Consider the following 143,285-nt stretch of genomic DNA (forward strand, 5'->3'; position numbering starts at 1 on the left):
GTTTTTCTGTGAACAATGAAGAAAAGACCTTTTGGTTTTGGTAATGAAGAAAGACGTCCTATGTAATGCCCGAAAGGGCCCTTAGGGTAAATAAATGAAACTGCAGAGGCCCAGCCAACAAAATACCCACACAGAGCAAATGCTTGAAGTGCTCAAAGGCGAGTGCGGCAAGTGAGCGGCTGTACAGGCAAGCGATCGCACAATCACTCCCTCTCACACGTGACTGAGCCTGGTGTCACTGGCATGTTAATAAAAGATGCCGATAGTCATACATTGCTCCAGAATACGCATTTCTCATGCGCATGATCGCAGCTGTCGCAGGAGCTGTTTGGGCATGCCAGTACTGCTATGGCAAAGGCAACAGCTGCACAGGGTTGCCATACCTTATAGAGCATGAGATACCAGGAAAAAAACAGTCGCACAAGAACTAGTGAGAATAGGCAGCCATCATCTTAATTTCTGGAGATCTGCAATGCAACTAATCCTCTAACGCAGGTGGTTGCAGCATAGAAAAAAGAACTCGTGAAATTATGTAATGCTGCAGAACTGAACTTTAGAAGAGAGAACTGCTTGGCTAGTTGGTGATCATACGTACTAAAAATATTTTTGCGCCAAGACAACAAACACTTTTACTCCAGAATGTTGCCCTACCTTCCTTTGTGCGAGACCGAGAAAATCTGTGTCACGCATGACCGACGAACAGAGAGCGGAGGAGAGAAGAAAAATGGAAAAGAAAGAAAGAAAGAAAGAAAGAAAGAAAGAAAGAAAGAAAGAAAGAAAGAAAGAAAGAAAGAAAGAAAGAAAGAAAGAAAGAAAGAAAGAAAGAAAGAAAGAAAGAAAGAAAGAAAGAAAAGGTAGCCGTGATTCCCTACGTGCATAATAAGGTCTCGCACAATCTAAGGAAGGTAGGGCAACGTTCTGGCGTAAAAGTGGTATTCACGGCATCTAAAAAGCTTTTGAATGCGAGAAAAAAGAGCTGCCCTGCCCGAACGCGGAAACCCGAGTGCAGAATTAAGCACAGAAATGCCTACATGCCTTGCAGGAAGGGGGTGGTATACAAAATTCCACGTTCATGTTGTCGGCTCTACATAGGGCAAACGGGTAGGTGTCTGAATGTGCGCCTCCTAGAGCACAACAATAAAGTTGGTAACATCACCACAGGCGGCCATCTGGGGGCCGATTGCAAAAAATGTGATGCAGTACCGCCTTCCCACCCCCTGTTCGTCTGCACCCATAACAACTTGACCAGCGAAATCAAGGAAGCGTGCGCACGGGCAGGAGATCAATGCGTCAGCAGATCGTCTGTGGCATATTATCGAAGAGCTCGATTTCGTGGCATGACGGCATGTGGCAATTTGTTATGTTTCTTCTTCATTCTATCTGCTGTATCAGTAGTGTATATATTGCCGCGAATCTTTGTAGCGTTCGTTTGTAGTGTTCGTTTGTTCATGCTTCAAGGCTGCCGACGCGCCGCTTTATCGCTTCGTTTGTGACGCAAGACGCGCCTAGATTTATCTCGATTGATCGCATCCGGACGGAGCCGATTCTAGTTTGCGCCAGAATGTTCTAGTAACTTCTAAAGCTCTATCTCGAATGTTTGCTATCAGCTTTAAAAAGAGCGCGGCCGACAGCGGCGGTCATTCGGTTCGACGACCGCCGAGCACACTTGTTGCTACGCCGCCGCCGAGTGATTCAGTTCTTTCTGGGCGCAAGTCAACCCGAATAAAGAGTTCCGTTTCGAAGACATCATCGTTGTTTTCCTGTTCGCCGGACTGCAGTCACCACTACGTGACATCTGGTGGAGGTGCTAACGGATGTCCCTGTCGCCCTCACCCCCTGGGAGCCGTCAGAGCAGCCGTCTCGAAGAAGATCACGCGAAAGCCGCAGAAGCCGTCCCCCCCCCCCCCCCCCCCCCGCAGGCGAAGGGCGGAGCAGCCGTCGTCTCCAGAGGTGTCCACCAGAATAGACCGATTTCACAAAGCATACTGCGCATGCGCGCGTTTACCGGAAGTAGCCAGCCGCCATCTTGGCTGTAGTCCTTCGTGGCGTCGTCTGCACGACAGCCTACATTACTTTGCGCCTTGAATGGCATTATACCCGGCCGCAGCAGCTTTCCGCCGTTTCGTTTATTGTGTTGAGCTCTATAAAGGAAACAGAGGCTCCACGGCGGAGTTTCGAGGGGTGCAATGCTAATCGCGGTAGGAGCAGCGCAGAGAGGGTGGTCAGTTGCCGCATGAGGTGGAGTGGCCGCGGTGGCGACGCTGCGTTTGTTCCTCGAACCTTGCTTTGGAAAATGCTGCAGGTGGCGATAAAAACGCGCTTGACGGCCGCTTTCGTTAATTTTGTCAGCAGAACATTTGAACGCATAGCGATGCACGTGATTTAATTAACGTCTTCAGACAGTATTTACATATTTGCCACCTCATTTTGCTGTTTCAGTATTCGCTGTATTCATCTAGGCATTCGCTATAGACGTGTCACACAGCGTTTGTTGCCTTTATTTTTTCATCATAGCCCTTGATCAAAACCGGCCATGCGATTGTTTTTTCTTATTCACGTAAACACATACATGTATTTACGACGTGCTCGGCGGGTCACCAGCAGGAAAGGTGAGCGATTCGAGCGAGCTATGCTGTTTTTCTAAATGAAGATGTGACAAATGCTTGTGTTCAGTACAAAATGAGAAAAGGAGAAGCCAATCGGGGAGCTTTTGAGTACGCCTAATTAGGGTTTAGTGGATTTTAATTTCGTGACGTATAGTTTTATTTTCATTATTGATACACTAATTACTTTTTTATTTAGGTTAATATAATCTTCTGCCAGGGCGTCTCCCGTACGACTCACTTTCGCTATTTTCTTAGTACGAGTCTGAACAGGTTGACTGATTGGTAAACACTAGATGGCCTTTTTTATCCAAAACAACGGACAAAATGTGGGTGATATCCCGGCATAAATGGCATGTGGCTGTTACTGGACTACCATGTATACTCAACGACCAGTGAGCAACAAAACGTTGGAAATTATTCCACATTTCGACAGTTTTATAGCCCGCTTTCTCATTCCGTGAAATAGAGAAAGCATTATCGCTAGTATGGGAGCTCGAGACATCAGGAGTGAATACGTGCATCAAGCTAACATTGTGGATTCCTGAATATAACAATAAATCTAGCACACTTGTTGCCTTACAACCTTGCACCGGGCAGAAATCGCTGCAAAGAAGGCTTGACGATGCAGCACGAAGACAAATCCGATTGCCTTCTTTTTAACAATTTAGGGGACTGCCTTAAAGCTGAGAGCCGCGTAAAGGGCATTTAATACAGTTCAGAACTTGAAAATTTGCTATTTGTCATTGTCCGCTGATCAACAGGGACAGTACGGCTAAATGTGCTGAACAGCACTTCTTCAGCTGTCTCTCGTGAACAGCTTCTATGCAATGTCTTGGCTACTTTTTCTCTTCTAGAAAACGGAAAATCCGGGACGCTCTGCTTCGCACAGTTGTCGGAGCTCACGACACTCCTCAGGTGAACGCACTTGTCCCGCAAATACAGCATTCACGCAGAGAAACACCGCGTGGCGACGCAAACAGGGCTGCTTCTCGCGCGTGCGCCACGCACCGCGCTGACGCGGCCGCCGGCCGGAGTACCACAACTCCCAGAGTGCATCGCGGCGGCGGTGGCGTAGCGCAACTGCTTGTGAAATCGGTCTATTCGGACTGCTACCGGACCGCACGCGAGCGAAGAAGGACCCCTCAATATCGACTTCAGCCATGGCTACGACACCAGCCCCCATTATTTTACACCAGCCCCGGCTGCCGCCCACGTTCAACGCTTCACCGGGCGAGGATCCCGAGGAATGGCTAGAACAGTTTGAACGTGTCGCCGTGTTCAACAGTTGGGACGACCAGACTAAAATGAGCCATGTTTTCTTTGCCTTGCAAGGACCAGCGAGAATTTGGTTCGAAAACAACGAAGCTTCTCTAGCGACGTGGGAATTATTCAAACGGGAGTTCCTGAAGGCCTTCAACACCCGAACGAGTCAGTGACCGCATATGTAGAGGACATGAAGCGCCTTTTTCGACGAGTCGATCCTGACATGGCGGAGGACAAGAAAGTGGAGCTTTTGATGCGTGCTGCTAAAGAGGCACTTTTCGGCGGTCTGACCCGCAACCCACCGACGACGGTCGCGGAATTCACCACTGAAGCAGCCGCCATTGAGAGAACCTTGGAAGCACGAGCGCGTCATTTTCCTCGACAGCCCCAAGTGACCTCGACTGCCCTCTCGGATGGCACAGCATTCGGAGGCAACCTGCGGGATGTTATCCGAGAAATTGTACGGGAAGAGCTGCGTCGCCTGCTACCATCTTCCAACCAGGTAGCGACCGGCCCTTGAGGAAATCGTACGCGAAGAAGTGCAGAATGCTCTTGGCACCCCGTCATCTTCGCCTCCAGCTGAAGCTCCAGCCTTAACCTACGCCGCTGCACTACGCAGTCCTCAGCCCCAACGCGAGAGCCGAAGTCCGCCTCTTCGACGTGAACGAGCTGTTCCACAACGCCGTCCCCCTGCCCCCGCCCGCCCAGCCTACGAACGGCGCCCAAGCCCCAGGAAGTGAGACGCCTGGAGGGCTTCCAACAACCGCCCGTTGTGCTTCCATTGCGGCGAAGCAGGTCACGTACTTCGCCACTGCCCGTACAGGCGCATCAGCCTGCGTGGTTTCGCCATCGACGACCCACGACCATTCCCCGGCCAGCGACCACGGGAAATCGACCACTACCTGCACAGAGGCGAGTACGCGTCGTCAAGCCGTATTTCCCGCTCGCCGTCGCCGTCCACCGCACGATTTGCATAATCGGGCAGCAGCTACGCCGCGGCTGTCCGAGGAAGGTCCCCTAGCCCCCGTAGGGGAAACTACACAAAGCAACCTGTGGAGGTCAGGTTGATTGCCGAGGAAACGACGAAGATCCTCCAGCGACAACGCCGTATATATGAAGACGCCGCACCCACCTCGCCGACGCCGCATACAAAGACAACCTCGACCACGACGCGAACCACCTTCAAAACGACGCCGCCACCAAGAAAAGCTTCGACCACACGCCCCACCAACGATTCACACACCCGACGAAGCCGTGACCCGAGGACGACGTTCAACTCCGGAGCCAGGACCTAGAAGTGGTTATCGACGGCCGGAAAGTCACCGCTCTAGTCGACACGGGAGCCGATTATTCGGTGATGAATGGACCATTCGCTGCGCAGCTGAGGAAAGTAACGACCGCTTGGGACGGCCCACAAATTCGCAACGCAGGAGGCCACCTCATTACGCCATCAGGACGATGCACAGCGCGAGTGGCTCTCAAGGGACATACCTATCCCGCGATCTTCGCAGTGCTACGGCAATGTTCCCGCGAAGTGATCTTGGGCATGGACTTCCTTAATGAGCATCAGGCGACCATCGACCTGCGATGCAAGATGATCACGGACGAGGCCATCCCGTCGACGAGAACTCCGGAACATCACGTTGCGCTTAGTGTCCTGGAGGAACAAGTGAGTGTCCCACCCCGCTCAAGCGTCATCATCACCGTAGGCGCCACGGAAGCGAATAACACTGAAGCCATTATCGAGGGGAACATGCAGTTGCTTCTCGACCGAGGAATCAGCATCGCACGTTTCCGCAAAGGACAAGCCGAAGTCAAGGTCATTGCCGCTGTACTGCTGACTAACTTCAGCGAAGAATACCGGCACGTTAACAGAGGGACGACGATTGCATTCCTCGACGAAATATCCGACGTACGAGACTTCGCGCTCTCCGACCTATCCGTACAAGATTCGCCTGACTAAGAGAACTCGCCCACTTTCGACATAAACCCAGCCCTGCCCCGGAACAGACAAGATCAGATCCGCAATCTCCTTCGAAGCTACAGCGAGTGCTTCTCGTCATCGCCGAGGGTCCGACAAACGCCGATTGCCAAGCATCGCATTATAACCGACCAGCACGCCCGACCTCTCCGCCAGAGCCCCTACCGAGTGTCGCCGCGAGAACGACAAGCCATCCGGGACCAAGTGGAAGAAATGCTGCGCGACGACGTTATCCAGCCTTCAAAGAGCCCCTGGGCGGCACCTGTTGTTCTAGTGAGAAAGAAGGACGGTGCACTTCGATTCTGCGTTGATTACCGGCGCTTGAACATCACAAAGGACGTCTACCCCCTCCCTAGCTCGCATCGACGACACACTGGACCGGCTCTGCACCGCCAGGTATTTCTCATCGATGGACCTCAAGAGCGGCTACTGGCAAATTGAGGTCGATGAACGAGATCGCGAGAAGACCCCATTCATCACACAGATGGCCTCTTCGAGTTCAAGGTGATGCCATTTGGTCTCTGTTCCGCACCAGCCACATTTCAACGAGTGATGGATACAGTGCTGGCAGGCCTGAAATGGCAGCTTTGTCTGGTATATTTAGATGACGAAATAAAAACTGGTATGGCGCAAGAAACGGGGACACAGAAGGCACACAAAACACAGGACTGACGCCAACTTGCAACTGGGGTTTATTGCACCAAGCCTGCCTTTTATACCACAACCAAGCCATATCAACAAATGCGTAAACGTTGTACATATCAAACGGCAATTCATGCGACCACTGGCAATAAAGTAACGCTGATCATTACAGAATCTAATCTAAACAGAGCTTGGGAAGCCAACTTATTTTCTGGCCAGCAGAAACAACATCAACCAAGGCAAAAAAGAAACAAGGCACTGGGGCATGACAAGTCCACACTAACAAATTATGAAACGCGTGATGAAGGCGAAAAAAAAAGCGAAAAAGCGAAGGACTATGAGTTAAAACCACGTGAAAAAAGATGACCAACAATAACCCAGAAAAACATGACCAACAATAACAATAAGGAGGGATGAAGTCTGAAGATACAGCACCTAGGGTCAAGTGATAAAAACTGAAGATCATTCCTGAAGAACAGTCGTCTTAGCGTCCAAGAATCTAAAAATTGTAAAACACCGAAAGAAAGGACAAAATAAGAGCACAAAACCAAGGGAAATCTGCGAACTACAACCTTCTATAAAAGACGTCTCGGCACTGCTAAGGCCTGCTAACGCATTTGTTGCCAGCTTTTTCGATGAAATATGCCTCAACAATTTCTCTCTCAGTTTTCTTTCCCACTCTTTAAAAATCTAGTTTTCTCGAATTCGGGACGGCAATTAGAACAGCTCTTGCAGTGGTCAACTAGGAAGCTTCTTTCGTTGTTGCGCAAGTTTCGGGAACCACTTGTGTCCTGCATTGCGTGAACTTTTTTTGGTGTTTTATGGTGCAAGCCGGCCGCTTTTCTCTGTTGGTCATGGCACAAAGTCTTGAATGCTTACAAGGCGCGGAGAATACAACTTGAACATTATGTCTGCTCGCTATTTTCTTAATGTTATGCGACACCTTGTGAATATACGGTATTACTGTTACTGATGAATGCGATACCGGCTCCCTGATGCAAGTGAGTTGCTTGAGTTTCTGCAAAAGCATTTCGCACACCGCCGAAATTAGACAAGGCGGATAACCTGCCTGTTTTAGCCTTTCAACTTGAGTGCGAAAGCTTGTGGACATGTGGGGGAAAGATTTGTTTTAAGGCAGATTGCAGGGAGTTAGAAACAATCGCGCGTTTCACAAGCTTTGAATGAGCCAAATGGTAGCAAGCCTTTCTTAGAACGCGGGTTGTACAGCCAGCAAAGACCTTTTTCCGGAAACATTAACTTGATATCTAAAAACTGGAGTTGGCTGTCCGTAGGGACCTCCTTTGAGAAATTGTTGAGGCATATTTCATCGAAAAAGCTGGCAACAAATGCGTTAGCAGGCCTTCCATTATTCTTAGCAGCGCCGAGACATCCTTTATAGAAGGTTTTTTGTAGTTCGCAGATTTCCCTTGGTTTTGTGCTCTTATTTCGTCCTTTCTTTCGGTGTTTTACAATTTTTAGATTCTTAGACGCTAAGACGACTGTTCTTCAGGAATGATCTTCAGTTTTTATCACTTGACGCTAGGTGCTGTATCTTCAGACTTCATCCCTCCTTATTGTTATTGTTGGTCGTCTTTTTTCACGTGGTTTTATCTCATAGTCGTTCGCTTTTTCGCTTTTTTTTCGCCTTCATCACGCGTTTCATAATTCGTTAGTGTGGACTTGTCATGCCCCAGTGCCTTGTTTCTTTTTTGCCTTGGTTGATGTTGTTTCTGCTGGCCAGAAAATAAGTTGGCTTCCCAAGCTCTGTTTAGATTAGATTCTGTAATGATCAGCGTTACTTTATTGCCAGTGGTCGCATGAATTGCCGTTTGATATGTACAACGTTTACGCATTTGTTGATATGGCTTGGTTGTGGTATAAAAGGCAGGCTTGGTGCAATAAACCCCAGTTGCAAGTTGGCGTCAGTCCTGTGTTTTGTGTGCCTTCTGTGTCCCCGTTTCTTGCGCCATACCAGTTTTTATTTCATCATGAACCAACTCGCCAAAACTAGAGTTTTACTTGACCATATTTCTCCTATAATGGGCCCTTTCCTCTTTCGAAGCTTCCGCACCGAACCTGCCATTATGTGTCTCAACCTGATTGCCGTCTCAACGTGCCAGTCTCGAGTGGTCTCCTACCGCTTGAAACGGAGGTTCAGTCATTATTCGGTGTTCTGCAGCCATTTTGGGGGCACGTCAGGCGCGTCTGCAAGATACTCAAGTCTGAGTACTGGAGGCAAGTACGAATGTACCAAGACTGGCTTCGTGTCCTCGTCGTGGTAGGAAGTGAACCTGCCAAGAAAAACCGGCGTTTTCAAGAGATGAAGCGTCTGGCGGCAAGTTCTACAGAGTTTCTCTGGCAGCGTGCTCTTTTGAGCCTTATTCCCCTAGATTTATGTCGATTGATCGCATCCGGACGGAGCCGATTCTAGTTTGCGTCAGAATGTTCTAGTAACTTCTAACTTCTCGAATGGGCGTCTCGAACGTTTGCTATCAGCTTTAAAAAGAGCACGGCCGACAGCGGCGGTCATTCTGTTCGACGACCGCCGAGCACGCTTGTTGCTACGCCACCGCCGAGTGATTCAGTTCTTTTCGGGCGCAAGTCATCCCAAGTGAAGAGTTCCGTTTCGAAGACGTCCTCGTTGTTTTCTTGTTCGCCGGACTGCAGTCACCACTTTGTGACAATATGCTCCTGGTCTGTAATAAATCCGCCGAGCTGAAAGTTAGCGCTTGTCCCTTCTCGTCTTAGTCCAGCCTTGTTCGCGCGCTACGACTGCTGTGTTACAATGAATTGCCAACCTTCCCAAGCCTATTCTGTTCTAAAAACTTCAAATGTGAATCTAAAAACTGAAGCACGCTATTGTCCGGTAGTTCAAATATAAAAGTTAGCCCTTTTCCAAGTTGTCTAAAATCATCTAAAACACTGTTTACTGCTGACTCAGTTGGCAGAGACCTTTGCTTGGCTAAAGCAATTAAAAAGTCATCCATGTAACAAAACACTTTAAGGACCATGTCATTAGTAAAATAATTAAAACAATCATGTAAAGAGTGAACTATGAATGATAAAAGGACTTTGCAAAGTATAGGGGCTATGCAAGAGCAAATGCCTTTCTTTTGCAAGCAAGGTTGCTGGTCAAAAGAGATAAAAGTGCTATGAAAATAAAATTTTAAAATGTACCGTGACACCACTGGCGTTTTGGAAAGAGACAGCACCACTTTCTTGAATGCATGTTTTAATAGAAGCAGAGATGCGGCACTGAATAAAACAGCTGTTCCCCATCAACAGAGAAAGCATAATGCAAGTCACTGTTTCCTTCTAGGCTGCATCCCCTGAATTTTCTGCAAGGAAGGGATCGGTTGTGGCAAGGCCATTCAAACTTCCCTGAAGGAACCTGGTGACGCCATGCTGCCACCTTCACTCGTAAATAGTGGCACACTTTATGAAACGCAGCCTATGTTATGCAGCGGCTTAGCTGGGCCAGCTTGTGGAGGGCAGAGAAAACCACCGCTACATTAAACCATTTCGCCACTTTCTTCAGGCTGTGAGTGTAAGGTGCAGCACGTACCCTTCACTGACTGACCTCCGTGCCAGCCTTCCAAGTCCATTCGGACTTTGGAGCCAAGGGCTGCATTTGTTGTACAAAACTGGTCAGAAGCCGGCTCATGTCTGGGTGAGAGCTAACTCCTGCCAACCCATCCAACATGCTCAAGATGAGAGTAAAACTGGCTACTTTCAGCAATTCTGTCACCCAAAAGAATGATGTTTTTTTATGCACGCAGAGGCGTGCCCAGGCTGGCTGAGTTGACACTCTTTTTTTAATGAACTGTTTGACACTTTAAAACGCCAGTGCCCTGCAGAAGGCATTCGACATAGGGACTTCACCACTCTCCATCTCAGCAAGTCAATGGTGAAATCCCAACAGACCTTTTCTTGACAGGCGCTACACTGAAATCCATTCAAGAGCTGAATCCTCCCTCAGACAAGCTGGCGGGCAGACTGAACACCCCACTTGTCCGGCATTCTCGCAGCTCTACCGGATGCTTTGCTAAGACAATAACTTCTCCATCAGGGCCCCCCCGACTGCTGTAGTGACACTGGAGGGAGAGACCTCGGAGTGGCAGCATTTTTGAACCTGCAGTTGGGGACTGCACACTGGATTTGTCTGGGACCCCCTGCACTGTTTGCAAGCAGGCACTTGAGAAACAAAAAGGAGCCGGCCTGGTAAGCCTCAAAACAAGACCTCTTTGACCTTTTTCAATGATGCAAGTGCTTCCAACAAGGCCACTAATGCTGTGCTAAAGAAGTTCCACTTTACATTTCCAAGCAGTCTGCACGAAGAAGACTTGCTTGCTGCACTGTTACATGTGCCCACGCATACGTCGGCAATTGAAAAGTCAAAAAGAGAAGGAGAGCCAGCAGTTGCGAAAATTATCAAAGGTTGTGTAAGCACAAGTCGAGAATAGTGCAGTGGAGATCAAATTTACTTGCTTGTATCTCACATTCATTTCATGTATTATGTAGTTGTTTTGCGACTTGTACTTTTGATAGAAATGCTCCTGACATTCATGCACTGAAGACACTTATTAATCCTTGCAAAGCAGGTAGGATTGCACTGCCTCCTAATTCACATTTTTGTGCCCTAGCCATTGTGCCCATGTTCCCTCCAGTATCAGGTATTTCCTCACTCACCACGCATTATGTCACATCCCGAGTAGACTTAGTACAATACTACAGAAACATCGATGCTTTACTATACATGCAAGCCACAAACCCCGCATCGATTAGGCCCTCTCAAGCGCTACCTTATGTTGATTTCTTCAACTATGCGTTATAAACAAGTTTTAACGTTTTTGTGCAAAAAGAGATTGTTTACGTACCCTAAGTAAGATACCTGCATGGGAAATTTTAAGGGGGGACGAGGGTCTTGAAACTAACTTTTTTATTTATGGCTAGAATCTCATGAGATTTTGCACACAGATCTGTTTTTCTCTTCTGATTCCAAATATGTAATCACAAATGAGCTGGTGGTCTTAAATCTTGTTTACAAAGTCTAGAGTGTAATTACGTAATTTCTTACGCAGCTTTAACGAACTTTCTCATTGCATTTTGTTGCTTTTATTTACATGAACTGATAGCCAGAGGCTTCCCATACCCGGTGACATTCTTCGTTTTTCTCTAAAGGCATGCCATCGTGGTATACTGTGTCGAGAGTAAAAACTCGCAGTATTTGACACTGCAACTCGTTAGGCTAATTGTAAATTGCTATTTATACGTGGCCTAAACAAAAAAAGACATTGGGTATGGGAATTCACTGGCTATCGATTCATGTAAATAAGAGGAACAAAATGCAATGAGAAAGTTCATTAAAGCTGTGTAAGAAATTACCTAATTACACTCTAGAATCCAAGATAACTCCTGTTTTAAGACCACCAGTTCAGTTATGATTACATGTTTGAAATCAGAAGAGAAAAACGCATCTGTGTGCAAAACTTCATCAGATTCTATCCACAAATAAGAAGGTCAGTTTTAAGACCCCCTTAGGGCCCCCACCCTCCCTGCAGAGAGGGTTAGGCGGAGGCCACTCTTGCACTGTGATGGTAGTTCGCACGCCATAACAGCAGGTGTAGCAAAAATGTGGACACTGCCAATGAAATGCGTTGCGGGGCTAGTCTGCTACGCATCGTTTGCTTGAAAAGTAATCCAGCCCTACACAGGACAGGCACACAGCTGGAGTACAGCACCCGTCCTGTCAAGGTCTTTCTCTGTCCTCGACGTACAGTGTAGCACTGGATTACTTTTCAAGTAAAAAATGGACCCAAGTTTATGGTGTGAAATAACTTTACTGAAATGGCATGTCTTCCATTTTATAATATAATATAATATAACACTCGATGTTGGTCATGGCATAAAATGAATATGGGGATTTGAACAGATTCAAAGTTTTCGGGGTACTGAACTGATAAAAAAAAAACACAATTCTGCAGATGAATGCGCATCATCATCAGCCAGACTGCGTCCACTGCAGGAGAGCAAAGGCCTCTCCCATGTCTCTTCCCCAATTAGCCCACTTTTCACTCCGGGTAACTGCATGAAACTTCACGGCTCCAAGCGGTCTGCAGCAGGATCAATCTCCAGCAGCTTTGTGGAGCTTTCGTGCCCACTGAGAAGCATTTGGAACCGAAAAATGCAAAGGCCCAATATCAAGTCACAGGCGGAGAAGAAATACAGGCCTGGAAATCATTGGGCTGGAATGGACAAGAAATAATCCTAGACTGTGAGAACATGTGGATGCCACTGACAAAACAAAGCGAAGGTGCAGCAGTACAAAGTGCACACCCATTTCCTCCTCAGAAAGCTTGTCAAAAGTATGCACCTCCCCTGATGCTCAAGGTGAAATGAAACATCAGCCGCCAGGATTTGCTTTCAAAGCCATTGCAAGCACAATCAGATACATCAGTAGATGCAGCCATTTCCAGCAGAAAGCTTTACCACCAGCATCAGCCTGACTGCATCCACTGCAGGGGGGCAGAGGCCTCTCCCATGTCTCTCCCATTAACCCTGTCCTTCACCAGTTGCGGCCACCTTATCCCCTCACCGAACTTTCTGCCACCCCCTCCCACGCTTGCCTTCTCTTGGAATCCACTGCGTTGCCGTCAGGGACCAGCGGTTATCTCGCCTCTGCATTGCATGCCCTGCCCAAGCCCATTCCGACTAGGATGTCATCAACTAGTGTTGTTTTTTTCCCTCCGCTCTCTCAACACTACACACCTGTCATTTTCCTTTCAACAGCGTGCATGTTCTCAGGCACCTGAACTGCTTCCATGCAATGAACCCAAGGCAAGCAAGCAGCACAGCTCAGTTTGACAAATGCGTCTTCACCGACAGCCATGAGCCAGAGCTCACGCATCTGTCATGAGGGCAGAGTAGTGCAATAAAATCTGGTGCAATAACAGACAAGCTCAAAAATATGCTCTCAACTGGTGTCATGTGCATCAGCTACAAGAGGCACCATTTCATTCGCATGGCTCGGGTCCCTGCAAGCAGAAAAGGCGATCCTGATAAGAGACCCAAGGCCGAAGCTGCATGGCTGCACCAGTTGCCACGTGGGCCCCCAGTGGATCCCCGTGAAGGCCGATGCCAGGAATCAGCTGCAAGTGCAGTCACACTACCTCGAAAACAGTGCAAAGGACTTACCCTACAAGCACAACTTTCTTCCACAATTAGGCCCATCCACTGACCTGTGCCAGCTACGGCCTGGCTGTCTGCCATCCCCTGCTGTGCTGGCCTTCTCTTCTGTTGCACTCATTTCTTCTGGTCACCTTTTTTTAAAACTGAAAACACTCGAAAGGGAAACCACCAATGTCTAGAAATATATCTCTGGCTACTAGTAAAAAAAAAAAGAAGTGGGAGGGTTTTAATGGGGTTAAACCGAGTAGACATGCGAAAGCACGTGTTCAGCCTGGCTGGCTCATGGTTTGTTTTTAGCTGGTGTTTAGTTTAATATGAGGCGTGATCGGCTGCAGCGACACCACAGTGCTCTCGTACAGTGGCCAGCGAAGCTGATCTGTCTGTGCCGCCGCAGGTTTGAGACCCAGTCACAGCAATAGTTATTTCTCCAGGTTGGCCAAACTCACCCTCCTGGTCAAGCTTCACACAAGATTTTTGGTTGGAGCCGCGTTAAGTAGTGACTAAAAAGGCCTTTTTGGGGGTTAACAATCAGACACGAAATCATTGCAGTGATGCAACTCCCTTGACCATCGAGAGTGAATGCAACCTCACCAGCAGTGCTGGCCAGCCATGCATGGCAACTGGTTCAGCCATAAGGTCCAAAAGTGAGAATATCGGCCCTCACTTATCAGGATGCCCAGAAGAGTAAGGATGGCACTCTGAGGGGCACCTCTGGACACTTGGGACCAGGCTGGATGGCCCAGCACAGCTACTCGCTGTGCGTGAGTACACCGTGCTGAGGTCCTCGAGAGATTGTTGTCCTTTCACACCTAGCAGCAGCTGGGCGACTCTGGCTTGGCCTCCAGTAGGTCCACGTAGCAGCCAGGCAGCCCAGGGCGCAGAAAGCCCGTCTTGACTCCGTCCCAGCCATCCTCCAGCTGGAACTCGCCCGACTCCACCTTGGCGTAGATGTCTCGGGCCATCGTCTCAAAGGCCCGCTCCACATTGAGGCCCGTCTTGGCCGACGTCTCCACAAACTTGACCCCGTAGAATTCGGCAAAGGCCTGGCCTTCCTCGGTGCTCACTTCCCGCGACACCTCCATGTCCGCCTTGCACGCCACCACCTGAGGCGGACATTTCACGTCACTGCTTAGGTGGGAAACTACAGGCAGGGGTCAGTTTCACACGGTCATCAATGACTACCTTATGCATCACTCCAAAAACGACAAACCTGTTTGAAAATGCTGGCATTCCTACCTCTATAAGAGAGAATGCGGTATGGAGCAGGCACTCCCCGACTTGGCAGAGATGAGTTTGATGCCTCTAGTTACCACGCAGTAGACGCATACGTGCGGAAAGGAAGGTGAGGAGGTTCCTGATATGCAGGTAACTGACTGTATTACTTCTGCAGAAGGGCCACACCTGAAGTTTTCCAAAGCTATAAATAACAATACAGACTTCATTGCTACATGATGCCTCATGCCAGTCACACATTCCACCTAATGTCACCTCCTACACTTTTACACAAGGCTGCAAAAAAAAAGGCTGACCATGACTTCTTTCAAAGCGATGCTAAACGAATGTGAAGGGCAAAACATGCCTGTGGAGTGTGTGACAAGGAAATGCAGAAGCCACCACTCCTGCTTCACTGACAGCACACATCATCGACAATGGAGGCTGCAAGGTTAACAATGAATGCTAAGATGCAGCACGGCTTAGCAGGAAAACAACTGGCACAACTCCAGACCAGTCAGCCATGGGAGAAATCCAACAGACCGGCCTTCCTCACCACTGTATCAGGTGTGTGCATGACAGTGAGCCTGTTCCTGTCAGGGCCGTTTCACATGCTGCGACTAGAACGAAAATAGTCGGCCTAGTCGGTGACGCCGCAGTGCGATTTTCGCACAGTGCTTTCACATGCAACGCGTAACCAGCGAATTCGGTCGGAGGGACACACAAGGTTGCTCGATGTTCGCATAGGCAACCCACGATTAAACCCGACAGAAACACTGCACGGAATGTGTTGATGATGTAATGACCAGCTTGTTTTTAGATGCAAGGCAATATTTCGTATGTTTTGATTAGAATAAACAGTTTTGCTTACGCCGCGGGAACAGCTCCCACGTGACCCCACGCCGAGACGGCGCGTGACGTCACGTCACGTGCGAGTTGTTGCCGCGGCAGGTCTCGGCGCACGTGCGCCTGGAGACCGGTCGTGGCCGCGGCAGCTGTCCCGCGTGACGTCACGTCACGTGCCGACTCGGCGCTGCCCATTGGTCAGTCGCAGAGCGACCACACCGACGCTGCGACTGGATTCCAACCGGACGGAACTTGGTCGCAGGCCGTCTGCGGCTAGACCGACTGCCCTCCCCAGTCGCAGACCGACCGAATTCGCAGCGTCGCAGGCGAGAATCGCATGCATGTGAAACGGCCCTCATGCGCACTGCGGTGGGCCAGTTATCACTTGATCGGCTATAAAAGCAACACTTCCCAATAAACCTGCGTTCTCCTTGTTCTGGCTATCTTGCTGCTGTTGTCACATCCTTCGCGGCTCGGACACAACCATCAGCCACTGCAGCGCAAAGGCCTCTCTCATGTCTCTCCAGGCCCTCTGCCAGCAACACTACGTCCCAGCAAACTTCTTTAATCTTACCTGCCGACCTAACTTTCTGTCGTCCCGAGCTACATTGGCCCTCTCTTGGAATCCACACCCTTAATCATGGAAGACAGTTGGGCTAGTTGGTGTGTATTCGTTAGTGACTGCGACATTGCAACTAGCGTGGAAAGCACAAGGACAGCGACAAAAGGAAGCGTGCTGTCCCGTCGGTTCCTTTGGTCGCTGTCCCTGTGCTTTCCACGCTAGTTGCAATGTCGCAGTCACTAACGAACCACACCCTTAAGGACCAGCAGTTATCTTGCCTTTGTAATACATTCCCTGTCGAAGTCCATGTCATTAGTCCGCGTTTGTTCCGTCACCCACTCAGCCCGCTTCTTGTCTGTTAATGTTACACCTATGTTACACCTATCATTTTTCTTTCCATAGCACGCTGTGTTGTCCTTAACTTAAACTGAACGCTCTTTGTTAGCCTCCACGTTTCTGCCCCATAGGTGAGTACCGGTAGGATACAGCTGTTGTATGCTTTTCTCTTGAGGGATATTGGTAAACTGCCATTCGTGATCTGAGATAACCTGCCATATGCACTCCACCCCATTCTTATTCTTCTGGTTCCCTCTCATGATCTGGATCAGCTGTCACTACCTGCCCTAAATAGACATATTCTCTTACTACTTCCAGCACCTGGCTACCAATTGCGAACTGCAGTTCCCCTGCTAGGCTGTTGAACATTACTTTGGTTTTCTGCATGTTAATTTTTAGCCCCACTGTTCTGGTCTGCCTGTCTAACTGATTGATCATGGTTTGTGGTTCATTTCCTGCATGACTTAGCATCAGCTAATCGCAAATTACTCAGGTATTCTCCATTAACGCTTATCCCTGACTGTTTCCAATTCAGACCTCAGAGCGCCTCTTGTAAACAGGTGGTGAATAGCATTGCCAAGATCGTGTCTCCCTGCCCGACACCTTTTACTTATTGGAATTTTATTGCTGACTTCATGGAGGACTATGACAGCTGTCTCCGGTATCTTCCAGTATTTTCACATAAGACACTTCTACACCCTGATACCGCAGTGCCTGCATGGCTGCTGAGGTTTCCACTCAGTCAAACTCTTCCTAATAATCAATGAACGCTATATACAAAAGCTGGTTATACTCTGCACGTTTCATTATGACCTGATTTACAGACTGAATATGGTCTATTGTTGAGTACCTCATACGGAAACCTGTGTGATCATTTGGTTGATTGAAGCCTAAGGTTGTCCCGACTATATCAGACATTATTTATTTCATCATGAATTTGTGCAGCAAACCATAGCCGAAGCTTAGGCCCATATGCTTATGTGCAGCTTTTTGGCTTTTGGCTTTAATGGGGTTTAGCGTCCCAAGCGACTAAGGCTATGAGAGACGCCGTAGTGAAGGGCTCCGAAAATTTCGACCACCTGGGGTTCTTTAACGTGCACTGACATCGCACAGTACACGGGCCTCTAGAATTTCGCCTTCAGCGAAATTCGCCCGCCTCAGCCGGGATCAAACCCGCGTCTCTTATGTGTAGCAGCGATCAAGACAGAGTTGAACAATCGAGCACTGGTTACAAATCATTCAGAATGAGAGGAAATATATATCGATACAGGAATAAAACAATAGCAAACATGGACGCAGTGCAACATACCCAACTAATCAATGAAAGATACAACCTTTCTATGGAAAACACAAAGCTATTGGCGGTTTTCACCTCTACCGGTAAGGTGTCCCATATCAGTGTACCGTGATACTGAATGAGCCGCTGACCGTACGCATTTTGTGTAACTGGTAAATTAAAGTTTACGTTAGTGGCATTTCTAGTGTTACTTGTTGGAATCACAAACATGCTAAATGGCAATGAGTGATTGTGACATATTATGCTATCCCCTAAAATGGCAATTTTCATTTCGGATGACAGTGTGAAAGGATTATTTTCAAGCTGCAAAATGCAGGACTGCTGGATTCAAACGAACGGGAAAACGCGATTATCCACACTGCTCTCTTGTGTAGCGATTACCTTAGTAGATACCTTGTAGGCAACGGACAGTAAGCTGATCGGTCTGCAATTTTTCAAGCTCTTGCCATCTCCCTTCTTATGAATTAAGATTATATTAGCGTTCTTCCAAGCTTCTGGTACTCTCGAGGTCACAAGGCATTGCGTATACAGGGTGGCCAGTTTTTGTAGCACAGTCTCCCCTCCGTCCTTCAAGCGAACTGCTGTTGCCTGATCCTCACCAGCTGCTTTGCCCCTCAGCATTGCTCCCAAGGCTTTCTTCCTTGCTTCCTCCTTCGTTACTGGCGGGATGGCCCACTGCTGTGCGCTACCATCTCTCTCACTGACGTTCTGATTACAGTGGCTACTGTATAGATTTGTGAAGAACTCTTTGGCAACTTGTACTACCTTATCCGTATTGCTAATGGCATTGCCCTCTTTGTCTCTTAATGCATAAACGTGGGTTTTAGCTATGCCTAGCTGCCCCTCCACCTCTTTTGGGCTACCTCCATTCTTTAGAGCATGCTTGATTTTCTGCATATTACACTTCCTTATGTAGAATCTTGTGTATAGGCCCATGTATAGGCCCCACTACCCCTGTTTTGGGCTAGATAAGCGAGAAAAATTATGGTTATATATTTTTTTTTATTCGTGTATGGGCCACACCTTCAAAATTTACACCCAAATTTAAAAAAAAAGAAATTATGGTTGAGTTGCGTCGCCAGGCCAAACGCTAGGTTTTCTCTTTGGTGTTCAGATCCATTCGTGTCATGGGGTCCCCAAGCGACTCAGGCTGTGAGGGGCGGAAGGAAGGCTCCACAAATTTCCACCACCTGGGTTTCTCTGACCGCCAGCAAACCCCGAGCTGGACTTGTCACGGGGGTGTGTGCCAATATCGCCAACAACAAGTCACACTCGTCCGGCCCGATTTCCCGCCGTCAAAGACGAGTTGTCTGTTGCTTAGGTTGCAGTTGTCATCCCTAAAGGCTGACTGTTGTCCATGAAAAACCGCATTTCGTGCCTGTTGTGCCTGGCAACTGTCTTTTCATAATGGCACTTCACATTAAGAATAATGCCGGTGGCAGCAGTGCTTCTTGGAGTAGTACAGAAAGCAGCGTTGCTGACGACATGAAATTTGAGCTGGACACTGCTTAGGGTGGCGACCAGGGCGAGCAGTGCACGTCTGTGGCTCCGTGCCTCCCCTTTGCTGCCCGACATCTCTTGGGCAGCCCCCTGACGAGAATGGCATTCTCGGCTGGTTCCACGCATTTCTTCACTGGGGCATCACTGGCCTAATCGCGATGGCAACGTGCTGCACTGCTCGGGGTTCCACCTGGAAACCAGTAGACCACAATGATGAAGAATTGGATAAAACAGCGCAACGGAAGACGAGACAAGAGAAGGACAAACGCCAGCGCTGACTAACAATCAAATAGTTTATTGCTACAGGCAAGGCAGCATATTGTAGCGTACTTGCTGACGAAGCTTTAATAGCAGGCACGAAGACAGGGAAGGCCAGGCAAGCTGGGGCAGCAAAGGCGATAGATTCTTCACGGCGCGAGCCCTACTTCATCGTCGTCGCCCTACTTCGTATGCGCCACCTGGCAATACTAGGTGGCATTATTCCCCCCTTATGAAGAAAAAAAAAAAGAGCGCTGTCGCTGTCGACGTAAAGGTTGAAACAAAAAATAAACAAAAAACAAGCAAAGTGTCGCAACTGAAGCGCGCGAAAACATCAGCACGGTTGCGTCACCATGTATAGTACGGCTTAAGCCGCACCACGTGCACAGTGTCAGAGTCGGGCTGTCGGCGTCGCAGTTGCGCAGCACCGTCCGGAACCACTTCATAGTTAACCTCACTCACACGCCGTACCACTTTATAAGGGCCAAAATAGCGGCAGAGCAGTTTCTCACACAAGCCTTGGCGACGAACAGGAGTCCACACCCAGACTTGGTCACCGGGTTTGTAGTCAACCTGTCGGTGGCGAAGGTTGTAACGGCGTGCATCCGCGCTCTGCTGTTGCCCGATGTGCACATTGGGCAAACTGTTGGGCGTCTGGGGCGAGTTGGTCATCCTCTGGGCACGGGAGCACGGCATCAAGCATGTTCTGGACTTCGCGTCCGTACACAAGGCGAAACGGGGTGAAGCGCGTAGTTTCCTGCAGGGCGGTGTTGTAGGCAAAGGTGACATACGGCAGGACCTCATCCCAAGTTTTATGTTAGACATCTACGTACATGGACAACATGTCCGCAAGGGTCCTGCTCAATCGTTCAGTCAAGCCATTGCTCTGCGGATGGTAGGCTGTGGTCTTGCGGTGCGTTGTGCAGCTGAGCCGGAAGATTTGGTCGATTAGCTGCACTGTAAACGCCATCCCCCTGTCGGTAATCACGTGCGAAGGTGCCCCATGTCGCAAGACGATGTTGTGCATGAAAAACTCCGCGACTTCGGAAGCTGTGCCACGAGGGATTGCCTTCGTCTCGGCGTAGCGAGTCAAATAGTGGGTAGCAACTATGATCCACTTATTGCCGGCTTGCGACAAAGGGAAAGGGCCGAGGAGGTCCATGCCGATCTGGTCGAACGGAGCGCGAGGCGCTGTAACGGGCTTGAGAAAATCCGCCGGCTTAAGTGGTGGCGTTTTCCGGTGCTGGCATTCTCGGCAGCTTCTAGCGTATCGTTTGACAGCAGCAGAAAGTCCAGGCCAGTAGTACAGATTCCGCACTCTAGCGAGCGTACGTGAAAAGCCCAAGTGGCCAGACGTGGGCTCATCGTGGCAGGCGAAAAGAATGTCAGCCCGGAGATCGGCTGGAATGACGAGAAGGTAAGGTCTATCGTTGCTTTTCGAGTTCTTCTTGTACAAGAGACCTTGCCGCAAACAGAAGGAGCCAAGACGTCGAGAGATGTGGCGAGGTATAGCCGTGTCGCTACCTTCAAGCTTGTCAATGAGAGGGCGAAGGTCCGCGTTCGCCCTCTGCCGGGTCAATAGGTACAAGGCGTGAGGGTACCAAGAAATCCACTGTCGTCATCCGGTGCTGCGTCACCAGGATCAACTGGTGCACGCGACAGTGTGTCGGCGTCTTCGTGTCTGCGGCCGGACTTGTAGACAATAGTAATGTCAAATTCCTGAAGCCGTATGCTCCAGCGTGCCCGGCGTCCAGATGGGTCTCGCAGATTTGCCAGCCAGCATAGGAAGTGGTGATCGGTTACGACTTTGAATGGACGACCGTAAAGATAAGGGCGAAACTTCATGGTGGCCCACACGACCGCAAGGCATTCTTTTTCAGATGTGGAGTAATTGCTCTCGGCGCGGGAGAGACTGCGGCTAGCATAGGCGATGACCCTTTCAAGACCCTCTTGGTGTTGAACAAGGACAGCGCCAAGACCGATGTTACTGGCGTCGGTGTGGACCTCGGTATCGGCATCTTCGTCGAAGCGTGCAAGAACGGGAGGTGTTTGAAGGCGCTAACGGAGCGTAGAGAAAGCGGTCTGTTGCTCAGTGGTCCAGATGAAGGAGGTGGCATTCCTGGTGAGGCCCGTCAACGGCTCGGCAATCGTGGAAAAGTCCGCAATAAAGCGCTGATAATATGCACAGAGACCCAGGAAGCGCTGGACAGCTTTCTTGTCGGTTGGAACGGGAAAACGTGCGACGGCGGCAGTCTTTTCGGGGTCCGGCCGCACTCCCTCAGCGCTCACAACGTGACCCAGAAATTTGAGCTCTTCGTAACCGAAATGACACTTCTGGGGCTTCAGGGTAAGGTCTGCCGAGCGGAGGGCTTCGAGGACAGCCCGCAGGCGCTGGAGATGTTGGTCAAACGTTTCCGAAAAAACTACGACGTCGTCCAAGTAAACAAGACAGCTTTGCCACTTGAGGCCTGTGAGGACGGTGTCCATCATCCGTTGGAACGTAGCTGGGGCGGAGCACAAACCGAAAGGAAGCACTTTAAATTCATAGAGGCCATCTGGAGTCACAAAGGCGGTTTTTTTGCGGTCCCGATCGTCTACTTCAATTTGCCAATAGCCGCTCTTTAAGTCAATGGATGAGAAGTACTTAGTGCACCGTAATCTATCCAGCGAGTCGTCAATGCGCGGCAACGAGTAGACGTCCTTTTTGGTCACACTGTTTAGTTTGCGATAGTCGACACAAAACCGGAGAGTGCCGTCCTTCTTCTTAACAAGGACTACAGGTGAAGACCACGGGCTTTGGGAAGGTTGAACAACGCCATCATCAAGCATTTCCTGAACCTGAGTTTGGATAACCGCCCATTCCTTAGCAGAAACACGATAAGGCTGCTGTCGTATAGGGCGAGCGTCGTCATAGGTGATGATGCGGTGCTGCGTGATGGGTGTTTGACGAACCTTCGAGGAGGAAGCGAAGCACGACTTGTATTCCTTCAGCAGCTGTTCCAAAGCCATTCGTTGCTCCTGAGACAGGTGGCAGTTTATGTCGACGTTCCGGTGCCGGTACTCATTAGAAAAATTAGTGACCAGGACCGCAGACCGGCCACCACGAAGTGTCAGTAGACTGCGAGCGGTCTTAACTCCACAGGTCTTAACTAGTCTTGCAATCTATCCTGCTTGTCCACTAGCAGCACAATGTTGTTCGCATACAATAATCCAGCCAGCATTTGATTTACCTTCTGTACCTTCCTGCATATAACTCACGTCAACTCCTACCTTGCTCTGTTCCAACCTCTTTTCCATTTGACTGATGTACAGTCTTTCTCAAAAGTAACCGGGCTGCATGGTTTGCTTCTAGCTTGTATAGTGGAGCCCTTGTGGCTTTCCTAAAGATCAAAAAGTTTTGGAAGGTAAGAAGACCCCCAGTCCTTACCTTTAACGACCATGTCAGCTTCAGGGATGCTGTAAGGGCTCCACTGCACAAGCTTGAAGCACACCATGCAGCCTGGTTACTTTTGACAAAGGCTGTACATCATGGAAAGCAGGGGTGATAGCGGACACCCCTGTCCTGGCAGCCCGCTTTTAATTTTTGCAGTTTCTCCCTCCTATGGTAAGTCACTGTCTGAATATGCACATTGTAGAAAACTTCACCAGATTACCAACTGAACCATAACCCTTCAATTGGCCCCGAAGTATCTCTGATTCACAGCGTCATATGCTCCCTTAATGTCGAAAAATGCTATCGATAGAGGCCTCCGACTTGCCGCTGCTATCTTTATACACTGAGTTATAATGAAAAGATTGTCCTCCAACCATCTGCCCTTTCGAAAACCGTTCTACAGCTCTCCTAAGACCTCCTCATATTCTAGTACTATAGAACTCCTCTATGTTGCCAGCTAGATCCTGATTGATGAGGAATCCCACTAGTTAATCCACAATAGCATAGTACATGCCTGCCCTTTAGCACTGTATACGCCTCACCTAAAGGGGATGGAGGTAGCCTAAGAGCAGTGAAGAGAAAAGTAAGCATAGGTAAAAACCAGACGTATGCAATGTCATTAGCAATATGAATCAAAAAGCCAAACAGTTCCACACAGCAGCCAATTCAATCAGAATGTTAATGAGAAAGACGGCAGCAATGGGACATCCCGCCAGTAACGAAAGAGGAAGTAGAGAAAGCCTTAGGAGCAATGCAAAGGGGGAAAGCAGCTGGTGAGGATCAGGCAACAGCACAACTGTTGAAGGACGGAGGGGAGACTGTGCTACAAAAACTAGCCACCCTGTATACGCAATGCCTTGTGACCACAAGTGTACGAGGAGCTAGGAAGAACGCTAACATTATCACAATTCATTAGAAAGGAGACGTCAATGACTTGAAGAATTACAGACCGATCAGCTTGCTGTCCGTTGCCTACAAGCTATTTACTAAGGTAATCTCTATTAGAGTCAGGACAACCTAGTCCTAAATCAACCAAATGATCAGGCAGGCTTCCGTCAAGGATACTCGACAATAGACCATATACATGCAATCAATCAGGTGATAGAGAAATGCGCAGAATATAACCGGCCCCTGTACACAGTGTTCATTGATTACGAGAAATCATTTGACTCAGTGCAAACCTCAGCTATCAGAATCAGGGTGTAGAAGAATCAGGCTTTGCAGAATCAGAGTGTAGAAGAGTGTTATGTGCAAATATTGGAAGATATCTATAACGACTGCACAGCTACCATAGTCGTCCATAAAGTCGGCAATAAAATTCCAATACGGAAGGGTGTCAGGCAGGGAGACAGGATCTTGCCAATGCTATTCACTGCCTGTTTTTAGGAGGTATTCCAGTGGCCTGAAATGGGAACAGTTGGGGATAAGAGTTAATGGAAAATACCTGAGTAATCTGCGATTCGCTGACATCATTGCCTTGCTAAGTCACTCAGGACATGAACTGCAAAGCATGATCAATGAATTAGACAGGCAGAGCAGAACACCGGGGTTAAAAATTAACATTCAGAAAACCAAAGTAATCTTCAAGAGTCTAGAAAGGGAACAGCAGTTCACAATTGGTACCAAGGTGCTGGAAGTAGTAAGAGGGCAGGTAGTGGCTTAGGGCAGTCTACATAGGGCAGGTAGTGACCACTGATCATGACAGGGAAATAACTAGAAGGATAACAATGGGGTGGAGCGCATATGGCAGGTTCTCTGAGATCATGAATGGCAGTTTGTCAATATCCTTCAAGAGAAAAGTATACAACAGCTGTATCCTACCGGTACTCACCTATGGGGCAGAAACGTGAAGGCTAACAAAGAGGGTTCAGTTTAAGTTAAGGACAACGCAGCGTGCTATGGAAAGAAAAAAGAAAAATTGTAGGTGTAACATTAAGAGATTGGAAGCGGGCAAAGTGGGTCAGGGAACAAACGCGGGTCAATGACATCCTAGTCAATATCAAGAGGAAGAAGTGGGCTTGGGCAGGGCATGCAATGCGAAGGCAAGATAACCGCTGGTCCTCAAGGGTAAAGCAGTGGATTCCAAGAGAAGGCAAGCGTATCAGGGGGCAGCAGAAAGTTAGGTGGGCGGATGAGATTAAGGAGTTTGCGGGGATACGGTGGCCGCAACTGGCAAAGGACAGGGTTAATTGGAGAGAGATGGGAGAAGCCTTTTCCCTGCAGTGTCAATAACAGACAATAAGCTGATCGGTCTGTAATTCTTCAAATCTTTGACGTCTCCTTTTTTATGAATTAAGATAATGTTAGCGTTTTTCCAAGCTCTAGGTACGCTCGAGGTCACAAGGCATTGCAAAGTGGCCAAATCCTGTTCTGGCGAAGGAGTGCGTTGTAGATTCTGGAAAACACGATCCTGGCTATGCAATCCCATCAATGCACAGATTTTTTTCTTTTGTCTGGCAGAGAATTGGGCGACACCGGGATTCGAACCCCGGTCCTCTACGCCATCGCTCCACCTGGAAGGAACCAGGAACCCCCTCCCTAGAACTCAGGTGAAAAAATTCTGGGTTCACTTTGGCTCTCTAAAGTGCTGCAAGGCGAAAGCGTTTCCTGGCCACTCTAAGTTTTTATTCACTTTTTATTTTTTATATTTTGTTTTTATTTATTTTTGCCCCTATTTTTTTTATTTCCGCATCTTATTTTCATTTTATTTTTGTTTAGTTTCTTATTTTCATTTTCCTTTTCATGACTTTACTCCTTTTATTTTATTTATGAAGCCCATGCATTCACTAGATGCGCCTTTATTCATGCTGGAACCTTGAGCCTTTAAGCAGTGACGCCGAAAGGCGGACGAATCTGCCGACGCGCCTGTCGACACTCCTGCCGACGCGTCTGCTAACGACAGTATGAGGCATTAAAGGTTTTCGCCTTAATATTTCACAAGTGGGAACACCTAAAGTGGGTTATTGGACAGGGACCACTTGACAAACGAAACCATTAAAAAAAATTTTGAAATTTTAATTTGAACCATGAAATTCGATATTTCAGAACTGGGTTTTGAAATTGGCTCCGATTGTGCCTTTGCATATTATTAAGGTGCAAAAGGAAAACTGCATTCTGGGCTTTTTTTGCGCAAAAGACACGACATAAAAGAAACGAGGTAGACAGGACAAGCGCTTACTAACAACTCAGGTGTTTATTGACGGAACATTTGCTTAAATACAGCAGCTGCTCTTATCAAACAAGAAGAGGGAAACAAGAGACTTCGCATACATATATATCAGATCAGCACAGATCCCATCATCGCACGAGTGAATACATGTTTCGAGCTCTAATTCTGCGCAAGATAACTGATTTCTTTTTTTGAGAGCACAATTGAAGGATTGCTTGGTAACTCGGGTAATCGGGTAACTCGTGTGTCAGACACTAATAACATTGGCTCATAAGTACGCATTCACAGAACGCTTTTTTGCTTCCATATATATACCCTACATGTGAGACTGTCATACTGGGGCCAGTGGTGCTTGCCTGTTGAGTGCAGTTACTTCATATAACTTTGACAGCTCTATTTTAAGAATCAATTATAGTTCTGCCTTGCTTGTTTAATATACAAATGTTCACACGGATCATGGTTCCACTTGATGCCTAGCTGTGGCCACTGGCAGTCTAGTGGTCCCACTTTGCACATCGAATGGCACCACTTGAAAGCAAGGGGGACCACTCTGTAAAAACCAATCGCTGAAATGGCACCGCTTGAAAGCGAGTGGGACCATTTGTAAAGCCACTTGAAAACAAGTGGCACCATTTTCACCCCTGCTCGGCTGCGCACCCACCTGGTAGATGACCCTCTGCGGCTCGATGTGGCGCTTGACTTCGAAGAGCCAGTCGACCAGGTGCTCGAAGCTGGCCCGCTTGGTGATGTCGTAGAGCAGGAGGGCGCCCACCGAGTTGCGGTAGTAGGAGCGCGTGATGGAACTGAAACACACAAGAGACTCCTCACGAGCCTGACCAATCGATAGGGCAATCAATGCTTCGCCTGATATATCTATACCGGAATCGCTCCTGTCCGGCCGTATCCCAGAGCTGGAGCTTGACTCTGACATCCTTCTTCACCTCGATGAGCCGGGCAAAGAAGTCGACGCCGACAGTCGGGTCGCAGATGTCGTGAAACTTGCCGTCCGTGAACGCCTTGAGCAGCGTGCTCTTACCGACAGTGCTGTCGCCGATCAGGATTAGCCGGAATTGGTAGTCGAAGATAGGCTCGACCATTTTGACTCCATTGAACCGTCGTCCGCGGGCGCCGAGGCACGACACGACAACACTCGCTGCCGCCACACGGCGCGAACCCAAGGCCTGTAAGCGCACTGCGCGTTCGGAGTTTTAGGGAGGGAACGAGTGCCTCAAACGCCTATGCCGCCTGACCAAAACAGCCATTTCCGCCTGCGCCGCTGCCAATGTTATCGGGGGGAACCCCCGGACTGTCCGGGCTATGGTCCGGGACGACTGATTCCGGCCGTCCGGGCCATTGAGAGTCCGGCCATCGCCCCTTCTAGAAAGATGCCTGCAGTGTACGTTCTCTTCCTCCTCTCCACTCAAGGTGGTAGCTAGCGATCCTTGTGGCGGCCGCTTACAACACATGCGCGCATGCGCACATTGCCACACGTTCGAGGCGCGCGCGTGCGCGCGCTGTAGCTGTAGCAGACGACGTCTCTGCGGCAGGCGGCTCCTCCCGCACGTTTTCGACTGTTTAAGCAGATGAAACACATAAGCACGCAGAGCTGAAGGAAAAAAGTCGCAAATAAACAGTTTTATAGGTACTTAAACCCACTTTAAATGAAGTTTAAATATTTTGTGAAAACTGTGTTGGCAGACCTATTAGCAGAAGAACTGGCTGACTGCGGCCGCTCGCTGCTTACTACTATTTCTGTCTTTTGGCACTTCAGCAGCAGTTTAATTGTTCATTGTGCGTATTGAAAAGAGTTCGGTTGTGTAAAGCGCAATGCGCTAGAAAGGAGCCCGGAGCCTTAACATGAGCTACCATCCGACAGCGCTACGCTGGAGCGACGGATAGGGGCAATAGCGCTAAAGGAGTGGGTGCCAACATCTGATTGCACAGGAACCGTATTACGGAACGATCACAAATTCTGTCAGAAGTTATGGACAGTGACGTCAAAATTACGAAACGATCTGACGTCGTCGCTTGACAGCAGAATGGCGCCCCGGGAGCATTTCTTTTATAGCATATCCGATAAACAAGTAGCATATTCGATAAACGAAGTATTATATAAATTGCACCCGTGCGCACCGGTCATCTTCGATAAATGGGGTGCACCATCTGGGGGCACTTTTTTGTTGTCCCAAGGCGCACCGACAAAATCGGCGGTGCGCATGGGAGCAATCCCAGCAGGCGTTGCCGCAGACAAGACATTCGCTCTCGGCCTACCATGAGCTTGCCGTCCCGGTTAGCACAGTTGGTAGAGCGACTGCTCCGGTGAAGCGGTGGTCCCGGGTTCGAACCCCGGACCAGGACGAATTTTTCTTTAACTACGAAGTTTCTGAGAAAGCTGTATAGCTTTCCTTTGTAGCCGTATGGCTGCGCTTGGGTGGATGCCAATGAGTAATTGCTCCCTTATTAAGCAGACGACAAATGGCATCCGCACGGGAAAGGCCTGATATCTCATCTCAGTTCTGCCTTAGCTCTTGCAGCGAACGGCTTATAAGCCGTTCGCTGCAAGCTGAGCAGCTTCTTGAAGGAGGTTGGCGACACGTTTTACGGACAACTCGGCGACGGCATTGCTAAGGATACCGCCATGTTTGTTACTAAGCCTGTTTGTTACTAAGAAAGTGATGCCAGTGAAAAAAAAAAAAAGTCGTGGCCTCGTGGCAGAGCGCCCGCCTCGGCTTCGGGAGGTGGTGGGTTCGACTCCCGCCGCCGGCCGGGTACCCACCGGTTTTCTCAAAATGGGTACAAGCTATGGCCCGGCCTGGTGCTCGGCTTACCAGGGCTACATTGCTTGGGAAAGGAGCCTGCGCCTTCAAATCCCGTCACTGTGGGCAGAGAGTCGTGTAGACAAAGCGAAAAAAGGGCCACAAATTGGGCTTATGCCGCACGAGGCGGACTTATGGTTGCTTGGCGGGGGAACTTATCACTCATCCGCCAAGGCAACTGTTTGGTCTAAGACCCTTTTCCCAAGCATTTCACCCTAGAAGAGCCGAACACCAGGCCAGGGGAAATCTTGTACCCATTAAAGAAACCGGTGGGTACCCGGCGGCACTGGGGATCGAACCCAGCACCTCCCGAATGCGAGGCGGATGCTCTACCACAAGGCCACGCTTCGGTGCTGGTTGCCCACATTTGACGGGAATTTTGCGGCGCAGGCTATCCTTCCCACGCGGTGCACCCCTGAAGAGCCGAGCGCTAGGCCGGGGGACCGCCTGTTCCCATTGGATTGACCGGCTGGGTGGACCGGCGGCCGGGGGAATCGAACCCCCGACCTCCCGTAGCCGAGGCGAGCACGAGGCCACGGCTGCGGTAAAAGGTGCACGCCTTGTGGTGTGCCACCCGTCATGCACACCTGCCATGAGTGTGAGCCAGACACAACGGCATGCCTGCTCTTTATATCATCGTACTTTTTTGCCAACGTATGCGCAGGTAAAGGATATCAATAAAGCGACAATGTGGGGCGCTTAGTGGATTGAGAATCACCTGCTGATATTTTCGGAAGTTACTCTAGCTGACGCTCTAAAGGCGTATGCATCGAAACCGGCAAGCATAACGCCTTCGTGTGGTGTGTTGCCCCCCCATAATTAATCGCGCCCCCATAATTAATCGCAGTATCTCACGAGCAGGCTCGTGGGTCCCGCGTTTCCCGCCGATTCTATCAACGCCAGTTACAAAAAGCGCGGTACTGCACTGTTCTGAAAAGGCTGTGGCTAATTATACCAACTGACTGCGCTCGTTGGCGTCGGCCGCTCGTACCCAAGTAACCACAGATATCCGTCGGACGTACGAGCTGGATCCGAAAGTCCTTTGCCGAGATCGGACGTCCATATTGGACGTACGAACACAATCCGATTTCGGATGTCCGTATTCATCCGCCGGACGTACGGACAGTGTCCACTTTTGTATATCCGCATGAGAGACGAGGTGTACGTCCGAAGGATGTAAGGCCGAGTATTTTCCCAGGCCATGAGTATGGACGTTTTTTATTTCACAGAAAATTCGCTTCTTTCGTGTATGTATACTGTTTTATTTGCATCAGTTGGAGGGTTTGACGCGAATATGTTTGTAAATTGGTGCGATTCCACTCTTTCCTGCAGTGCAAGAGCCGCCAACGAGCTAAATTTATCTAAGAGGAGAAGCAGGTGTTGCAGAATTTTGCAAGAACTCAATGACTAGTTTTATATTTATAAAACTTCTCCAAATTAGTGGAGTTGTGCGACATGTCCGCCGTATTGCTAGCTAAACTTGCCATTGAAACCATTCGTAAGTATCAAAACTCCCGTGCATTCTATATCACCATCATCATAGATGTCAGTTCGCGGTCAGCCTCATAACGGAAGGCCCATGGCTCGCCGGCCGGTGGCTGCGTGATTGCAGCGCGAATAAATACATTGCTGCTCCTATAATATTCAACATTTCTTTAAAATGTGCCCACTTGTCCGTTTTTCCTCTTCTTCGATGCTGCGTCAACCAATTAGGATGGCCGCGTTTGAGCGCGGAGTGATCGGACGCGTGGTGCATCGGCTCCGTCGATTTCTCGGCTGGAACCGCGGTAACCTGATGTGACGCCTATCACACCTGTGCGCCTGCTACCGTGAAGTCAGCAGGATCCTGGAGAACCCGATCACACCCAGGTACGCTGAATTTTCGGCCATTTCGAGCAACCCTCCGCATCACCACGTAGCGGTCGAGCTAAGCCTAACGGCTCCGGCTCCTCCGCCGCTGGCTGCGGAGACGCCTGCAGGCCAACCTCTCAACATGGCTCTGCTTGAACAACGCGGATACGACCCCACGACTCTGTCGTGGTCATCTGTCCCTGTAAGCCAGCCAGAGGACGGCCCATCCACCATTTCGGCGCAGCAAGCTGCCCTTTTCCAAGTTGTTGAGAGCCGGCGCCGCCGCCGGCAGAACGCACGAGGAGCGGCAACACCCAAGACTCCTCTCAACAATTCAACAACGGGAGACGCTCGCGCTCCGTCTTCTGCACCTCCACAGAAGACTTCACCAGTCTCGAAGTGGACTCCTAAGCCAACGGTCAGGATGGACCCTGACGACTACGTGGTCGTGCTGCAGCCACGCAGTACGGTCTCCCTCAAGACGGCCTTCCAGCAAGGTGAGCTCGGCGCTGCCATTTCGCAACTCATCGGTAGGCAGCACATGAACACCATCACCATTTCACCAAATTGGGAACAGAACATCATCGTCTGTGGCACGCAGAACCCAGAAGTGGTTAAAAAGCTCCTCACGGACATTCAACTTAACACCAGCAGAGGATCGCTCGCATTTCACGGCCACCTCAAGCTCACCGGTGATGTGTGTCGCGGTGTGATATCTGTTCACAACTTAGAAACCAGTGAGTCACTAAAAAATAATGTGCAGTGGCGCGGTGGTGAACTAGTTCATGTGCGCAAGCTGGGACAATCAAACGTAGCTGTGCTGACTTTCGAGGGACGCACTGTTCCGCGTTACGTCCACTATAACGCAGAACTGACTCCCGTCAAGGAGTACAAAAAAACAGTGCCAGCGTGCTACCGTTGCGGCACACTGGGGCACCGGGTGGACAACTGTCCCACCCCGGTCAAGGAAAGATGCGGCCTTTGTGGCCAAAACGTGGGGCTTGGTACTGAGGGGATGGCCCCCCACGTCTGCAATCCTATCTGTTTAATCTGCGGGGGCCCGCACCTCACCAGCTCCCGCGAATGCACCGCGAAATTCATCAAGTTGCCGCAGCCAGGGCCCAGGACGCCACCCAAGGGAGCCAATGCCGGCGCTACACGGGGAGGGCGGCAGCGAAACAACCAGAAGACGCCACGGCGTGGCGTGATGCCTCCCCCTGGCAAGACAGCAACAGTAACGCCACCACCCGGAGCAGCGGAGTTCCCAGCTCTCAGCGCTTCATCTGGCGGCGCCGCCTGCAACCAACCCAAGGTAGGCAGCTGGGCGAGGGTCGCCTCCTCTCCTTCCCCTCCTCCCTCCTCCCCCACCAGCACCGCCGAGACACAGGAACTCAAGCGCGAGCTCGCCCTCTTGCGAGCTCAAAACGAAAAACTAGCCAGCGAGCTTAACTCGCTCAAATCCCAATTCCATACTCCGCCCGCGTCGAGCGACGAGGCAGAAAACATAACAGACAGGGAGATCCCTCCTCCTGTGGAGAGTCGCGCCGCGGCCCTGGAGACCCGGGTGACCGCAATTGAAACACAATTGGCTGACCTCCCCAAAATTATCCATGACACCATCGCGCGTCAGGTGGAGAGTGTCATCGCACAGGTGACACAAGCCGTAACGCACATTATCCAAAAATGGATAAAAGATAATCCGCGCGTCCTTAAACGCGTAGGACCCATCAGGGACGCTAACCGCCCCTCAAAATTCAATAGAGCTATTCCCGATGAGTTTGACTTTTCGGAAGACTCCTGCACGTCTGCGCCGGGCACTAGCGGGCTGGGGAGTCTTAACAACGTGACCCCACCCTCCGCCTCCGACCATGGCCCCCAACCCTAAGTCGCGAGCAAGAACAACTCAGCCGCTTACACTAACGCAGTGGAATTGCCGAGGTCTCAAGGACCACAAGAAGCGGACTCATCTCCGCCTCTATCTTGAGAACCTTGAGTTCCTCGTCGCCGTGGTTGCCCTTCAGGAACCCGGCGCCGGTGCCAAACTAACAAACTACACTACATTTCAACACAACCCGCAGACATGTATACTTGTTCACAAGCGATACACTGCGCAGGAGGTCACACTTCCCACAACACCGTCTTTCCCATACACGATGGTTTCAGTGCTGCCCCTAAAGCGGTCTGACCCACCTGTACACATTCTAAATATTTACTGCCCACCGAAACTTAACAACGTCACGTTCAATGAAATTTTCACTCAAGCTATGCAGGTGGCGGGTAGGGATCCCCTCCTAATCGTCGGCGATTTCAACGCCCCGAGCAGGCTATGGGGATACCCCCGGGAGGACAGGCGTGGGAGGAAGCTTGCGGAACTTCTTTCCACACTTGGACTCACCCTGCACACTGACCCCGCCAACCCAACACGTGTCGGCAATTCCATTCAACGAGATACTTGCCCGGACCTCACATTTACACGCAACATACGACATGCCGACTGGCTGAATACAGAGGACACTCTAGGTAGTGATCACTGTATAATCAACACAACCATTTACATGCGTCCCCTGAAACGCCCACTAAAACAAGCTCGTATCCCTGACTGGACGACTTTCCGCACCTCTCTACCTATTGTAGACCCCCTCCAGTCGGGATACGACGCCTGGTCCAGATCGCTCACTTCTACACTCACACAACACGAACAGCAGATACAGCTTACAGAAACACAAACAGACGTGGACAACCACCTTCTCCACCTTTGGGAGGCCCGTCGCAGCCTCACGAAGCGATGGAAGAAACAGAAACATAACAGACGCCTAAAGAACCGCATCCTCGAACTCACACAACAGGCAGCGGAATATGCTACTCAGCTAGCCGACACTAACTGGGTGGACCGGTGCAACGCGGCTGCTCGCCAGATGTCTGGCCGCAACACGTGGCGCCTGTTCCGCGCTCTCATCGATCCAATACAAACACGCACAGAAACCCAACGCCAATTACATAGGGCCTTGCACAACTTTACAGGAACGACAAAACAACTAGCGCACACGCTCAGGGATCGCTACCTGTGCACCACTAAGGACCCCCGGCAGGCGGCGTACTCGTATGCAGGCGAAGAGAACACGGAGCTGGACAAGCCGTTCCAGCTCCACGACCTCCGGGCGGCCTTGAGCAAAATGAAGCGGGGCACTGCACCCGGGCGCGACAAGGTTACGGTCAAGCTCTTGGCCAACCTTCCCGACGCAGCCTACGCCGCGCTCCTCAAATACATCAATAGCATTTGGGACGGAGAGACTCCTCTCCCTCTCGATTGGAAATCGGCTCTCGTGACCTTTATTCCGAAAGCCGGCAAACCTATTGATGTGGAGAACCTTCGCCCCATCTCCCTCACGTCTTGTGTCGGCAAGCTGATGGAGACGATGGTGCGCGACAGACTCTCCGATTTTCTCGAAACACAGCACACTTTCGCGGACACCATGTTCGGTTTTCGCCCTCACAAGTCTGCACAGGATATACTTCTGCAGCTTCACCACGACATCTTAGATCCTGTCGAATGTCCCCACAACGACAAGGTGGTCCTGGCCTTGGATCTTAAAGGCGCATTCGACAACGTCAAACACGAAGTAATCCTGGACCACCTCATGTAACACCAACTGTGGCCACAAAACATTCAACTACATAAAACAATTTCTTACAGACCGTCAAGCCTACATACGCATACAAGATGCGGAACACGGGCCATACACCATCGGCTCGAGGGGAACACCTCAAGGCGCGGTCCTGTCTCCCCTCCTCTTCAATTTGGCAATGCTTCATCTTCCCTCCAAATTGTCCTCTTTGCCCGGGATACATCACGCTCTTTATGCGGATGACATTACAATCTGGGCCACGCAAGGTAACCTGGGCCACATGGAATCCTGCCTGCAAGCAGCGGCGACCCTAGTCGACGACTACGCGGCCTACTGCGGACTCCAGTGCGCCCCGTCTAAATCAGAATTTGTGCACATACGTCCCTCCCCTCGGGACACAACTCCGCTTTGCATCAGTCTCCCCTCGGGACCGATCCGGGAGTCCAAGGAGATCCGCGTCCTTGGTCTCTTCATACACCACCAACGCAGAGTCGACACCACCCTAGCCAAACTTCGCACGGTGGGAGACCAGGTGGGCCGCATGGTCCGCCGGGTCTCCAACAAGCGGGGCGGATTACGAAGCAAGGATGCACTGCGGCTTGCCCATGCTTTCGTAACGAGTAGAATCCTCTACTCAACCCCCTACTTGCACCTGCGCAAACATGATGATGACCAACTGGAGGTCATCCACCGGAAAGTCATCAAGCGGGCTCTCGACCTCCCGGTCACCACGTCCAACCAGCGACTTCTGGCCTTAGGCGTGGTGAACACATTTCGGGAGCTTCGAGAGGCCCACTTAGTCAACCAATACACGCGTCTTGCACAGACCACGTCCGGTCGCCGCCTCTTGGACCGGCTACACATCAAACATGACTACCATATTGAGGAAAGGGAGAGAGTGCCAGCACCCTGGAGACGCGCCCTCCGGGTCCGACCCCTTCCCCGCAACATGTCCAGAGAAGACCATAGCGGTCGTCGCCAGGCGCGCGCGGAAGCGTTGGCGCGATACTATGGTAACCAACAACATGTGTATTACGTGGACGTTGCCGGCCCACACCACGGGGTGTGGTACACGGCCGCAGTCGTACACAACACAAACACAGTCAACGGGCTCACTTTCAAAGCCTACAGCGCAACACACGCGGAGGAGATTGCCATTGCTCTTGCTCTCACTACTCCCAAGTCGAAACACATCATCACCGACTCGCGAGGGGCCTGTCGGAACTACGAGTTGGGCTGGGCTCCCCCGCTTGCCTGGCGCATACTGGAATATAGCTGTCGATCTGAAGATCCAACTCCACGCAACCTGATTTGGGCCCCCGGTCACCAGGGACTCCAGGGAAACGAACAGGCCGATCAGGCCGCCCGCGCACTCTCTCCCCGGGCTATCTCCCTGTCCTTGGAAGGGTACTCCCAATCAGACAATCTGGCCATTACATTCAAACAAATCACCGATTACTACAAGGAGGAGCACCGGCGCTACCCGGCCCCTTGTAAGGGTCTGGATCGCGCTGACGAGCGCCTCCTCATCAAAATTCTTACCAACACTGTACTGTGCCCGGCGGTGCTTAAACATTTCAATCCATCCTTTGATGGCGCGTGCCAGTTCTGTGGGGAGGTGGCTGACACCTTCCACATGGTTTGGGCGTGTCAGTCAAACCCATCTATCCCCCCCAACCCCAACCCCACCAGAGAGGACTGGGAGGCGGCCCTGCTCGGCTGTCAGGACCTAAAGACCCAAAAGGCCTTGGTTCACCGGACGCGGGCGGCGTTGCTTGCCAATGGGGCCCCGGAATAGGGGCTCCACCTAGTATTGTTAGGGGAAAGGGCCAATAGGGCCTACCCCAATCACCTCTCTGTAAATATTTATTGCATTATAAATGTTTTTCATCATCATCATCATCAACCAATTACGAGCGTGAACAGCGCCGTCTGCTACGCGCACGCGTGTCGTGCTCGTCCCACCTGAATTAGGGTCCACCCGAATTTCCCTCGTCCCACCCGAATGTACGGCACTGCACGAGTGGCATCCAGCCGAACGTGGGACACCGCTCGAGCGCGTAGAAAACTCCACGAGTGCCGTCAGCCGAAGACCATAAGAACGTTGCCACGCAACTCCCTTTCCCCCCGCCCCCGTGTAGGGTAGAAAACCGATTATTTTTCCGGTTAACCTCCCTACCTTTCCTACCTCCTCTTCCTCCTGTGCTTCCTCCAAAGATTTACCCCATGGAGGAAGGAAAAATACACCACCGCGGGACTCGTTGCTCGTAGAGCCAACCGCGCCCAACTTTTCCCTCCGATATAGGGTGCCTCGATGCCAGCGCCGCCGTTCAGGGTGGTGCCATCCTTTGACCGCTCCAACGCCGCCTCTCTCTCCCTGCGGCGCCATTTTGAATCACAGCGGTCGGTCGGGCTGGCTTGGTGCAAGCAGCTGAGCTTCCGTTTTTCGAGGTCCAGTGGCTGCAGACGATCGCTGGTGGCTTTATTTGTTTGACAGTGCTCAACCGCATGACTGAGGAGTTTCTCAAGCCCACCGAGGCAGCATGACGGGTTGTTGTGTGCCAGTGTGCGCCGGGTCAACGCGTAAAGGTCTACGCTGTTTTCGCTTCCCCCGGGACCCCGAGCAAAGGAAAAAATGGGAAGCTCAAGTAAAGAAGGATAGCGTGAAATGTTACACCTCACTGTCCTTTTTACCACTCTGTCTCGTTCTGCTATTTCGGGGTTTGCATCTTTTTTTTCACACTTTGTTTTCATGTTTGCGGCGAAGGTTGCACCACACTGTGCACAACAACATTCTTCCCCTAAATCTCGTTGACTTATTTCGTGGTTTGAACCTTTTTCATGCTTTCCTTTTATGTTTTCCTTTAAGGTTACACCCCACGGTACATGCCTCACTTTTCTGTCCCAATGTCTTGCTTGCTTATATTGTAGTTCGTGTTTTTTTTTCATGACCTGCAATTACAGCTGGCATTAAATGATTAATTTGCATTATCTTTTGTTTTGTTCTCTGTACACTCTGTAAGAGGGTAGGCTGAAAGGCTATGTTACATATTTGTCTTCCTCAGTAATAAAGATCAACATTTAGGTAGGAGTTATTTTTCGAACAGCCTAACCCATCAGCACACAATTTTGTAGACAGAATAGGAAATACACGGATAGCCAACGTTAAAAACCGCGTTTTTTTTAACAAAACCCTCTATGGTCTATTTTTTTCGAAAAGCGTGACTTTTCAATGTCGATTAATTCGATTTCGAATTTAAAATTTTCAGAATTACTGCAGTGTTTTAATGAGTAAAATCCAATCTTTTTTGAGCAGGTTTACATGCATGGTTTATTAATGAATACCGATTGGCTTGAATAAAACAAATATGAACAATGTATGTAGAATTGTGTTTCACAAACTGAGGAATCGCAGGAGAGCAACCGGTGCGTATGTCCAGGGCTCAAGCGAAGTGTGCATGCGTGCGCACACAAGAACATTCGGTGGTTGTGCGTCCCTCATAGAAATGAAACGAGTGAGAAACTTGCAATAATCCTTTATGCTATCGCCAACGAGGGGCGATTCGTTTTCTTTGGCCTCGAGAAATTAAGAAAACGCAGCAGCAGTGGCAACGTCGGTGTACGGCGGCATCATTTGTGTATACCAGCGCCCGCCCCATAAGCAGATGTAATTGCGCCCTTGTGAGCAATAAACGGGCTAGCAACTCGCAGTTACCCTTTCAAAGATTAGAAAGCAAACAGACACCAGTTTTTGTGAGCAGAAGAAGCGGAAAGAGCCCGCACGACGATAGCGAAGCCACCCGCAGCGCTCGAGCGGCTGACGACACGCGGGCGTTAACAGAACGTGGGAATTAAAATCCAAAATATCACGGAAAAAACAGAGGCATCAATTTATTCTCTCCGCATGGTGCAGCAGCACCTGCCCGGCAACAGATGTTTAAAATATTAGCGCGTTTTTCAAACCAACAGACGGAACAGTAAATGTTCAACCTCGACCATCTGGGGCTGTAAAATTAAGTCATGCAATTACGTCTTCGACCCTCGGATGTTAAAATGGCTATTATGAGAGAAAAGACACGCAGTGCGATGTTGATGAAAAAGACAGTTCCAGTCAAAAGCACTCTCACGCAGCTGCTCTCGTGTGATTCAATATGGCGGCGCCCGCGATGTTGTCTCCACCCTGTACGGCGGCGCTGGCATCGAGGCACCCTACTCCGATAACAAGATGGGCGCCCCCTAGTAACGAAGAATTTGAACGAGCGGGCTTCTATTTGGAACATGGATCTATGATTTGGAGGTAGCGCTACCACTCTATACGAATACTATTCCTGGCTTCATAGAGTTTCTTACTATTACCTAGAGGGAAAGCTGGCGGCGCTGCACTTCAGCCGCCATGGACGCCCAAAGCATCATGGGGCGGTGAGCTACTTGTTGCGGAACAGTTGTATTTTTTTGGAAACACGGAGTGGCTTTACTGAGATGTTTCATTCCGAAAACGCTGTTTGTGTGTGCGCAGACCATGGAGGAAAAAAACTGAGGAGGGAGCGTCCGGCGACAACCTTGAAGCCTAGTCTTAACAAGTAAATATATAGCAAAAAAAAGAAAATGTGTCCCCCCGTGATCGCACCACGTGATAGCGTGCGGTAAAGTCTAGCCCCGCTGCGCGCGCGCATGCGCCGATTAGCGCGGCAGACTAACTGTAGATCAACTTCCTTGCTGTAGACGCCCGCGCCGCGGGTCGCGCATACGCGCGCACTAAAACATACCGGAATCGAAACATAAAGGACCGGCTCGGAGAGCGAAAAACTGAGGGAGAAAACGACTTCAAAACACTCGGCTTGCGAACGCTGGCCGCGTGACGTCATGCTCCCTCCTTAGTTTTTTTTCCTCCATGGCGCAGACCATAGAGTTTCTTACTATGGCGCAGACGACTTTCGCGCGAGCGCAGTGTGCAAAAACCATAGTAGTGAAAACTCGACGACACACGACGCCAAAAAAAGGTGTTACTCTTCCGAAATGCCATTAAAAAACCTCTTAAAGTATCTAAACAACAACATTTTTTTTAAAACATATTTGCTTTTAAATGTGCGCCTGTTAACTACGAAATATTAGTTTTTTTAGTGTTCATCACTTGGCCAATAGGAAAGCTAGCCATCTCTTATTTTAGGCAAACTTTGCACTTAAATACTTTTCTGCTCATTTGTTGCAATCATTAGACAAGATATTGAATGTTAGGACGTTTGCAGTTATCAAACAGCTTAATTTTTCTATTATTTTTTGGCCAAAAGTTGCAGTTCCGCAACAAGTAGCTCACCGCCCCATGATGCTTTGAGCGCCCATGGTGGCTGAGGTGGTCACGTGGGGTCTCCATGCAAACTCCCATAGACGGCTTGCCAGCTTTCCCTGTGCTTGGCTTCGCTACAGTGTACTAGAAAGCCTTTAGTATTCTAGTACACTGTAGCTTCGCTGCGTTGCCCTGGAGATGCGCGGTGGTGTTTAGTGCTCGTCAACCCATGAGTTGAGCCGGTAGCTGGCTGCGGCGAACTGCGAGCAGTGATGGGGTACCTCAAATTCATCGAGGTAGAGAACTTCAAGTCCTACCGGGGACGGCAGCTCATCGGTCCCCTGAAACCGTTCACAGCCGTCATCGGCCCCAACGGATCCGGTGAGCGAGGCTTAGCAGTTTGCGCGCCGCCGCCAAAAGTGCACGTAGCTCGGCGCTCGGTGCGAGTTGTTTCGCATGGGAGGCAGGACGGGGACAGTGCAGCATGTAGCAACGCACGAAACGGTTCACGCAGTCTGCTTCTATTCCCTACCGCGTCGTGAGGTCTCGGCGCTAGCTGTTTCTCTTCCCAAAACACGGCTGGAAACGTTTTAAGAGGAGAACAACAATCGAAATGAATTGCACCATTCGAGACGTTCTGAAGGAAGCGATGAGCAGGCATCCATTTGTTTGCTACTTTGCAAGTACTTCGACGGCGTATTCAGATGTTGGCAATTTCCTCACTGGCGTCCCAGAACCCTCCTCGCAGCGCCGCTGTGAGGAAATTGCCAAGATCTTTGGGTGCAGAAACTGTGGATTGGCAAGCCAGTCGATGGTCGTTTGGTTTGGTTAACGTCCCAAAGCGACTCAGGCTTTGATGGACGCCATAGTGGAGGGTTCCGGAAAATTTCGACCACCTGGTTGTAACGAGTTGGTGGACCGAGCAATGCCGAGAGGCGGACCGGCTCGGCGGTCGCCGTCAACGGCTAGGCTCGAAGAAACGGACGATGATGCACGCGCTCCACTGCGCAACGAACAACTGCTCCTAGAGCTGTGTCCTTTTTATTGCCTTGCTGCCTCGCAAGTTCTAAACCGTCGGCACCGGGTGGCGCCACAACACAAACATGAAAACGAAACTGTAACAGTCCTCCCCCATTAGTTTGTTCAAGAAGAGAAGAACATTATGGAGAGTAGCGCTGAACTGTCTTGCGGCTTCTCGTGCTTCTTCGCAACTGAGGCGTGCTGCACGCTGACTTGGGAGAGTTCATAGCAGTCTCTTCTGTACCACCAGCCACGTTCACAGTTGTCTCTTCTGTGCCACTAGTAGCACTCACGGTGAGGTCAGAGTCCACAGAAACAGCCAAGCTGGTGTCACACTCAGTTGATGGGTGGCTGGAAACACCCTGTGTTCCAGTAGGTTCAGGCCTCCATAGTTCAGTGGTAGGCTCAACGATTTCTTCGACTTGAGGACGTAGGTGGTCGCCGTGCCTATGCCAGAGAGTACCGTCACTGAGACAGACTGTAGCTGCTGACTGACCTGTAGTGCTCGTGACACGTGCGGGTACCCACGGTGGTCCTCGACGAAAGTTCTTTGCGAGTACGTGCATCATCGTCCGTTTCTTCGAGCCTAGCCGTTGACGGCGACCGCCGAGCCGGTCCGCCTCTCGGCATTGCTCGGTCCACCAACTCGTTACAAGTGGCGACGAGGATGGGATAACAACTCGGGAACCCCACAGCAAGCAACCTTCGTGGAGGCTGAGTTCGCTGCTCCTTGCTGTGAATGGATTTCCTTCTGGTCCTGCTGGAAGTTTTTCCCCTCGCAGGACAGCAAGAGCTACATGGCTCAGGAATGGATCCTTTTTTGTAGCTTGTGCCACAATGGCAGGTGACAACAGTCCTGGGTATGCTTGTTCAAGCATGAACATTTCAGCAGGTGCAGGTAGATCCACGTTGTTTGCCGGCAACGGCAACCTACTGAGAGCATCCGCATGACCTAAGTCCAGACCAGGCTTGTACACAAGCTTGTACTTGTATGCAGAAAGTTTCAATGCCCATCTGACTAGTCGTGGTGATGCTTGCACTGGAATGGGTTTGTCATCATTCAGTAATCCTAGTAGAGGCTTGTGATCCGTATAAGCAGTGAAAGGATTTCCCCACAAGTACTGGTGGAACTTTTCCACACCAAATACAAAGGCTAATGCCTCTTTGTCGAGTTGGCTGTAGTTTTGCTCTGCACGAGACAAACATCTGGAGGCAAAAGCAATGGGCAGTTCTCGACCATCAGATTCTCTGTGTGCCAAAACTGCGCCGATCCCATACGGTGAGGCATCGCAGCTGAGACACAGTGGCTTCCCTGGGTCGAAATGTACTAGGACTGGGGCGGATGTTATTAACTGCTTCACTACATTGAATGCATTTTCTTGCTCTTTTCCCCACACCCATTTCTTCTCGTTCATGAGAAGTAAATGCAAAGGGCGGAGGCGTCCGGAAAGGTTTGGTAGAAAACGCCTGTAGAAGTTCACAAGTCCCAAAAAACTTTGAAGCTCCTTGACGCCCCGGGGTGCAGGTGCATGAAGGATGGCAGATACCTTGCTCAAACTTGGAGACAGGCCTTGTTTGCTTATGATGTGTCCGAGGTATTCAACTTGTCGGACGAAAAAATGACACTTGTCGAACTTCAACTTAAGTCCAACATCACGAAGTCTAGATAGGACAGCACTGAGGTTGCGAAGATGCTCCGAGTCATTCGAGCCAGTGTCAAGGATGTCATCGAAATATACTGCAACATGTGGCAGCCCTCGGAAAAGGTTCTCCATCTCCCTTTGGAACAAGGCTGGTGCTGATGACACGCCAAAAGGAAGACGTGTATACTGGAATAATCCCATGTGTGTGGAGATTGTGACATACTTTCTAGATTCTTTGTCAAGAACTATTTGCTGGTAGGCGTCCCTCAAATCCAGCTTCGTGAACTTCTCACCTCCTGACAGCATGGCCCACAGGTCCTCAATTCTTGGAATTGGATACTTTTCCATCACAGCTACTGGATTAATGGTAATCTTGAAATCTCCGCAAATCCTGACACGTCCATCCTTCTTGGCCACTGGAACAATTGGTGCAGCCCAAGCTGAAGAAGTGACTGGCTCCAGGATGCCTTCCCTCTGTAGGCGCTGAAGCTCTTGTGACACCCCATCCTTCAGGGCAAAGGGCAGTGGCCGTGGCTTGAAAAATTTTGGTACAGCATCTTGTGGAACATGGATTGTGGCTTCTGGACCCTTGAAAGTTCCCAGGCTCTGTTCAAACACCTCAGGAAACACTTGAAGAAGGTCCTCAACATCAGAAACAGCATGAACGTCTGCTTCCACGCGAGCAATCTCAATGCCCAGTGCTCGAATCCAGTTCCGGCCCAGAAGTGTAGGTGAACGTTCCCCAGTCAGGAATAAAGGTAGCACTGCTTTTCTGTCACGAAACTGCACTGTGACATCCGCTCTACCTTGAACTTGTGTGAGCTCACCCGAGTAGCTTCGCAGGAGTACATCAGACGGCATGACAGGTACTGACGGTAGCAGCTCCTGAAGACGATTTTTTTCCATGACAGAAACGCTCGCACCGGTGTCCAGCTCCATACAGAGCAGTTTACCGCAAACGCTGACTGTTACGGTGAAGGGTGGTGACGGCGCGACGGTGTCGACTGGCCACATGTCAAACACGTCGGCAGAAACGTCGTTGTCAACAGTGTTGACTGGATGAGTTCCACACTAAGTTTTGCGAGCCGGAGGCGCGGACGCATTTGGCTTTGTGAATTTTCCCTTCCGTGACGAAGCGTGCTTTTTCTTCGAGTTGCACACTCGAGCAATGTGTCCCTGCTTCCTGCAGTAATTGCACGAACTACTGATGTGCTTGCACACGGACGCGAGGTGTTCATCCCCACAGCGGTAGCATGTGACACGCCCCTTTGATGCCGCGACTTGATAAGTGGAAAGCGCGCTTCGGCTTGAGCTCGCTATCTCGCCGGCATCTTTCTTCGCAGCTTCCATGGCAAGTGCAGTTTGTACAGCGTCTTCATACGTAAGGTCTGCTTTCTCGAGCAGCCTCGTCTGCACGGCTGTGTCGTTGATGCCGCACACGATGCGGTCCCTCAACATGTTGCTAAGCTCAGTTCCGAAGTTGCAATATTCAGAGAGGCTTTTGAGCGACGCCACAAAGTTACTGACTGACTCGCCCTCCGCGCGAACACGCGTGTTGAACCTGAAACGCTGCGCGACAGCAGATGGCTTGGGGCAGTAATGGTCACCAAGAACAGAAAGAATTTCTTGCAAGGTTTTGTCTTGCGGTTGGGCGGGCTTCACGAGATCCCGCAAGAGAGCATACGTTTTCTGTCCACAACAACTAAAGAAGACTGACGTCTGTTTTGCTTCTGCGATGTCATTCGCGATGAAAAAAGCTTTAAGGCGATCAACGTAGCAAGGCCACGCATCTCCTCCTCCTCCGTCGAACGCTTCGAGGTTGCCGAACATTGGCATGACGGAATTCTTGCGCGTTGAACTCGTCAGAACAACGAAGAACTCACGTGCGCAGAAGGGGCATAGGAAAGACGAACTTGAACTTGAATTTTTCTCCTCGTCGCCACTTGTAACGAGTTGGTGGACCGAGCAATGCCGAGAGGCGGACCGGCTCGGCGGTCGCCGTCAACGGCTAGGCTCGAAGAAACGGACGATGATGCACGCGCTCCACTGCGCAACGAACAACTGCTCCTAGAGCTGTGTCCTTTTTATTGCCTTGCTGCCTCGCAAGTTCTAAACCGTCGGCACCGGGTGGCGCCACAACACAAACATGAAAACGAAACTGTAACACTGGTGTGTTTATCGTGCACTCGCACCGCATAGTACGTGGGCCTTTAGCCTTTTGCCTCCATCGAACCTGCGTCTGTCGGGTCAGCAGCCGGGCACATAACCATTGAGCCACCGCGTCGATGATCGTGTGTTGAACGCATCTTCAGGTAGAAGACCTTTATTCCAGATTCTATGTTGGGTGGTAATCATGGCTGGCCGTTGTAACTGCTGCCACATTGGAACTGTAATGCATGCAAAATTGCATGTCTTGGTTAAACCAAGCTGCAAATAAAGTGCCAGCGTTGTATTTTTTGTTTTTTACATTTTCGCATTGTGCCTGTGTAAGCACTCGTGTTTCACGGTCCACATAATAAAACCTCAAAGGGAAGAGCCTGAAGCGACAGGGAGACAAGGGCATTTAAGAAAGTATCAACTGGTGAGCAAGAAAAAAAAATTGAAGGTTGATGTGCGTAGTCAGGACAGTTGCGTGTGCTAGCACTTTGGTTTTCACTTCGGTTCTGGTGTTCGGATATATTGTTCACTGATGAAAGTTGTTCGAATAGCGATAATGTGAGAATGCACGTATATGCAGAATTAGTAATTTGCTACTTTACATTCGTAGATCCCTGAGAGTCCTCGTACGACTCCTGGCACAGTGGTACAGTACACTGCAATTGGAGGTTTATTTATTTATTTGTTTAATCGGGGACCATAGCAGGTGGGAGAACAAAAATGACAAACATGATAAAAATTTGAGGAGTGCTCTCTGGAATTCATCAAAAAAAGTGAATACAAATCAAACACAGGTGAACAGAAAGGAACAAGCAAAATAAAAGAAAAGGTAAACATTAGCAAGGAAAAAGAAAAATACATGTCTAGGAGTCAGGTGGAACATTTCCGTATGGAATACAATTAGAGCACATGGAAACACAGGAGTGGAAAAAAAAAACTTTCTTCACAATTAATTAACAATCTAAGGAAGTGTTGAGAGGCGGTTTGAGTATGTCAGTGAAACTGCATTATTGATAAGGGTTCTATCCGTGACGTGAACTGAGATAATGTGGGTGCAGTTATGCTTGAGGGATCAAGGCGATTCCATTCTCTGATCACGAGGGGTAAGTAGGAGTACATGTGCTGCCATCTGTGGAGTTTGTAAGAAGAGAGGAAGGAGGAGGAATGTGCAATGGAGCAAATGATGAATAGACATGCACGCCAATCTGAACAGCAACGCAAAAGAACAGCTGATCGAGTGGATATAGCGAGGAAGCAGATGGGCAAAGACCTTGCTAAATGCGATGGGGAAACAGAAGAGCGAGAAATGTGAGCGAAAAAGAGGAAGCGAATGATGGAGCTGCCGTGCAGTACAGAGGCGTGTACAAATCTGGTTTATTGGTTTATTGGGGTGTAATGTCCCAAAGCAACTCAGGCTATGAGGGACGCCGTAGTGAAGGGCTCCGGAAATTTTGACCAGCTGGGGTTCTTTAACATGCACTAACATGGCACAGTACATGGGCCTCTAGAATTTCGCCTCCATTGAAATTCGGCCGCCAAAGAGGGAACGGCGACTCGAATCTCAGCAAGCAGCTTGAATGACTATGAGGACATTTGGTTGCAGTTTCAATTTTCAAGAAAAAAGCTAAAAGAGGGTAAACTAGCTAGCACACCAAAGTCCCATTTGTCTTCACTGGGTTAATGAAGGTGGGGGGGGGGGGGGGGGGGGGGCAGAGCAGTTTTACCGCTATGATTGTAAGAGCTGGCCCAGTGATAGCTTCGCTTGTGACTCTTCATGTTTTAATGTTCTTCTCGAAAATCTCAAAAATGTAGAGATTACCATGTTTATAACATTTTTAGCAAATTATCAGCTCACCACAGAGAGCACTTAAATACGCCTTGCGTTTCCTTGGAAAATGAAGTTGAAGTCGGTGCTTCAAAGTGCCGTATGGGTTTATTTGTGTTGTTTTGGCCTTTCATGCTCTTGACCCCTTAGTTCCGAATGCCTGGCAAATCTTGACACGTCATTCGGGGGAGGCCAGTGCAGCTTGTCATGGTTGGTGGAAAACGAATGGAATTGAAATCTCTGCACAGTCTGATCTTTTTACTCTCTTTGTCCAGAGTGTCTCCGGTGGTGAACATGAGGATGTCTCTCTCGCAGGGAAGTCCAACTTCATGGATGCCATCAGTTTTGTACTGGGAGAGAAGAAGAACTGTCTTCGTGTCAAGAAGCTGAGTGTGAGTGGGAACTGCTTCGCATTTTGTGCTCACTGACACCTGGATTTTGAAGACCCAAATTTTTTGGTGCCCAGCTAGTTTTAATTACAAACGCCATAGAAGGTTTTTGCAGAGAATGTTTTGATCGGCTGATATGCTCGGTTTTTGTGCATACTGATACTGAACAAGTGTTTCAACAAGGGGAGTTGTCTTCCTCTGGGGCAAAGCATTCATCATGGGCGGGGCCTTCGCTCCATGGAGGGACCACAGCCAAGAGTTCCTGATAGCAGAAGGTGGAGGGCAAAAAGGCAGAAGTAGACTGATAAATTAAACTGAAAAAAAAAGGGATAGGAGGAAAAAAATGGCCTGGCTTAGCTTATGGTTAAGCCTAGGATGCGAAGCATAGTCGGCATCGGTGAGACATTCTTGAGTCTGCAGTAAAACCATTTCTTCTGCGCGCTGCTCCTTTCGTTTCTCACGTTGCTTCTTCCGGTAAGCACGCTCCTTTACAAGGCGCTGTTCCCGCTGTTCAGGAGTTTCTTCAGCACGCATTTTCCGTTTGGTAGCATTTCGCCGCTCGAGCCGAGTAGAAGTACTCGAAGCTTCATCCTTCACCTCGGCATCGGTTGTCGAACGCTGCCGTCTAGCTGCATACTGTGCACGTGGCTTGGCGAGCCGTACTTCTCGTTCTTCTCCCGTTCCCGTGACTCTTTGTCACTTGCGCTTTGCGGTCTGGCGAGCCGCCCTCTGCCTGGCCGACATCTCGCTGCTCAACTGACTCTACGAGTGCGTCGCCTTTTGCGTGACGTCAGTATCTCCTAGCGGTAGGAGCGGGAGTTAGGCCGCCGGCGGAGGCTGCGCGTCCGCAAGCGAGCGCACGAGGCCCCAGCTTTCACAGCTGTTGTGACGTCATATCACGTGGGTGCGCCGATGAAGGTCAAGTGGTAGCTACGCGGCCGTGCGCGGTGCAGCAAGGAAGAGCTCGGTTGTGCGAGTAATATACTTCGCATAAAAAGGCTGTTGAGCAGGGAACATACGGGGCAGAGGGTAGAGTAAAAGAAACGCCAAAGTGGCGATATCATCATCATCATCAACCTGACTGCGCCCACTGCAGGGGGGCAAAGTCCTCTCCCATGTCTCTCCCATTAACCCTGTCTCTTGCCAGTTGCAGCCACTGTATCCCCGCAAACTTCTTAATCTCATCCGCCCACCTAAATTTCTGCCATCCCCTGCTGCGCTTGCCTTCTCTTGGTGTGCACTCCGTTACCCTTAAGGACCATTGGTTATCTTTCCTTTGCATTACGTGCCCTGCCCAAGCCCATTTCTTCCTCTTGATTTTGACTAGGATTTCATTAACCTGTGTTTGATCCCTCACCCACTCTGTCCTCTTCCGGTCTCTACACCTATAACTTTCCTTTCCATAGCTCGCTGCGCTGTCCTTAATTTAAATCGAACCCTTTTTGTAAGCCTCCACGTTTCTGCCCCATAGGCGAGTACCAGTAAGATACGTCTGTTATATACTTTTCTGTCGAACCCTTTTTGTAAGCCTCCACATTTCTGCCCCATAGGCGAGTACCAGTAAGATACGTCTGTTATATACTTTTCTGTCGAGAGATATTGTTGCAGTGCATAGTTGCTAGGCGAAGACGACGTTGTTTTGGACGTTCGGCAGTGGACGACGACGAGGACGTGGCAGTTTGTGCTGGAGTGATTTAGCTCGGTGTGCCTTCTGACTGTGGCCTGTCCAGTCTGCTGCTGGGCTAACCCCCCATAACATTTGGTGGAGGTCATGCTGGGTATCCCACCGGGACCCTGCCCTGCACCTCCGCAGCGGTCGTCAGCTTCGAGCCATCACTGTGCCGTCCAACCCACCTCCGGCCGCAGCATCACCACCAGCGGCCACATTTCCCGTCACTGCCGCAGCCGTTGGTTTTCACCACCTCACCTCCGTTCCACTTACGATCATCGTGCAGACTACGGACCTAGTTCCAATTATGATCGCCTTGCCGGCTTCAAACCACGCCAGACTACGCCGTGGTGAGTCTCCACACGCTTTCGACACTTCGACCCCGCTCAGGTCCAGCCGCTCGCCTTCCCCTCAGATCCGCCGCTCTCGTTCTCCGCAATTTCGACGCCCGTCCACTCCACCCTTACCTGGCTCTCACTTGGAAAACTAACCAATGCAGCTCCCGGAGGTGATGCTGCATTGATGACCCGGCCCGAAAATCCTCTCCTGACCCTCGCTCCTCGCCGCAACCTTCTCGATATCTGCGTGGATGGTGCACCAGTTACCGCTCTTATTGACACTGGCACCCAAATTTCTGTCCTGAGCTCCTCGTTTCGCTGTCTTTTGAAGAAGGTTGTGACTCCTGCCGTTTCCTCAGCCGTTCGCGTCGCCGACGGAAGTGCTGCTGCCGTTGTTGGACTATGCACTGCGCTTGTTTGCATTGCCGGTCGTACAACACCTGTCGCGTTCACTGTCCTCGACCATTGCCCCCACGATGTGATCCTCAGCATCGACTTTTTAACGACGCAAGCGGCTCTAATTGATTGCGCCACTGGCCTTCTTCGTTTGGACTTGCCGCTCTGCTCTGAAAACGCCGATACCAAGCCACCTCGTTTACGTGCCGCTGAATTTACTCGTTTGCCGCATGACGCTGCAGTCTATGTCCCTATGTCGCCGTTTCCCACCGTTCCTGATGGTGTCTACGTCACGTACCCAATCAAGGACGACGTCCTCCAGCGTAACGTCATCCTTCCACACACAGTCCTGACCGTCACCGGCAACCGCACCTACCTTCTGATTCTGAACTTCCGTCTCTCTCCCCACATTTTACCCTGTGGCGCTGAACTGGTTCCATTGGCCGAATGTACAGTTTCTGCTCTAACAGCTGAGCCTAACGCTGGTCTCCATGCTCTTCCCCGCTCGGCCGCTTCACGCCCGTACCCTACTTTTGCAATGATCGCGGTGGATTTGCCACCTGACCACGCCAACACCCTCTGCGCCCTTTTAGCTTCCTACAGTGATGTCTTCGATTTCGGGAATCGTCCTCTTGGCCAAACTTCTGTCGTGACCCATCGCATCAATACGGGCGATGCCGGCCCTATACACAGAAGGCCCTATTGTGTCTCTCTTCCTGAGCGCCATGTCATCCAAACAGAGGTGGACAAGATGCTGGCAAACAACATTATCGAGCCTTCTAGCAGCCCTTGGGCATCCCCTGTGGTGTTGGTCAAAAAGAAAGATGGCAGCTGGCGCTTCTGTGTCGACTATCGTCATCTTAATCAAGTAACGAAGAAAGACGTCTATCCTCTTCCGAGAATTGATGACGCCCTCGACTGTCTACATGGTGCCAGCTACTTTTCTTCTATTGATCTCCGTTCAGGCTACTGGCAAATCGATGTTGACGTACGGGAGCGTGAGAAGACTGCCTTTATCACCCCCGATGGCCTGTACCAATTCAAAGTTATGCCTTTCGGCCTCTGCAACGCTCCTGCCACCTTCGAGCGCATGATGGACTCGCTTCTGCGTGGCTTCAAATGGACAACGTGCTTGTGCTACCTAGATGACGTTGTCGTTTTCTCCTCCACGTTCGAAAGCCACATACGCCGTCTTGCTACTATCCTTGCGGTCTTCCGTCGCGCTGGTCTCCAACTGAACTCCAAGAAGTGCACCTTTGGCCAGCGCCAAATTAAGGTCCTCGGCCACTTGGTTGATGCGTCTGGTGTGATACCCCTGTCGCACGGGCATTTCGAAGGCCCTCGAACCGATAGTCTATCGACTCAAAGGCGATCGAGTGCTGCTACACGGCCAGTCTGAATGGCCATCGACTCAATAGTCTGTCAAGTCAACGGAGCAGCCCGGAACTCTATCGAGATTTCGAGGGCCTTCGAGCGTTGCCCAGTGTTGCTAGCATTGCTTCGAACAGCACCAACGCGCACTTTCGTGCATGATACACAAGCATCAGCGAACATTATTCTCTCAAACTATAATACAAGCAGTAAGCTATTAGTGTACACAATAATTTAAAAAATGTATCGGTCTGGTTTAAAGCGCATTATTTTTATGCTCTTCATAAAATTGCCGATCGGTCCAGACCGATTTCCGCCGCGCGGCGACACAAACATGGCAGCGCCCTTCAAAGCCGGACCTCTCGCTTCGGACTGAATTCTCGTCGTTGCTGCGTTTTTCAGTCCATTCACTGGTCATAAATGGGGCACCGGTCTTTCGCTTCATCTCACCTTGCCTATAAGAAAACGTACAAGTGATAAATTTGCTTTATTTTTTATTTAGAGTGACAATTCTGCCGTTGTTAGGCTTAAGAGGACAGTCGGTTTGTTGACAGCAATACTTCCCGTCCTGACAACCAGATGGCGCCACTATACGCTGAGTTTATTTTTGCGTCTGTGCTAGCATACGCTGTACTAAAAGTGAGAATGCATTTGTGTTTACCGTACGTAAGCATGCATACACTTGTGGTACGTAGACAGCGTAAATTTAAGCTCTTTTTTTTCACTGTATCTGTGTACGCCGCGAGCGGCGACGTGGTGTGCAAAAGCGAGAAACAGCAGCGGCGCGCCAGTTCCACCTCGCCCCGGCGTCAACAGATGAGGAAAGGTCCTAGTTTTTGCGGCAAGCAAATCCGCTTCGCGCGCCGGATTTTTGTGACAAGTATGAACGCGCCTTATGACTGAAAAAAAAAAAGTGTATTTCAACATTTAGTTAGGTTTCATAAAAATATATTTGTTATTTGCGCGAAACCGAACGTAGCAATTGTGGCGCCACACGAGCTTGGCGTAAGACGCGAGAACCATTTCAATGGCCATTGAGATTTGCCGTGTAGCAGCACCACAACTCCCTCGAGTTCGATGGCGATCGAAAATCTCGAAGGCCCTCGACTCGATGGCCATTGAAACTGGCCATGTGACAGGGGTATTAAGCCCGACCCTGACACAGTTCGTGCTGTTCGTGAGTTCCCCACTCCCCGTTCCTCGAGCGATGTGCGCAGTTTCCTCGGGCTCTGCTCGTATTTTCGCCAGTTTATCCCGAACTTCGCCGACACGGCCCGTCCCCTTACCACCCTCCTGCAGAAGGATGTCCCTTTCTCCTGGGGCCTTGACCAAGCTCGCTCCTTGACGGCACTTGTTGCGGCCCTCACGGCTCCACCTGTGCTGGCCCATTTCGACCCATCTGCGCCTACGGAACTTCGAGCAGACGCCAGTGGTCAGGGCATTGGCACCATTCTTGCGCAGCGCCAACACGAGCACTTTTGTGTGATTGCTTACGCCAGCCGCCTGCTCTCTCCTTCCGAACGTAACTACTCCATTACGGAGCGGGAGTGCCTTGCTCTTGTTTGGGCGTTAACAAAATTCCGCCCTTATTTGTTTGGAAGGCCCTTCTGCGTAGTTACGGACCACCATGCTTTGTGTTGGCTGTCCTCTCTTAAAGACCCTACAGGCCGTCTGGCTTGCTGGGCCTTGCGTTTGCAAGAATACACATTGAATGTTGTCTACAAGTCCGGCCAGCTGCACCAAGACGCTGACTGTCTGTCCCGCCATCCTGTCGATCCTCCCCATTCCCACACCCGTGATACCGACGACTGTGTACTGTCCGTATCAGACTTTCTAAACATTGGTGACGAGCAGCGCCATGATCCATCTCTGCGCCTCATAGTCGACCGCCTCCGCAGCGACCCTTCCGATCCTACTCTGCGCCTGTTCGTGCTGCATCACGATACTCTGTACCGACGCAATATGCACCCAGATGACGCCGACCTCTTGCTCGTTGTCCCGACCCATCTCCGCTCCACAATACTTGCCCAACTTCATGACGCTCCTACTGCAGGGCACCTCGTCGTGTCACGCACGTACGACAGCGTGCGCAGGCGGTTCTTCTGGCCTGGCCTTTACCGCTCTGTCCGCGGTTATGTTGCTGCTTGCAATCAATGCCAGCGCCGGAAAACGCCCCCACTTCCACCCAGTGGCCAGCTTCAGCCCATCGACATCCCTACTGACCCATTTTTCCATGTTGGTCTCGTGCTGCTTGGTCCTTTTCCCCCATCAACTTTCGGGAACAAGTGGATTGCCGTTGCGACCAATCACACTACCCGGTACGCTATCACGCGCGCTATCCCTACCAGCTGTGCCTCCGATGTCGCCGACTTTCTTCTCCATGACGTCGTCCTACTTCATGGCGCTCCTCGTCAACTGCTTGCGGATCGCGGCCCCTGCTTTCTTTCTAAAGTGGTCCACGACCTTCTGCGCTCATGCTCCACCCGCCACAGGTTCACGATGGCCTACCATCCTCAGACCAACGGCCTTACTGAGCGTCTTAATCGCACCCTGACGGACATGCTGTCTATGTATGTCTCAGACCACCATCATGACTGGGATGTCAGTTTACCTTTCGTGACGTTCGCCTACAATTCGAGACACCACGATACCACCGGCTACTCCCCCTTCTACCTGCTCTTTGGCCGCGACCCGCTGCTACCCTTCGACAGCCTCCTGCCTCACGACCCTTGTACCAGCAGTTACGCTTGTGACGCCATTGCCCGAGCTGATGCCGCCCACCAAATCGCTCGAATCACCTCGACGCTTCATAACTCGCTCAAAAACAACGGTACGACCTTCGTCACCATGACGGCCATTACCCTCCCGACTCCCGTGTACTCCTCTGGCTCCCTGTGTGTCGTGTGGGTCCTGTGTGAGAATTTGCTGCCTCATTACGTGGGTCCTTATTGCGTCTTGCGGCAACTGAGCAATGTTACCTACGAGATCGCGCCCCTGCAACCCCACACTCCTCGTGTGGCCCCCTCCACACAGCTCGTACACGTCGCCCGTCTTAAGCCCTACCATTCAAACCCACCACCTTAGAACGCCCAGGGACTGTGCTTCCTTCCGCCTGGTGAAGGAGGGGGGGGGGGGGGGGGGGGGGGTAGTGCTACGGTGCATAGTTGCTAGGCGAAGGCTACATTGTTTTGGACGTTCGACGAGGATGTGGAAGTTTGTGCTGGAGTGATTTAGCTCGGTGTGCCTTCTGACTGTGGCCTGTCCCATCTGCTGCTGGGCTAAAAAACCCCCTAAATATTTTGAAGTACTGGGAAAACCTCAGGCCATGTGCAAGACCTTTTTGGCGAATTATGCGAGTGCCGGAATGCACCTGAAAGATTATAAGTTTCCTCTGAGTATGTTAATCTCTGCTGGTTGTAAGGTCTTAAATTTGTGGATTAGAAAGGCCTCTCTGCATTTTCTATTCTTTGCAGGTTTTAAGCCTGATTGAAAAAATGAATAGCTGATCGAAGTTGTGGCTCCGTGGATGAAAACATTCTGTACGTTCTTTGGTGTGTTAGCTAGATGGCCATGTACACGGTGTGGCAGGAATTTGAGAACAAAGTTGTGTCCATATGCAAACATACATACAGACTGGAGACAGATCATTTATGATGATCATCATCATCATTTATTGTCCCTTAAAGGCCCCTGTCGGGGTATTACATAAGGGGGGAGCGTGTACAAGGTTGATGTGGAAAAACAAAGGTCACAAAAATATAACAATGCAATATAGGAACATAAAGAGAAGCAAGGAACGCGCATGCATGCATGTACAAGTGTCCATGCATGCAGTGAATGTCATTATTCAATGAAACTGCCGTCAGCAGCAATGACAGACTACAAACGATGTCGAAGCAGACTGCAGGCAGTAGTGGGATGTGTCTTCAGGGCATTAGCCATTGTTACGCCATTGTATCAACAACAGCTCCTCGGAGAGCCACAGTGGTGTTGTGTGGGTGCCTATTGTACTCCCTCTCAATCACATCCCGTGCATATTAGTCCATTGGGTTGAAATGTGGGGAGCCACATGTTCGGAGCAAAATAGTCATGGAGATTTTCGACCATCCATTCTTGAGTTGTATGGGCTGTGTGGGAAGGTGTGGAGTCTTGCAAGAAACACACGGCCTCCCACGTGCCACAGCAGTAATGCAGGGCTTCACAGCCGTGGTCAATACCTCTGGCACCTTCTAGGAGAAAAAAAAATGTGGAGGCATCACGTCTCCTTCACTACGAATGATGCTCAGCACCATCACTGATGCTTTTGTGCGCATGACAGTCGGAGCGTCCTCGGGGCTTTTATGCAGCCTCCAGTCATTTTTGCGGTTCACCTTCAGACGAAGTTTTTTTCATCGGAGAAAAACCACCGCTTCCTCTGGGTGCTTGAGTTTGTTCAAAAGGCTCTGTTCAGGCACAGTTCTCCTTGGTTTTCTCAGGCAGGAACTGCCCTCTGCGCATAACATATGACTTGTAGCGAAGGTCCTTATGAACTACACCACGTCTGGCCTCGTCAACCTCCACCTCGATGGCCCTTATTGACTTGCCAGGGGCTCCATCAATGATATCTTCCGGAGAGCAAGCTGCCGGGCTAGTTGGGATGCATATTCTGAAACAAGTTAGTGCAAAAAACGGACAAGGGACAGAAATTCTTCGTACAAAAGTTAGCGCAAAGCACAAGACACTCACAAGAAAGACGGACAGGACAGCGCGTTGTCCTGTCCGCCTTTCTTGTGAGTGTCTTGTGTTTTGTGCTAACTTTTGTACGAAGAATAATGCACCGGCTAGCCCAGCAACAAGTGTTACTTAAGGGACAGAAAGAAAGGACACATAAGACATTGCTGTGAATGTCTTATGAATGTCTGTGAATGAAAGTCCTGTGAATGTCTTGTGTGTCCTTTCTTTCTGTCCCTTGTCCGTTTCTTTGCGCTAACTTCTTTCGGACAATGATACCTTGGACGCGATTCCAGCTTTGTAGGAGTGTCAGACTGTTGTTTCCTTTGCGTCCGTCTTTTCGAACTTTGGTCGGGTAAGCGTTCTCTGAATGTCCTGCAGCCATGGACACTGCATGCCTTTTCATTTCCTGAAGTCCTGCAAAAAAGGAACTGGGATGTAGAGGATGGATATGTGCTCTGAAATACCTGCCACTCATTGATTGCCCAGTATCTCTGATATGTATTGTTTCTGTCAAGAGAAGCTCACCTGTGGGGCAGAGACGTGGAGACTAACAAAGAAGGTCCAGCTTAGGTTAAGGACAACGCAGCGAGTTATGGAAAAGAAAAATGATAGGCGTAACGTTGAGAGATCGGAAGCGGGCGGAGTGGCTGAGAGAACAAACGCGTGATAATGACATCCTAGTTGAGATCAAGAGGAAGAAGTGGGCTTGGGCAGGGCATGTAATGCGAAGGCAGGATAACCGGTGGTCCTTAAAGGTAACAGAGTGGATTCCAAGAGAAGGCAAGCGCAGCAGGGGGCGGCAGAAAGTTAGATGGGCGGATGATATTAAGAAGTTTGCGGGGATACAAGGGCGGCAACTGACAAAGGACAGGGTTAATTGGAGAGAAATGAGAGAGGCATTTGCCCCCCTGCAGTGGGCGTAGTCAGGTTGATGATGATGATGATGATGCATGTCTTCATCTAAGTGTCGGCGGGGATTTCTTATCGAGCCTAGGAACAAGAAACTGTAATGCTGCACCCTAGTCGTGTGAGAGAGCATACCGTAAGATCCACTTTTGTTTACTGGGAAATGGCGCAGTGTAACCTCTCGGTGGACACCTCAGCCGGGCCATGAGAGAAGGGAAGAAGATAACAGGTCCAATAATGGAAAGATCTTTGACATGCACTGAGAGAGAGAGAGATACAGAGAGGGGGAAAGGCAGGGATGTTAACCAGAAAGGATTCCTGTTGGCTACCCTGCACTGGGGGAAGGGAATGAGGGGATTAAAGAGGGAAGAGAGAAGGAATGAGAGACACAGTCACAGTCTATCAATCAAGGCAGTCGTTTGTAAAAGCAAAACAGTGCCTTGTGAGCCTTGATGGCAGTCGACTGTTGTGGCCACGGACCGAGGATCTTGGCCTCTGTGAAAGGGTGAGAATCAAGGCGGTCCAGAGCACAGCGCAGCTTATGTCTTTCGGTCACAAAGACAGGGCACTCACACAAGAGATGATGCTGGTTGTCGTGTGGGGGAACCGAATGGAGCACATATGTAAGTTTACGTCGAATGCAGACGACGACTTTGCTGGTTGTGTTGCGCGTGGGAGAAGTAAATGCTCGGTTCAGAGATAACCAGAAGGGGTTTCTGTGCAGGACCTGGTGCATGGAGCCCCCATCGGGGCCCCCGTGTCCTCGAGGGCCCACGTGACGGCCGTCTACTGCCACGAGGACGGCACGGAGACCAAGTTCACCCGCACGGTGGCCCACTCCTCCTCGGAGTTCCGCATCGACAACGAGGTGGTGAGCCAGGACGACTACCTGGGCCGCCTGGAGGGGCTGCGCATCAACGTCAAGGCCAAGAACTTCCTGGTGTTCCAGGGGGACGTGGAGACCATCGCCATGAAGAACCCCAAGGAGCGCACGGTGCTCTTCGAGGAGATCTCGCACTCCCTAGAGCACAAGGGGGAGTACGAGCAGCTGCGTGCCGAGATGATCAAGGCGGAGGAGGACACGCAGTTCTCGTACCAGAAGAAGAAGGGCATTGCGGCCGAGAAGAAGGAGGCGCGGCTGGAGAAGGAGGAGGCGGACAAGTACCAGCGGCTCAAGGAGAGCCTGGCCGAGCGCCAGGTGGTGAGCCAGGCCTTCCAGCTGTTCCACCTGCAGCGGGAGCTGGACGCCCTGGCCGCCGACCTGGCCGCCAAGGGGTCCGAGCTGCAGCGGGCCGTCCGCCGCAAGGAGAAGGTCGAGGAGGAGGTGCGCGACAAGCGCAAGGAGCACGGCCGCCTGCAGCGCGACATGGCCAAGATCGAGCAGCACATCCGCGAGGCGGTCAGTTCCCCCATCTGACCAACACTGTTCCATAGGCTGGCCGTCCCGGTTAGCTCAGGTGGTAGAGCGACAGCTCCAGTGAAGCGGTGGTCCCCGGTTCGAACCCCGGACCAGGACGAATTTTCCTTTAACTAGAAAGTTTCTGAGATATCCCTGGAGAGAAAATTATAAAAATCTGGAACATGCATTGCATTTCAGATTTGTTTAGAACTAAAAGTACTCTGCGGGAAAAAGTCTGTTCTCATTGTGTCCTTTATATAAAGTTGTGCCATAGCTGACACAGCTGCATGGATCAGTAGAGAGATCCGCTTCCACACATGCTGGCTTACCTGCGCATGCGGAAGTGGATCGCGCTGTAGTATTATACCTCTCCAATCACAAGACGCATGTCTCCCTGGAACGAGTCTGAACTAATCAAGCTCAAAGGGGGGCGTGACGCAAGGTGGTGCATATGCCTAGCAGGTGTCGTGGATTCACTGCTCCCACTGAATATGTCTGACTCCCCACACGGCGCCCCCAATTTTCAATGCACATTGTTGCAGAAAGTTGACAGAGCTTCGATGACTGTGGCAGGACTTCAATGCACTCTTCGTTTTTTTTCATGTAGTGGCCTTGCCTTGTGTTTGAAAAATTCACCATTTTGAAAACGCCTATTGTGCCGTTCGACCTTTTTTGTGAACCAGAGCTATTGGAAATATTTGCTTCCAAGACTATTCAAAGAAAATTACTGTTTGCTCTGAAATTGCTGCAAAGCAAAAAACCACTATTTGCACATGCCTAATACCCAGCCCTGCCGTGCTGTCATCGCGTCGACCTTTGTCATAAAAATGAAACTTCTCCCAGTTGCTCAACTGAACAGGGAGTCATGCCTTTGGAATGTTGGGGGCCGTTGGCGGGAATATTTAAACGAGTCTTGTGCGGAGCTGTCAGAAAATTGCGTGACTCCAGTGTCGCTAAAAAGGGCATCAGGTAGTGAGGAGAGTAGCGAGAGTGCCTGTTTGCATGCAATGGCAGCCAAAGGGAATTACTGCCATTAGCATATGCGTCATCAACGGAACATTGTGGGAGAGTCTGCCGAACTTTCAGGGAATGAAATGCAGCATAACGTGTATCACATTTCCTTGGAACGATGTAGTCTCTGGTGAGCGGTGAGGAGTTCCTGACTGCTCGGCTGCTATCCCTGTATGTGTTGATCAGTATTTGTGGTTGGGAGCTTCTGCTGCTAGACCCAATGTGGCTCGTTGTTTCTTTTGTTTTGCTTTTTTAGCCAGCCCTTCTTAGCCTCGCTTGGTACCCAAAGGACTCCAAGCCCGCTAATGGGGCTTTTCTGTTTTGTCTACCATTATATATACTAAGCATCCGCCCATGCTCAAATACCGTATTTACTCACATAATAGGTGCACTTTTTTTTTTTTTTTTTTTCAGAAAATCTGGCTCAAAGTTTGTCGTGCGCCTATTATGCGGGGTAAAACTTCTGAAATTTTTTCGACTCGCAGAATTCAACATACTGCATAAACGCACCCATGTACAGGCCGCACCGTGTTTTCCCGAAGGAAATATTAAAAGAAAAATATCCTTGTAAGGGCTGCACCCAAACTTTCCACGACCCACGTGGGAATAGCTTTCGAAATGCATGCACCGTGGCCTCTGCGATCGGCGTTGGCGGCGAGCATTGTGCGCTTGATCGCGGAGGCCACACAGGTGCACAGGAGCTTCCTGGTGCCGCCTACGGATGGTGCGCCAAGGCCAAGCACGTCATCATCATCAACTTTTTCCTCTGCCGCGACCTCCTGCTATCCTGCTATCTGCTATTGTGCTATCCATATCGGCATCAGCATCACCAGCTCCAGTTTTTTGCAATGTTTTTACTTAGTTTATAAACTCCGCGCCCATAGGGAGCAGGCTTCCCGCTGTGATTCCCGCCACCGAAGGTTGAGCAATGCATTGGGCAGTGTCCACTAGCACGCTGCAGGTTGCGCTTGCTCTGCGAGGGTCATAGTGCGTTTGCTTTTCTTTTTTCTGCTGGTCTGTCGATAGCCGATTATAAACTGTTTCAGCAGCAATCAGTGCATGCGCACACGTCGTGGCCTTCGCTGAGGTAACTGTGTTTGTTGTGGCAGCTGTCTCCTCTGCGTATGTGTGTTGTGCAGAGTGTAAATATTTACTTGTATTGTTTTGTTGTGGTTTACGCTTCACTGCCACCTAGCCTTGCCATTGTCTCTCCTAAGGTAGCGTGGAGGATGTGTTAACGCGCCAGCACTAAACATGGACCGATACTGTTCCAGGATGTGGAGCTGAACAAGCGCAAGCCGGCCTTCATCAAGGCCAAGGAGCGCACGGCGCACATGCAGAAGAAGCTGGAGGCGGCGCGCAAGTCGCTCAAGGCGGCCAAGAAGGTGGACGAGACCCACCAGGGGGAGATAGCGGAGCTGGAGCAGGAGCTGGAGGAGGTGGTGCAGCGCGCCCAGGAGTTTGAGCAGCAGCTGAGCCAGGAGAGCCAGGGGCGGGACGTGTCGCTGGAGGACTCGCAGGTGCGCGAGTACCACCGCCTCAAGGAGGAGGCCGGCCGCCAGGCGTCCCTGCACCTGCAGAACCTGGACTCGGTGCGGCGGGAGCACAAGTCGGACCAGGACCGCCACGACAACGAGGTGCGCAAGCGCAGCGAGACCCAGGCCAAGCTGAAGCAGAAGAAGGCCGAGCTGGAGGAGAACCTGCGGCGCGTGGACAAGCTGGCCGAGCAGATCCGCTCGAGCGAGGCCAGCCTCGAGGAGCTGCGGCGCCAGGAGCAGGAGGTGTCCCAGGACGTGACGGCCGCCAAGGAGCGGGTGGCCGAGATCAACCGCGAGCTGGAGGCCCTGATGAACGAGCTGGGCGACGCCAAGGTGGACAAGCACGAGGACTCGCGGCGCCGCAAGAAGGCCGAGATCGTGGACCACTTCAAGCAGCTGTATCCGGGCGTGTACGACCGGCTGGTCAACATGTGCCAGCCCATCCACAAGAAGTACAACGTGGCCATCACCAAGGTGCTGGGCAAGAACATGGAGGCCATCGTGGTGGACTCCGAGAAGACGGGCCGCGCCTGCATCAAGTACCTCAAGGAGCAGATGCTCGAGGCCGAGACCTTCCTCCCCCTGGACTACATCGACGCCAAGCCCCTCAAGGAGCGCCTCAGGTACTCTGGCGTGCTTGCACCTGTGCTCATTTTTCCAGTCTTAAATTAGAGCTGCGCAAATGTCACATTTCTGGTTGCGGATCGCATAGTGTATTTTAGAATAGCAAAATGCAGCTGTCTATTTACCCTTGAAGGGAGTTTTAACTTTGTAGGGTTTTGAAGTGATGTCGTTGCTAGTCACGTCCGTGAAGTTACTTTTTCGATTTTCGCTAAAACAGTGGCACAATCACCAATTTAAAGCACAGCGTTTAATTCTCTCGCGTCTCGCCCGAGGGCAGGAGCGAACAGCAGAGAGGGAAACCACATCCATGTCGGCCAACATGACGTCACGTTGAGGAGCTGGGGATACTGCAACGCACCCGAGCGAGCTTTTACCGAGCATTGTTTCTCGTGCTATGTGTGTTGTTCCTCACACCGCGTGAATTGTTTCGTACAAAGCGTGTCAGCTGACCGTGAGCATAAGGTTCAACACAAGGTGCTGCTCTGCATGAACAACTGTAGCCACGACTGTGTCGTCTGCCACGGTTTTGCACAAGATCATAAGCTCGCAGCGCAGGCGCTCGCTGCTGTGACGAGGGAGAACTCAAGCCGACCAGAGCAAGCGTACTCTGCTCGAAGCACTTTCATCAGAGCGGCTGCATGCAGAGCTTGTCCTCAGTGTGATCTCTAGAGATTTCCGTCAAAAAGGCACGGCTGAACCATTGCACACTTCCTTCGATTTTCTTGTGTGTGACATCCGTGTCACCATTGCCAAGAAGCGCCTCTTCTAAAAATAGAAACATACTCACTTAGCCCCTGCAGGACCATTATAGAGGCGCAAGCATGTGTCTCTCTCCTCAGCTTAAAATGCGGCCAGACCACCTGTGGTGTGCTCAGCAAAGCTCAGTTATTGACTTAAAGCAGGGGACACATGTGCGACAACTTCGCCGACGCGCCACACCGATCGTCGCGTGCGAACTGGCATCCCACTGCAAACAGGGACACACGGAGCGGTGAGCATCGCTGCGCCGCTCTACCCAAACTCCGCCCACAACCACTGTCACACTTCGCCGCCGTGCAGCGGTGCCTCAGCGCTGCTTGTGATCGTGTACAAATATCCCAAGAAAAGACAAGATTGCCTTGTTATCAGAAAGTCTGCTCGAGCAGCGACAAAGCATGCCTGCTTATGTTGCGAGCTTTCGGCAACGGCACCGCTCGCGGGCGCTCCGGGCGACGAGCTCTGCTACCGCCTGGCTGCCGTGGTCGTCGCTAGGCCTATAGCCTCTTTCGGATCGAAACCGCAGCGGCCGGCGCTTCGGAAGTCGCCTGAGCTATAATAAAAGGCCTACTCCACACATCGCTCTACTGTCAACAGCATCATCTCACAATAAAGTAATAATATGGTCAATTTCCGCGACGCCTTCGGCAGCGAAGCGAGCGAGCACCAGGCGAGCCGGACCCCAACGTCATGCCAGCGGCAGCTGTGGGGTGGTTGTGGAATGAAGTTTGCTTGTATCGCAGTCGTTACCTTTAGCAGCAGCTCAGTATTGGTCAGCGATCCTCAAAAATGACATATTTTTCACATTTCTCATCCCAGGGTTTATTATTTAAGTCAAGAACACACTTTAGCTCGTTTTTATGACGCCGGCAGACGGGATCCAGGCTGGCCGGCCGGCCGGCATGCTCGGCGTACTTCACGTTCGCACAAGAAAGTACAAACAGCTATGTACCGGAGAGGATGCTTCCTAGATTCGAGCAACGACAATATACCTGTGCAAAAGAGGATCTTTCGGCAACGACACCGGCTGCGGCAACGCCGGGCGACGAACTGCGCGCTGGTCCCGGCTGCCCTAGTCGTCGCTAGGCCTACTTGATTTCGCGTCGAAGCCGCAGCTGACAGCGCTTCGGAAGTCGCCTGTGCTATAATAAAAGGCCTACTCTTCACATCGCTTCACTGCGAACTCGTCCCATAATAAAAGATATGTTCAATTTCCACGACGCCTTCAGAAACGGATTAGCAGACGGCAGGCGAACCACACCAAGTAGCAGCAGCACCGAAGCGGCTGTGGGATGAAATTTTCTTGTTACGTGCAACTCGGTATTAGCCAACGATCGTCATAAATGATGCAATTTTGACATGCATCTATCCCTGGGCTTGCTAGAACGTCAACAAACAATACTAGCGCGTTTTTCAGTCGCCGGCGGCTGGCATCAGAGCTGGCAGACCGGCCCGGCATGGCTCGGCCCCGAGCGCCCTGAGCCTCGCGCTCTACGTCATCATGACGCTGCCGCTCTTCGCGCTCGCATTGGCTGCCGCATCCCGTCGTTGCGTTTGCCGCATGCAGCTCGTCGTTGGCATCCAGCAGGTTGGACGCATGCGACGAGCGACGCATGCGACGTTGCCATGGGGTGACACTGTCAGTGCCGTGATCTTGCTGTCTCAAGCAAACTAATGTAATAAATGCTGGAATACCGTATAAATGCGTGTAAGGGCCACACACGTTTATGGGCCGCACCCCAACTTTCCATGACCCAGGTGGGAATAGCCTTCTAAATGCACGTGCAGTGTCCTCCGCAATCGGCTCTGGCTGCGAGCAACGGTGCACTTGATTGCAGAGGCCACGCACGCACCATAGCCTCCGAGGCCATGCACACGCACAGGAGCTTCCAAGTGCTGTCCACAGATGGCGCCCGAGGTCGTAGTCATCGTCAACTTTTTCCTCGGCCGCGACCTCCCGCTATCCTCATCAGCATCAGTATCGCCAGCTCCAGCCTTTTGTTGCTTTTGTGGCGTGCTCGCTGTAGTTGTGGTGGTAGTGGCTTTCGCGTGCTGCTGCCGAGCATTGCAGTTTTAGCACGAGCATGCGACGCGCCGCAGCGAATCGCACGCACTTTTCGCACATGTGTCCCCGGCTTTAGGCTCGGTTCGATGCATCCAAGCAAGCAAGCATCGAAGCCATTCATGTGCGGCATCTCGTTTAATCGTTGCTAAGCAGTTAAAATGAAAGCGTTCAGTAGAGGTCTCTCGGATGTGAATTTAAGACAGAAATGGATGCAAGTTTTTGCAAAAAAACACAATGTTTCGCAATCTTACTCAGTTTCATCATGAAGTTCTGGCAGTGGGCGAGTTGCAGCTAGCTTGGCTTATACATATATTTCTAGGAAGGGCGAACATTTCCGAGGGAGCAATTAATATTTCCCGGCATCTGCTCAAGGCGCCATGACTGCAGCAGCAGTCTTGTGATTTGGCTTGGTTTCCAGCACGCAATAATTGCGTCACTATCCTGTGGTCACACGCCTCACAGTGCTCAGCCGCTGTGCTTCGCTCACTTTGACAGCAACTCTGTGCTGCTTCATTGTTTCCTTGAAATACTTTGTTGCCCCAACCTACAATGCCGGTTACTGAGAACAGAGTTCTTTGCACACAACGCCTTGGGCCTTTTCTTTAGGATGACGCTCTTTCGGGCGAGCGAGGAGGCGTCCGCTGGTGGTAATTGACTTGAGTATTGTTCGCACCCCTTCATTTCCGAGAACATGACACAAGGTTGTGCCTTTTACGCATGGACTGTATATGCGTCTGTCACGCTGCCGTATGCTTGTGCTAGGTGTAGATTTTTTGGTTGTCTTTTTTGGTTTCAGGTGGAATGCACAAACTGTAGTATCCTTTTCTTTGGAATTCAGTGAAAAAATAGTCGCCATATTTGCTTTTTGCAACCCCGCGGAAAGCTGCGATCTCCACTCAACAGATCCATATTGGTGGCTTCTCTGGTCTGTAATGTGTCGGCACGACCTCTTGACCAATCACAGGCAGCGGTGTGCCCTGTGGCACAGGCCGCATGTGTCTGCTAAAAAAGGCCATGCGCGCTTGTTTTTGCCTTATTCGGATGGGACATTCCAGTACGCAGCATGGAAAACTACAGGACGCCGCTGCCAGCTCGATTTTCAAAAAAAGTGCTTCAGTCTCTCTTTAAGGCCTGTGGGGCGTTAGAGAGTGAGGGGGGGGGGGGGGGGGCTACAAGGGTTTAATGAAAAAAAAAAAAAATCAGAAGATGCAAAAGCAAGAAAGAGGATTACAAAGCACACACACACACTGAACACATAGTGCAGGGCTTTCAAAATATGTTCAGGGCGCATCATCAAAAAAAAAAATGGCCAAGCTATGGAGACAGGAAATTTATTATCACGTCTTTGAATGGCATTGGATCTTCAGTGCAAGCAGTGGACGGGGGCAAGTGGTTTCATTCTGCTACAGTTTCTGGCAAGGAGGAGTTAAAAAGAAATTGGCCGGTGGTTTACCATTGCTGAGCACGAAATACTGTGTGAAAGGACAGTTTCTTGCCAATGGATACCACTGCCATGTACCTGAAAGCATAATTGAGGTGTCCACGTACCCAAGGAGCCAGTTATGCGCGTCTTGAACTTTTTCATTGGCGATGCCAGTTGACCCGATGTGTCGATATGTGCTGGTAAGTTGGTTCTGAGACAAATTTACTTTTCAATGATGGGTTAGTGAAATAAATTTCTTGAAGTAGGCGCAAACAGGGAAAAAATAGCGGACAATTTGGCATGGTTATTGCAGTGGGCAATTACTTGCTAATGGTCTTTGACCTAAAGGTCTTTACCATGAAGACCTTCACACTAAAGGCCTTCACAACCAGACACCTGCCACAGAGCAGGCTTCAGGGATGTCGGAAAATGTGCCCAGTGTAGATTCTCTTTCTGGTTGTGCATTTGTAGGGGGTGCAGTTATTGCTGAGAAAATTGTATATAAAAATCTTCCCACCAGTTGGCCGACAAAGGGTGGATTGCCAATAATTTGAAGGGAAAAAATTGGCCATGGCTTAGCTTAGGTTAAGCCTGGATATCAGCAAAAAGCTTTGGTGAGCGTCATACGAGAAAACCAGACGTGCGCCGATGCACACTCGGTAAACATGTGCAGAGTGTGCGAACGACGGCGAAGGTCGACTGGCGGCGGCTCCATCGACCACCTGCGCCTCCCCAGTGACGTGACGCAGCGAACTCGTGCACGCGCAGCTGCGGCTAAAATTGATCACGGAGCATACGCCAGACCCGGTGTTGATGAGCCTAGTGAAGCTTTTCACTTCAAAATGCGCTGATGTCGGTGCGTGCTGCGGGGCCTGCCTTTTTAGGTGGCATTCTTGTGCCTTTTTTGCTCACCTCAAACTGTCCCTGCTGGCAAGGAACTTTAGTTTGGCATCACAGCTGCTGTGCCTTGCAGGCAGCGTCCTGGACTGTATTCTGTACGGTTGTTGCGAGATTCATTGTAAAATGCAGTGCACATGCACAGAGTGCGCAGGTACAGCTGGGTGTCTCTTCAAGCACAGTTATTGGGAACGGCAAGCGGGGGCGCACAGTTTTTCTTTGTCGCACCAATGGAACAAATGTACAGATAGAGAAACCTGGCTGCTCCGAAGTGGCTTGCACTGAGCGTGGTTGCCGCTGCCTGCAGGTCCATCATGCAGCCCAAAAATGTGAAGCTTCTGTACGACGTGCTGCAGTACGATCCCCCGGCCATCAAGCGAGCTGTGCTCTACGCCACCAACAATGCCCTGGTCTGCGAGACTGCCGACGATGCCAGTCGGGTGGCCTACGACCTGGGGGACAACAAAAGGCAAGCACTTGTTGTGACCCTGCAGGATGAGGACATAATTGTTGCCGTCTGTTGTGGTTTTAGTCTCTCACCAACTTCACTCTCCTTAGTTAGAAGGCGAGCCATCTCCCCATAAACTGAAACTTGTTCTCCCACTTGACAGCACTGTTCTTTGTGTCACCATGGAGAAAGAATAAATAAGGGAGGACACTCCCATAGACCCCAGCAGCCGAGTCGTGTCTAGGGCCCCCAGCGGTTGGTGAGAGCAACTGGCCCACACGTCCTGTTTCGGTTTCACTGGCACGAATTTAAGACTGCTTGTTTCGGTTGCACTGGAGCGAATTTCGAATTGCTTGCGCATTAGCCAGGTTTGGCTCTGGCCGGAGGTGGACAGTGTCTCGTTTAATCGCGTCTGCGAATTTTGTTGTGCGAAAATTATTTCAGTGTAGATTGTACAGAAAAGCGTGCCTATAGTACAGGTAGCTAGGCATTCATGAATTAACGAGGGTTCTTTCTGTCTGGCGTCTCCTGTTCGGAGCAAGGGTTCATTCAGCATGCAGTATTTAGTAAACAGACGGAGTGTTCCTGGGCGAGATAAAGAACGAGCGCATGAAGGCTAGACACAAACCAAGACCAGTGCGGTACAGAGAGGCTCGATACAAAGATTCCTCAACACCAGCAAATCTGAAAGTATTAACAGAGAGGACAAAAGACAGGTAGCGAACACATTGCCAGTGCTTGCAGGAAGACAGGATGCAAGCTAGACGTCCTCAGGTGGTGCAGCTGGTGCACAGAGTGAAAAATGCACGGTGCTTCAACTTTGACAGTTTGCCTCCCTTATGCACCACCCTGCCACAGGTTTAGAGTCATCATCATCAGCCTGACTGCGCCCACTGCAGGGCAGAGGCCCCTCCCACGTCTCTCCCATTAACCCTCTCCTTTGCTACCTCCTTCCATCGTGTCCTTGCAAACTCCTTAATGCAAACTCCTAGCTTTCTGCCGGCCCCTACCACGTTTGCCTTCTCTTGGAATCCACTCCGTTACCATTAAGGACCAGCGGTTGGTTATCTTGCCTTCGCATTACATGCCCTGCCCAAGCCCACTTCTTCCTCTTGATTTCGACTAGAATGCCATTAACCCGAGTTTGTTCCCTCACCCACTCCGCCCTCTTCCGATCCCCTAACGTTACACCCATCATTTTTCTTTGCATAGCTCGCTGCGTTGTCCTTAACTTAAGCTGCACCCTCTGTGTTAGCCTCCATGTTTCTGCCCCATGGGCGAGTACCGGAAAGATACGGCTGTTGTATTGTGTGGTTTGTCAATCATCATCTGCAGTCCAAATAGTACTGTGGAGGCGAAAGGAACTGTAGTCCTCCGCAAAGCCCTTTTGGGATTTGAAGTAGGCCGTGCCTGCGCAAGAATGCGGTGTGCAGTGCGTTTCATGATGCACGGAATGGTGTATCTGCAATTGTCAAAGTAATAAACAGACCCAAAATTTCATGAATGCGCAAGACTTTGGCCTGAAGCTGCACCATGCGTGCTATATTTAGCCCGTCATGCCCCACCCTCTTACTTTTGTAAACAAATCGCCCACACGGGTGCCATGTGTGAACACAGCTAACTGCTGGTTTGTTGTTTTCAAGCAGCATTGTCTCACCTGTTGTAAACACGTGAAAAGTGATTTGGTGCTGCATAGCAGCACTGACGCCCACAATCATATGCTGACAGTGGAGACGAAAAAAGCTCTGGAACATTTTTCACTGAATTGCATCTTCATATATATTATGCTAAAACAGTGGCAGTATAAGATAAATATTTAGCAACAAGAAATTTGGGTGCTTGAACGTAAGAACATTTCTTTTGACGCTTGCGTAGTCATGACATACTTCCTGAGGCCATTTTGGAATGAATTTAAGCGCACAAGAACACGCACACAAGAAGAGGAAACACACAGACACCTCATCTGATTTTTATTCGCAGGGAAGGGAGCAAATATATATATATATAAAAGGAGACATTTGGAGTAAACAAATACATCGTCAGTTCACAATACGTGCTCAAGATACCTGTACTCTGCCTGTAATATATATTTGCTCTCTTACCTGCGAATAAATCAGATGAAGTTAGCGCCTGTCCTGTGTGCTTCCTCCTCTTGTGTGCGTGTTCTTGTGCAGTTCAAAATAAGCTATGCACCATCTAGCCCACACAGAAGTTTTGTTAAAAAAAAAAAAAAAAAGTTCCCGAGGCCAGTCTCAGCCGAGGGTCCTCTCTTTATGTTTTCTTTCTCTGTGGTGTCACCAGTTGAAAGTTTGAACTCATCCCACGGCCAGTGTTTGCACCCATTCCCATGTTTGCTCCCTCGCCTGGCCGAAAACAAGCTCCTGCTGTGCACTTTGTGTTTGTGACAGAAGGCTGCGACAACTGGCACCTTGTGGAACCAGATTGTTCTCCACCAGTTTCCTGGCGAGCAGATCAATTCACATGTGCTTCCCAACATATTTTTTTGAAAATTTTCTTCATTGGTCATGATTGCGGAGAACAGTGGATGCTCTGCTTGGCCAGCCTGGTGCAGATAGATGGGAGCACAGGGTGAAGGCAGCCTTGGCTTTGTTCACCTGAAGAAGGAGGAGCAGGGCAGCCATTCGTGCCAGTCGTGTCTGGATGGGACATGCGCTCTCTCGAACCAGGCAGTGCCTGTCTAGACATCGTTCTAGGCAGGTCTGTGGCTGACTGTACTGCCATGTAGGATGCATACAAATAGTAGTTGCGGTGTTGTTTTGTGATGGTTGCTTTGCAGTGCTTTCACTCAAGCGTTGGTTCCGTCGATCATTGCATGTTTTCATCTCTAGACAAAATTTGTTGTCTATTCAATCATCAAACGCCCACTGGACGATGTCATATCCACTTAAAAACGTTGCCATGGGGTGACACTGTCAGTGCCGTGATCTTGCTTGCTGTCTCAAGCAAACTAATGTAATAAATGCTGGAATACCGTATAAATGCGTGTAAGGGCCACACTCGTTTATGGGCCGCACCCCAACTTTCCATGACCCAGGTGGGAATAGCCTTCTAAATGCACGTGCAGTGTCCTCCGCAATCGGCTCTGGCTGCGAGCAACGGTGCACTTGATTGCAGAGGCCACGCACGCACCATAGCCTCCGAGGCCATGCACACGCACAGGAGCTTCCAAGTGCTGTCCACAGATGGCGCCCGAGGTCGTAGTCATCGTCAACTTTTTCCTTGGCCGCGACCTCCCGCTATCCTCATCAGCATCAGTATCGCCAGCTCCAGCCTTTTGTTGCTTTTGTGGCGTGCTCGCTGTAGTTGTGGTGGTAGTGGCTTTCGCGTGCTGCTGCCGAGCATTGCAGTTTTAGCACGATGGGCAAGCACCCTAATAGCCACACGGCTCTCGAACACGGCAAGCATGCGGCAGGCAAGAAATTTGATATGGCCGAGGAGTGCGTCCGATGATGGTGCAACCAGAAGGGTGCACTGAGAAACACAAGCTGCAAAAAGCCTGCTTTCCAAGGCAAGCTGTGCGAGTTTCCCGAACTGGAAGAAGTGCTGCTCTGCTATGTGATGGAAGTGCAGAGCTACGCGTTGACAGTGGACGTGCTGTGCGGCTTCTTTTGATATAAGCGCGCACCAGAGCACAGCACCAGCTCAGAGTTGAAAATACTCCGCACCCCGAAAATTGGCCTTAGAATCTGGAAAAAAAAGTGCGGCCCTTGCACGCGTTCATATGGTATCTGTGCAATAGTCAAGTACCCTACATAGTCATGTAATGAATCCACTTTTTTTCCAGAAAAGTTCACATCAGTTTGGGGAGAGGGCTCATTATGTAGGAAAAAAGTTTCAACAGAGTTTTTGGGAGAGCTGAAATTTCATATCATACACCCGTCTGTCTGTCCCTCCGTCCATCATAAACAAAAGCACGCTGTCAGATGTGTTCGTGTTGTCGGTGTTTAGCATCATTCAAGTTGCTGCCGTACATACTTTCTCAACGCAAGACAGTATCGAAGGAGATGTTCCCGAAAAATGTGATCATCCGCTGCAGGGGTGGATGGATTCATTGCTGGTGCTGGATTCAGTTTCACCTTAAAAGTTCCCCGTAGGGGCATTACATAAGGGGTGGGTTCTTATACAAACAGTAAGGATCATGGTAACCAGTTATTGAAAAGATGGTCAGGTTCAAGTTGTAGAAACGAAGATGGGCAGGTAGTGGAAGCAATTTGGTGGGGAAGGCCGTTCAAGTCTGTGACGGTTCGGAAAAAAAAATGAGGCAGTGAAAGGCAGTCCGCACATGTGGACGTGCAACTTGAAGTGGACGGCTGGTTCGATATGACATGCGTGCTGCTGCTGTGATGTGTGGTGCTTGATTGACGGATGAAAAAAAGAACTTGTGGTACAGTGAAAGGCTGGCACTGCGACATCGTCATAAAAGCGGTGCTAAACCGGTGAGAGATGAAACACTGATATTATATGAGTGCAATGCATGAATAAATCTAACAGCTCAATTTTGAACTGGTTCTAATGCGTCGGCGAGATACGCTTGGTGAGGATTCCAAATGGGTGACTCGTATTCGTGTTTTGGCCTTGACAAGTGATTTATAAGGTAGTACTTTTACATGTTCCGGGCGTTTCACAGGTTAGTTTCAGAAAACCTGAGGTTTTGTTAGCTGCGGAGGTAATGTTAGTGACGTGTGCTCCGAGACCAGCCGTGAGAGAGGGTTACGCCTAGGTATTTGTGAGACTGCACTAGTTCCAGGGGGTGTGTTAACGATTGGGTAAGGGAAGCAAAAGGGACTGCACCGGCGGGAGAAGTACATGCATTTACATTTGTTGGCACTTAGCGTCATTGGTGAATTGTGGCACCAGTCTGAAACGCTGATTAGATCGCTCTGGAGAGCAGCTTATGTTATGGATATGTTATGGATTGTGCGGTAAATGACGCAGTTATCTGCGAACATGCGTATTAGAAGAAATGTACTGAGGTAAATCGTTAATGCATATTAAAGACAACAGGGGACCAAGGGCAGATGCTTGGGGCACACCGGAAGTTACTGGGAGGGGACTAAAACCATTTACGTACAATTGGACGAAAATTCCCGTATCCATATTATAACGTTAGGGTCCAGGTTCAGCAGTTGAAGTTTTAGTAGCAAGCACTGGTGAGATACTTTATCAAAGGCTTTCGCAAAATCCAAATAGATTGCATCAGTTTGCACATTAGTGTCCATGTTAGTATGCAAGTCATGAACAGAATGAGCTAACTGCATTTCACAGGAAAAACCTTTGCAGAACCCATGCTGCGAGGGATGAAAAAGGCTGTTACAGTCTAAGAAAGAAATAATTTGAGAATAGATGACATGATTTTGCGTGGCACACTTGTTAGGGAGATAGGTCGATAATTTAATGGAGTGTCTTGTCTGTTACCTATTTTGTAGACCGGAACGACCTTTCCCACTTTCCAATCATCTGGCAAGGTTCCTGAAGAAAGTGACTGGGAGAACAGCAATGACAAGTGTGAAGCAACCGTGTGTCTCGTGTTCTTTAGAATTTTAGAGTTAATACCTTCAGTGCCAAATGATGACGACCGCTTAGTCTTCTGGATTATGGATGAAACTCCGTCTTCACAAAATGTGATGTTTGGCATGGTACCTTCCATATTGCACGAAAGGAAAGGGCGTTTCGATTTCTTTCATGAAGACTGTAGCAAATGCGGAATTGAAAGCGTCAGCACATTCAGCATCGGTAATAGTTTCTTGTAAACCATTGGTGAGAGTGATAGCTCGTGTTGGGTGAGGGTTTATTACTTGCCAAAATTATCTTTGGTTAGTACGCAACAAATTTGGAAGTGTAGTAGCATAAAGTGAACGCTTTGCACTGCTTTGCAAATATTCATTTTCAGCTTCGTGGTAGGTTTGCCATCTAAATGAGTTGTTTTTTGCTGCCTGACAGGGACACTTTTTTTGTTTTGTAGTCTTTCTAAGGACCATGGTTTTTGGTTGCTGGTGCGAATGTCGACAGTTGCTATATATTCATTGGGCAAATCATTTAACTTATTCTTAATCAGCGTCCAGTTATCTTGGATCGATTGAGTGTGACATGCAGCTTCGAGGCTGGGAAAGAAGCTACCAAGTCCATGATTTATCGTGTCATAATTACCTTTTTTGTGAAGTGTTATAATTTTCTTTTGAGTCTTATTTGGTGTTACAGGAAATGAGAAGGTAGTATGAATGACAGTGTGGTCACTAATTCCTCGAAGATATGCAGCGGAAAAGAGGGCATCCGGGTTATTTGTCAGAATAAGATCCAGAATGGTTGCGGATTCAGGCGTGATGCACGTTGGCTCTGATTTCAAGATCCAACCAGATTATTTCAAGCTGTGGTTTGACATTTAGCACAGTACATAAAATTTGGTGGTGCTATAAGAACACTGCCGCCCCTTGATCCTTCGCGGCTAGTTCGAAAAGGTGTGCCGAAACTTTGGTATCGGTGACGTCATCAGGTTTCTGTTAAGATGCGCAGGTTGCTGCCATGTGATGATAGGATGTTGAACACGAGCTCTTGCTTCGGGAGATAACTGCAGAAAACGAGAGGTCGCACCTGGAAGTGGGCCTTGGTTTGTTGTTTACTTTTAAGGGACGAGATGGTTGCTGCTCAATTTCGGTGACACAGTTCGGTGCCTCGTCCAAAACATGCTGTTCTGTCTGTTGTGCAGCTGGAAAACACGAGGAGCAGAGTGGGTAGGTGAGGAGGAATGAGGGAGGACGGGGGTGGAAGACGGGTGCACTGTCCTCGTTCCCCTCGACTTGGCTGGCGCATTACACCTGCTGAGGCAACATAAGCAAGACACTGTTGCCGCTGGTGAAGAAAGAGGACCACTGTCCTCTTTCTTTGTATGAGTCAGCTCACAGTATAAATTGACTGGGCCCCAAATCGCAGCCCTCCCGTGCCAACAAGAAACAGAAGACAATTTATTAAATGTGAGTCGATGCTTCTCACCCGGGATCCCTAGCATGGCAGGGAACAATGTCATCAGCAGAGTTGACGAACTTGCTTCATTCATCCCTTGCAGTCAGCAGCGTTTTTCTGAGTGCTCTGGCAACGTATTACATGGAAATCACAGCATGTGCACAAGTTTGGACATCTCGGAACAACGATATTGAAAGCGACGACGTACCGCAAGCCCAGCTGTGGAAAGCTACCGGAGATCAGGAATGATAAAACAGCTCACCTTCCACATTTGCGTGTTCTCCTTTGCCTGATGAGTGGCAGACCATATCGATCAACTGTCAACCAGGTCCTGTGATTTCCGCAGAACGCATGGGGCGAGTGCTGTGCACGCTTCGGAAGTTGATGATGAAGTGCTCGTTCTTTGGGTAAGCGGCTACGCACAGTGCGAAACATCGGTGGCGGAACCTATTTTGACCTGAGGTAACGAGGTTTTTTTGCACATGGAGCTCTGTGCATCCGGGTGGGTCTTAGTCGGAACTATCCAAAAGCTTCAATGAGTGGTGCTTTCTGTTTATGTGCGCAGTGTTTGATAACACTTGTGCCGGAACTGCCTGTGAGCCCGCAAATAGGTTGGCTCCACAGGCCAATCCCCCTTCGCCAATTATGGAAGGTTATTTGCTGCCTCATGTGGACCTTCAAGAAGAGCCGACCAGCCAGCAAGTTTAAGTGAGCAGTGTGCGCTCGGAGGTGGAATGGTGGTGCATCCTCTACACCCTTGGCTTGGCTCTAGGGGTGTGTTTATATCCAGAACATTTGTTATTTGGTGATTTGAGAATTTCTGAGTATTCGGCAACGACTGAATACCATAGTAAGAACACAATAGATCGAAAATAACAGTGTCTGGCAAACTGTACAAAGAGCGTTCTTTGCTTTCTACGCAGTCGTTTATCACGTACACTGGTCACGTTCGGACGCTGCTAGGCTTTGACCTCTTGGCAAGCGGGCTTTCTCACATATCACACGTGCTGAGACCAAGATGACCGACCACCCGCTTCAAACAATCACAACCCGAAAGCGCGCATTATTAGTTTGGTACATCCGTAATTTGTTCCATACTTAATGGCCACACCCATGACACTCTGACCTTGAGAGCTCTTCTAGCGTAAGCTCCACCACCTCGTTTTGATCAGCTCCTGATGGGGGTACCAGTGGTCTATTGCATGGTGTGCTCAGTGGCATGCATGACAATGACTGGAGGACCCCTCTCGCTAGGCCCAATAAAATTTTTAGGTTTAAAGGGGTTGTGAAATGTTTTCCGAAAATTTTGAACAACGTGTGTATTTGGAATTCTGACCCTTCATTCTATAGTATACCTTGGTTCATTTCATCGTCTGGGTTGATTGAATAGCGAAAAAGACAAAATTTTGGTTTCCCAGCGCGCGTCCCCCTCAACTCACAGCAAACGTCATCTTAAGCAGCCAGTCAGAGGCCTCTGTCGTCAACACAACATGGCAGCTTAGCGAGGCCTGTTGAGCCATAGCTGACCGAGGTCACAGCACCATATTGACTCGAGTGTGGCATCAAAATGACATCTCACCAGGTAATTGAAAAATGACCGATCTTCATGAGCTGCACCGTCGCCTGCTCGGAACGGAGTCTGCTAGCTGTTAAGCTGACACATGTGCGCGAACTTGGCTGGTGCGCCGCACCAGTCGCTGCTTGCGAACTGCCGCCTACTGCAAGCAGGGACACAGCAAGCGACAAGCATCTCTGCGCTGCTAGACTTAAGCCCGGCCCACAGCTGGTGTAACGCTTTGCCACCGCGCACCAGCGCCTGCGCGCTGCTTGGCTACTGAAGTTCGCACCAGAAAAGACAAAATAGCGATGTTATTGGGAAGACTGCCTGCTGTACTCGAGCGGTGACGAAGCATGCGCGTCCACGTAGCGCGCTTTCGGCAACGGCACTGGACGCGGGCGCGCCGGGCGACGAACTGCACTGCTCTCTGGCTGCCCTGGTCGTCACTGGGCCTGTTTCACGTTGAAGCCGCGGTGGACAGCGCTTCGGAAGTAGCCTGGGTTATAATAAAATGCCTTTGGCATCGCTTTACTGTCAACAACATCGTCTCACAACAAAAAATATAGTCATTTCTGCGGTGCGCTCGGCAGCGGAGCTATATAGCGGGCGCCAGGCGCGCAAGCCGGACCGCAATGGCCGGGCAGCGGCAGCTGAGCGGCGGTTGTGGCAAAAAATTTGCTCGTATTACAGTTGCTGCTTCTACCAGCAACTCGGCATTGTTCAATGATCATCAAAAATGATCTATTTTCCACACTTCTTGCTCTCACAGTTTCTTATTTACATGAAGAAAAATCTTTAGCTCATTTTTATGACGCCAGCGGATGGGATCCAGGCTTGCCGGCCGGCCTGCAGGCTCGATGTATTTCACATTCGCACCAGAAAAGACAAAACAGCCATGCTATCAGAAAGGCTGCCTGTTATATTTGAGCAGTGGCAGCATGCCGAGTTTTCGGCAACAACGCTGCCTGCGGGCGCGCCGGGCGATGAACTGCGAGGCTCGCCAGCGGCCCTGGTCGTCGCTAAGCCTACCTGGTTTCGCATTGATACTATCGATACCGCAGCTAAGGGAGCTTCGGAACTGGTCAGCACTGTAAAAGGTACTACTCTTGTCACCTCTTTAACTGTGAACCTGTCCCATAATAAAATAAAGGTGAGCTCGATTTCCGCGACGCCTTCAACAGCAAAGCTAGCAAATACCAGCTATGGGAGCGGCGACCAGGCAGCAAATGAAGCGGTCATGGGATTAAATTTGCTTGTATCGCCGAATTAAATTTTGCCAGCAACTCGGCATCAGCAGACGATCCTCAAAAATGATTTATTTTTGGCATTCATCTATCCCAGGGCTTGTTATGAGCGTGAACAAATAATACTAGCGTGTTTTTCTGACGCCGGCGGCCGGCATCCAGGCTGACAAGCCGGCCCCGAGAAACGCGCCCCACGCCATTATGACGCTGGCGCTCCGCGCTTAACGGAGAGCAATTACGCGTGCAAATAATTGGAAAACCTTGTTTCACTTTCTAAATTTTTCATAAAGCTATGATTTTAGGGCAAACAAAAGTTGAAGATATCTCTACGTTTCTGAAGATCTTAAAATGACGTAGTCTAGTAGTGCGTGTGCCGGCCGATGGTGCCGCATGGTCGTTTCATGAGCACAAAAAGGCAGCGATTTCGAACGGGCTTTATTAAATGCAGACTCAATATTGAGTCGAAACATTTCGGAATCAGCATGTCTAATGTTTATGGAAGCAGCTAAAATTAAAACCGGGCAGCTTCATTTTCTTTTCACAACCCCTTTAAGCTTGCTGCAACATTAGCCACCCTCGAGGCATTTTCTGTGGCACCACCATCGCCAAATGTGGAGAGGTGGATCTCTCCACCTGCCAACTGTGGCAGGTTGCTTCATTTTTATTGCGAAAGCAATGCTGTGACATCGATGTGTGAGACATTTGGTTGGTTGGTTTATGGGGTTTAACGTCCCAAAGCGACTCAGGCTATGAAAGACGCCGCAGTGGAGGGCTCCGGAAATTTCGACCACCTGGGGTTCTTTTAACATGCACTGACATCGCACAGTACACGGGCCTCGAATTTCTCCTCCAAAGAAATTCCAGCCGCCGCGGTCGGGATCGAACCCGCGTCTTTCGGGTTGGGAGACATTTCAGACGGGGAAATGTGTCCTTAGCGACGCTGCGTGTTCGTGCAACCTTTCATTCACACATTTCCCTGTGAGACATTTCAGACGGGGAAATGTGTGAATGAAAGGTTGCACGAACACGCAGCATCGCTAAGGATGGGTCATGGTTCGAACCTTCCCCTGCACTGAAAAAAATGTAAGGATTGCGACGGCGGCTGTCTGCCCAACTTGGGTGCGACAAGTGTCATTGGGCGCGGTAAAAAAAGAGTGGATAGAGAGATATTGGAGGCCTCGAACATAATCGCCGCAGGTGACGACTTGTGTGTTAGTTCCACGTCGGTGTTTTTGGTGGAAAAAGAGCTCAAGTTCCTCGGTATCTGTTAGCAGGAGTGGCAGCGCTTTCATGCAGGTTTCGCCTTTCGCATGTGCTGTTTATTTGCTTCGGTCATCCCAGGGGTTTAGGTTCTTGTCTTAATTCTTGTCTTACATATCTTTTAAAAATTTTTTTTATCTTGGTTTAGTCCGTTTGTCTATCGTGCAGCAACATCACGTTTTTATTTGGGTTTTTATCTTGTTGACATGTGCTGAATTTCCTGGCGCATGCTTACCGAGTGAGAAGTGTTTTTCGACCAAGCTTCAGTTGCTAGTGCGCTCTTGTCCTGTCCGCTCTCCCTGTGTTCTGCATGTTTTTCTGTGCGCCGTTTTTAGATGTGTCCAACCAAGCATGGAGCAGAACTTGCTGCTCTTTTAGACCACTCGGCTAAAGCATAGCTGTAACAGCTATCGCTGATTAATGCGCTAAGCCATTAAGTATGCACCCAATTGCTCTTGCTCACTGTTGCCCCTTCTGTGAGGCAGTGGGAGCGCAAGGCCATAGCATGTTACATACCGCTTCATGTACTTTCTCATTTTGGCCGTGGCCAGGTGTTTAAAACGCAGCTTGAAAAATGTGATGCCCTGAGACCCGTTGCGTTTGTGTTGCAGGTATGATGCGGTGGCGCTGGACGGCACATACTACCAGAAGAACGGCTTCATTTCGGGCGGCAGCACGGACCTGGCCAAGCGGGCGCGGCGCTGGGACGACAAGGCTTTCCATACGCTCAAGGCGCGCAAGGAGAAGCTGACGGAGGAGCTCAAGGAGATGATGAAGCGCACCCGCAAGGAGTCGGACCTGACGACCCTGCAGTCGCAGATCCGGGGCCTGGAGACGCGCGTGCGCTACTCGGTGACGGACCGGGACAACATCCGCAACAAGAGCATGGCCAACCTGGAGAAGGAGATTGCGCGGCTGGAGCAGGAGCTGGCTCGCCAGGAGCCCCTGCTCAAGAAGCTCGAGGAGGAGATGCGCACTCGCGAGGCCCAGGTGGACGAGCTGCGCGAGGCCCAGAACGGCATCGAGGACCGGGTGTTTGCCGACTTCTGCGCCAGCATTGGGGTGGACAACATCCGGCAGTACGAGGAGCGGGAGCTGCGCGCCACCCAGGAGCGGGACAAGAAGAAGCTCGAGTTTGAGAACCAGAAGAGCCGCATTGTGAACCGGCTCGAGTACGAGCGCTCCAAGAACACCGGCGAGAACGTCCGCAAGTGGCAGAAGACGGTCGAGGACGACGAGCAGGAGCTGGAGTCCCTGCGGCAGGCTGAGCAGGCCCAGATGCACTCCATCGACGAGCAGATGCAGGCGCTGGAGAAGCTCAAGAGCAGCAAGATCAGCAAGAAGCAGGAGCTGGACGCTGCCGAGGAGAGCATGGGGGAGATCCGCAAGCGGCTGACGGCCGTGCAGAAGGACATTGCAGCTGTGCAGAAGGCCCTGACGGCCCTGGAGGCCCGCCAGGAGCAGCGGCGGCAGGACCGCCACAGCGTCTTCCAGACCTGCAAGCTGGAGCAGATTCCCCTGCGGCTGGCACGCGGAAGCCTCGATGACCTGGACGCCACGGCTCCAGCGGATGAGGCAGGGGACGACGCGTCCTCCGCGGCCCAGGCCAGCATCACCCGTGTGTATGAGCGAGAGGGCAACATCCAGGTGGACTACTCCGTCCTGCCCGACGAACTCACGGAGGTGAGCCTTGCACTGTCGCAAGAAAGGGGCCAAAGATTTATTCTTTATGCTGTCCAAAGTTCCAGTGCTGGAATCGTCTGAGAAGTACTCGTAACAAATTGTTTCACGAACCACAGCAGCTGTGCATTTTGGGGAAACACTCGAACAGGCTTTTTTTGTCATTGCAATTTTCTGCCCTAATATTTCAGAAATAAAGGTATCAAATTGCGTGTTTAGTTATGGTACGTCAAGCAATGTTGCCTGAAAGTCGCAGCACCCCTTAATGATGTTGGCCTAACCAGATCACACCTATGCATCTGATTGGTTCTCCAAATCATGACGTCGGATTGCTCACTCGTGAAAATGGGATGAAGATTATACAGCATTTGGTAGCGATTTTAACCTTTGCCAATTAATAGTGCAGTCGAGCCCGGTTATATCGAAGTCGGCGGGAATCAGAAAGCGCTTCACTATATCCACTATTTTGTTATATCTGGACTGTGAAAGAAAATATACAAATATCGGCAGATTGATTTGTTGCCGCTGGAGCAACGGGCCCAGCGTTGCCTGTATTTGTTTCGCAAGTGCGGACCTCAGCATCGCGGCCTCCACACCGTCCAACTGAGGTTCTGGTCAAACTCCCAAGGAACGTGCACAGAGTGTCAACTGCTGCGATGGGGCTCAGGGGCAGAACCAGTGTCATCACTGTCGGAGGCGCTCTCCACCATGGTCCCCCGTGGTCCATGACACTCCCGGCAACTTCATGAGTCGCCAAGTCCTCGGTAGCAACAAGATCGGCTGCAGCGAAGGCACAAGGTCCAACCCGCTAGCGGACTGCTAGAGCTGCTCCAAGGAGGCGGCACCATCAGCTGTTGCAGCTATGTCAACCCCGGCAGCTGGGGGCAGACCCCACTGCACCCATGCTGCTACTTCGGGAGAAGCTAGCTTTCTCGAAGCAGTGCACGATGGTCCAATGCTTCACATCCCTCCAGGCTCCGCTTGCGAACAAAATAGCCTTCACCGAAGGGACTTCCATGTTGGCCACGCTGTCAGCAGTGCTAGCATCAATCATCCAGCGCTGGCAGTGGGCCTTGAAGTTGCCAATAACCTCCTAATCCAAGGGCTGCACCTTGGCGGTAGAATTTGGGGGAAGGAACAGAACCTCAACAGCGCTGAAGTGTGTGTTGACGTGATGCGCACTGCAGTTGTCAAGCAACATCAGCCCCTTGCACTTCCTTCGGACCATCTCGGGCCACTTGCCAAAAATGTCTCACGTTATCCATGCTTACGTATGTCACTGGCATAGACAGCATCTTGGTGAAGCCACACGGTTTCTTGGGTTTGCCAACGACCAACAAGTTTCTCTTGTCCGAACCGGCTATGCTTGCGCAGATCAGCACAGGGATCCCGTTTTTGCTGTCCTTTCTGCACATGGCATTTGCCTGTCTTCGCCGTGAGAGTCTTCATTGGCAGCAGTTGGAAAAACACACCGGTTTCATGTGCGTTGTAGATATCCCTGTCGCAATATGCGAGAATCCGATCGTGGTGCTTGGCCATTCACTGCTGGAGCGAACCCTCGTCAACGGAGGCCCGGCAATGTTTTTGCATCTGATGCCATGCCTCTCCTTGGACTACTGGGGCCACCCATTTCCTGGCTGGAAGCCTTCGTGACCAAGAGCAAATCCCATGTCCTTGGCCTTCGGCAGCATGGTCCACTGAGCGGAATGTTCTTTGATCGCATATCCAGGAACCACTTGTAAAGCGTGGCTTCTATGTCGCGGTACGTGGCCACCGGATCCTCTTTTGTTCCCCACTGCCAACATTGTCGTCGCGAACAGCGTCAATCTTGCTACTGTTCTCGATTATTGTCGAGAGTGTGGACTGCGTGATTTCATACTTCTTCATGTTTCAGTGCACTTAGTCCAGAATGGCGCGCTTCATCTTCAAAGACAACACCTTCCTCTTCCCCGTCGAACTGGCGGGGCTCACGAGACTCGACATAGCCGAAAAATCAAGTCGGTCCTGACAAAGGCGACGACTGAGTAGGCTGGCAGAATGGAAAGTTGGGCGAGTTGGGAGCTGTTCATGATGAAAAAGGGGGGCGCAAACTAAAACAAAGACGTCTTCTTTCCTTGTCACCATTTTGTTTGCGCCCCCCTATTTCATCATGATCAGTAGGCCCGCTGCCGTAACCAGAGACATCAGTGGTCACGGAATAGGAAAGAAGTGGAGGCAGGAAGGCGAGTAACTCAAAGTGCTTTTGCAAAGACCATGAAAGCGGCGCAAAGGAGCGCTTCCAACACACCCAGCTCTCCAATCCCTGCTTCGAGCATCGAGAGCCCATTGGAGAGAAATTTAAAGGGCCCGTGACCACCCTCTGGTCGAAAATATTTTCTACCTCTCTTGGAGTGAGCCTCCTCTCCTTCCGTTCCCTCCTCAAGATTTTTCTCGCGCGCGCCTCGTCGAGTCGGCTCCGCAGGGGAAAATCGCCCTTCCTCCTCCGATGTTAGCCGGAGGCGTGGTGTCTGGTGGAGTGTGCCACATGTCTACATCATGACCCCACCTTGAAAAGAATTCTTTTCTTTCTTTTGGCTACCCGGTCTATTTAGTGTCTGAGCGGGGGGTCTCCCAACACCCTCTCTATATTGCTCTTTGGGTCTCCTCTTAATGTTTCGTCGCGTTTTTTTTCTTTGTCCTTCCTCTCCCCAGTTGCTGTTTCTTTTTTCTTTGAAGCATTCTTTCTTTTTTTCACCTTCTCCACTCCCTCCCCAGCCCTTCCTCTTTGGCTGTACAACAAAACTGCTTGACCCCTGTCTTTTACCAGCCTGTGTTTGTCCCCCGCTTCTCCATCGTCATTGCGCATTGCTTTGCACGCATGCCTTTGTGGCCTTGCTCTGCTGTGCTCACAGATGTTTTTCTGCACTTCGTACCTTCCGTGTTATCTGAAACTGCTTGTCCTGGGTGTTTCTTTCTTTTTTTTTTTTGTGGCAGGCCTTTGAGAAGCCAACACGTGCGTGGTTTCTCCCTGCGCTTTTGATGTTTTGTTTTTTTTTTTGTTATTTTTTGCTGCTTCTAGCACCCTGTGCAGTCTAGCCCTTAGTCGGGCTGTCTGTTCCCGCTCCTCGATCTACGCAGTAAATGTCCAATGGAAGGCCAGCGCCGGCCATGCCTGTCATTGTGTCCCGTCTTTCCCACGCTGTGTTCCGAAGTTGTCAACAGACTCTTGTTTGTCATTGGGATTCAAAAGTTCGCAGTCATTATTGCATTTTCTCTGCAGACTGAACGATCGAGAGGTGCGATCGGCTCGACCACCTAAACTCGTTAGCGAGCGCATCCTTTCAACCATCTGTTTGTCAACCCCAGTTAGCGAACCTCCTTTACGTTACTTTTTTTTTTAGACCTCCCCATTGTTTCACGACTGGAGGGGCGGGAGTCGGTTTTGTTCAAAACACACGGTGAAGCGCTGACCCGGCAACTGCCCGTTTGCTTTTCTCTGTGTGTGTTCTATGTGTTTGTGTCTTTCCTCTGCTCCTAAGCTCATATTGTTCAACGGAGCCGAGGCATAGACCAGGTGCTCAAACGATAAGCGGTGTGTGCGCGGAGCGGTCGAATATGCGAGTGCGGGAAAGGCTTTACTACACACGACACTGCATACGCACAGAACACGCTGAAACATACATGAACTGGCACAAGTGACTAAAACCTTGTTTTGGGGGGCTTGCATGTAGGAAAAAAAACTGAGGAGGGAGCGTGCACGCAGTTCTCATGGCATGATCACGAGGGAGAGGGGAAAGAAGAAGCAACTCTCTCCGTTTGACTATATTTTTACTTTTTATGACTAGGCTTCAAGGCTGTCGCCGGATGCTCCCTGCTCAGTTTTTTTTTCCTTCATGCGGGCTTGTAGGCATGTGTGAAAACGGAAGGTGCTGAGGGAAGTGTGCGTGCAACGAGCAGACGACACGCGACGCCAAGGCTACGCCCAACCTGCTGCCGTCAGTCAGAACGATGCACCAATGGAATGCCTTTAGCGAAAGTTTTCAGTATGACGTCAAGCTGAAGGCTCGGCAGCCAGAGTAGAGGATGAGGACATTTGCTTGTGGAAGGAAAGAACAAGCGGGCTTTGATTTGAATTTTTACAGCTTTTCGGGGCGCGCATCGCTCTAGTATTTTGCAGAGGTTATCTTCTATGGCTCATCTACGCAGTGGGCTTGTTTTTCAAAAATGTCCTGACCCTGGGCAGGTGCCCTTTAAGGCCGTAAGAGTGTTCTGACTGATAGCTTATTTTTGGGTTGGCACAAAATCTCTTCGCTGTTTCCACTGATGCACTTTTCTTGACTTTGCTAAAACTGGATGAAAATTACATGAAAATTACTCCTGCCTGCACCACTGCCTGCTTCGTCTTCTGGTAGTTCGCAACAGTATTTTTATCACCTCATGGTTGTTCTTGCAGAAATTAGAATGACAGCACTCAGCAAACGGTGGCCTATGGCCAGTGTCCTCCACTTCCCTGCGTGTCCATACCAGTGCAGAATGTGCTTAAGATTTGTGTACAAGTTTTGCACACCAGTGCTGCTCTGAGAAGGCCAGAACTGATGGCCATGTTCATTTATTTATTCATTCAAATACCCTAAGGGCCCGGGTGGGCATTACATAGGGAGGGGAAAATAACAGTGGAAATGATGAAACAGTATAAAATTGCAGTGAGTACAAAGGTCGTAGCTGCACACACCATAACGAAATACACATAAAACACTGTAAACGTACATGTTTGTCTGAATGCAAATTACACAATAAATACAAAAGAATGGAAGGGTGAAGACTACAAGTCGAGGTAGTGTGTCAGAAAGACTTGAAATTTGTTGTGAACATTGATAGATGCAGTGGTGCGAGGGAGCTGATTCCATTGATGGATGGCGGAGAGAGGTGAGTGAAAAAACAGATTGGTTCGAGCAAAGATAGGTTCGACTTTCATTTGGTGGTCAATTCGTGGAAGAACACGACAGGCCGGTGTGATATGGCACAAAGCAAAGGAAGAATGACTATGATATAATATGTGAAAGAAGGATAGAAGTGAAAACATTCTCCGTTTTTCGAGCAAAGGCAAGTGCAGGTCTTTTTTTATTTCTGTTACACTCGATGTTCGCCAGCAGTACTGGGATATAAACCGGGCGGCTTTATTTTGTAAGGACTGCAGTTTTGCAGCCAAGTATGTTTGATTTGGATTCCATATCAAGGAGGCGTATTCCACTTTCGAGCGCGCTAGCGAATTGTATGCCAAGAGCTTTGTGTTTGCGGTTGCGAAACGAAGGTTTTTGTTAAACTGACCCCCCCCCCCCCCCCCCCCCCCCCCCCCGGCTGCAGCTGGACACGCCCGAGGAGGTGAAGCGGGAGGGCAGCCGGCTCAGCAGGGAGATTGCCGACATGCAGAGCCACCTGCAGCGCATCCAGGCACCCAACATGCGGGCCATGGAGAAGTGCGTGTCCCGTCTCTGCTCACCTTCTCTGGCTGCAAGACGGGACGAGGCGCCACTCTCGACCGATTCATTCGCAAATATATGCCATCTTACATGCCAGGAACACTGTCATCTTCAAAGTTGGTACGATAGCTCTCAGCCTTGTACAAAGATATGGATGTGTCGCGGACGCACATGGTTCCTTTTTTTTGTGCAATAAAAAAAGCTTCGATTCGTTCCCTAGCTTTTGTAGCTTTGCTTTTTGACAGACTTTGTACACCGGAAGAACATGGCTCACAAGAGCGTGACGGGCAGGACCTTATATGCTTAGGCATATTTGGGCCTTCTTTATTTTGCTCAATGTTTCTTTCAGGTTCCCTGATTCACTCGTTAATGCAGCGCCCAGTTTGCCCCGTGTAGTTTGTCCTGCCTGTCACATTCTTGTGAGCCATGTTTTTCCGGTGTACGAATTCTGTCAAAAAGCAAGGCTACGAAAGCTAGGGAACTAATCAAAGCTTTTTTCATGGCAAAAAAAGGAACCATGTGCGTCAGCGACACATCCATATCTTTGTACAAGGCTGAGAGCGATTTTTTCACCCGTTCGCTATCATACCAACTTTGAAGATGACAGTACTTTTTGCATGTAAGACTGCATATATTTGCGCATGTTTTTTCCGAATAAATCAATTGTGAGTGGCGCTTCGTCCTGTCTTTCTGCCCTGTGTTCTGTCTTTTTTTGCGCCTGTAACCAAAGATGAACTGTTACCAACTTGTGCAGCAAGATGTTCTCTCAAGGTACCTTTGCTCTCCTGTAGCTTGCACTGGGCTGATTAGATGATGTCACCGCTCGTGCAGGAACAGGCTGTCAGTGGCTGGGGTCCTCACAGCATTGTGTCGGCTGGTGGTTCCAAGAAAAGCATGGTATGGATGAGATAACTGGGGAACCGTGTTGTCGCAACAAAAGCTTAGTACAGTTGGCGGACACTTTAACACGTCATATATACACTTAAACCTGGTTATAACGAAATTGAAAAGAAGTTGAAATTTTTTAGTTACGTGCAGTTTTTGCAAGCAAAGCTGAAACGGCACTGCAGAACAGAAACCAAAACAAGAAGTCACCTTGAAAATGTCTACAGAAAACTGCGTCACTCGGAAACGTTTCTTGGTTGCGACTGCAGCAGCAGCAGCTGCCACCACCTCCACTCGTACAACGAGTGGGGGGGTGGGGAGGGTAAGTTGTTGGTGACTCTTACCAGGACTCCTCACATTGTGTCGCCAGTGCTCTAGGTCCGGCATACGTTAGCACTCCACCGTCACCATATCACAAGAAAAAGAACACGAGTCTCTTGTATCATCGTAGATTTTATTGTCTTGTTATCCCGTGTTTTATCAGATGCGGCTGCTTGTACTTAAGCAGAGGCACCCTGAACAAAACTACCAGCTGTTATCCCTTCTTCCCTCGCGTTTGTGCTGGGGGGGCTGCTTGTGCCCGTAATGTCGTACCAACTCGCCCACCAGTCTGCGCTGCTGCTCTGGTAGCTTGTACTTTGTAAGCGGCGATGCTGAAGGCTGCAATAACCATGCTGTGGTAGCTTTAGTTGTTGAGCGGCGAATGACGCAACCTGTGGTGAGATACAGGGCATCTGTGGGGCTCCCAATCATCGGAAACATGACCTGCACGCACCTGTTCTTTGCTGGTGCCGACCCGGGTGGCCAGGCTGGGGTAGTGTGTGCTGCTGAGCAGGGTTCCGCTGATGGATGTTGCTGAACAGAACCAGGGTGTTGGCTTTTGCTTTCCTGAAAAGAAAAAAAATAAATGCGGAAGGTTGTGGCTGAACAATAAAATAGAACAGTAGAGCAATTTTAGAGCAGTAAAATAGAGTAATCCACTCTCTGGATGTTCTGGACACCGTAGGATTTCAATTGATGAGCTTTTACTGCATATGCAAGAAGGTAGCCGAAATAAGCTTGCACTTAATGTAGTTGATGGGACAGCTGCACCAATTGTGCCATTTGTATTTTTTTTTTAAATACCATTTTCTGCTCAGTGCTGCGCCAAAAAAGCAATAAATTGGCTGCAGTTGTGCCAAGTTGTGCGAAAGGTCATGCGAGCCCAATATGATTTTTTTTTTTCTCAGTATAGTACACGTGTGGCTTTCCTGGCAGTCAGTGAATATTCAAGACTTTGAGTAGTTTGCGAATATTGCTTGCTATTCATTTGGATGTGCATTGCGCTTTAATTATTAAAGCATTCGACCCCTCTGAATTATGAAGCTGTGCTCTCTCACCTGTGAGACAGGAACGTGGAGGCTAACCAAGAGCTTAAGTTAAGGACAACGCAGCGAGCTGTGGAAAGGAAAATGAGAGGTGCAAGGTTAAGAGATCGGAAGAGGGCGGAGTGGGTGAGGGAACAAACGCGGGTTAATGACATCCTAGTTGAAATCAAGAGGAAGAAGTGGGCTTGGGCAGGGCATGTAATGCGAAGGCAAGATAACCGCTGGTCCTTAAGGGTAACGGAGTGGATTCCAAGAGAAGGCAAACTTAGCAGGGGACGGCAGAAAGTTAGGTGGGCGGATGATATTAAGAAGTTTGCGGGAATACGGTGGCGGCAACTGACAAAGGACAGGGTTAATTGGAGAGACATGGGAGAGGCCTTTGCCCTGCAGTGGGTGTTGTCAGGCTGATGATGATGATGAGTCTGTGATCTGCTGATCCCCTGAAGGCCGACCTACAGTGTGGAAATATGGTAAATGCTCTGTGTCTTGTTTGCAGGTTGGACGGGGTGAAGGAGCGGCTGAAGGAGACGGACACGGAGTTTGAGAATGCCCGCAAGCGTGCCAAGAAGGCCAAGCTGGCCTTTGAGAAGGTCAAGCGCGAGCGCCACCGCAAGTTCACCGCCTGCTTCGACCAGGTGTCGAACCGCATTGACGAGATCTACAAGGCGCTCACCAACAACGCCAGTGCGCAGGCCTTCCTGGGGCCCGAGAACCCCGAGGAGCCGTACCTGGAGGGGCTCAACTACAACTGCGTGGCCCCCGGCAAGCGCTTCCAGCCCATGAGCAACCTGTCGGGCGGGGAGAAGACGGTGGCTGCACTCGCCCTGCTCTTTGCCGTGCACAGGTATTGGCTGGCTTGTTGGGGGAAGGGGGGGTGCACCATCCTGCCGGAAGATGGCTGAGACAAGTGGTCCACCATGCTAGCTGCAACAGGTGACGATTGCACAAGTGCAGGGGCATGTCTTAGTCAACCCCCAACTTGCAGCGCTCACTGACTAAACAGAAGCTTACTTCAAGTATAGCCCCGCAGATGGTGGTGAGTTGTGACACATCTGCAGGCGGGAAAGGGAACCCTAGTAGTTGAGCCAGTGCCGAGCATTTGGGGGCTCCTCTGCAGAGGCAACACATCACTTGAGCCCCCGCTTCCTGTAGACAGCACCTTGGCCTGACCCCACCAGGGGAAATCGGCTGTCGTCGCCTTTGTCTCCTGCTCACTTCTTGGTTTTTTTCCTTGCGTTAACCTTTGTGTGGTCACTACCCTGAGTTGCGTCACATTCGGTTATAGTTGGGGTGTACAGCTGGCATGGGCAGGGCTTGCTTGCAGGCTCCCGTCCCGTACCCTTGCAGGGCTCCATGGTGGGCGGCTGGCACCGTGACTGGAAAACTTACTGGCTCCACCCTTTCGAAAAACGATCACTCTCTGAAAACAGGGCAGAACAAAGCAGGTGACTTTTCTCACAAAAGCATTCCCCAAATTTTATGTAATCCATAATGAAGTCGAATGAAAACAGGCTAGAATCTTATCCTTGCATCAAAGTGCTTCACAGATGCCTTGGGTACAAGATATCAAAAATGGGCAGTGGCGACTTACTGCTCGAACTGCATTGCACTGCGCAGTACTCAAAATGCTCAAACACTGTGTCCTTAGGGGACATCCTTGTCTCCGCCACTTCACACCGATCTCCATGTCTGAGGCGTAATCTCGGAAATTGATTTTGCCCACCTCTCGAGAAAGAAATGCTTGAAAGGCGTACCGACTAAAATGTAATAGGTGTCAAGGTGTGATGGGATCAAGATCTGGAAGGATAACAAGGGAATAGCAAGGGAATAAACCCCAAATACCTGATCCTGACATTCAACGCCCGCACATTACTTGAAAGGAGTGAAGTCAGTTGCCTGAAAATAAATGCAAGACCATATACAGGGTGTTTCAGGTAACTTGAACGAAGGATTCAAAGAAACGTGGCGCACCGGAACTGGGTGAAATCAAATACATGTTGTTTCCCGTCGTGTGGCACTCCTCAGAGTATTTTGAAATTCCGCTTAATTTGTTAATTAGCTTAGATTAGGTATGCAAAATTTTAATTTTAACCTTAGGGTCACATGTGTTTTGTCAACTTGTGGGGGGGGGTTACCAAACAACCGATCGTAGAAGATGTGGAGGCCCTCGGAAAGGTCCGTTGCAGCGACCACAGAATGGTAAGGTCTCGCATTAGCTTATATTTGAAAAGGGAACGCAGGAAATTAGTGACGCGGAAGTCTATTAACGAGTGAGCGTTAAGAGAGAAAGTAAAGGAATTCAGGATTTTGCTGCACAACAGATTTTCCGCTTCAACTGAAGATGATGACCGTAATGTTGAAACAATGAACAATAGTCTCGCAGATATCATAACGGAGTGCGCCATAGAACTATAGGCGGTAGGATGGTTCGACAGGATACCGGGAAGCTATCTCAGGAGTCTAAAGATCTGATTAAGAAACGGCAAAGCATGAGGACGTCTAATACCCCTGTCAAGCGGGCAAGTTAAGTGCACTTAAGGAGAGTGTACTTCGCTGTAAGTACACTTTGCCGCATCTAAACGACGCAAGTGGAGTGTCACTCGCGGAAAAGTGCACTCCGCTGAAAGTGCGTTCACGGACCACACTTTGCTGGCCGAGTGCGTAGCCTCGACGCCAGCGGTTCCAATGGTACAAAATGTATAGTGCATAAAAAGTACTTACAACTTTATTTTACGTGCTATAACACTGTTTTCAGAAAAAAAGTTCCTTGGTTATAGCTACAAGCGAAGCGACAAAACAAGTAAACGTGATCAGATGCAACATCGCTGCCCGCCGCCATCTTGTTTGTTGTCGAAATTCTGGATAGTCTTGGCTGGTCTTGGCTTTTCTTGTATTTTCATTTTTTTTCATCGGTAAAAACTGCTGAACCTCGTTTTATTTGCGCTATCACGTTAAGCAATCAAATATTATGAGTCTTTTTTTTATTTTCCATCGTCCTATTCAGAAATTCCGCTCATTTTCTGTCGCCATTTTTTTCTACCATGAGTGCACTTTGCTTTCCCGTTTAGCACCGCGCAGCCCAAAGTGTCAATCGGAATGCCGAAGCGCACTCCCCGTAAGTGCACTTAACTTGCCCGCTTGACAGGGGTATAACTCCATAGATAGATAGAGCTAGTAGAGCTGTTGAAGTTAATAAATAAACGCAAAAATTGTGAATGCTCACCCAGTGCTTTGCTTCATTTTATAATACACTTGAGTGACTTTCTCACTCCCGATTTGATTGGTTTGATTGGCAGGGAGCCTCAAGGGATGGCCACTGATGTTACCCGATCTTCTTTAAGTAACCATTTGTAAAATTGCTTCCACTGATGATTTTCCACATTTCTATACTAAATCTTTCCTATACCTGGCACAGGATGGCCTTAGTTGCCATAAAACCGAACGCAACACAGCATCCTTCAGATCTGATCCCGCACACACACACCACCCGAAATGCCATTGGGCAGATTTAGTTTGAGGGTGATGAACTGCCAACCGTTTGGAGGCGGCCGGAGTGGGTGAGGGAAAGTTAATTGCATCCTAGTTGAAATCAGGGAGGAAGAAGTGGGCTTGGGCAGGGCAGGGAGTGGATTCCAAGAGAAGGCAAGTGTGGTAGGGGGTGGCAGGAAGTTAGGTGGGCGGATGAGGATAGGAAGGTGGCCACAGCTGGCGAAGGACAGGGTTGAGACATGGGAGAGAGGCCTTTGCAGTGGGATAAGGGAAAAGAGGCCGAGTGTGAATGGGCAGAACATCCTGTTGTTGTTTGGGTGCAGCTACCAGCCGGCCCCGTTCTTTGTGCTGGACGAGATCGATGCGGCCCTGGACAACACCAACATCGGCAAGGTGGCCAACTTCATCCGCAAGCAGACCGAGACCTCCTTCCAGTGCATCGTCATCTCCCTCAAGGAGGAGTTCTACAGCCACGCCGACGCCCTGGTGGGCATTGTGCCCGACGTGAGTCCCCACTCTCCTTAAGGCCTTCTTTATTTATGGCTCGAGTCTCGTGAGATTTCGCACACAGGTGCGTTTATCTCTTCTGATTCCAAACATGTAATCACAATTGAGCTGCTGGTCTCAAATCTTGTTTACAAAGTGTAGAATGTAATTAGGTAATTTCTTACGCCGCTTTAATAAACTTTCTCATTGCATCTTGTTGCTTTTATTTACATGAATCGATAGCCAGAGAGTTCCCATACCCGGTGACATTCTTCCGTTTTTCTCTTAAGGAATGTCATCCTGATGTACTATGTTGAGAGTAAAAGGTCGCAGTATTTGACACTGCAGTTCGTTAAGCTAATTGTAAATTGCTATTTGTACGTGGTCTAAACAAAAAAAGCGATATTGTCATCTGGTAAGGAAATTCACTGGCTATCAATTCGTGTAATTAAAAGCAACAAAATGCTGTGAGAAGGTTCATTAAAGCTGCATAAGAAATGACCTAATTACACTCTGGAATTTAAGATAATTTTTGATCTAAGACCGCCAGCTCAATTGTGACTACATATTTGGAACCAGTAGATAAAAACGCATCTGTGTGCAAAATTTCATGAGACTCGAGCCACAAATAAGAAGGTCAGTTTTAAGACCCCCTTAATATGAAATTTAAATAGAGCAAAAATATCACATTGGAGGCTCCCAAAACGGGAGCTCAGCAGTGAGGACCACATGCACGGCCGTTGGGGGCTGATGGGAGAAAGAGCGCCCACATGAATGCGAGGAGAGATCAATGCAAGAGCGGGGGTGCTTCATACTGATCAAATCGTACACACGAGAACAACACCTTGCCTTGTAGCGCGAATTGATCAGCAGGAGGAGAAATCGCCACACCGTCAGTCATGAATTGGGATTCCACATAACTGCAGCGTAAAAAATGACGAGCACAAAGGAAGGAACACCTACGACACAGACAAACGCTGCTGTAAGGATTCTAGGCAAAAGCACAGACCAGACGGCACGTGAACTACTGGAAGCCTACCATATAAAGAAAAAGGGTGATTTTTGCATAGGCGATACGTCTATTCATTTGTATAGAGCAGAATGTGACCTTTTCTCTGCCACACGATAAGATGTGTCTCACGGTGCGATAACGTTTTTTTTTTCTTGATGGTGGCACGTGTACCTTCCTGCGCGCGCATTCACGGCGGAACCTTTATATTTCCCATTGCTGGCGAAATAAGATCAGTTGTGAGTGCAGCGTTTGTCTGTGCTCGTCATTTTTTTTTTCGCTGCAGTTATGTGGAAGCAAAGTAACCAACTTGACCGAAAGCTTGTTTCACTAAATGAATTAGGATGTCTGACATCTCCACTAATCGGGGCAATGCCTGAGGATGGGGCACCATTCCGACAGTGGAGGTTGGGCCTACTTGTGGGACACCACTGCTTTGTTCCCAAGCCCCCCCCTCCTGCAAAACATGTCTCACTCATTTATTTTTATTTGCAATACTGCCAGTCTCTGTAAGAGACTGCAGCAGGTGGGCAGTCAGTGCAATACAGAGAAATTACCAACAGATCAACAAAAAAAGAGAACTCTTAGAATAAGTGTTCGATAAATACTAGTAGGCAGGTTACTAAAGAATACCTTGAAGATTCAGAGCTGTAACAAAAAAGAAAACAACTACAGCAGCAGTCGTTCATGCCATCAGGCATGCTATAGTATTCGAAGTATTTAACAATAGAAACTAGAAGAAAGTGAAAAAGAAGGTAATGGGTGGCAATAGGCACGCAATCATCCTTAGAAATAACAGATCAAGAGATGTCAATGAGTAATTGTTGGGCAGTCATCTGGTAAAATGTAGGACTGTTGGCACTTTACTGGTTCCTGTTATATATTCTACTAATCTTGAGGTGAAGGAAGATAGCGAGTCCGACATGGTAATCGATAGATCGAGCTGATTCCATGCGCTGGTGGCTACAGGAAAGAAAGGATGCTTACGAGTGTGTTGAGTGTGTTCGTTCGGCATGAGTATTCAGTCAGCGTGTGCACATGCTCGTGCCGGGATTCCCGTGACTGTGAGAAGGATGCGTATTTAGACTCATCTAGACTCATCATCATCATCTAGACTCATCTATATCATCATCATCATCATCATCAGCCTGACTACACCCACTGCACGGCAAAGGCCTCTCCCATGTATCTACGATTAACCCAGTCCTGTGTCAGTTGCCGCCACTGTATCCCCGCAAACTTCTTAATCTCATCCGCCCACCTAACTTTCTGCCGTCCCCTGCTACGTTTGCCTTCTCTTGGAATCCACTCCGTTACCCTTAAGGAGGACCAGCAGTTATCCTGCCTTCGCATTACATGCCCTGCCCAAGCCCATTTCTTCCTCTTGATTTCAACTAGGATGTCATTAACCCACGTTTGTTCCCTCACCCACTCCCGCCCTCTTCCGATCTCTTAACGTTACACCTATCATTTTCCTTTCCATAGCTCGCTGCGTTGTCCTTAACTTAAGCTGAACCCTCTTTGTTAGCCTCCACATTTCTGCCCCATAGGAGAGTACCGGTAGGATACACCTGTTGTATACTTTTCTCTTGAGGGATATTGGTAAGCTACCATTCATGACCTGAGAGAACCTACCATACGCGCTCCACCCCATTCTTATTCTTCTAGTTATTTCCCTCTCATGATCCGGATCTGCGGTCAGTACCTGCCCTAAGTAGACATATTCTCTTACTACTTCCAGCATCTCCCTACCAATTGCAAACTGCTGTTCCCCTGCTAGACTGTTGAACATTACTTTGGTTTTCTGCATGTTAATTCTTAGCCCACCGTTCTGCTCTGCCTGTCTAACTGATTTATCATGCTTTGCAGTTCTTGTCCTGATTGGCTTAGCAAGGCAATGTCATCAGCGAATCGCAAATTACTCAGGTATTCTCCATTAACTCTTATACCCAACTGTTCCCATTCCAATCCCCGGAATACGTCCTGTAAGCAGGCAGTGAAGAGCATTGGCGAGATGGTGTCTCCCTGCCTGACACCTTTCCGTAATGGAATTTTATTGCTGACTTTATGGAGAACTATAGTAGCTGTGCAGTCGTTATACATATGTTCCAATATTTTCACATAGCACTCTTCCACACCCTGATTCCGCAATGCCTGCATGACAGCTGAGGTTTCCACTGAGTCGAATGCTTTCTCGTAATCAATGAAGGTTATATATAGGGGTTGGTTATATTCTGCGCATTTCTCTATCACCTGATTGATAGTGTGAATGTGGTCTATTGTCGAGTATCCTTTACGAAAGCCTGCCTGATCATTTGGTTGACTAAAGTCCAAGGTTGTCCTGACTCTTCAGGAGGACACAGGGGCGCAATAAAAGACACGGACATAGAAGTAGACAGGGACGAGTGCTTTTCCTGTTCGTCCCTGTCTCCTTCTATGTCCGTGTCTTTTATTGCGCCCCTGTGTCCTCCTGAAAAGTTATGAACCAACACGCCCAAATACAAGTACTTCTGAGTCCTGACTCTATTAGCGATTACCTTAGTAAATACCTTGTAGGCAACGGACAATAAGCTGATCGGTCTGTAATTCTTCAAGTCCTTGACGTCTCCTTTCTTATGAATTAAGATAATGTTAGCGTTCTTCCAAGCTTCTGGTACTCTCGAGGTCACAAGGCATTGCGTATACAGGGTGGCTAGTTTTTGTAGCACAATCTCTCCTCTGTCCTTCAGCAAATCTGCTTTTACCTGATCCTCACCAGCTGCTTTCCCTCTTTGCATTGCTCCTAAGGCTTTCTTTACTTCCTCCTTCGTTACTGGCGGGATGTCCCATTGCTGTGCTCGACTGCCTCCCTCAGTAACTTGATGATTAGATTCGCTACTGTATAGATTTTTGTAGAACTCTTCGGCTAATTCAACTATCTTATCCATATTGCTGATGACATTGCCCTGTTTGTCTTTTAGCGCATACATCTGGTTTTTACCTATGCCCAGTTTTCTCCTCACTGATTTTAGGCTACCTCCGTTCCTTAGAGCATGCTCGATTTTCTCCATGTTAAACTTTCTTATGTCGGCTACCTTGCGCTTATTTATTAACTTAAATAGCTCTGCTCGTTCTATCATGTCTGTGGAGTTAGACGTCCTCATGCTTTGGCGTTTCTTTATCAGATCTTTAGTCTCCTGAGATAGCTTGCTGGTATCCTGTCGAACCATCCTACCACCTACTTCTGCGGCGCACTCTGTAACGATAGCTGTAAGATTATCATTCATTCTTTCAACACTACGGTCGTCTTCTTCAGTTAAAGCGGAAAATCTGTTTTGCAGCGACATTCTGAATTCCTCTACCTTCCCTCTTAATGCTAACTCGTTAATAGCCTTTCGCTTCACCAGTTTCCTCCGTTCCCTCTTCAAATCTAAGCTAACACGAGACCTTACCATTTTCTGGTCGCTACAACGGGCCTTGACCTCTATACTGTAGCTGTTGTGTAATAATTTATATAAATTGATATGTTTCACTTATGTTGTACTTCCCTGTGGGCCAGATGAAGAAATGTGGACGACCGGTGGACATCCTGGGCCCCATTTCTTTTGCACTGCCACTGTTTGTGTGGTGTTGGGACGCTCCGTCTGTGTGGAAACTTGCATGCATCCCAACCTGGCTGCGGTGTTCCTGAGGGGGCCCCTGAAGCAGTGCGGCAGGTTCTCTCAGATCATGAATGGTAGCTTACCAATATCCTTCAAGAGGAAAGTATATACAACAGGTGTATCTTACCGGTACTCACCTATGGGGCAGAAACGTGGAGGCTAACAAAGAGGGTTCAGCTTAAGTTAAGGACAACGCATCGAGCTATGGAAAGAAAAATGATAGGTGTAACATTAAGAGATTGGAAGTGGGCGGAGTGGGGTGAGAGAACAGACGCGGGTTAATGACATCCTAGTTGAAATCAAGAGGAAGAAGTGGGCTTGGGCAGGGCATGTAATGCGAAGGCAGGATAACCGCTGGTCCTTAAGGGTAACGGAGTGGATTCCAAGAGAAGAGGTGGGCGGATGAGATTAGGAATTTTGCGGGGATACGGTGGCGGCAACTGACAAAGGACAGGGTTAATTGGGGAGAGACATGGGGGTGCAGTCAGGCTGATGATGATGATGAAGCAGTGTGGCAACCTTGGGGTGTGTACTGCTCGTGATGCAATCGGAGGGCTCCTGAGGGAGGAAAACATGCACACTCGTTGAATGCCTCACAACTGGATGCCCACTCAAAGGTTGCTGAAACATCGTTTATTTATTTATTTATTCAAATACCCTGGAGGCCCTCCGGGGAGGGTATTACAGAGGGGGGACACACGCAGCACTTTGATGACAGTTTGTTCAAAATCAAAGGGGCAGAAGGAGAGAGACAAAAACAAAAAATAACACCAGCAATAGAGCGCAACAAAAGCTAAAAGATGCAAACAGCTGAGATTAAGAATACAAAAACACACAAAAAAAACAGTTACAGCACAGATTAAGAATACGAAAAAAATCTGAAAGAAGGTAGCGGTGTTCAAGGGAGCAAAAAAAAGCAATATCTCCGCTATTGCATTTGTTTATTTCCAAAGAAACCAATGACTGTGTAACTCACCTGCAGGAGAAGGTCTCGATGAAAAACTTCCGTTGCATATCACATGAGTATACAGGGACTTGATTCTCGTGAAGTTAATCGACATATTTGGAATCAGCACGTAAAAATCCATGTTCGCTGAAGATTTCATAACTGTGACTTGACTAATACTAGCAGTTTTTTTTTTCCCAAATACCTCTTCCCTCCTTAATGCTCTGTAAATGCATTGAGTTGCAAGTCTGTGTTCGTTTGTGTTCTTTCCCCACTTTTCGTGCTGACTTCATTCACAATGTTTGCTCGATCGTAACATCTGAAAAAAAAAAAAAAATCTAAAAATGACATGTGCATTAGAATCAAATTTGCCAGCAGCGTCCAATTCTTATCACAAAATAGTTTTAGCCGCCGCAATCCCTCAGTAATTACGGCGCTCAGCTGCTGGCCTGAAAGACGCGGGTTCGATTGTGGCCGCGGCGGCCAAATTTCGGTGGAGGTGCAATTCTGGAGGCCCGTGTGCTGTGCGATGTCAGTGCACGTTAAAGAGCCCCAGGTGGTCGACATTTCCGCAGCCCTCTGCTATGACTGCTGGGTGGGCACAGCCGGAACAACAAAACGCGGAGGCAGAAAGAAACACACAGAACGTGGACGAAGCTGACTGTCAACTAAAAATTTATTGGAAGAACCCGCGCTTTTTGTTGCTTTGTCAAAACGATCTTGCTTTTCACTGCCCGTGGGGTTCATTCAAGGAAGAAATTTCTGTTCTTGATAGAGCTATTGATGGTAACGCACTGCTGTCCTGTTTCCCGTATTGCCCCATGCTTCCAGGATTTCACGTGTTCCTTGGTCAGCACACCATTCCATGACTTGCACTTCATGCAACTGGGGCTCGCACTTGCGCACTTTTTTGCCTTTTTTGTTTTCTTTACAATCTCTGCAATGCAGGGCTAGATTGCTGCTTGGGGCACCTGATAGCGATGATGCATGTTCCCTTATCCTATCATTAAGGCACCTTCCCGTCTGCCCTATATACTGTTTGCTACAAGCCAGAGGGATATTATAAACCACACCTTTAACACACTAGCTGAATCTTGTTCGGTGTGCGACCTGGCATTGCTGCTTCTTTTGCGTGTTGACTCGAGCACACATGCTAGTTGCCTTGTTGGGTGCAGAGCAAACAACCCGGACCCCGTGCCGTATGCTCTGCACCAAACAAGGCAACTAGCATGTGTGCTCGAGTCAACAGGCAAAAGAAGCAGCAATGCCAGGTTGCACACCGAACAAGATACAGCGAGTGTGTTAAAGGCGTGGATCATACTATCCCTCTGGCCTGTGGCAAACAATACACAAACGGCAGACGGGAAGGTGCCTCAATGATAGGATAAGAGCGCATGCATCATCGCTATCGGGTGCCCCAGGCAGCAATCTAGCCCTGCATTGCAGAGATTGTAAAGAAAACAAAAAGGCAAAAAAGTGCGCAAGTGCGAGCCCCAGTTGCATGAGGTGCAAGTCATGGAATGGTGTGCTGACCAAGGAACACGTGAAATCCTGGAAGCATGGGGCAATACGGGAAACAGGACAGCAGTGCGTTACCATCAATAGCTCTATCAAGAAAAGAAATTTCTTCCTTGAATGAACCCCACGGGCAGTGAAAAGCAAGATCGTTTTGACAAAGCAACAAAAAGCGCGGGTTCTTCCAATAAATTTTTAGTTCACAGCCAGCTTCGTCCACGTTCTGTGTGTTTCTTTCTGCGTCCGCGTTTTGTTGTTCCGGCTGTGCCCACCCAAAAGTATGAGCCAATTAGCTCAGTTTTCTACTCTTTTGACCTCCACTATGACATCCATCATAGCCTTTGGAGGATGTCAACTCTTTCGCTACCGCGCCATAGGCCGTCGGTCATCTATGACCGACGTTTTGAGCCTGTTGCCAAAAATTCAAGACAGTGCTTCTGGACAATTTGCGCCATCTGGTTTACTCCTGTAGCACTGTTTCATTGCTTGCAGGTTTGTTTTTGTTTTTTTTTTCCTTTTCTAACATGAGGAGGCAACCTAAAAAATGAAACTTTGACCGGATGTAGTTTGCTGATCACCGATCATGGTGTCTGTCCATTTCACCGCACGCTTCTAAAAGGCGAAAGCCTACACTGGGAACTTATTGTCGGTTCTTACGTTTTTTATAACAGCTGTGGTGAGTTAGACAACCATTGGAATGGTTGGATTTGAATTTCGATTGCGAGACTTCATCTCAGAGTCCCGGGGTATCAGCGTGTGCCCGCATGTGTTTCATTTTGACGTTCGCATTGTGTTTTGTGTAGTGTGCTTGGTTTCTAAATGATGAGAGTGGTCTCATTTGGTGCCCTAGAGTCTTTGCAACATGCTGCCAATACATTTCACAAAATGCACCAGCAGACTTGGTTATGATAATGTCAAGGAAAGCCACGCCCCCTTTTCACCCATAAAACCCATTCACTGCCCAGTGAGAAAAAAAAAATGGATTAAAGAAAGAACTGCAAGCCCTGCTATGAAAAGGAAAAAAAAAAAAAACTCTGAGCAAGTGTAATGTGTGCATCATATCCACTTTGTATCCTCATGCGACTGTTTTCCACGGAAAGTGCAGTGTATTATGTGCGCGGCTGGAAATCACGAGAATGGTAGCTAAGAGCATGTGCAGCGTTTTATGCAAGGCTAACACAGGGGCGAGTTGGTTGATCATATTTGGGAAAAAAAATTTTTTTGTATGTTCTGATTTTTTTGTAATCCACTTGGGGTTCAATGCAGGGGCTTATTTTTGTTTTGCTTGTGTTGTTTTTGAAAACAGTACAGTTGGATAAATGTGGGAAGCAGTGAGTGAAGGGGGGTTACCCTGCTTGCAGCCTGGCGAGTGCACCATCAGCCGTGTGCTGACCATCGACCTGTCCCAAGTGCCCGAGTGATGGAGGCTACCCTTCCGACTTGTGTGCACATTCTCTGGGGGCTAACCTCTCCCGGAACAGGTGAAGAGTTATTTATCTATTTTTGAGCATTTTATCTGGCGCCATGTGCGTAAAGTACTTTATCTGGACAAGCTCCTATTTCAGGGTGTGCTTCTTTCATTCTGACACCCCTGCCATCTTTGTTGCGGGCAAAATAAACACACTGTGTGTTCTTCATCCTTGCTTGGTGGTGTGAATTCTCACGTGTTGCTTCAAGTGGTTGCTGTGCCAGAAGGCATTGCCACTTGCAATCCTGCATCTGCACGATACTAGGGGAATTTATTCTGGGAATCCCTCAACCACGCATTCCTTCTTGAACCCCACGGATGCCACAGACTATTGGAAATACGAGTCTTGTCACTTTATTGGTTGGACCTCTTTTGTAACAGACATGGATATAGTAATGTTTGAATTTTGATCAGGAACATCGCATGCTAGAGACGTTTTAATTTCTCGCATAATGAACCCCCTCCCCCCAATTTTGCTGTCGAAATTTCCAGAGCCCTTCACTACGGTGTCCCTCATAGCCTGAGTTGCTTCGGGACATTGAACCCCAATAAACCAAGCAAACTTTTGTCGTTGAGAGTTTTCTTTGTTTTTCAACATTAGCTTTTCTTGCTGCATTCCTCAGAGTGCTTGCCCCGCCGCGGTGGCTCAGTGGTTACGGCGCTCGGCTGCTGACCCGAAAGACGTGGGTTCAGTCCCGGCTGCGGCAGCCGAATTTCGATGGAGGTGAAGTTCTAGAGGCCCGTGTGCTGTGCGATGTCAGTGCACGCTAAGGAACCCCAGGTGGTCGAAATTTCCGGAGCCCTCCACTACGGCGTCCCTCATAGCCTGAGTCACTTTGGGAGGCTAAACCCTAAAAACCTAAGCCTGAGAGTGCAGATGGCAGCTCGCCAAGATGCTGGTTGGGGCTCCTGTGGCAAACTTGGCAGAACTGTCGGTGGCAGTGGACTGCGTGTCCAGCCTAGGGGCTGAGGAGCTCAAGCTAGGCCACAATAAAACATTCTCTGCACTGAAATGATGCTATGGAGGACGACCTCAAGAGCAACAGGAGTGAAAACCCTCGCCCCTCTTGCTGACGCTAGTGCACACCTGTAACCATCCTTTTTTACCTTGCGTAAAAAACGTGCACCCGACCTTCAGGGTGTTCAGCATGTTCGTTTCATCTCCTCACAATAGGGGATATTCAAAAATTCCGCAAGTGCGCTTTCCCGCATAACAATGTTGCCTAAAACAAGATGGCTGACCATGCGTTTCCAGCTGAAACAAAGCAAGAAAGACAAGTTTTTTGTTTGATTCTTCCAAAATACGTTTCTTGCATTCTATCCACACCTTTAGCGCCTGTCCTGTAGCCCACGTAGCTTCTTTATAGCGAAGTCGGCCATCTTGTTTTTTGCAACGTAGTTATGTGGGAAAGCGCACTTGCAGAATTTTGAATATCCCCTATTGGCCGGCACTGTCGACTGTCGAGGTACAGCCAACACCTTTGGAGGCAAACGATGCTGAACACACCACTGTGGCTGTGCTTTTGTTGCTGGACGGATGATAAATATTTTGACTTGGCGCTGTCTCTCCCTTTGTAATGAGCCTTCCCTCCAAATTGATGTCATCTTATCTGGGAACAAAAGTGGTGCGAGTATATGTGCGCAGTTTATTCCCCACTCACAAACCGCCGCAGGGGAGAGGGCAAGGCGCAGTAAGGGCTAGTTAATAATCCATGGAGCTATGGAAAGGAGAATGACAGGTGTAACGTTGAAAGATCGGAAGAGGGTGGAGTGGGTGAGGGAACAAACGCACGTTAATGATATCCTAGTTGAAATCAAGAGGAAGAAGTGGGCTTGGGCAGGGCATGTAATGCGAAGGCAAGATAACATCTGGTTCTTAAGGGTAACGGAATGGATTCCAAAAGAAGGCAAGCGTAGCAGGGGGGCGGCAGAAATTTAGGTCGGCGGATGAGATTAAGAAGTTTGCGGGAATACAGTGGCCACAACTGGCAAAGGACAGGGTTAATGGGAGAGACATGGGAGAGGCCTTTGCCCTGCAGTGGGCGTAGTCAGGCTGATGATGATGATGATGGTAATCCATGATAAATTTGGGCAACGGAGGAAAAAGAACCACGAAGTGAGCAGGGATTTCTCATCTGACATCCTGCACTGCATGATTCCGGTGGTGAGTGCACCCGGGCTCAACACCTGGCCTAACTCAGCTGCCTCAAACCTGGTGCTGCATCTGGCAAACTGGTGATTTGGGCTCACCACAGGAGGGGAAGAAAATATGTAGCACAGAAGATGCACAGACGACAGAAGAAAGGCAAATACAAGCGCTTGTGTTTGTCTTTCTTCTGTCGTTCATACATTTTTTGCGCTACATATTTTTTCCTCTTCTGCATGAGGACTAGCATTTCCAGATTCTCATGGACATCGCACCCCTGAAGCTTCCAACTTAAGCCATGATTTGCCACTACCTTCAGGTGAGGATGATTTTTCTGATTCTTCTACTAACATCTACATGGACGCTACTGCCAAGTCCGGAGAAGGGTGCGAGAGATGTGCCTTCAAAGTGTCGTCACAGCTCAAAGCGGTCACTTTTCAGTGTAGACACTCCGAACGTAGCTCGAACACCTGAGCACAACGTTACAGTTGTCACCAAGCCAGTGAATTCTGGGCACCTCATTACCCGCTTCAATCCACTGACATTGAGGCAAGGATTTGAATCTGTGGCTCCATACGGCCCCTGCCCCAGCAGCTGCAGTGTGGGTGTCATTAAGGGTGTCTTCCGCAGTCAGATATCTACTCTGCACTGCTACTGCGATTAAATCTCTCTGCCGGCTTGGAAATTCAGAAGACATCCTTGAGGTACTTGGGCACAATGACTAGTTTCAAAAAGCAGGACAGGACAGGTACGTGCAGGAAATATCCGCCTTGTATTTGCAACAGAATCTGCGTTGCAATACGTTATTCTCGGCTGTACAAAGTGCCGAGTGTACATTCCAAGACCACACACCACATCCGGGGAAGTCGCAGAAAAGTCGCCACAGAGAAAATTCATCGCCGGGGAAGAAAGCTCCATGCTACCTAATAATAATTGTGTACTGAACACCGGCAAACCTACTTATTGTTCTTCTAGTTGGGAAAAGCGAGTGTTTTAGATTTGTCTTCTAGTTCTCCATCTGTTTTTAGCGCAGCAAGCTATGGAAAGAAAAATGATAGGTGTAACGTTGAGAGACAGGAAGAGGGCGGAGTGGGTGAGGGAACAAACGCAGGTTAATGACACCCTAGTTGAAATCAAGAGGAAGAAATGTGCTTGGGTAGGGCATGCAATGCGAAGGCAAGATAACCGCTGGTCCTTATTAAGGCTAACGGAGTGGATTCCAAGAGAAAACAAACGTAGCAGGGGACTGCAGAAATTTAGGTGGGCGGATGAGATTAAGAAGTTTATTGCCGCAACTGGCGAAGGACAGGGTTAATTGGAGAGACATGGGAGAGGGGCCTTTGCCCTGCAGTGGGCGTATAGTCGGGCTGATGATGGTGATTTTGAATGAGATAATGTAGACAACCCTGTGGAAGCGACCATCTGCCTGTTGAAAGCAACCAGTCATCCCCATCATCAGTCACCCCGACAAAACCACGGCAGTAGAAGCTGCATTTAGCAACTTTTTAAAGAAGCCACTTTAGAAAAAAATGTTTTAGAAAATCTTAATGTCAATGAAATAAATGAAAAGTTCACAACTTGTATTCTTGCTGCCGCACACTTAGCTATCCCTCAGTCTTCAGGAGTAGTACGACAGAACCATAAAGTGTGGTGGATGCGAGATTGCAAAGAAGCAAAAAAAATAAATAAAATAAAGCCTGGGCTATTTTTTGAAGATACCCCACACAGGGAACTTCACTCAAGAGACCGGTGTGCCTCAGGGATGCATTTTAAGTACTACGCTCTTCATAGTAAAAATAATTCCGAAGTCCATCATGTATTCAGTCTATGTCAACGATCTCCACATTACTTGTACATCGTCTAGCATTGCATCATGTGAAAGGCACATACAGCTGACAGTAAACAGACTAACAACATGGGGAGACAAAAAAATGGTTTCAACTTTTCCTCATAAAACTCAGTAGCAGTTCTTGCTAAGAAAAGGGCTGCATACTGATCCCACTCTTTTCCTGAATGAGGTCACATTACCAGTAAAAGGTGAACTCCAGTTTTTAGGAATAACTTGACAAAAAACTCACATTCATGCCACACATAAGCACCCTCAAAAAGAAAACTTCTCAATCACTGAATACACTAAAAGTACTGTCACGAAAGCACTGGGGGTAAAAGACATGTCTTTTACAGATTTATCACTGTGTGGTACGCTCTACCTTAGATTATGGATGCATAGTTTATCAGTCAGTGAGACCATTGTACCTTGAGCGACTGGATCCAATGCACAATTTAGGTTTGCGTCTTTTCATTTGTGGGTACAGAATGTCGCCCTTAAACAGTCTTTATGCAGAAACTAACAAACCATCACTTATAGACAGGAGAGCCATGCTCACATGCTCGTACATTCTGGAAATCTGTTCACTGCAGAAGCAGGTGTGTTACCCCATAGCTACAAAGTGCCCACGCTAACAATAAACTGCAAGCTACCAAGCCATTGCTCTTGTGATTTGAAGAGATGTGCGAAAACCTCGGCATACTAGACACTTTGCCACGCATTGCCTGAAGTCGAGAACCAATGCCACCATGGTACAATTTCCTTGCAGTCTGTGATTTCACCCTTACACAGTTCCGTAAAGCACAAATCCCACAACAACATACAATACAAGAATTTCTCACACTCGAGGAAAAGTACAGTACTTTTGCAGATTTTTACACAAATGGTTCAAAAACAGATGCTTACGTTGGAAGCGCAGTGGTACAGGGGAACAGGAATGAAACAGTGAGGCTTCCACAGTGTGCATCCACCTTCACTGCCAAATGTTACGCAATCAGTGTAGGCGTAGCAAAAATAGCAAACGAGAACCTCCCAACCAGAAATCCCTAAGTTTACTTACTGCTTTCCACTCTAGAAATTCAGTCACTCCTATAGACCAGATTTTTGAGCCTCTCCTGGGCGCGGCCATTTTGCGCCGACCGGCGCGCCGCGGTGCGGGCGTTTCTTTGGGGACTGCGGGGCTGCGGCAGTTCCGCGGCCGCGCCTGCATATAGCCGCGCTTCGGGCGCTAAAAAAACATTGTCGAGCATACTTCCGCTGCGTGGCTGTGTTGCAGGAAGTATTTACGTTATCAAAGCGATAACATTGACGCGTTTTAATGACATTTAGTTTGACATTCAGGTTAATTGTGCCGGCGCTTAGAACGCGCTCGTGCTTATATCGAATTCCGTCTTGGTGCTCCACCGCAAAGAAACTTTTTATTCAATATCAAGAATTAGGTGTGCGGCTAGTATGCAGTTCCAATTCCCATGCACTCTTATTCCTTCCTGCCGGCCATAAAGCCCCCCCCCCCCCTTCCACAAACGGCTTTCTTGTCGCCGCGCCAGTTTATCAACAAATTACCGCTGTGAGCTCAACTGAGTCGCAGCGCCAACAGAAAACAAATTTTGTCATGGTTTATGCAACCTGGTGCATAAAAACGTACTTTCGCTTAATTTATAAAAGCTTGAATAGATATGAGCAGCTAATCCAGCTTTCACTAATTCTGAGGTCCGAAGTCGCGTTATGTTATTCAGGAGCTCTCGCCGCGTGTGAGAGCGTCGCGTAGGGCGTTTGGCTAAGTGTGGAAAATGTAATGAAATCGCGCATATTTTCCTATGAATAATGTATATACCGCACCGCTGTGGTGGCTCAGTGGTTACGGCTCTCTGCTCTGGCCCAAAAGACGCGGGTTCGATCCCGGCCGCGGCGGCCGAATTTCGAAGGAGGCGAAATTCTAGAGGCCCGTGTACTGTGCGATGTCAGTGCACGTTAAAGAACCCCAGGTGGTCGAAATTTCCGGAGCCCTTCACTACGGCGTCCCTCATAGCCTGAGTCGCTTTGGAACGTAAAACCTTAATAAACCAAACCAAGCTAAGGTAGATACCAACAGCAGAAAGATACTATAGATAAACCTTTACCCCCCAGATACCTCTGACATATGCGTGCGGAAAAAGCAGCTGAAAGCGGTAGCGGTCGTGCTTAAAATCCTGTGCATGAAATGTTCTGAATGGGAACAAGAGCAAGCTCAGCGCAAGGATGCTGAACACGTACTGCATGGTGATCGAAAACACGCGCTCCGTCGGGACAACCTTCAGTCTGCAGCTCGCCTATCCAGTTACTACTCCACTGAGTCAAGTCAATAGATCTACATTCTAATGCATAATATTATCATAGATGATATCGCACGTAAAAGGCGACAACAAACGACACGACAGCGCAGAAATCTGCTTCGAAGTGCCGGTTTCCAGTCCGTACACTACCTGGTCGACTACCCTCGGATGTCACGTTAACGAGTAACTGCGCACAAGATAACCGCAGCACTGTCTGGAAGAGGGCAAATGTGAGTAGTGACGCACAGCACACACCCTCATACGTTAGCTGATGGAGCACAAAACGGCAGAAGCGAACACGTAAACATGCGTTCTATGCGCGGCGCCGGCGCGACCCGCAGTCCCTCGGGCCGCGCGCGCCGACAGATGGCGACTGGCGTAGAGAGTAGGCGCGCGTCCGCAGCCTGCGTGCGAGGGTAAAAAAAATGTTTGCAAACAAGCGAGGTGGCGCTGCAGTCGCGAACGGGCTCGCGGTAGGCAAGAGGCCAGGGAGTGACGTCGAGTTGAGGTGGTGCAGCGCCGGTTTTCAAGGCTTGTATGCGCGTTTTGAGTTTCTGAGAATCATAACAATGGTTGATGCTTTCAACTTAGTATTCCTCGAAGTACACGGGCTCGCGTTGGCCATGTACGGCGTATTTCGACACGGTGTGTATTGTATTATGGCTAGAAAGCGCTGCAGTTGGTTTCTACCCCAGGCATTCAATAAAATAAGTTCTTGACACTTAACTAGCAAGAATGATTTTACCTCGGGACAGTGCTGAGGGAAGCACTGGCGGAGTAATATGCGCTCGTCCCTGTCTACTTCTATGTCCGTGTCTTTTATTGCGCCCCTGTGTCCTCCTGAAAAGTTATGAACCAACACGCCCAAATACAAGTACTTCTAAGCACTGGCTTTTTTTCGGCAGAGCCGACGTGCGCTCACCGTCTGTTGACACACGTGTCGCACAGTGCTAAAAGTGGGGACAGCGTCGATCGTGTCCCGATCTCATCTGTCTCGCGTAGCCGCTCTTTTTAGCCGTCAGATCAGGCACCACCAGGCTGACTTCTCCCCTTCTTAAAGGGGTCGATTTGGTGAAAAGTTTGGATTCCTGAAATTATATTTCTTCCAGCCCTGGGTCTTCTGTTTGGTTACTAAAAATTAGAGCAAAATATTCAGTAGAAAGAGGCCATAAACGAGGGAAAAAAACTTAGTTTGTTTTGTGATCTACCACATTTTCTGTAAATGAAATGAAATTTAAGCGCACACGAAAAACGCACACAAGAGGAGATACACACAGGACAGGCGCTAACTTCATCTGATTTATTCGCAGGTAAGAGAGCGAAAATATATACATAAAACGAGACATGCGCAGTAAAGAAACAGATCGTCATATCACAATGCGTGCTCAAGGTATCTGTATTCTGCCTGCAAAAGATTAACTGATGTATCATCACACAGTCATGCCCCCTCTTCCTGATGTGAAATGCTTCTAATAATTCACGTGCCGTCTTATCACCGCTCCTGCCAAGAATCTTTATCTCCTTCAGCCGCGGCTCGCACGCTCTGCAGTTCGCACAATGGTCAGCCAAATGTGTCCCTCCACCACATTTTCTGATTGGCATCACTCACCCCTTCGTAAATTTGTAACGAATGGAAATAGAATGATTCTATTGGTCGCGAACGATTCCAGAGACATTGAGGAGTGCAATAAATCTCTCGACTTTTTTTTTGCTACAGGAGCAGTAGTATGGTAGTCATTTTTGATAATAAAGGTACTGCGAAACTAAAAAAAAGAAGTACTACCGCCATCATAGAGAATAGGGCGTTGGCAACGTGCTGGCATAAAAAAATTCCGCATTTTCTACTTAATTATTCAAGACCCATGGTGACTTCACGAGGGTGTTAATTATAATTATCCAAGAACTTTACCAGGTATAGCTGAAAATAAAACGCATTGCTGAAATTAGCAGAGAAATTTCATATTTGCACCAAATTTGGTTACATATCTGAAGCATCAATAAAGAAAACACTTTTCATTGCCTCATCCCCTGTCAATCTCGCCTGCGGTTGCTTCTTTCCAAACAGCCTTCGCGATCATGTACTACTTCATGAAGAAGCTTATGACACATGCATGATGCAACGAAAGTACGCTGTTCGAAACATGAAAACGCGACCGCGCAAGATTGTCACAACTTACCAGACTTTTCTACTACAATCAAATAATTATGTCGTTCATGTTAAGAAATATTTTGAAGTATATATTAAATGCCCTAAAATGCGTCATTACACGTTCGTATAACTTCTGCACAAGTCATATAACATGCTGTGCTATCAACAAAATAACGCACTCCTCGGTGGAGTGCCCTGCCGGCGCCCGTGCACACCAGCTCAGGGTGATAAATACGTTCGCAGCTACATACATGCTTTTTCTTTTCCTTGCGCAATTTTAAGCGTACCATGCGGTTATTCAGGTGAATGAGTGCGGCAATAGACCCTTTACAAAAGTTAGCGCCATCTAGTGAGAAAAACATGAACAGCGCACGGCGGCCATGTTTGGTTCAGTCCGTCCGCGCCGCCCGGAGTACTCGGAGGACAGTTCACTGTACCCGGAGAGTACGCGCCAACGTGAGCCCTCGTGGAACTCGTGCACGCACAGCGAGCTTCATTGGAATTCCCGCAAGTGATTGCGTCATTTGTTGGCATCACAACAGTCGGTGCTAGCACCAAGCTCCATTCGGAATGCCAGCATGTTGCTGCGTGCCTTTCTGCAGCCAGCGCAGCGTCGTAGACGCGCACGGAAACAAGGTGTGCATACGACCGTTCGTTTGCATTCTTAATCGGCTTTACAAGTGTCACTTGCAGCATGTCAGGCATTACGGCATGTATCTCTGACTGGCAGATAGCTCATAGAACGCGATCGCGATTAGAGCTGTGCACGGGCCGCAAATTTCAACCCGCGCCCGGCCCGAGCCCTACACTACTGACGGAGGCCCGGCCCGGCCCGACACTGAAGAAACCTAAGCCCGCCCGGGCCCGGCCCGAGTTAAGGCCCGGCCCGGGCCCGGCTCGACCTGCAAAACTGAAATTGAAGTGACGATGAAACAAAGAGATAATTTAAGGAAAATCAGTTTATTTCAATGTTTTTAATATGCTCGGCTCTCGTGGTCTAGATGAAAATTAGAAAGTATATGCAAACACGGCGCATATAGAGAGTTATCACTCCAAGTTATTATGTAAAAACAACAAATCGTCCATTGATGACGGCTTGAGGCAAATGCGGCGCTCCTGCATAATGAACCCGGCAGCGCTGAAATTTCTCTCGCTGCTTGAACTGGTAACCGGAATGGCTAACACTTTCTTGGCAAGAAGAGAAAGCTTTGGGCAAGTCGCTGCCTTGCTTCTTCAAAACTGTGATAGCTCAAACTCTGAGCAAGGGGTCGACTCTGTGGCCAAGTACTCGCTCAGCTCGTCTCTTTCGGCACTCCGATTGCTTATTTCGTCGCTCCACTCGCTGAACAAATCCATGCCCGGCTTTTTCGCAGGAGGTTGTTCTTGCACAGTTTCCGGTAACTCCTGGGGTGTCGACGCTACGAGCTCTCGTATGCGCCCGTACACTTGATCGCGCTCCTCGGCGGAAAGCATCCTAAGGTGCCGAAATTGTGGGCAGAACATCGTTGCTATCTTGTGCTCCATGGTCAGGATAACCTTTTTCTTCACCTCACCTTCCTTTGTGCAGTGTCATTTGGGCTCGTGAGACCACTCATGTGGAGATTAGTTTCGAACCTTGCAACAGTAGGGCGGCTGGAGCCACGCAGGAGCAATCGCGATCGCGAAGCCCGGCCGGCCCGTCCGAGACAAATATACCGTGGCCCGAGCCCGGCCCGGGCCCGGGTGAATAGACTTCCGCAAGGCCCGAGCCCGGCCCGCGGGCCGGGCCGGGTACGGGCTTTCGGGCCGGCCCGAGCCCGTGCACAGCTCTAATCGCGATCACCTGAAACAGCGAGGTTGTTTTGCGTGCAATGGAGCCTTGTGAACTTCACGAAAGCTTGTGCTGAGATGGAAAATGACACTTGAGAAGGAGCAATACATGTGTAACGAACGCTAAAGCTCGAATAGATCCGTTGGAGCCTTTTGTACGTGGATTGCATTCGCTATTCTCTATTTGACTTATTACAAGGGCATGATTACCGCAGCTAGTTTTCAAACCATTGTGTGAAATGGCCGTGCATTGTGCAGATGGCAAAAAGGTTGCCTAGGGCGCCCAAGCTGCCTATTTCACGCTACAAAAGCGCCTGTCAAAGCCGCGGCGTCCTGTAAAGCAGGAAAAGATGAGGCATCACATCCAGCCCGTTTCAAAAGATGTTACCCTATTGAAAAATCCGGTATCGCGGCAAACCGGATTTTACCGGAACATATCGGTTTCATACCGGTCCGGTATCACTCTCATACCGGCGACGGTATCGATCCCAAACCGGACACACCGCTCCGGTACGGAGCTCATACCGGGCAGTCCATTCCCGGTTCGAAGCTCAAATCAGACAGACCAGTCCGGTACGGAGCTCAAACCGGAGAGACTAGTCCGGTACGGAGCTCAAACAGGACATACCAGCCTGTATTCAGAGCGATATGTGCTGCGGTTTTGGTGCTTGGTCTGCAGATTGACTGTTGTACGCCAGCAGATATCTTTTAGGGGGGGGGGGGGGCAGCGTGCGCATAAGTGCGATAATCAACACATACACGGTTTTGTTGAAAGGGCTAGGAAAAGAAAAGGGCTAAGCGTGAGCTTCGCAGTGGCAAAACATGCAGTTTGTGCATGAAAGGCGGGGGCTGCATGAAGGTGAATTGCGGGCAACCGCCATATTGGCTTCCCGTGCAGCACCTTGACAAAGCCAGGGCGGCCGTGTGCGGGCAAACGGCTAGTATATATCCGCCAGCAGCCTTCGTAAGTCCTTCGCAGATTACTCTGGATTTCACAGTGCAGAACTTCAAGACTGGCTTATAAACATGGCGAGCCTCCGGTGACTGCGCCAGAGGCTCAAAAAGGTTTGTTACTGTCGCGTTCATTGCAGCAGCTTTCTTAAAGCGGCAGCCTCTAGTGACGCATCGATGAAGAAAGAAAATTCTTGGTTTTCGTGCAGGAATTCTTTGCACTTCTTCAAGTGATCGCCCATTGATAACGCAACTTGTCCAAGCGTCATCGCGAGCGGCCCCACCCTTCACTCTATCAGGAACACATACTAATCACAAATCGCCCAGAACATTTCTATCGACGAACAAGAAAAGGTTACTTGAACGGAGCCGGCAGCTTGGGTGCTAGCTAAAAGATACAGCGCTCGAGAGAACAAAATAAAAACAAAAACCACCTGTAGAAACCTTACACGAGTAATTTTTTTTAAGCTTTTTTTTTTCTCTCCTCACCGCCTTTGCTTTTCCTGAGTCCGGTCGCAACAAAAAACCTGCGCATTCCTGGCTTTTCTATCGGCCTTTGTTCCTACCCTTTGGGCTCCTTTGTGTCTGTCCTGTCCCTTCCAGTGCCGTTCCCCGAGGCGGCGCGGAGGGGCTCACTCTACAACCCACGACCGAGCATTTTAAGCTGCCCTCCCGACCACGCTCCCCGCGAGGCTTCCATGAAGTGGCGAGGAGGTTCCGATTCTGCTTGTTCACTGTGCCCGGTCGCAGAGCGGTGACTTTCCTCCCCCGCCTTTCCTGCGTTTTTTTGGAACAGGTTTTTTCTTCTCTCCTGCGGCTGGGTTGAGTGTCAAGCGATGAAGGTAGCTGCGAAAACACGCTGGCACTCGCTCGTTGGCGTTGAATTTGTGTTATACAATTTTTGCGCCTTTCTTCGTGTTGCCTTGATCAATCCATGATCAAAGATGACATCGCCTTTCATGCGTACGTCCAGTGCAAATATGGTGGAACCCTATCATCCTTGCCTCAGTGATGAATGACTTCGCTCCGAAAGACGTGAGTGGTGAACATTTGACCGCTGTAGGCCAAGGCGGTGAAGGCGGATTTTATGACGGCGACGTCGTGCTGCTAGGACGTAAGTACGCATTTTAAATCACTCTGTTCTTTAAGTACTGCCTCCGTCTCGGGTATATGCTCGGCGTCAACAGAAACGTTCTAACTGTCCAGTGTCTTTTTAATAAAACTTTGTAGATTGCACAGCGCAGAGGGACGAAATAGCGCAAAATTTTCTTTCAGTTACATACCGAAATTGCTTGTCCTTCATGATAACACGACTAAAATTAATTTTATAGTTTGTATTCTTTCTTTACAGAGGCATGTGCTGTACACGTGCGAGAGCAATCACCGATAAGCGTCCTGAGGGGTAGCGGCTCAAGCCCTTGAACAAACATCAAGCATCGCATCGATGCTGCGGTATGTGCCGTAAATAATGGAGGATGACCACGCAAACATCGGAATCGTCCGAGCAACCTGTTTACACACCAACAATGCTACGACGCAGATTTTCAATACATTATTGATTCAAATATGAAATGCGTGAGGTGCATTCACGATACTGAGTATTGCCAATGCTCAGGGCCTGGCGTCTTGAGACGCCTTGCTTGTCTGTGGCTTGTCTGGACCCACGAGGGCCCGCAATTCAGAGCCCCATTTGTGCTACTGGGGTATGCATTTGTAATTATTGCATGCAGGTCTACCTCGGGAATGGAATTTTTATTCCTTCGGCAACGTGGGCAGCAGTTATGGTGGCACCCAAAGATTCGCGTTTCTGCAAGGACGCAGCCTTTGGACGACTCCACAACTCCTGGAAAGGCGCGTTACAGGGCAAGCTTTCCATCGGACCCTGAAGTCAGAAGCCTCGACAGTGGGCAGAAAGCCAATGACCCCTGAAAAGCTACAAGCCATTGGCCGTAAGTTGCATGTCACAGTGCTCAATGCATTGTGTTGTGTGTCAGTGCCCAATTAAATGATAAGGTGGGAGCATTATGTGCTACCAATCATATTTTCTTTTCTGCAGGTGCTTTTGACTACTTCATTGGCCAGCACCCTGTAGAGACCCCAGCGCCGGTAGATGGTCGCAAAGAGTTAAATTATTACCTCAGTGAGCTGGTTCAAGACATGCGAAAAAAAATAAACATCTTTTGGAGTTTTTGATGCATTATAATACTCACCAAGCTACCAATAATTGGTAAAAGCTGGGAGGAAGTAACACAATTGCACATCGACTGCAATACGAGTCGCTGATAATCGCAGATTACCAGTGTCTGAGGCTCTGTATATTGCAGCATTTGGCATGTACACTTATGGCCCCAGTTTTTGGGCAGATTTAGTCCAAGTGGAATATATTGAAGCATTTTATTCCTGCCTTTGTCCTGTGATACAGGGTCCTCCTGTATAATACGGGCCTAGCCTGTAGAATACAGGACTGTCCTGTAATCCGGTATGAATTTTAAACCGGAACCGCATACCGGGTTATTGTACAGGATTTGCGACACCGGATTACCGGAGTATCCTGTACAAAACAGGAGAGTCCTGTATTATACAGGACTGTCCTGTTTTATACAGGATATTCCGGTAATCCGGTATCGCAAATCCTGTACAATAACCCGGTATGCGGTTCCGGTTCAAAATTCATACCGGATTTTTCAGTAGGGTATCGCCTGATGACGCGTGCGAAGTCCGGGACGCGTCCAGAGCGCGCAGCTCAGGTTTGTAGTCTGTGCCTATGAATACTTGCCAGCGCGATCCACAAAATAACGAAGCTTGCGTTTCACTCTAGTGGGTTTTCTCGAATCCCATGATGGTTTCTTAGTTGACAGCCACCCGAAAAGTCAGTTGGTTTTGTAAAGATGACGATATCTTGTTTATTTCCTCTTTTAGTAGACATTCAACCTCATATGCAAGAGCTGAAATGGGCGGCCTCGGGAAAAGGGAACTGTGCTGAAATGATAAGGAATTTTAAAAATCAGCTATCACCGCGCCATGCCTGCTTCGCGCAAGAGTTCGTGTGATCAGATTTTCCAGTATTGCTATAAAGTATAGCATCCACAGCTATAATGTGGTGCTTGTTGACAAAACCTGTTTATTATTTGTGCAGGTCTCCTTCCATGGTTTCCCAAGCAACCCGGCTTTGAGAAAGAAGGGGATTATTGCAATACGCAGAGATGTGGGGAAAGACTTCACTATAACGCATCACACCACGCCTCGGCTCTCAAAATATGCCTCTAGCCGTCGCTGGCAGAAACCGTCAGGGACAAAAGAGAGGTCCCTAGACCAGGAAAGGACTTCGCTTGACATTGAAAATCCGTTCCACGCACAGTGCACTTGGCGACAACGTTACAAGCACGGACACAACGGCGGGCACTGACGGCCGGACACGGAGCGGACGGACGAAGCGATCCAAAGATGGCCGCCACCTCGGGGTCAGGCGAGGTCAGCGTGCCTGTCACTGTGGCCAGACCTACTTTTGTAAACCCTCTATAGACCCTTTAGAAAATTCAATCTGGCAACTCGGCAGGCATCATCATCAGCAACCTCCGTCGGCGCCGTGCGCCATATTTTGGGCACCTTTGGCTGGAAGACGCGCTCTGCACAGCCTTTGCTCTAGTTTCCACCTTGTGGCATGTCTGGTTGCGTTTGTGAAAGCGATGGTGGAAAATTTGCAGTGGTCGAGGGACCTGACTGTCATCCCGAGCGGATTTTCGGAAAGGCTTTTGGACTCCTATTGTCCGGCCGCGCCTCTCAACGAAGCTACAAGCCGGTATTACTGCGATCCGTCGACAGTGCGCGTTGCCGTGTCACCCTGCAGGTCGAATCTACTGTCGATAAAGGAGGGCTAACAACACTTGGACCGGACTCGACTACGAGCAGGCGCACTGCAGGGCGAAATGCGTGTGGATCCGGATATGGGCGCTCGATCAGCAGTGCCGGTGCGCTAGCCGTCGGTGCGAAATCAGTTGCGTTGTAGCTGTTCACCATCTAGGCCTAGCGACGACTAGGGCAGTCGGTGACCAGCGAGCAGTTCGTCGCCCGGCGTTGCCGCAGGCGGTGTCGTTGCCGAAAGCTCCACTATAGCACAGGCATGCTGTCGTTGGTAGAATCTAGGAAGCACACTTTCTGGTAGCATGGCTGTTTTGTATTTTCTTGTGCGAACGAGAAGTAAGCCGAGCCTGCCGGCCGGTCCAACGTTTTTAGATCCCTTTAAGTTTGAAAGCTGCGGTGCGCGGATTGTCGCCTTTCCGTTTCCTTCCGTGCGGTGGCGCTCGACACGCTGTTTGCCCGACCAGCGTGGCCCTTCGCGTCTACGCCATGGTCACCGCCGCCTGATTTGTAGCAGCCAGCAGATATCAGCATGGAAGATATCGGCTGTCTAGTGCCAATTGTTGGCAGTGACGCTTATCTTACAGTATAAAAAAGCTTCAAGCAAGGGTGCTTAAAGCATCCCACCAAAAAGATGCTAGAGTTTACCAACATTGTAAACAAAGCAATCCCGATTTCTTTGAAGGAAGGTCCCGTTTTTGAAAGGGACGTTTTTTGGGAGCTGCTAGACGAGCTTGAATTGCAAAACCTTGTTCGGCTTGGATGTGCACAGCATATGGCCACTTTTACATGCGAAGTGCTGCATTTTGTCATAGTGACACGCATCCACTTCTAGGCGAGAGATGTGAACCGTCGGCTAGAGAACAGAGAAATATTGTCATTGCAAATAAAAAAGCTCGCCTTCAAGTAGCCATTCCCTCCGTGCTTCCGACTTAGTGTGTCTGCATTTAATGCTTATCTGTGTTCAATGAAATTAACATTCTAAAAATGAAAGTGCAGTACGCTGCTCCTGTCTGTGCTATCATTGCAAATAAAAAGCTCTTCTATAGTTATTCCCTCCCTGCATCCAGCTAAGTGTGTCTGCATTTATAGTTGTGTTCTCTGAAATTGGAATTCTAAAGAACGTGCAAAATGCTGCTCGCATGTGCGGTGCTTCGTTGATAATATAGCGCGGAATTTCGTGACTGATCTAGAAGCCGAACATCGCTAGTTTTATCCTTTCATTAATGTTTCGTGCATTCTCCCGAAGAAATATTGATAGCTCTACTCCAACATACGCATATCATAAGCGCTAAACGTCGCAAACGTGATCCGATAAAGCGCAATTCAAACGATTGGTTTTTTGCGAACTGGCATCAGCCTGCTCTTTATCTCACCCTTACAAGTCAGGTGAACATTTCTTTAACCATGAGGCTGAAGTTTCAACGTGACAGCTCCAAAAGTACAGCAAATTTGAGTTCGACGTGTTCGCTCCCAATGTTATCGCGGATGAGAACAGGCTGTCACAGCAACTGCCAAGCGCGAGCGCTCCGGCGCCTCCGGGCCGACAGCGACAGCAGCGCCGCGTGGTGAGTGGAAGCGGATAGATAGATAGATAGATAGATAGATAGCACTTTTATTCACGTCAATTGCCAGACAACATAAATCAGGCCTACCAAAGCCTCAAAGGGCTTGAGTGGCAGCGCCTGGCAGACAGCTAACATTGGCAAAACAAAGGAAAATAGAGACGTTGCAATGAACTTTGCAAAAAAAGAAAATGGTCACCAAACAGAATGAAACAAATATATAACTATTACAACATCAAGAAAGATTACAGTGATTTGAAATTAATACAGTAGATAGCTGAAATAACTACGGGGCAGGAAGCAACACGGAGACATACCGCAAAGTTTTTTTCAGGGTGTATTTAGTTTTCATGCGGAGTACAGTAGGAGGCAAGCTATTGAAACAGGCAGGTACATAGTAATGACGTGTGCGCTTACCGTACCGGGTTGAGGAGCGAGGAATGCAGTAGCGGTATTTTGGTCTTAAATCCCGAGCAGGGACATATGGAACGGTGAACTGACTGTACCAGAAGTGTTTTAGCACAATAGTTTCTGTTAATAAAGAGTTAAAACTTGGAAGCTTTAGTCTTCTAAAAATATCAATGTCATTACCAATGGACAGGTCGTAAGCAATATTCTTTAGAAGCAAACGCAAAAGCGAATTCACCCTATGTTGCCAGCGAACCGTGCAGTGACCATAAACAGTAATTCCGTACCTAAGTACACTATAGGCTAGAGCATGTACAACACATTTACGGACAGAAAAAGGCATAAAATATCTAATGTTATACAGGACACACGATACAGCACGAAGCCTTTGGCAAACAAAAGAAAGGTGCGATTTCCAAGAGAGATCACTGTCGAAGGTCAGGCCAAGATATTTGACCGAATGCGCATATTCAACTGGTACACAGTTGCAATTAAGACAAGAGGAAGTATGCAAATAAACAAGGTCAGTTAATTCAACTTGTTTTAATGGGTTATGAAAACAGATCAGTTTTGTTTTAGAAGTATTAACATTAATAAGATTAAACTTAAACCAGTCCATGGCTTTAATAGCAGCTATCTGTAATGCTGTAACAGCATCAGTGTATTTCTTTGCACATGCAACAATAACAGTGTCATCAGCATACTGAAACAGCAAAGATGGCACACTGTTAGCAAGGTCGTTAACGTATAGATTGAATAATAAAGGACTTAATATAGAACCTTGCGGGACTCCAGAGGCAATTGCCGTGAAATCGCTATGGAATCTTGAAATCGACACATATTGGCGCCTATCTTGTAAAAAGTTAGTAAGCAGTTCCAAAAACGAACCTCGAAATCCCAGCGCAGAAAGTTTATCAAGCAAAAGAACGTGGCAGATGCTATCAAAAGCCTTGCTAACGTCCAGAAAAAGAGAACATGCGACTTGATTCTTATCAAAAGCTGAATTTAGCACGTCAGAGAATTCTTCAAGAAGAACCGTTGTTCCTTTTCCTGCTATAAAGCCGTACTGACAAGGTGATAGAACACTGTGCGTATTCAAAAAATTCGTCATGGTGAGTAATAGATGCTTCTCAAAAATTTGGCCAATGCATGGTAGAATAGAGATAGGTCGGTAATTACTCATAATGTTTCTGGAGCCACCCTTGTACAAAGGTATAACTTTAGCAGTTTTCATTGAAGCAGGTATTATACCAGTAGAAATGATAGTGTTAAGGATAACTAGTAGAACACCTTTAATTACTTCAAAATTTCTGCACAATTCAGAAATCTGAGGCCGTCATGACCAGGAGATTTGCTACGTTTAAGACTGAAAAGTATACATCTTAAATCACTTTCAGTAATATCAGGAAGGAAAGCAGATTCCATCACACTGAGAGGCATAGGACAGTCGGTAGGAGGGGTTCGAGATGCACCAGAGACCAGAGAAAAGAAATTGTTGAAGTCATTCGCAATGCTCTGTCCATCTTTATGAAAATGCGAGATGAAATATGTATCATTGTAGATAGCAGCGCTCCCTCCTTTCAGACTATTCACCAATGACCATGTTTTCTTGCTGTTAAAACGTGCGTCATTAAACTGAGACCTAAAGTGGTTGCGCTTGGCCAGACGGATCATGGCGTTGACACGGTTTCGTTCATGTTTAAACTGCAGTCGTAGCTGAGAACAGTTTGGGGCACGTCTTGATCGAGCCCAGAGCAGATCCTTCTCTTTAATGGCTGCCAATATTGCGGGAGACATCCACTTATTGTCTAAATTTCGTTGTTTAACATTCACCATGCGGGAAGATTCTGCTTTGTGTGAACGAAAAACATCGACGAACCGATCATATAGGTCCGCAGGGGACACACTGTGTATAAAAGAATCCCAATCATGCTTTGCTATTCTTTCGTCAAGACGCTTATAATCAAGTACTGAGACCTTTTGCTGGCTGTGCATAGATGCAGGATGGCTGGAACTATCTGTTAACGAGCAACAAATGAAATAGTGGTCTGCAAGCTTGACCTCAACCACAGCAGACCGCACCGACAGGTTTTGAGAACGCACGTTGATGTGGTCGATGCAAGACGCGACCAGCTGCCCAGCTAAGTATTCCTCACGTGTAGGGCTGTGGATTGTAGTCGCTAGCCCCCACTTTGATAAAGTGTCCAGATAATCTGCGACCGTTGACACAGTGGGGGGTAAAATATCGATATTCATATCACCGATAATGCACACGTGTTCTTCGCGGGAGAACGATGATAATGCAAAATCTAGCTCAGCTAAAAAGATTCGACCGTTACAACACGGAGGGCGGTAAATTGTGAGAAGAACCAGCGACAACCAAGGTGTACTTAGGCGGAGCGCAACTACTTCTGCTTGAGTGAAAGGAACACTAATTTCAGAAACGGACCAAGAATCCTTAACAAAAACTGCGATTCCTCCTCCCATTCTTTGTAAACGAGTGTAAGAATATAACTGGTAGCCTGGCAGCGAGAACTGTAGTAACACGTCTGACGAAGCGTTCACTTCCGTGAGAGCAATGACGTCAAAACTTAAGTGAAAAGGGTGAATTAACGCACAAAAATGGTCCCAGTGTTTCCGTATACTGCGAATATTAACATGAGTAAACTGAAATGAATTGCCTGTTTGATACTGAAAGAACTTCCGGACTTCAGAAAAATCGGAACACTTCACGAAACCTGTATCAGACATGGTTATGTTAGTTTCTCAAGATCCGAAAACTTGTTGATGCGAATGAGAGGTGCGCCTTCGGACCGCTTTGCAAGGACCTTCCCATTTTTGGTCCAGACGAACTCAAAACCCTTTTGTTTGCCCCGAGACCTTGCTAGTCGGAACAGCTCGCGATTAACCCGAGACAGGTTATCGTTAAAAAACAGCCGAGGAGACTGGTCGTCTTGCACCAAATCAGGAAGGCCCTTCCGAGCTCCGAGCCATTTCTGCTTAACAGAAACCGACTGAGTCTGTACTAGGATCGGTGGGATATAGTCGCCTCTGGACGGTAGCCGATGGACTGCTGAGATATCTGCTGGTTGAAAATCGGTAATGTTTAGTTTGCCTGCTAAGGTACTTAAGAAAGTGTGCAAGTTTTCATCAGATTTGACCGGAAGGCCGTGAATCTCGAAGTTACATCGTCTGCTGTATTGTTCGAGATCATTTATCTCTCCACTCATCCTGTCAATCACTTCTTTCTGGGAAACTACTGTTGAAGACAGTGATTGGACTTGTGACCGAAGATCTGCAAGCTCAGCCTGATTAGTGGTCACTCCAGCAAGCACAGAGTCATACCGTGACGAAAGGAAGTCAATAGCTGACTGTATGTCCTCGACTGCTGAAGCAACCTTTTCACTAGCTTCCTTGACCAACAACAGTTCTTCCATTTTCCCCATCAGTGCTGATACAGTGGTAGTCAAAGTATCCAGCTTCACATTCAGAGCAGACAGTTGCTGCGAGAACGAACCACCATCGGGGTTGGATGCTACGTCAGGTTGCGCCACCGAATCATCCTTGCATGAAGGACACTTCCATGTTTCACGTGTTACCGTACTCATCTTCTTGTAGGCGTTATCAGTAACTGACGAGCAGTTTTTCCCCAAGTGAAATTCGCCCTCACAGGCACAGCAAGTCATAAATTTCCCATCTTTCGGTATGGCTTTTGAGCAAGAAGTACACAAAGAAGACATGGTGCAGTCAGCGGCAAAACACGAAAAGTGATGAATTACAACAGGTGTAACCAACACTCACCTGCCAAAAGCGAAGCAAACGTTTAGACCGGGACAAAGGTTTGCCGCTGACTGCAACGGTCCACGAAGTTGACGGTCTTTAAATAGTCGGTGATCGGCGCCAGGGGGACATCTTTGGCAGGTCCAGAGCGAATGAAGGCAAGGATGGCTTGCGATGTCGAAACAACAGCTTTCTTGAGCCGCATGCGCAGATCAGTCACCCGAAGCAGTTGCGAAGGTGATAGCCTCGCGAACGGGGGCCGCTTTCTCGGGCGCGGCGCGGGGGAGCTTGCAAACTGAAAGGGATCTAAAAACGTTGGGCTGGTCAGCCTGGATCCCGTCTGCCGGCGTCATAAAAACGAGCTAATGAGTGTTCTCGACGTAAATAATAAACCCTGGGATAGGGAAATGAGAAAATATATCATTTTTCTGGATCATTGGTCAATACCGAGTTGCTGGTAAAAGTGACAACTGTAGTACGTGCGAATTTGTTGCGAGAACCGCCTCGCAGCTGCCGCTGGCCCGACGCTGGGGTCCGGTTCGACTGGCGCCCGCTAGCTCCGCTGCTGAAGGCGCCGTAGAAATTGACCATACTTTTATTTTGTTGTGAGGTGATGCTGTCGACAGCAAAGCGGAGTGAAGAATAGGCTTTCAATTATAGCGCAGGCGACTTCCGAAGCGCCGGCCCCTGCCGCTTCGATGCGAAGCAGGCTATAGGCCTAGCGACGACTACGGCAGACAGGCAGCCGCAGAACTCGTCGCACGGAGCGCCCGCGAGCGCGGTGCTGTTGCCGAAAGCTCGCAACATCAGCAGGCATGCTTTGTCGCCGCTCGAGTATAGCTGGCAGTCTTTCTGATCACAAGGCGACGTCGTGTTTTCTTGCAATATTTGTACACCAAGCCAAGCAGCGCTCGGGCACTGCTGCGCTGCGGCGAAGTGCGACACCGGGTGTGTCCTGCTTGCTGCGATGTGGCAGTTCGGAAGCGGTGATCGGAGCGACTCGCCGGACGTGTTGCCGGACATGCGTCTCCTGCTTTAGCCAGAGTGCACAGGCACTGACCGAACGAAAACACACAGCTGCTGCTGCTGCACTCCGCCTATGTCACCGTCGTTTGCTGCATGTTCGCAACGGAGAGAACGACGGCGCTCCTCGCCGTGCCGCATCGTCGCGCTCTTTTTCGCGCACACGGAACTCTCTATGAATGGACGTGGATGCTTGAAAATCCAAAACAAGCGCGTTTGAGCTACGTTTTGATTTTGTGATGCGCCGAAATAGTCGCCAGCGTCGGAATGCATGTCCTCGAGTGCGCCGAAGGTGGCACCTTTATTTTTGTGCTCACTATACAGCGGTGCGGCTACACGGTAGAAGGAACTTTTCGCTGCTCTTTCAATACTTCCATGATTTATTTTAATGTGAAAACGAACAGGTCACGGACGAGAAGAAAGAAGCATGCAGCTACTCCATGCGCTCCGTGCTCTGGAAACAGCTTGTTTCCGTGCGCGTCTCTTCGCCGCGCTGGCTGCAGAAAGCCACAGAGCAGCATGCCGGCATCGTGACTATAGCTTGGAGCAGAGAGCCAATGTCAAGGAACATGGCTAGGACACAGAAACAAGAAAATTGCGCTTGTTGTGGCTTCGCCGGGCGCCGTACTTTTCAATCTGGCCCGAGCGCATACCGGCAGGCGTATGCCCAAGTAATGGCGGAGGCACCGCGGTTTGCGCACCACACACCAGATGGCGCTGAATTTTCTAAAGGGTCTATTTCCCTGCTATTAAGTACGTTGACTGGCAGCGCCGGTCTACACCCAGACTTCGCGCTTTTACTACCGCGGCTCATTTCCTAATGCGGCATTTGTTTCCGAGAAACCTATTAAAGCTAATCTAATTTTTCGTTTTATGATATACTACGCGGATCCAACAGAGACGCACCTGGTCAGTACATGCTGCTTCTGCAGTGCGCAGCCACGATATGCAGCCGCCGGTAGCTGCAGCAGCTGCGGTAGGCACGGCCAGGCGGAACCTGTTTTGCCTACCACGCGAAAGTTGCTACTGACATCAGCGCCACCGCATCTCCGTGACGTCGCGGGGTGAAGGAGTGGTGACATGATACATAACATTGTGACAGCCACAGATCAAGGACGAAACATAAAAGCCTGCTGGGTACCGAGTCATATCGGAACGAAAGGCAACAAAGAAGCAGACTTGTGCGCTGCTCAAGCTGGTGCCAAACTGACAAGGAAAGCAATTGTACCTTTTAAGAATTTCATGAGCATTGTACACCGTAAATTAAGAAAAAAAAAATGGCAGTTGGCTTGGAGCAACAAAATAAACAACAAACTACACCCATGGGCGTCCGGATGGGGGGGGGGCAAGGTGGGGCGGCTGCACCCCCCTTCACACTCGGGTTCCTCATATCCGTAGAAGCGCCATTCAGGATTGCGAGCAAACTTTGCACTTAGGGAACAGTTCTGAGAGGAGCGCTTGAGGTTTTCTATCTTGAACTTCGAGACCTACGCAGTATTATCGCGAGAGCTTCTGCTTTCCCGTGGCGTCACATTTGCTTGTAGACACTCCTTGCCAAAAGGGTAAAAGCAGCCCCACTTCCACGCTTTGGGTCACAACTGCAAAGTGCTGCGTCCGGGCACGCGTCGTTCCGCCGTTTTCAAACGACGCTATCGTTAGCTCTGCTGAAGGGCGACCTGTTGCAGACATACAGCGGCACCGGCGAGCGTGTGTTTCGAGCCGTATTGAGATGGGTGTCTGTTTCTTTGATCTCTAGAGAGATAGCGACACGGAGGTAGACAGTGCACAGGGCATCTTGTTTTCGCCTTCGTCGCTCACTGTAATCAGGATACGTTAGTACGCCGGCCACCGATGAACTCTTCAGGAGGGAAGGACAAATCAGCCGTGTCCACCCCCGCTTTGTGGGGCTGCTCAGGGGCAAGCGGGCGATGCGTTGGCGCCACCGCCGCCGCTCACTGTCTCCTCCGATCCATGGGAGAGCGCAGTTCGGTAGAAGCGTCGCTTTCAGCATCTTCGGCAAAGGGGATTAGCTGCTTTTGTTCACGGCGACTCCGTGTCCAGAACCGCCCCCCTGCCAGCGTTCCTTACGTTAGAGATGGAGCGTTAGAGTGTACTAGAATAGGTTGAGTGCCGCGACCCGCGCCGACGCGCATGCTTTCGAATGACGCTCCGCGCGCGGAAAGCTATGCGGGGGCGCTGCGGTCGAGGTGGATTTAGGGTGCCTCGGGTGGATTGGGAAGCGCCGGCCGCGCCTGGTCCCACTCGGAGAGATGTGCTGATGGTGGCATGAGTGCGATACGTTGTTTGTTGTGTTTTGCAATGAAATTCTTCACTGAGATTGGCTGAGATTCACTGAGCGTGGCTGAGATTGTGAGGTGTTTAATATGCCGAAGGACCGGCATCGGCACTGCTACGCGCCTGGCTGTCGCACCGGTTACGCTGGTGTGGAAGCCACTCGGAAACTCTCCTTGTTCAGCGTGCCAAAGGACGAAGCCCGTAAGAAGCTGTGGGAAAAGAATCTACATCGCGCCCACAAGCCGTTGGATAGCAAATGTGCGGTATGTGAACGGCATTTCGAGGACCGCTATATTCTCCGTGAGTACGTGCACATTGTGGGCGGGAAAGAAGTGTGGAGTGCCGGCGCTCGCAAGTGATGCAGCGCCTACAATACTGCCAAATGCCCCTAAATACCTAAGCAAGGCGGTCCCGGTCGAACGTGCGCCTCGCAAAAGGGAAGCGTCTACAAAGCAGCAGGGTGCAAGGCGAAAAAACAACAGCTTTACAAGATGAACTAGAAAGCAACGATTGCGGCTCGCCAAGCATTGATGAGGATAATTTGAATCGTCTTAAGACTCCGTCAGCCAAGTGGTCATTCCACCATTTCGAAAACTTCGAAGGCACCGTATATGCGCTCACGCACCTGGAGGCGTGCACTGGAACAGTGCGCTCGGACAGAGCGGTTCTTTTCAGCCTCAGTCAAAAGAAGGATATGTCTCCTTCAAGGCATTTCTCAGAGGGAAACAGGTTTCCGAAGGAACTGTGCTTGAAGCAGAAGAAGCCCTCCTTCATGCCTCAAGTTTAATTACATGTTCTGATGCCATTTGTGCGTCAACAATTTTGACAGAGGATCTTACAAAATCACTCCTGCGAAAAACAGATGTCAAGCAGGGAAGTTTATACAGCAAAAAGTGCATGGTGACAACAACAACAGAGGGTAAATATTGCTTCATCATCTTTATTGTCAGTTGCATGGATTTGGGCATTATTTTCATGTAATGCTAAACAGGGGGGGGCTCACTACAGGCTAAAAATCTAAAAGCTGCCAACATTCTCTGTTGTCAAAGAGCTCGAATCATTCTTTTACAGTGCCTTTACTGCCCAGGGATAGAAGCACTGGTTCAGTCATTTCATTACCTATTCCTTGCTTGCAGCATATTTGTTGACTAACAAGATTGTGACTGCACATTCTTTCTAGGAATGCCCTTCATGTCCTGTCGCTACCTGCGAAAAGCTCTTACTTTCATCACCGAACAGTAGCTGATGTCGTCAACTCCACGGAAGGGACACTGTCAACAGTGAGCTCCAGTGACGCAGCAAGCAGAGATGATCCCCTTTCTCCTTTCCTGGGATTGAAGTCTGGATTTGACCAGAGCGATGTAAGCTTTCATCACCGGACAGTAGCCGATGTCGTCGACTCCGTGGAAGGAACTCCATCAACAGCGAGCTCCAGTAACGCAGTAAACCGAGACGATTCCCTTTCTCCTTGCTTTGGATTGAAGTCCGGAGACAACAGCAAGAAAACAACTAACTTGCCTCAAGGATATGACTTAGGAGAGTTTCAGTGCAAAGCTAAACTCACTGGCATTCTGGACTGTTTGAAGTTACCACTTCTCACTAAGCCATGGTCGCCAAATGTTACAAACGGCTTTAAGAAGGATGTAACACCTGGAAAGAGGCCTTTTCGACACCAATGGCTGGCTTGCGTACTCAGCGACAGTGAAAGGCGCCCTTTGTTGTTTTTGCGTCACTTTTCCTCCGCGTGTTCACCGGGGTACTGAAGGTAGTTTTATCGTACGCGCTTTCAGTAACTACAGAAAAATGCACGAGGCATGCAGGGATGATGTAAAATCCCAATGGCGCCAGGAGGCAATGACTGCCTCACAGAACTTTATGGATGTGGTGAAAGGCAAGCAGCCGCCCGTTGTACAGCAGCTCAACAGAGCACTGCACGAGCAAGTTGATTCCAATAGTTTTCACCATTGTCTTTTGCGCTGCGCATGACTTGTCAATTCGTGGCAGGCAGTCCGATAGTGGAGTCTTCAATGATCTCCTTGACTTCGTGACGAAGCTGGAGATACTCGACTTCAGGAGAACTTCTTCTGCTGGCAATGCCAAGTATAGGGTCGTCCACTCTTAGTTAGAACTCGCTAGCGCATGGCTGCACTCTTCAGAGGGCCACCGCGTGCGACACAGTCGCCCATCGCAGCAAAGTGGCGCAGGAGAAGGTGTACCTGGACGTGGTGCTTCGCGTCATCTGCCACTTCACTTCGATGCGCAGATGTTTCAGACGCAGTGACCCTCCAAAGAGCACGGCCATGCGTTAGCACATTCTAACTAAGAGTGGACGACCCTGTACACTTCTGTCCGCACCCAGAATGAGATAATCAGAATCTGTGGCGACATTCTGAGAGAGCAGATAGTTGCCGAAGCTAACACAGCGTTTGCTTTTTCTGTTCTTGCTAACGAAACTGCAGATATTTGAGGAAAAGAGCAAATCTCTATAGGCGTTCGCGGGAGCCGAAGTGTGCATTCGAGAGCAGTTTTTGGGATTTGTAGAGCTGGAGCTATTAAACTCCGCTTGCATCGCCGCTGCAATCTTGAAGTTTTTGACGAATGCCGGGCTGATTCTTTCGAACCTCGTTGGACAGGGGTACAGTGGATGCTCTACAATGGCTGGAAAAGAAGCTGGAGTGAACAAAATAATACAGAAACAGTTCCCGAAGGCAATATTTTTCCACTGCTTAAGTCACAAACTAAATCTCGTCATCAACGATTTGAACGACGTCTCTTAAATTCTAAACACAATTGGGATAATCAAACAAACCATAAACTTCTTCCGCAAGAGCGCGCCGAACATTCCGATGCTCTGTGAGACAAGATGGTCTGCAAAATACAAGTCTATTAGAATCTTTTCTCAGCATTACGTGGCCATAGTCGAAGCACTCGAGGAGCTTCCCAGTAAAAAAAAAAAAAAACCATTGGAACCAATTGGACATTCCAGTTGGAACTAAATGGACATTCCCATTGCTTCCATTTGGATTTTCCAATTGGAACCAATTGGGTCCAGTTATGTTTTTAGCCCCCGACCAATTGGATCCAACTGGACTAGCCCATTGGACCCATTAGGCCAGGCAGTTATTTGACCCAGAAAATATTCACAAAATACGTTATGTTAATTGAAAAAGGTAGCTAAATGTTTGAATAATATGCTCTAGGATATCTTTGATGAATATTTCTACAACTTAACACATTGTAATGAGCAAAAGGAAAACTGATTTATGAGGACTGCGGGCAGACTCTGCATAGTGCCAATCAACATTTTTCTACGAAATTGAAATTAACATGCTTTTATGGATATCAAAGCCAACAGACACACATGCATCACACACAAGCAAACTGCACATTCAGGCACTAGTGGCATACATTAGCTCAATATGTACATTCAGAGAACACACTTCTGCTCCAACTTATATACCCCACTTGTGAGGCTCTCATGCTGGGGCCGGTGGCGCTTGCCCATTGAGCGCAGATATTTAATTTAATTTCAGCTCTAGTGGTGGTGTAGGTGATGAGTACAATTTATTAGGCTAAGCTGCTGATAGCTCTTATTGTAAGTACCATATTAGTTCTACCTTTTTCGTCAAACATGCAAACATTCATTAGATAAATTGGGTGCAGTTCGGCGGACCAATTGGATGCAATGGGTAAGGCCAATTGGGCTCACCAATTGGAAACCCAAATGGTCCGATTGGATAGTCCATTTGGACCATCCAATTGGAACACCATTCCAATTGGAAACCCAAATGGTCCAATTGGATAGCCCATTTGGCCCATCCAATTGGGACACCATTCCAATTGGAACCAATTGGAAACTGAACTCGTCCAATTGGAACCCATTGGAAATCCAATTGGTTCCAATGCTTTTTTTTTACTCAACAGTATCATGCTTGAACACTGCAACTAGACAACGAGCTCACATTCTCTACAGCGCAACGACAAGGTCATCTTTCATCGTCTGCTTGTGCATTGTAGCGAGGTACAGCACTCGGCTCGAACCAGTTACGAACGTTCTGCAAGGTGTATTCATGGACTTCCATTCTGTGCATGACCACATCACTGAGCTGCGACGTATGTTTCGCAGCCACCGGACAAACGCTGTAGAGGAGTTCTCTAACATCATGAATGCAGCAAGGGAGGCAGCCAATCACTTAAATGTGGTGGGTAAAAGTTTCCTTTTCAACCCGTGGACTGGAAGCTTGTAGCGAGTAGCTTTTGAGGCAAGGTATGTCTTGTTGTGAGGTGAAAGATTAAGTGTTGTGTAATTGAATACGTAGTAAAGCTAAAAGGGTGCCTATGTGGTGACGAGCAGAAAGAGTTGGTAATGCAGAAGACGTCGTAGGGATGAAACAATGACGCCATACGACGACGAACTGATAATTCTAGCAGAATGATTTTGTGAGTATTCGATATTGTTTACAGAATAATCTGGTTTGGGTTCCACGTGGCAGCTGAATATTCCAGTTTAGGTCGCACGAGTGACTGCTGAGCAAACAGTTTCACATGGTGGCGGCAGAGGCGAAGGCAACAGTCAAGAAATCCCTTTAGTACGCGTTAGTAGCAGGTTAATAGCATACCCTTTCCATGTTACGGAGTTCCAATATAAGGCACCTCAGTATTTCAAGCGAATATATCGACTATAGACTCGGTAGCGTAGTTGTACAGAAATGCTTGTGTTTTGTGGCAAAGGATAATTAGCAGAAGGGGAATTTTCTCCGGTTAAGGGTAATGAGCCAAATTTCACACCACTGTCGGATCTGGTTAAGGCCGATTCACACGACGGACCGTTCGTCCGCGGCCCGCGCAGTACGTGTGCATACGTCAGCACTTTGAGAGGCGCGCTGGATGCATGGATGGATGGCGGCCGACAGCGCGCCCCTCAAAGTGCTGACGTATGCACACGTAGTGCGCGGGCCGCGGACGAACGGTCCGTCGTGTGAATCGGCCTTTAGGGTCCTGTTGGCGGGCTTCTTTATCAGTTTTAGTTACTGGTCGGCGAATCACAAAGTTGTCTGCAAATTTTGCAGTTTAGCAAAATGTAGCATGCGAAACGTCTAATATACCGGATTTTTCGCTAATTACGGGCACCAATTTTTTAAAAACAGGGATTTCTTGCTTAAATGGAGACGTTTTCCGGCATTTAAGACAAATTTTCGCGGACGTCAGAACACAGGCCAATCATGTTTTGCAGTGAAATATTGAGCACAGTTCTAATTATTAAGGCTGTAACCATTAGCCAATGAGCGTATTTGCTGCTACAGATTTGTAGCTGCCCGATATTAATAGCCGCATCAGTTTTTAAAGTTTACAAAACGCGAGAACCCCACCTCCGAACATTAAATATTCGGGTCCTTTGTCCCGCCAATAAAAATAGCATACGGAGAGTGCACAGCCACATCCAACAATTCGGCCCACGCCCTGACGCAGCGGTGATATAATAGACACTTCGCTATTTGTTTCAGATTTCCCGCTGTTTGTTCAGATTTGCAGGGGATAAGATATAAAGGAAATAGGCTGGAATGTAGTCATCATGAATTGCATTATTCAAATACTGTGTTTCGATATTGCTGCATTTGACCTTAAAGTTTTTCTTGCGCTTCTATGCCATTTAGTAGCAGTCTCCACTTGCACAAGGACATCAAATCATTATATTCACTCTTAAGAAGCACAGGGCTTCTCTAAGCTAGTCCCATATTGTGCAAAGCATGTTTTCAGCTAAAGTGTTTCTCACTCTCAAAGACGGGGATCACGATGGCTTTCATTTTTTGGTTCTGTCTATACACTACCTTGGCTGATAAAGTGTAAAAAAACTCCCCTTTCTCTTTGATTGGCGTATGTTACTGCAGTGATTAGTTTTCATTGATTGTCAAAGGAAATTTGCAAAGTGGTATAAATATTTATGGAGAACAGGGCTTGCCGCGTTTTAATTCCATTCGAACATTTCCAGTACATTGTGATGCCGTCTACCATGAATGGTCTTCCTCTGTGTCTTCTTTAGAATTGTTACCTATAGCTGCAAGTTTGACAACGTACCGCGGAACATATTTTATCTTCGGAAGCAAGTGCGCGAATTATTCAACAGTTTAACTTCTATGCTGAAAGTAAGGGCTGTCAGACCCGTGCAGAGCGGAATAAAAACAGGCTTTACGCTTTAAACTCTTCACTTACAAGACTCAATAGACGCCTAAACGCGGCGCAGTATCGCCAGAAACTGTTTCTCGGAGTGGGCAGCTTTCCGAGCCTGCATTCGAAGGCGGGTTGTGTATTAGTATTTATAAATGCAGAGTACGACTTTATGGCCGGGACAACTTGAAAGTCGAACGGCAGCATTTCTTGAGAATCCTCGGCGCTTATCATGCCTTCAGAAGAAGAAAGAGAATAACATTTTTTATATCTCTCTTTTCAAAATTCACAGTAACCGGAATAGATTTTTTTCTGATATGGTCATCATGTCCTTAGCTACAGCTGTCGGAACACTTGCGTAATGTGTTTATTGCTCTCTGCTACTGAAGTGTAAAGCAGCACAGATTCCTTTCTCTGTTAGAACATACACTAAACTCCCACCTTTTCTCAATGAAATATGCTTCACTTAAACTGAAGCCCCGACACAAAAAGGGAAAGAAACTTGAGAAAAGAAAAACAGTTTTATGTGTTTTTTTTGTGAGTTTCCTCTCTGTAGAATCGGTAGGTCTAAGTTCTACAAGAAGAAACGATGGCAGTCCTTGCTCTTTCATGATTGCTATCGGGCTGCCAGAGTTTTATGTTACCCTCTTGGTGAACGCCATTGTCGCGAATAGTATTTCATGACCTTTACGCGACTTTCGGTAGTTTTTCGAAATCACTGAAACGAAATCTACTATTTTAAAATATTTGGTTGTTTAGTGACATGTTTTTTTGGCGGCACTTATTTTGTGCCGAAGAAGGCCTTTTCGTTTTTTACGGGCCACATTATTTTTCCCCAGATGCCTAGGTGCACATAGGCATCGACATTGCGCGAAGGAGGAGCAGATGCCAGGGGAAGAAATGTGAAATGGCGAGGTATATAGTGTGAGACCAATTGCGCACACACAATGTGCTAGAAAGATGCTGCTTGCTAGACACAATTGGAATGATAAGTCCAAGCTTTGATCCAGTGGCGCAACGCATGAGTACCACCAGTGCGCATGCGTATGCAGACAGAAGTGCGTGGCAGGGTGTAGTGTAGTGGGAGTCAGATCTGCACGCGTACGAGGCAGGCCGAAACTCGTAAACGTGAGGATGAGACGAAACGGGCGGTACTTTCAAACGAGTCAAGCAAAAATTCGCTACTTCGTGCCTGGAAATTTGTTAGATCAAAATGGATTACTTTTAAAATTTCCCAACAGAAACAAGATTCTTCGTCCGTTGTGCGTGGCGTTATCAATGCGTCTGTTGTTCAATCAATGCTACGGCGAAAAAGCAGCCTCACGCCAGCTCCCATAAATCCTCACGCCTTATTCCTCGCTTATTCTAATCTAGCCGCCGCAGTGGCTCACTGGTTATGGTGCTCGGCTGCTGACCCGAAACACGAGGGTTCAATCCCGGCTGTGGTGGTTGAATTTCTATGGAGGCGAAGTTCCAGATGCCCATGTACTGTGCGATGTAAGTGCACGTTTAAGAACCCCAGGTGGTTGAAATTTCCGGAGCCCTTCACTGCGGCGTCCCTCATAGCCCGACTCGCTTTGGGATGTTAAACCCTATAATCCAACCAACCAGTTCTATTCTGCGATGTCTTCGATATGTCTTCCAATCATGTTTTCATTGTAATCTTTTGGTTAACAATTTTTATAATGTAAAGCTTTCGTCTTTTTTATGACAATCTCTCATCCATTACGATCACGTGCTGTTGTACTGTTTTAGCAACGCATTTCATGCACTGGACTGACTGTAGTACGCAGATCTGACTCTATTATTATATAATCTTGTTTTCATAATTCTACATTAGGGTTATGCTAGAAGACAAATCACCTGACATTCAAGGAAATCTGAGCAGTGAAAGCCAGTCCCGGAAAGGAAAAATTGCGCACACGAACTTCCTCTTTCTATCTTACAAAAGGCGTATAAATTTACTGCTTTCACTTTGCGGGAAGGCAAATACAGCCTTATATTCCTAGGTAGGCCTGTTGAGGATTTGCGGAGTCGCAGCGGAGCACCAGAGAGAGACGACCAGCGTGGAAGGCTTCTAGTTCCGAACTGCGTGTGCCGGGCGTGCGCTCCGAGCACGCGCTGTCGTTCTTTATTTTCTTCTGTCGCGGGAACGCCGATCTCAGCGCCTGCGCTTTATAGCGTCGCCGGGCGCTACAGGGCCCCCCGCCTAGACGGAACGTCGGAATGTGCGTGCCGACGGGACAGAGATGGAGTAGCCACGGCGGGCAAGCAGGCAGCTAGAATAACAGTGTCCCCACGGGGTCGCTACAACGTCCGGTAAGTTCAGGTCAGGGGCCGGGAAGAGCAGTCGGGTGGAGTGCGCCGGCTCAGGTGGACGAGCCTGGCTGCTGCGCAACGGGCGAATGATGCAGGGTGCCGAGCTGACAACGGACATGGGAGCAGGGGAGGCCATGGTCGGGCCGCCACTGACTGTAGTGCTGCCCGCGGACACAAGTGTCGTCGGTGTTGGGACGTTGGAGCTGGTGTCGGCGGGAATCTGGCGCGCCGAGTACGGCGTCACAAGCGCTGGAGTGGACGAAACGGCTCCGGGGACTGACAGCAGCTGTGCTGCAACAGCAGCAGCTGTAACAGTATTTTGCACACGTGTGACCGTCGACACAGCGGTGAGAGCCGTGACGATGGCGGAGGTACTTGGGTGAAGCGGGATGGACAGTCCGGAGCGGTTGGCCAGGGATGATGCGCGTGTGAGCATGGTCGGCTGTAGGTGGCTGCAAAAAGGTTGTTGCAGTGACAGGCCGTGCAGCTGAGACTGCTACATCACACGGCTGGTGTATGGACAGTTGCTGCACTACTCGGTGTGGATAGCTCTGCCATTCGTTCCTGAAGGTGGCTCAAGTCAGGCACCAAAGCAGACGCTTGCTGCGACAGTATCGAGCTGCCAGGATCAGACTCCGAGAAGTGGTTGACAGTACTCAGGGCTTGGGGTGGGGCCTCTTGGGCAGGCGGTGTGGCCGCCGGGGTAGTGGGGCTGGTAAGTGGCATATGCTGCGGTGCCGGCAATCTCACTTCGCCCTTAGCACGATCGCTCAGGTCAGTGACTGACGGCTTTAGCGGAATGAGTGATGAGGCGGCAGGTGAGCGTTCGGCTGGCAGCGATGCTACGCAGTAGGGTACAGAAGTTGGCAGAATGGGGCACTCGTCGAGGAAGAGCTCGACTGACGGCGGCACTATTGCAGCTGAGAAAAGTTGCTCACCGGGCTGTGCCGTAGACGCTGTATCGTCCTTATGGGAGGCGGTATGGCCGGAGGCACTGAACAGGGAGGCGCGAGGCGCATCTGTAGCTGAGTTCGCTGGCGTGGCAAACCGCGGTGGGCCAGGCACCTTACCGAACTGCTGAGGGAATGACTGTGGACTTGGGGCCGTGGAGTCGTCGCACAGTGCTGCTAGCGTAACCGGGGTAGCAGGATGTGCTGCCGGAAGCTATGCGGCAGCGTCTGGTGCGGTCGGTGATAAAGAAGCCGGGCCGGAGACGCTGGACTGGAGTGGCGGGGAGGGGCTGCTGAGGCGGGCCGGGTTGTGATGAAGGCTGCGTGGGCGCGAGCGAGGCCGGTGCAGGGCCAGAGGCTGGCGGCGGCGAAAACGGGTCCGCTGCGTCGTAGAGCGGCGGCGGAACGTAGTAGGCGCCGAAGGCCGCCATGACTGCCGCACGCAGCTCATCGTATGGCCGGCAGCCGAATGCAGAGTAGGTGAGCCGACGCAGGAGGTCGGGCGGGAGGATGTCGCAAAGGACTGCGTGTTTAAACGGCTGGATGGTGATGCCGTTCAGATACATCGCAGCCTCCAGTTGGGCGAACCACCCGCCGACGCCTGCAGGCCGGAACGCCGGGAGCGGCGGGTCGAAACTTGGGTGCTGCCAGTACGCCATGCTAGGACGCCGCTGCGATAGAAGGCGCGGTTCGCCGGGTCACCACTGTTGAGGATTTGCGGGGTCGCAGCGGAGCACCAGAGAGAGACGACCACCGTGGCAGGCTTCTAGTTCCGAACTGCGTGTACCGGGCGTGCGCTCCGAGCACGCGCTGTCGTTCTTTATTTTCTTCTATCGCGGGAACGCCGATCTCAGCGCCTACGCTTTATAGCGTCGCCGGGCGCTACAGGCCCAATAGCAATAAACGATGAGATGTGAGCATTGCTTAGCGTCCAAGGTTTTGCCGATTCACAAGGGGTCCTCTATTCCTGCGACGGGACCACTGTTGCCCACTGCCGCATCATCAAGAAGTATTTCTTATGTGTTGCTGCCAGTGTAAATTATTCTCATTGGATACATCCACATATCGGCATTATTGTCTTACTTTAATTATAACGAATAAGTAATATACTTGGTAGGTCTCTTCTCGTAATAAGGTTTATATAATAAAACTACTTTATGTTCATTATTAAGGCACTTTGGGAAAAATCACTTCTATGCTTGATGTTTTTAAGCACGGACAATTTACCTGCGTTGCAATAATATGTGGATGAAGTGATGAAGTCGTTCCACAAAGCACTTTTTTTTCCCTTGAATAAGGTTTGAGGTTTGAAATCTATTTTGACAACGATACAGTTGTCAAGGAAGTTGACAAAAAGCCAACAGCATACCTGACTAGGCGTCAACCTCCTGCAACGCGTGACACATCGTACAGAGCATGGCAAGAAGGACAGTGCGAATACAAAGAGTACAGTGTAGCATACTTATTTGCTACATAAAGTTCGTATACAGTTCATCTTACCGTAAACATAAGAATTGCAGACAAAACTTTTAAATAGAAGCACTTGGGACATTACAAGATGTTTCATTCAGAGACAATGCATATTTGTAAAGACCCTTTTTGAATATATCTACAGACTTGCTTTCATTTATAATAGATATAGTTATAGGATGACGATTTGAGAGATCTGCAGTTTGGTTGGACAGTTTCTGTGAACCACAGTTCATGCGCATTATTTCTTTTTGGTATATTCTTTGGCGGAAGGCATAATTGTGCTGCCTGGAGAGATATTGCTGAGCGAAAGTTAGCGAATCGAATTTTAAATCGGCGTAGATAACCATAGCTAACTTTTTCTTCATTACGTTATTCACGGTTAGTATTTGATGTTTCCTGAAAAGAAGTGCAGTGTGACTCTTGAGTGGAACATTTTCAATAAGGCATACAATTCTTTTTTGGAGAGTAAGCAAACTAACCATACTGCTCTGCGGAGTGGTTCCACAAATGATTAAGCAGTAATAAAGACGCGAATGGACGAGAGTAATATAATTGCTTCTTTAAACTAAGAACGAAAACCACGCAAAGGACGATACACAGGGAAGAAGTAGACAGGACGAGCGCGGACTTGCAACTGTTTATTGAAACACATCTTCCTTCCATTACCAACCCTACGCATGCGCGTTCTTAGTTCATGGATTACCAACTAGCCCCCCATCGTACACTCCTTCAGTTCTTTTGCTTCTTTAACCAGCTGGGTAATAAATCTCGAAATTTACATGTGATTCTAATAGATTATTTTTTTATTCAAGTTACTCACAGGCACATGGGAGCATTGTGTGAGTGGGGCAGTACACAGAAGTTAGAGAATAGCGCAAAAAACAGCGACTAAAGAGAAACGTTATACAATAGTTAGCAAGAGGCACTAAGTAGAATACAATTAATGTAATACAATACACAATAATCAGATAAGTTTGAAAATGCGGCAACATGGAAATTGTAGGGTCTGCTCGCGGGCAGGTCAAATCTCGCGCCGCTCACCGCGGGTAGCCTCGGACCCCTTCTTCCAGAGTGGTGGGGCGGGGGGAGCGAGGCTAGGAGAAAGCCTTTATAAGGCCCGCGCTCTCTCGCTCTTGGACCAGCCCTGCCAAAGGACCACCTGACCCCGCTGCCCCAACGACGACCGACCCTGATGTGAGGATAAACCGTTTTCTACAAAGACCTGCCTCGAGTGACTGCCTGTGAGTCCCCGCGCAGAGGAATCGCCCACAAATAATGGCGCCCAGCGTGCGGCTTTAATTAACACCTTGTGGACGATTTCTCTGCCGATTTTGGGACGTGCAGCCAGACTCGTGGCAGGCCCTCTTTGTTCGGGGCCACGCCGGACCGATAAGGTTAAGGAGCGGGTCAGGCGGAATGTTCGCGGGGTAGCGACTTGTGTAGTGTTGTAAATTTGTTAGGGGTTTTGTGTTATTTATGTAGTTTTCGGGCGTTTTCTGTTGTGTCACATTTCCGCGTGTTTGTAGATAGATTGTTGTGTATGTGAATGTTCTTGTTGCCATGAGCAGTTAGCCGGTGCTGCCGGACAGTTAGCGCGAACTATGCCTCCCAGAAAGGATGTTTCAGCCACGGCTTTGGATGGCGGGGCAGCCGGTAGTGAGACGGCCGACGCGGCGGCCGTAATGGGGCAGGTGACTGAGATGTTTGCCGCATTAGCCCGTCAGCTCGGTTCGGTGGCTGGCGCCAACCAGGCCGCAGCATCGGTAGCATCGGCGACAACATCGCGCCCGCGGATAAATATGGAGGTCCCCTCCTTTTCCGGGTACACGGACGTGAAATCAGTCCACGAGTTTTTACTACAACTCGAGGACTACCAGACGGCTCTGGGCGCCCCAGATGACGTAATGCTAGGGCAGGTCCTGCCTGTAGCACTCGTCGAGAGCGCGGCGCGATGGAGGCGCTGCCAGCCGACTTTCCAGTCGATGGCGGACTTCAAAGACCGTTTCCGCGCCGAGTTCTTGCCGCCTGATTATGAGCGCCGGATGCTGGAGGAGCTCGCGTTGCGCACCCAACACCCAGAGGAAAGCCTCCTCGAGTACGTACGCGCAATGCAAGAGCTGTACAAGAGGGCAGATCCGACGGCAACCGACCGAGATCAGGTTGCGCGTGTGATCAGGCAGTGCCATCCACGCTTCAAGCCGTATCTGCGGGGCCGCAGTTTTACAAACCTCGAGGCCGTAGCGCAAGAGGCCGAAACCGTGCAGGCGGATTTACTGGCCGAACTGCGCTACCAGCCGCCCCCCAGGCCGGCCGAATCGCTAGAACCGGGATGCACATGGGCATCCCCAGGATTCCGGCCCATGCGCCTCGGAAAACCGGTCGCGCCATCTCGCGACAGCCGGCGGCGCGGCGGCGCGTAACTGAATGGCGATGAAAAATAAAAAATCAATATCTCGTCACGCATAACAGTTACAAGCGAGCTCTGACCCTGAGGGGTTAAATACCTCATAAAGTTTCTTTTAATAAAGTTTCATCACTGTGGCTTAAATATTGCGTTTACCCTGCGCGATGAGATATGGTCGCATGATGCCTATGACGAGGTCGCGAAAAAAACCCCACTTGTCCTCACTTGATCACTCACCGCTGCCATGATTTACAATATATCGGACTGCTCTAGGAGCTTTAGGTAGCGAAATGTCCCATCTTTTAATAGATGTAAAGTATTTTACATTTGAAAGAGGCAGAATTTTTCCCTGGCTATTTTTCTATTCATCATGCATCCTCAGCATCGGCAAGAAACGTGTGGCGCCCTCTTTTGGTGCGTTTGGCTAGGCGCACGTCTACGCTTTTTTTGCTTGCTTTAAGGAGATCAAGTCACGCCTTGTGAATGCGCGCTTTTATTAAAAGTGTCCCCATCGGATGTAGGCACACAAACATGGGCCGCTACAAGAAAGTGCTCGCCATGAATGGGTATTATAGAGGACTATAAGCAAACTCCAGAGCTTTACAGACACATTTACTATTGCAAACGCGTACAGCGGCTACTTGAGGATGAGTGATAATGGAAATGCGTGCGCATTAACTATACAAAGCCACGAAACTTAGGTATTAGCGCATTAATCGCTACATCTTAAAGCTCAATAGCGTTCAGCTCTTCGAAAGTTTAGGCGATGCGGTCAAAATGCAGCAGGGATGCGTTGAAATCAGTGTACCTCTGTAGTCTCCTTATTGAATATAAAGCTATTTCTGTAAGGGTACAAGCCCAATCAAGCCGAATTCGTTTGGCTTCTTGCTGTACTCCTGTCATCTGTACATATATAGATGCCCATAAGCTTGTACGTTGCAAGTACTACAGGATTCTATGCAAGAAACCTGGTGCTCCGTTTCGTGCCTGTTTCACTAACTGATTGTGCGCATTAGGCAATTTGTCCAGTGTAACAATTCGTAGTGTGGTAATTCACAGCATTTCTTCTAGGTTGTTAAAGTGCCTCCAGTTATTCGATCATTCGCCGTCGCTAAGGGCTTTGCCATTGCCGTAATCGCTGCTAATTTCCGCGTTCATGTCAAAAGTGTGTGCAAACTATGAAGCGATAACGAAGAGTTCATAGAACGGCATGTTGTGAGCTATTCTGACAAATCTGCCATTTGCTGTGCAGGAAGCTACGCCTTTTCCCAAAGCTGCAACCCAGAGGCAAATCCAATTAAAATTTTATGACTACAATTTCCATTTATTTGAGAAGTAAACGCCAGCCAAATAAGTTCTTGTAGGATAACACGACGTTTCAAAGCCGGCTCTGTTTCTGCTTTAAGGCGGCAGCTGGGCGCCCCATCCGGGCCACTTGCGCAATGCGCCGCTCGCGCTGTCCATTAGCGACAGGACGCTACGTGCACGCGGCCTAGAATATGCAGTTAATTTACGCGCGTTGTAAATGTGTACAACAAAGCTTAGGCACTAGCTTGCGAGCGGCGCGAACTTGGACAACTTGCAGAATAACGAGCGCCCTCTACAATTTTCCAACCAAGAACCCTCGTACGCAGACGGCAATCTCTCATTCTTCTTCGAAAAGAGAGAGGAGAGCCGTCCCTTTATCTGTATGGGAGGGAAATTGTTGAAAGGACACAATAGAGCCGAGACGCGAAGGACAGGTGCGGGTCGAGACAGGCAGTCGTCAAGGGAATGCATCATTGTAACCTTTGCAAAGCTTTCCTTTACACTCTACCTCGAAAGCTGGCAATGTCTGGCGGGGCTTCAGGTTCACGCAGATTTGTGGGGCGCCCCGCACACCTTTTCGAAGAAGGACACAGTGCAGGGCTGCTGACTCATCTCCCCTCGCGGTTAAACCCTTCATGCAGCATTGCAGGAAGCGAAAACGTGTCTGTGAACGAGGGTTCTTGGTTGGAAAACATCTTCCTGTTAGTCAGCTTTCCCGCAGTTTTGCAAGTTGTCCAATGGACAACTTGCAAACAAAGCTTCCCCGTCTTTTCTGCCGGTCGCTTTCCTTCGTACTTTTCCCGCTATCCTCTCCCTGTGACTTCCGCCGGCTCTGAATTCCGTGAATTCCACCGGCTGCAGCTCTCGTGCTTCCTTTTTGTATTTTTTTGTCAGTAAACGATTACTACTACTTCTTGAAGGTGCGACTGCGGGCGCGTTGCGGAGCCTTCTTTAAGCCCACATAAGGTCGACCGCAGGGTCATGGAGCTTATACCGTGGATGTAGGAAAAGGGAGTTATTCCCAGAAAACATTCAACATTCTCCTCCGTCATGACTCAAGTAGAAGGCTTCTGCGCAGTTTGGTTCGGTTTCCACCACAATAGTGCCGTCAAAGTCACCCCTGTGGTGGCATGGCTGGGAAGTACGGCCACTGCGCTTCTGTTCATTTGCTTGACATAAGCTTTGTGCTGCTTCACTCTTTCCGTCATATTGTTGGTGTCCCCAGCCTAAGCCTCGTTTACATGAACCGGACTGCGGTAGATCGAATCGGGGGGTCAAGTTGTGTAAGGTCAGCCCGACTCGACGATTGCGTGTTTACATGAACTAGATTTTAGCGAGTCGAGACCGGTTCAACTGCAGCGACACCAAGCGTCGAGCAGCGCAGCGGGTGAGGGCAGTGGCAGCCTCCAAGATTGCGGCCCGGCACCGCTGTCTCGCAGGCGCGATGGCGCAAGCGTAAAAGCAGGATCGTAATTTATGCTCTCCACTCCCGCTAACCCGACTCTTCGTCTGTATCCGGTTTACGTGCTATCTTCCGTTGGAATTGAGCGAGTCAACCCCCCCCCCCCCCCCCCCCCCCTGCAGCGGAGTTGACTGGACTCACTTCCTCGACTCCCGGAACCGACTGTGCGGTGTTTACATGAAACCAGTAACCGGTTTTCAACTGAATTCCTCAACTAAACCCCTTCAAGTAAACGCCGCTCTAGACACCATGCACTCGAGCAGGGTTTTTGCGTACCACGCCTTGCATCTTTTCTGTAGGACGATGGGTCTTCGGGACAGGGGAGGAGGCGCCTGATAATGATGTCCGGCTGGTACCCAGTTTCCACCGCTTCCTTTCCGCGAATGCTGGCCAATGTTTTGCTGACGCCTTTTACGTACAGATTGCATACGCGTTTTTGCTCCTGGCGTGTACTTAGCCTACGCGTAGAATTGTTTTCGTTGCGTTTTTTCCCATAAGGATGTTTTCTTTTGTTGACAAGCGCCATGGAACAGTGTTTTCTTCTACATAAGGTTAGGTGAAAGACATTTTTCGAGTCAATTCACCTCAGAGAAACCACGAAAAAATTTGTATGCATTGGAAAGCGATAGGTACCCGGGGGGCACTGGGAATCGAACAACCGAACCGCCCGCGAACCGCATGCTAAAAGCACTGCTATCGCTGATTTTAAAATAAATAAGGAAGAATTGGGCACCGCTTTCAACCTAAACTTGCTTGAATTTCACGCTACCCTTCCGACACAACTCTTTGACAATATGTTCCTCTCAGAAAGGCTATGACAACGCGACACAAGATTCGCAGAATTAAATGGATGACGAACACAGGGAGAAATGGGCGTTATTTTCAAGAGGTACGTAGGTGACCGGTTGCGGGGGTAAGGGGGAGGAGAGAGCAAAGGGCAGTAGGGAGAGGGTGCTGTCTCCTGCTGTACCTTTGTGTGCGCCTTTATCTTTTTCCCCTTTTACTTCTCCTCGAGCCGTGGACCGCAGGCCGCGAATTCTTCTAAAATGCGCTGTTTTTTTTACTTCCGACGCTGAAGAACGACAAAGCTGGCGCGTCTGCCAAACCGGTCCTGAAAGGTCTCATGCATGAACGCATCCTTGCCGGCTCACGTAAAAAAAAAAAAAAAAACCCTTACAGCTGCTAATGTGCCACTCCTGACTGAAGCGGTCAAACATTTCCCAAAAATCCCATCAGAGTTTTTGGAGAGAATCAGTTGCATTCTCTGACGTCCTGGTTACGCAGGACTGCCACCAGCTTTGCGAAGAGAGCAGTGCAAGGCAAAAAGAGTGGCACAAAAAGAAATTTTGGTCCATTTGTCGTGGCTACGGCAAATGCGAATTAGATGTGTTAGCACTGCGGTTTCGATATTCGAATCCGCTGATCACGGCTGCAAGTTGATGCAGAAGATACCCAAAGCACAGCGCGAGAGACGGGTAGTTTAGGACACGGGATGTTCGGCTGCGGTGATGTAAGAGCGAGTGCTGTGGTGCTGAGGTGTGTCGTATTACGTGTCATGTCGATCTGCTACTGTTTCCATATGGTTTGAACACGGTTCATGTACATAGAACAAAAGGCAGTGATGTAGTGGTCTGATGCAGTGGCCAGCAAAACTAATCTATACGCGCCGTCCGGATTCGCAACCCACTCGGTCCGTAAGGTATTTTCGTTTAGTTAATTTTATTTAAGGTCAAGAAAACTCCAGACATACAGACGGACCTAGGCGAACACTAAGAAGCCTCAGCACCTAGTAAAAAAAAAAACTTTGATCGCATCAGGTCGCTGTTGTTCCACTGCCATGTGGAGCAAGACCTTTCTGCGGCCACGTAATTGGTGGAAGCTTCGGAAACCACGTGTCCTCAGCCTGTGTGTCAAGAAACCAGCCGTAGTGCGTTTATTTTTTCTTTTCTCACCCAGCGTGTTCAAGGCGGGCTGACTGTGCGGCTGCCCCCCGTGCTCCCTTTGTTGGCGTGCAGGAAAAGGAAAAGTCGGGTCGCGGCTAACAGGGCTCTGTGCCTTCTTCGTGCGACTTCGAGCGATGATTTGTCAAAAATTACTGCAAGTATACACATAACATAAGACATGACTAAACGTCCCATAAGCGGCACAGAACTTTTTCGAGACAACGGAACAAGATTTTGCTGCGATAATCAGAGAGCGGAGCCCTAAAAGCCTGACAGTTGCTATCATTAACAACATGGTCGGGAAGGTATCCAAACTGTGAAGGATGAGGTAAATGGGATAGTTGGTTCAGAAGCAACAAAACTTTCCACCACACCAGCACTTCTCAGCATGAGGGGTTGTTTTAATAAATATTTTGTGTATTGGAGCTCCACAATACTGGTATTACTGCAACAAAATGGCGATATTTCTACTTCACAGCTGCATCAGAATGCACATTTTTCGTTCCATAGTTGCCCCAGAACGCCCATTTTTGTTCTCCAAAAGCTTTTAAAAAAAAACATATTTTGGCCATTCCAGCACTGTTGTCAGCGCTCCGTCACTCAGTCGCTAGCTTTCGTTGCAAGCAGTCTCAGTCACCGGAAGCAGGACTCCGAAAGTTCGCGAACAATGCTGAAACGGTGAGCGCAAGCGGCGCCTATGTGTTGATCCTGCGTGAACTGAACGAAGCCTTCAACGGTGGGCAGAGTCACGCGCGATCTTGCGATGCCACCATTATTAGGAAGTGCGCGCCCACGAAGTCAAAACCGCCAGACGCAAGAAACAGCAAAAACAAAGAAGGTGCCATTTGGGCATTCGAATGCCAGTTCAGCGTCAATACATTCGGCTTTACGTGTTTGGCCAGTGAAATGCAGACTAATACCCGTGCCACACGGACAGATTTAATGCCATTAAGTGCTTACTGCCTTAAGTTTAATGGCATTCGTGTGGTGCCACACGCATAAATTTAATGGCATTAGCCTTACTGCCATTCGCGACCTACTGAGTTCGCCACAACTCATTCGCCCGTGCAATGTGTACTCTCGTTCCCATTCCACACGCAGAAAAGCGTGCAGCTTTGTTAGTAACAACTTCCTAGCCAGTAGGAAATGGTTGATTCTTAACTTTCAGTCAGATGAGGCATCTATATCGCATTTTCGTTGCAAAGAGAGCCATTTTAACCAGCCTTATTGACAGGTACTCTCGACTTATGTGCTGACATGTGAGTTTATGGCTACTTTTTCGACTTGTAAAGCAGGAACAGCCGTATTTTCTGGAAAGTCGTTTTCACATTACATTTGAACAACATTCCCGATATATTATACTCATTAGGAATGTTTATATTCAGATGAAACTTTTGACCACCTTGCAAGCGTTATCGTCATCGCCACTTTCGATAATGGCATTAAATGTGGACGTGTAGCACCAACTCCAAAAATAATGTCATTAACAAACTTAAGGCCTTAAGCATTTACTGCCATTTCTTGTGCGCGTGTGGCACGGGTATAAGACGCTGCCAGGTAAGCTGTAGGTACTCTGAGCAGCTCCGTTTTTCATAGTGAGGCGGGGCTAACCAAAGTGCAAGCGCAGAATAGAAGGCTTGATGATCGATACAACTCATGAACGGTACGACGAATACACCCTATGGCTTCACCGA

The 143,285-nt window shown here is 49.3% G+C and overlaps 3 protein-coding genes and 1 pseudogene across 12 annotated transcripts; 2 read left to right on the forward strand and 2 right to left on the reverse strand.

Moving 5' to 3' along the window:
* Positions 1-12,312: 12,312 nt before the first annotated feature.
* On the reverse strand, positions 12,313-27,683 carry Rab39 (RAS oncogene family member Rab39). Its single transcript, XM_089563093.1, has 3 exons — positions 27,173-27,683; positions 26,955-27,096; positions 12,313-14,783 (listed from the first exon to the last, which is right to left on the reverse strand). The coding sequence occupies exons 1-3, from the start codon at positions 27,388-27,390 to the stop codon at positions 14,490-14,492; spliced, it is 654 nt and encodes a 217-aa protein (XP_089419219.1). The 5' UTR covers positions 27,391-27,683; the 3' UTR covers positions 12,313-14,489.
* A 12,242-nt stretch (positions 27,684-39,925) lies between these two features.
* SMC1 (structural maintenance of chromosomes 1) lies at positions 39,926-99,612 on the forward strand. 2 transcript variants are annotated; one of them, XM_089563591.1, is made up of 10 exons: positions 39,926-40,251; positions 46,831-46,907; positions 57,022-57,696; positions 59,982-60,868; positions 66,318-66,479; positions 78,110-79,181; positions 84,522-84,634; positions 87,386-87,733; positions 90,702-90,882; positions 99,337-99,612. In XM_089563591.1, exons 1-10 carry the CDS (start codon positions 40,143-40,145, stop codon positions 99,394-99,396), a joined length of 3,684 nt encoding a protein of 1,227 aa, XP_089419717.1. In that variant the 5' UTR covers positions 39,926-40,142; the 3' UTR covers positions 99,397-99,612. The 2 variants fall into 2 exon arrangements, with proteins under 2 accessions (XP_089419717.1, XP_089419718.1); XM_089563592.1 differs by lacking the exon at positions 46,831-46,907 and having other exon boundaries at positions 39,927-40,251.
* Positions 85,943-104,515, reverse strand: LOC149324957 (uncharacterized). 9 transcript variants are annotated; one of them, XR_016286315.1, is made up of 7 exons: positions 104,478-104,515; positions 104,324-104,388; positions 96,491-96,779; positions 92,861-92,935; positions 86,902-88,309; positions 86,298-86,410; positions 85,943-86,235 (listed from the first exon to the last, which is right to left on the reverse strand). XR_016286315.1 is itself a non-coding variant. In XM_089563593.1 (5 exons), exons 2-5 carry the CDS (start codon positions 96,618-96,620, stop codon positions 86,048-86,050), a joined length of 489 nt encoding a protein of 162 aa, XP_089419719.1. In that variant the 5' UTR covers positions 96,621-96,779; positions 104,324-104,458; the 3' UTR covers positions 85,943-86,047. The 9 variants fall into 9 exon arrangements, 1 of the variants encoding a protein (XP_089419719.1); XR_016286313.1 differs by having other exon boundaries at positions 104,324-104,393; XR_016286314.1 differs by lacking the exon at positions 104,478-104,515 and having other exon boundaries at positions 86,902-87,813; positions 87,901-88,309; positions 104,324-104,458.
* An 18,785-nt stretch (positions 104,516-123,300) lies between these two features.
* On the forward strand, positions 123,301-124,900 carry LOC149324958 (uncharacterized; annotated as a pseudogene).
* Positions 124,901-143,285: the final 18,385 nt, after the last annotated feature.

This window comes from Amblyomma mixtum, chromosome 10 (assembly GCF_055824585.1).
Source record: "Amblyomma mixtum isolate Tamu chromosome 10, ASM5582458v1, whole genome shotgun sequence".
NCBI classification, from domain to species: Eukaryota; Metazoa; Arthropoda; class Arachnida; order Ixodida; family Ixodidae; genus Amblyomma; species Amblyomma mixtum.

Excerpts from the sequence above, each read along its gene's own strand:
- Rab39 (XM_089563093.1), bottom strand. The coding sequence starts at position 27,390 with ATGGTCGAGCCTATCTTCGACTACCAATTCCGGCTAATCCTGATCGGC. Across the intron at positions 27,097-27,172 it reads GCCGGACAGGAGCGATTCCG|TTCCATCACGCGCTCCTACT; the intron begins GTATAGATATAT and ends TGTGTGTTTCAG. Across the intron at positions 14,784-26,954 it reads CGCAGAGGGTCATCTACCAG|GTGGTGGCGTGCAAGGCGGA; the intron begins GTGGGTGCGCAG and ends TGTCCGCCTCAG.
- SMC1 (XM_089563591.1), top strand. The coding sequence starts at position 40,143 with ATGGGGTACCTCAAATTCATCGAGGTAGAGAACTTCAAGTCCTACCGG. Across the intron at positions 79,182-84,521 it reads TGCCCGACGAACTCACGGAG|CTGGACACGCCCGAGGAGGT; the intron begins GTGAGCCTTGCA and ends CCCCGGCTGCAG. Across the intron at positions 90,883-99,336 it reads TGGTGGGCATTGTGCCCGAC|CCTGGCGAGTGCACCATCAG; the intron begins GTGAGTCCCCAC and ends CCCTGCTTGCAG.
- LOC149324957 (XM_089563593.1), bottom strand. The coding sequence starts at position 96,620 with ATGAAATCTTCAGCGAACATGGATTTTTACGTGCTGATTCCAAATATG. Across the intron at positions 86,411-86,901 it reads TCCACGTTCCTGTCTCACAG|GAAAGCAAAAGCCAACACCC; the intron begins GTGAGAGAGCAC and ends TTTTCTTTTCAG. Across the intron at positions 86,236-86,297 it reads TCGGCACCAGCAAAGAACAG|GTTGCGTCATTCGCCGCTCA; the intron begins GTGCGTGCAGGT and ends ATCTCACCACAG.